General features: G+C 37.3%; 1 protein-coding gene across 3 annotated transcripts; it reads right to left on the bottom strand.

The window, feature by feature from the left end:
• Positions 1-28648: 28648 nt before the first annotated feature.
• On the bottom strand, positions 28649-124317 carry LOC124906005 (uncharacterized). Of its 3 annotated transcripts, XM_047446571.1 has the most exons (4): positions 124236-124317; positions 85798-85944; positions 35480-35620; positions 28649-30215 (listed from the first exon to the last, which is right to left on the bottom strand). In XM_047446571.1, exons 1-4 carry the CDS (start codon positions 124259-124261, stop codon positions 30176-30178), a joined length of 354 nt encoding a protein of 117 aa, XP_047302527.1. In that variant the 5' UTR covers positions 124262-124317; the 3' UTR covers positions 28649-30175. The 3 variants fall into 3 exon arrangements, 1 of the variants encoding a protein (XP_047302527.1); XR_007086317.1 differs by lacking the exon at positions 85798-85944; XR_007086316.1 differs by lacking the exons at positions 28649-30215; positions 35480-35620; positions 85798-85944 and adding an exon at positions 94504-94717.
• Between the last annotated feature and the right edge of the window lie 19862 nt (positions 124318-144179).

Below are 144179 nucleotides of genomic sequence, written 5' to 3'. Positions count from 1 at the left end.
GAATAAAGCAGTGTCCTTCTCCATCCCTCAGGAATACATACCCTGGCAAAGAAGGGAGGTCCATAAACAGTTAAAATTCAACATAAATGCTGAAAGAAAGAATTGTATAAAGTGCCAGCGAACTTCAGATGAAGAAAGAATTGGTAGACTGAAGAGTCAGGGAGAGCTACAGGAAAACAAAGAGACAGACAATTGAGATTTGAAGCTTCAAGTATTTTGCCCTATGTTCTACACTGGGGAGGGTCTTTGGGGATAATAAAACATAGCCAAAGGTATGCAATGGTGAAATTTTATTTTGGGGTAACGATGACCAGGCACATAACATAGATTTAGAATTTGTGGGTGAAGTGGCTGGAGCAGAGGCTGGGAAGGCAGTTTTAGAACAGAAATGTAAGAGCCTAGATAGACACTCTAAGGAGTTGAAACCCTGCCTTGCAGCAAACAAGAGACCACAATTATTTTTAAGCAAGTGCTTTACAGGATTATCTTAGTATATTTGCATTTGTGGCTTGATTTTTTTCATTGTGAAAAGAATTTACAGTTTCAGTAAGAAGGGACAGACTTTTTAAAAGAGGTTCTTTCTTAAACCACTGCTAATCATAGGAGGTAGGAAGCTGGGACTATGTGTGTATTTAAGGCTGAGATGCAGGTCTTGGCTGCTCCCTCCGTTTATTTACATTCACTCTTTGATGACCTAAGGAAATGAATTCATGTGAACTTGACAGCAGAAGTGAGGGAGATGGAAGGCATAATTTCTCATAGTAATTCTACAAATGCCTGATGTATAAATAAATATTATAAAATTGGAAGTATGTTATTTCTAATGTGCTAAAGGACAGTTTCAGATTGGTCGATGCATAAGTTGCATTTTACTTTGGACTGCAGCACCTCAATTTGCTTCAGAAGTTGCACCTTTTATTCTATGTTGTATTAAAAAATTAAATCTATAACATGCAGATGGAAATGAAGGCAAAACATTAAGTTGCTGGTAAATTAATGTTCTATTTCTGAACATGGACTCAAGGTCACTGAGGGTCCTGGGAAGTCTTTTGTTTGTTTTGTACCCCTGCAGAAGCAAGAACATGTTATATCCCAAAATGTGAAGATATTATTTTATTTTGTTCCAGATGATTATACCCCTTCCTCCTCTCTCCCTGTCCTTCCCCGACTCCCCTGACAATGGTCTGGTACTGGTCTGTAGCCTGTTAGGAAATGAGCTGCACAGCAGGAGGTGAGGAGCAGGTAAGTGAGCATTACTGCTGAGCTCCACCTCCTGTCAAATCAGTAGTGGCATTAGATTCTCATAGGAACGCAAACCATATTGTGAACTGTGCATGCAAGGGATCTAGATTGCATGCTCCTTAAGAGATTCTAATGCCTGATTATCTGAGGTGGAACAGTTTCATCCCAAAACCATCCCCCCATCCCACCTCAACCATGGAAAAGTTATATTCCAGGAAACTGAAACCAGTCCCTGGTGTCAGAAAGGTTGCTGACCACTGCTGTGCTGCTGTAAAGGGCATGATTTTGTTTTGGTTTTATGGCTGCATACTATTCCATGGTATAATGTATGTACCATACTTTCTTTATCCAATCCACTGCTGATGGGCACCTGAGTTGATTCCTTGTCTTTGCTATTGTTGATAGTGCTTTGGTAAATGTACAAGTTCAGGTGTCTTTTTGGTAGAATGATTTATTTTCCTTTGGATATATACCTAGTAATGGGATTGCTGGGTTGAATGGTAATTCAACTTTCAGTTCTTTGAGAATTCTCCAAAGTGCTTTCCACAGGGGCTGAACCAATTCACATTCCCATCCACAGTGTATAAGCATTCCCTTTTCTCGACAACCTCACCAACATGTTATTTTTTGACTTTTTAATAGCCATTTTAACTGGTGTGAAATGGTATCATGTTGTGATTTTGATTTATCTAATGATTAGTGATGCTGAAAATTTTTCTTCCTGTTTCTTGGCCATGTGTATGTCATCTCTTGGTAAGTGTATTCGTGTCCTTTGCCCACTTTTTAATGAGGTTGTTTTTTTCTTGTTGATTTGTTTGAGTTCCTTCTAGATTCCAGATATTAGTCCTTTGCCAGATGCATAGTTTGTGAGTATTTTCTCCCATTCTGTTTTTTGTCTGCTTACTCTGTTGACAGTTTCTTTTGCTGTGCCGAAGCTCTTTAGTTTAATTAGGTCTCAATTGTCAATTTTTGGTTTTGTTGCATTTGCTTTTAAGGACTTGCTCGTAACTTCTTTGCCTAGGCCAATGTCCAGAAAGGCATTTCCTAGGTCATCTTCTAGGATTTTTATAATATGAGATCTTACAGTTAAGTATTTAATCCATCTTGAGTTAATTTTTGTATTTGGTAAGACGTAGCTGTCCAGTTTCATTCTTCTGCATATGGTTAGCCATTTATCCCAGCACCACTTATTGAATAGGGTATCCTCTCCCCATTGTTTTATTTTTGTCAAGCTTGTTGAAGATCAGTTGGTTGTAGGTATGCAGCTTTATTCCAAGGGTCTTCATTCTGAAGTATTGGTCTATGTGTCTATGTACTAGTCCACGTACTAGTACCATGCTCTTTTGGTTACTGTAGCCTTGTAGTACAGTTTGAAGGTGGGTAATGAGATGCTTCTGGCTTTCTTCTTCTTGACGAGGATTGCTTTGGCTATGCAGGCCCTTTTTTGGTTCCATATGAATTACAGGATAGTTGCTTTTTATTCTGTGAAAAATTACCTTGGCAATTTAATAGAAAAAGCATTTCATCTATAAATTGTTTTGTGCTGTGTATTAGTACATTTTCACTCTGCCATAAAGAATACCTAAGACTGGGTAATTTATGAAGGAAAGAGCTTTAATTGACTCACAGTTCCTCATGGCTGGGGAGGCCTTGGGAAACTTACAATCATGGCTGAAGGGGAAGCACACACCTTCTTCACAAGGCAGCCGGGGAGAGAGAGAACAAAGGGAAAAGAGCCACTTATAAAACCATCAGATCTCATGAGAACTCACTATCATGAGAACAGCTTGGGGGAAACCACCCTCATGATCCAATCACCTCCCACCAGATCGCTCCCTCAACACATGGGAATTACAATTCCAGGTGAGATTTGGGTGGGGAGACAAAGCCAAACCATATCAGGCAATATGGCTATTTTAACAATATTGATTCTTCCAATCCATGAGCATGGAATGTTATTCTATTTATTTGTATTGCCTGTGATTTCTTTCAGCAGTGTTTTGTAGTTCTCCTAATAATGACAAGATTATTTAAAATGGTAAAGTTATGCTTATTTTAATGCCTGAAATTGGGCATTAAACTACTAAAATAATAAAAGTGGCTGAACTTAATTTTTATTGAACATGTCTGTGTTTTGGTTTTGAGTGGAAATATTTGGATGGGTAAAAATTTAAAATATAAATAATAAATTAGTACATCTTTATTACATTTACTTTTCTGCCTTTTAGCGAAATGACTGATTTTGTTGGAATAATCAAGATTTTCACATAATTTTCATTCTAACAAGACAATGATATAAAAGATAAAAACTGACATGTGAGGCCGGGCGCGGTGGCTCACACCTGTAATCCCAGCACTTTGGGAGGCTGAGATGGGTGGATCACGAGGTCAGGAGATCGAGACCATCCTGGCTAACAAGGTGAAACCCCATCTCTACTAAAAATACAAAAAATTAGCTGAGCGTGTTGGGGGGCGCCTGAAGTCCCAGCTATTAGGGAGGCTGAGGCAGGAGAATGGCGTGAACCCGGGAGGCGGAGCTTGCAGTGAGTCGAGATCGTGCCACTACACTCCGGCCTGGTAGACAGAGCGAGACTCTGTCTCAAAAAAAAAAAATACTGACGTGATCAGTGTAGAAAGTTTAAAAGTTTTCAGCAATAATATAAAAGATGGAAAATTTTAAAATTTTTGTATGTGCTTTAAATTTTTTTCTGATATTCAACATTTTCTATTAAAGTCAAAATGCATTATACAAATTATGATTAATTAATATAAAGATTTTAATCACATGTTGAGGAGGATGGGATTTTTATTTAATTTTTTGAAGTAATTGAACCTTAAGTTACTTTTATGGGGTACAACATGATATTTCAATATATATAAATTGTGAAATTATTAAATCAAATTAATTAACGTATCCATATCTCACATACTTACCTTTTGTGTGTGTGGTAAGAATATTGAATATCTAGTTTCTTAGCAATTTGCAAGTATACATTACTAACTAATGTCACCATGCTGTACAATAGATCTCCAGAACTTACTCATTCTGTCTAATTGAAACCGTACTTTTTACCCCCATCTTTCCATTCCTGCTAACCCCCTGCTCCCAACAACTACCCTTCTGCTTTCAGCTTCTATTAGTTTCATATCTAAAAATTACATATTATTTGTCTTTCTATGCCTGGCTTATCTCACTTAGCATAAATTCACCCAGGTTTATTCATGTCATCACAAGTGACAGGATTTCTTTCTTTTTTAAAGGCTGAATAGTACTCATTTGTGTATAAGTGCCACATTTTCTTTACTCATTCGTCCCTTGATGGGCACTCAGGTTGATTCCGCGTCTTCGTTATTGTGAATAGTGCTGCAATGAACATGGGAATGCAGATTATCTTTTTGACTTATTGATATTACATCTTTTGAATAAATACACAAAAGTAGCATTGCCAGATCATATGGTAGTTCTATTTTTAATTGTTAAGGAAACCTCCATACTGTTTTTCACAATGGTCCTGCTAACTTACATTCCCATAAAAAATGAATAAGGTTCCATTTGCTCTACAACTAACCTTATTAACTTTTAAGATACAAACAACAAGATTTGTAATTCTAGGGTTCAATGTCCAATTAATTGAGAATGGAAAAAAATAGCGTTAGGCTTGTGCTTATATTTTGCTAACCCACATATATACAAATTTGAGTAGTGTGATTTATTTAATATTGACAAATCGTTCTCAGCCTCCATTGTAACTTTTAGGAATAGCACTCTAATACATGAGTATTCAGAACCACCAATTCGAGTGCCCCGAAAAGGAGCAGGGAAATGGATACTTGGCACTGCTGGGAAAAAATACTTTGTTAAACAAGAATCTCTTCCCTTTGTGCCATCTAAGAGGATGCATTTGACAAGTTAATTAATTTGATTTTTTTTTTGTTAAACTAAGCACTTTCAGTCTGTACTGTAGGCAGCAGCATAACCCATAAACCTTCATGACATTTGGATGCAGCTGTCTTTTTTCGCCCTGAATAGTGTTAGTTATAAGGATTAATATTGGGGATTTTATATTGAGCTCTGTTAGCCTTGAGCACAAGATGCCGATGGTAGGTGTCCCCCTGTGTCTTTAATGAATTTTTCTGAATATGTGTTTATAATATGCAGGCCATCTAAAGCACAGGGCTCAACTAAGCAGCATCTCTAGCCAGCTCTAAAGGTACGACTACTGGCATGGTTCAGGGGAGTCTTGTGTAATTTATGTTTTGATTCTACATCATTTTCATTCAGATTTTCCTCAATTCCGTACTAGCTACACATATTTTCAAGTGCGTGAGATTTTGGAATTGTTTCCTGAGTCAACTTTTTTGGCATAGTTTTCTCCCCTCCTATTCTTAGTTGGATGGGAAATACAAAGTGGAGCAGAGGTCACTGTGCAAAGTACATAATACCGCAGGGTAAGGAATTTTTACATGGTGTAACTATTTTTATGTATACTTATAAACTATAGTGTTTCAAATAATGCCATTATGAGTTAGAATGACTTTTGAATAAATTTGTTGTTTGAAAATGGGACATTTTATAAGAGTGAGTCTTCACTGAGGCTGAAGGCCGTCAGAAAAGACATATAAAAAGGTGCATCTTTGGAATTAAGCAATGAGAGGCAATTGGAAAAATCAGTACAAGGTCACAGAAAATTAACACTGAGAAATGACATTCAGGGAAATTAATGTCTGAGATCTGGTGGTCAGTCAGAGGACAGGAACCTCCACAATTAAGTAGAGAATTATATTTGGGGTAAAAGGGAATGTTTGTGAATTTGTCATACACATCACCCAGAGAAAATGCTATTATGTTTATGATGGCAGAAACTGCCATACTTAGGAGTTACTTTCTGCTCTTTTGCAGATGAAGTTTGAGCCAGTGACTGACAGTGCTGAAATTATTAAACACAAAACCCAAAATTTGTTATAACTAGAAGAGGCATGGGAAGCTATACAATCTATTTCCTTCAGTTCACACGTTAGGCATTTCTCCTTTAATAGGGTTTTTTGTTTTTCTTTTTTCTTATTTTAATCAATACATATTATCTATACATATTTATGAGGCACATGTGATTTTGATACATGCATACAATGTGCAACAATCAGATCAGGGTATTTAAGACATCCATCACCTCGAACATTTATCATTTCATTGTGTAGGGAACATTTCAAATCCTCTCTTCTAGCTATTTTGAAATATGCAGTATATGGTTGTTAACTGTAGTCACCCTACTGTGCTGTTGAAGACTGGAACTTATTTCTTACTCCTAACTGTGTGTTTGTACCCATCAACCTCTTTTCATCCCCCTCTCACCCTTCACAGCCTCTGATAACTATCATTCTACTCTAATAGGCTTGAATTGATTACTTCTGAGTTTATTTAATAGATGTGTATTATTTTTGTAAATTTTACCTTCGTAATTCTCAGTGAGTCAGGAACAGTTATTTTAACTGTGCTTCTGTGTTAGCAAATAGTAAAGGGTTTTATTTTTATAAACTAAATATCTCAATTCCAAATTTGTGTTATCTCTAAATCTTATGTATCTGTTGAAGGTTATTCTGTTTTTCATCTTTGTTTTAAAAATAATTGATACTTGCTGTCTCCTAGGGGCAGTAAAATCTCAGGATGCAGAAAACACTCCACAGCTGAGATAGGAAAAGCTAGTTAAAAATTGCTCTGAAGTCTTTAAAATAATAAATGGCAACAAATATGTTTATAAGGAAATTGAGAAGGGAAATTTTGTTAAAGCCGCAGAGTTGGTTGAAATTTTAGCAGAGATATCTGATATCCCAAGTAATGAAAGAGAAGATAAAGAACATAAATAACATGTCAAAGTATTATTTTATCAAAAATTCAGTGACAGTTTGATAAATAAACATTGTGGCAGTAACGTTTTATGAAACAAAGTTATAGCTTGGGTAAAAACCTCAGGAAATGTCTCATTGTCTTTCCTGGTGTCTTGGGTGAAGCAAGAACTGACGATGGTTTTATTTTTATTTTGTATTTATTTGTTTGTTTGTTTATTTATTTATTTCGAGATGAAGTCTTGCTCCGTTGCCCAGGCTGGAGTGCAGTGGCACGATCTCGGCTCACTGCAACCTCCACCTCCCTGGGTGCAAGCAATTCTCCTGTTTCAGCTTCCCGAGTAGCTGGGACTACAGGCACTTGCCACCATGCCTGCCTAATTTTTGTATTTTTAGTAGAGATGGGGTTTCACCTTGTTGGTCAGGCTGGTCTCGAACTCCTGACCTCAGGTGATCCACCCGCCTCGGCCTCCCAAAGTGCTGGGATTACAGGTGTGAGCCACACCGACCGGCCTCCTGTTGTTTTTAATCTCAGTGTGACATCACCATTTGTCCAATTGCTCAGTCTACCCAGAAACTCTATAGTTACTTTAATCTCCTTTTCCCCATATCCATAACCAAGCAGTTGTTCTGGTAATTGTTAAATAGCTCCCTAATCCACTAGTATGTCTTGACTTTCTCTACTTCTACCTTAATTCAGGTGCCATCACTCATTATTAATCAAGATTTATCCAGGACCTACTTTGTGGCAAGCATCATATTAGGCAGTGGGCATGCAAAGATGCATAAATCACAGCCCCTGCACGTGACAGTCCTAACCTCTCCATCTCTCTGATTTAAAACAAAATATATTTAAAATATAGATGAGAAGGAAAGGAGGAAATTGTATGATATTTGTGGGATTGCTGTTGATTTCCCAAAGGCTTATTGAGACAGCATGCTAATTAGTTTTATTATCTCTAGAGTCTCTCACTTCAAGACATTCCTCAGACTATAATGGGGTTCCTATGCAAGATGCAGACCTCTTCAGGGAAACTTCCTAAAATTCTTCAATGGGTCCCTATGTAATGAATAAATAACTGGGTTGGTGCAAAAGTAATTGCAGTTTTGGCCATTACATTTAATACTGAGCAAGATGACATGAAGCTTTCCAGGGTCTTGTCAGGTTTTCTTCTCTGTCCTTAACTCTAATACCACTACTATGCACCTTCAACTCTTACAGATTCCACTCTAATAATATGCAACTATCTCAAATTTCTCACATTTTCCATGCTTCCTCCTTGGCACACATTGTTTTCTCTTCTCAAAAGCCCATTCCTTGTCCCTTCCTGCGGACTCTGTATGACCCACTTTAGTTTATCTCCTCTGAACCCTTTCTCTGTCCCTTCTCACATGCTGAAAAGGATGGTCACCTTCTCTTCTGAGCTTACTTGTCACATCTAAGATAATTAATTACTTTTTGCCTATTTCACTCACCCACTTGGCAAATATTTTATTCATTTAAAAAAATTCCAGAATTTGGGATAACACCTAGAACATAATAGACCCTTAATACAAATTGCAGCAATAATAACACTCAAATTCATATAGAAATTTTGAACACATTTCAATCTCATTCTTATTTTAAAAAGCCTATTTTTTACATGTAATATTTTTGTTGAGCTATATACTTATTATGCGTGTTATTTGTTAATGTTTTTAAATTTAGCTATAATTTTGATATCTAACATTTTATGTCATCTATTAAATCTTGACAAGTATATCCAATTTAATGAGCTAAAGTTGAAATATAATAAATCTAGCATGTATTTTAGATATTAGGACATTAATGCAGTCTTATTATAAGCTCTACCACAGGAAAATCTAAGAAATTAGTACAGGCAATGTAAGAATGCCAAACAAGGCATTCTCTTTGGTAGAAGGAAACCAGAATAAGTGAGAAATTGCCCAAAAAGAAAAGGGCAGGGTTGATGCTTACATTTATTGCTATCCTTGAACTCCTCACAAGTAATGTGAAGGGGACATGCATGAAATTGTTTCTCTAACCTACTTAATCATATTTCTTATAAATATCAAAGTCCTAACCTTGATGTAAAACAAATAAGCTTGCAAACTGAGATATAGGTACTAGATACAGATCACTGACACAATATCAGCCAGTCTAGTCAGGGGATAGAAAACACACCAGTGATTTAAATAGAGAAAATCTAATATGAAAAATTTAATATAAAAAAGAATTAACTAGGCATAAAATTATTAAGTAGGTAACCAATGGGGAAAAAGAAAATAAAGCAAATAAAAAACCCCCCAAGTTATCAGAAAATTGCTACCATCACTAGAGAATAGAGGAACAAGCTCAGAGTAATATAAAACATAGGAATTTAGAGAAGGGATGCCTGAGACTGGGGCCCAGACCTCTTTGCATTCACTTGCATCTATGGGAAGAACTGTTGCTGCTGGGATAAAGAAGTGCTTGCTGGCATGACCGCAACTAGAACAGCAATCAGGGAGGATAAAGGCAGGAAAGACTGTCTTTCTCATTCCTCCAACCTTGCAGGCTCACTCTATCACCCCAGTTGAACGCCTAACAGGAAGCTAGATGGAAAAACACACATGTGTTTGCAGAGTCCCAGGCCAGCATCAGGAAACTGGGTTTAGAAATGTGGGCTTGGGCCAAGAGTGGTGGCTCACACCTGTAATCCTAGCACCTTGGAAAGCTGAGATGGAAGGATCACTTGAGTCCAGGAGTTTGAGAGCAGCCTAGGCAATATAGCGAGACCCCCATCTCTACAAAACATAAAAAATTAGGTGGGCATGATGATGCATACCTGAAGTCCCAGCTACTGAGGAGGTTGAGCCAGGAGGATTGCTTGATCCCAGGAGTGTGAGGCTACAGTGAGCTATGATCATGCCACTGCACTCCAGCCTGAGTGACAGAGTAAGACCCTGTCTCAAAAAAAAAAAAAAAAAAAAAAAAAGGGTGGATTTGGAGAGGAGAGGTAATAGCCTAATAACCAGCCTGCATGCTTTGATGAAACTGGTGGTAGAACAAATGTGTTATGGAATTAATATATGTTAATGTGCCTCAGAGCTCTTGCACTCTGCTAGCTTCTTTCTGTCCAGTGGCTGCCAAGTGGCTGCCCTCACCTACCCACAGCCAACAGGATGCCTCTGCTGTGCAGCCCAGGCTTGAGTCTGAACATTGCGTTCATACTACACTGTACTGACAGCCAGCTGTCTAGAACATGCCAGCCTAACACAAACCAAGCACTTCTCATGGTTCTTGGATAAAGAAATAATCTGGCTAGTGGAGCCAGAAAAGTGACTGTAAGAGCTAAATCAGTCATGGGTTGTTAATTTAGGGTTGAATGATTTCTGAATTAATGAAAATAAAGGGAAAAACTAACATAATAAACTATTATCAAACATGTTCCTGTCCTGAAGAAATATTAACATTAGCAATAATTTTCATCTTCTCCTAGAGATGGAAAAGGGGAAGAGGGACATACACACTTAAGTCTTCAAAAAAAGATTAAATCCCATACTAGCAAAATCAGATAGTGGATGGATAATCCACAAATGGGAAGGAAAAGCAGGCTTTTAAACTCCATTTCAATTGAATCACTTTTTTAAAAAAAATCACTGTTCTTCTCCATCTTTATATATTTATTTGTTATTTGAGAGTAAGACGTCACCCAGCTAAGAATCAAATCAATACCTGTCTTACAAAACAACTTAACCTTGAGTACTGCTAATGTTTCTACAAGCCTCCTTTAAGCTAGTTAAAACTGCCATGCAGTCATGAAAATTAATACAAGCTCACTATCATTGAGACATGAAGAAGGCATAATAAGCCTAAAGAAATCGGATAAATGATATCACACTCATGCTTGTAAACATTCAGTAAAAGTCATTTAAAGATTTTTACTATCTGATTGCAACTTAACCTTCCAGTTTCATCTTATACCACTTTTCCAAGGTCTTCTATACACTAACACCCTGAATTACTCGATGTATTACGATTGAAATGCAGTATGTTCTTGTTTTTCCCTATGACCAGAAGGCCTTTCCATCCCTCCTCCCTCCTGCTTGGTGAAATCCTTTTAAATCTTCATCATTACTCCCCTGACATTATTTTCTCCTTCACTCTTTGGTGAGACTCATGTAGCATTAATTTCTTCGTAATTATTACATTTCTGAAATGTAAGATGTCATTGATTGTAACATGCCCCATTACTTTGTATACCACTATGAAAGAGAAATGCTTCACATTGAACTAGGATCGATTTTATGGAGCATCTTGATTTAAGAGGTGGTAAGAATGTAAATAAAATGTGTATTTTAAAATGTGGTAGTTGTATACGGAACTGTCTTTCTTGCTAGATTGCTCAGTTGTGAGCTCCATGGCAGCAAGAAACAGGACTCAATCCTATTTTGTCTCTAACATCAAGAATACTATTGAACTCATAGCAGATCCTTCAATAAATATTTGTCAAAACTAGGATGGAAATAAAACTATTAGCAACACCTATTTAGCCTTGGCTTTGTTCTATGATGACAGCTGATAACGTGCATGGTCCAAATAAGTGATAATTATAAGACCCAAACTTTTCCTGCAAACCTTAAAAAAATAGTTGTATTTGCAGGATGACTAGGCAGTTATACATGTAGCTTAATTTTAATAGAAATGGGAAGGCCTATCATCCCCAATCAGCCATTTGCTATTTATCATTGCCTGAAAATCCCACCCTTAGGAATTCCTTCCCTTGTAACACAATGTACAGTTTCCTGAGGGGAAATCTCATTAAGCTTTATCAGACAGCATCACTATTTGAAATAGTTCACCAGGTTCCTCTCCAGCAACAACAACAAAAAAACCAACTTAATTCTGATAAAATAGAGTCCTTCAAATTTATTTTTAGTATTTCCCAAGAAAGGCAGATTTGGAGAAGAGGTTTGAGAGATAAGGACAAGAAGACACTGGCTTCAGCAGCAGCTCAAGAGGTAGAAGTGGAGACTGGCAAGACAGCAGGAGACAAAATGCAACTTCGATAAGAAACTGTCCTTGGCCAGAATGCTACCTTTCTAAGAAATAATATTTTTATTTCTCTTCTTTTCTACTCTATGGCCCTTTTCATTATTTCTGTTAATCGCTTCTATTCTGTCCTCTTGTCATTTACAACACTTATTTACTTTGTTTTAATGCATATTGCTCCATGACATTCATTTAGAACTTACCTTTTCAATGCTTTTCCTCTCCTTTCTCGGTCACCATTTCTCAAGCTTCTGAATGTTTTCTACTTTCCTTCATGTTAGTCTCCTAGTTTAAGAACTCTTACCTGAGAATTAAGTGCATGACAATTTGATAATGCACATATCTCTGGAATTTTTTTAGCTTTTTCGTCATCCTGAGCCCCACTGTTAGTGTTCTCTGCATCAACTTGAACTCCACTGGCTCTGTTTTCAGTGACATGGGGAGCAACCTCTCAAGTCAAACTATGTCTTCTGGGAAAAAATGTGGACTTTCCCTTTTTTATTCCACATATATATTCTTTTCTATTTTTTTCTTTTAGTCGTTACAGCTATGACTAAGCTATTGGACTAAATATGCCCTTTGATGTCATGTAATTGGCTTAAAATATTGTTTCTGCACCTGTGCATTTTGTTTCTCCTCTCCATATTTAAAGCATTCACATTAAAAATACCCTGTTGTTTACCTTTGGCAGCCCTATGTATCAGCTTAAACCTCTCTATTTAGGGAAAAGGCTCCCCGCAGATGTCTCAGACACAGCCAGTGGAATGCACCCATCAATATCAAGAATTAACACCTTGCGTTACATGACACTTCAAACTTTTTCTTAGTGCTTTTACTTATAGTTTTTATTTTCACCTCATTCTTGTGTAGCTGAAAATTATGACATTGCTAGTGCCTTTTTAGTCATTCATTTTTGTCTTTTCTGGCAGTCATTCCATTTCTGAATAGCATTCATGTAGTTTTTATCACTATAATTCTGCATAATCAAACCAGCAATTTGGTGAATTTTTTTTATGAACTATATTTCTTTCAAAACATCCTTTATTATCCCACGTCTAAAACTTCTATTTAATCTTCAGAAGTTGAATTACTGCCAACATGTCTTTCAGAGTTATCCCCAGTAATTTTATAATGATAGTTCTCCCAATGTGATCACTAGGTAAACACTCTGTGACTTCTTTCCTTTAATACGTCTCTTGACAAGGCACCGTCATCCTTTGGAAGATTATTAAGTGTCTTTTTCTGCTGTCTTCCTCTATGAGGCTGTTTCTGTTCACCTCTCCCCAGCCCCAAGTCTGACATTTCTCTTATTGAATCTTTGGGAATCAACAACAGCTATCATTCAAATACTGGGAAGTCTTTTTTTTTTTTTTTTTTTTTGAGACGGACTCTTGCTCTGTGGCCCAGGCTGGAGTGCAGTGGTGCAATTTCAGCTCACTGTAGCCTCCGTCTCATGGGTTCAAGTGTTTCTCTTGCCTCAGCCTGCCGAGTAGCTGGGACTACAGGCGCACGCCACCGTGCCTGGCTAATTTTTTTTTTGTTTTTTTTTTGTATTTTAGTACAGATGGGATTTCACTATGTTGGCCAGTCTGTTCTCGAACTCCTGACCTGGTGATCCATTTGCCTTGTCTTCCCAAAGGGCTGGGATTACAGGGATGAGCCACTATGCCTGGCCCATTTTAAAGCCTTTAATACGTCTCTTGACAAGTCACCATCATCCTTTGGAAAATTATTAAGTTTCTTTTTCTGCTGTCTTCCTCTATGAGGCTGCTTCTGTTCACCTCTGCCCAGCCCCAAGTCTGACATTTCTCTTATTGAATCTTTGGGAATCAACAACAGCTATCATTCAAATATTGGGAAGTCTTTTAAACATTTCTCACTTTATTTTTTTTTCTGTAACTTGTTTTCTCCCCTTCTTGGGTATTAACTATTCACTCTCTCCCCTAGGCAGAGTTCTAGCGTGGCTCCCAAGATTCTTTCCCCTGTTGTACATACCCTGTACAATCTTCTCCCCTTGAATTCGGTATACCTGTGACTATGTGGGATATGATTTAGTGATGTGGCTAAGTAATGGCAAAGGGGATTTTGTTGATATAATTATAGTCTAATCAAAAGGGAGATTGGCTAGGTGTACCTCATCAAACAGATAAGCTCTTAAAAGAACAAGTGGCCAGGAGCAGTGGCTCACACTTTTAATCCCAGCACTTTGGATGACCAGGTGGGAGGATTACTTGAGGCCAGAAGTCCCAGCCGGGAATGAGCTGTGATCCCCCCATCACTGCACTCCAGTTTGGGTGACAGAGTGAAACCGTGTCTCAAAAATTAAAAAAAAAAAAAAAAAAAAAAGTAAAGAAACAAGAAGCCGCAGCAGATGATCTCCTGCTGACCTTGGAGACACAACATGCTATGTTGTGGGAAAGGCCATATGGTAGAAACTTGAGGCAGCTTCAAAGAGATGAGTGACCCCTCCACTGACAGTCAGCAAGAACACTGGACCTCAGTCCTACAAACCTGAGGAACTGAATTCTGCCAACAACCAAGGAGCTAGGAAAAGGACCCTGAACTCCGGATGAGAAGTCAGTCTGGCTCACACTTTCATTTAAGCCTTGTAAAATTCTGCACAGAGAACCTAGCTATAGGGTACCTAGAATTCTGACCTGCAGAACCTAAGTTGGTGATAGTTTGTTTCCAAATAATGGAAATAGCGAACAAACAAAAAGTATTCTTTTCTTCTCCTTTTGGTGACTCATCTCTTCTGGTGACTATAATTCCTACTCATTGTCTTAACTACAATCTCTTGAGAGCAAAATGCCTCGAGCCCTACCGGTATTTGTCCTCTCTGTTGAGTGGGTTTGTTTTTCTCTACTCCAATATTCCGACCTTCTGACTTTACTTGGTCTATTTGCTCTTCCTCTCCTGGAGATTTTTTATTGTTGTTGCAATTTTTAAGTTAATAGACTTAACCTAATCCGCTTATTTGCTTTCTCTCATAAGAAAGAATTCTTTGGCCTACTTCTCATTAGTTAGTGGAGTTGAATTCAAAAGCAAACCTGCTGTGATGACATACTTCCTGATGTTCCAATGAAATTGATTCACCCATTCATTTAGTATTTTGTTCATAGTTTTTATTCAGCAGTTAGAATGACAACCTACAATGTCAAGTAGTCTCTTAGGCACTGTTGTTACAAAGATAAATAAGACAAAGACTTTAGTTCTAAAATACTCATGTTATAGGGGAGATAGGGTGGTTGCCAGAATCAAATAAAATATTAAATAGGACATTAAAAATTATACAAGTTAAAGACAGTACTACTTAGAATAAAATCTAAATATATACACCCATAAAAGAACAAAGAATTTAAGGCATGTATGGAACTAATGGTAAGTCAGTTAAAGATAAAAGGAGGGAGAATATGGATTCAGTGTAGTATTTTATTTTCAAAATATCAGTTGGAATTTTGTTTCTCTTTAAAGCCATTATATCATGTTGTAAGCAAGTATTATATGTAGATCAATGTATCAGGTGCTTGGGAATGGGTAGTAAGGAGTTGCCAGGATGTAGGAACACAATCTTGCCCTCTAAAAGTGGACTCTCCATTTTCTACTTAATGATCATATTGCCTATTCTTATATCCTCTAGAGTGCCTTTCCTCATCCAATGAACAAATATGCACAATGGTCCAGGCCCAGACCATGAGCATAGAGTTGGTGGGGAGCAGCACGTCTTTGTTTCATTTTCTGTCAACAAGCACAATTTGACCTGCAGCATCCTGTAAAGGCAGAGGGTGTGCAAATTACCATAGCCCTAGGATATGCAGTTAAGCATGAAGTCAGCTAAATGGATGTCATTGAATCGGGGTAAGACACACTCCAGCCTGAACAGAAAACAAATACATTTTATATGAATAGTGTGAATTTTCCATGGAAATGAGAAAAGGGAATTCCTAGGAGAACACATTTTCCTTGCCTATTTATTTTTGCCCTGTAGGAAAATGGTAATAGGAGATATTTTAATAACATTGTACACTCAAAAAGGCAGTGCCATTTTTGAATGGTAATATAGTATTTTTTTGCTGGAGTCATAAACATAACGTCTCACTTTCAAAATATGTGCATCATCTTGAAACCAGATTGGCCATGATGTTTAAATGTCTTTGAGCACCATTTATGCAGTTGAAAGGTAATACAGTGAGTTATAGATGTTTATGCCCAATAGAGTAGACAGACTCATGTAACATCTGTGAGGAAATGTGAAGTCACACAGATGAAAAAAGGTCATTTTGCACAGCAGTTGTATCCTAGGTGTCTTAGGTTGTTTTGTGCTCTTGTAACAGCATACCTGAGAGTGGGTAATTTACAAAAAACAAACAAACAAACAAAAAAAAAACAAACAAAAAACCAGAAATGTATTTTCTCGTAACTCTAGAGGATGGGAAGTCCAACATCAGAACCTGGGCATCTGGTGTCAGTCTTCTTATGGCATCCTCCTGTAGTGGATGGCAGAACGCAAGTGGGAACAAACATTGTGTCCTTACATGGCAGAATAATGAAAGAGAGAAAAACCACTCCTGCAAACCTTTTTTATAATGTCATTAATCCATTTATGAGGGCACAGCCTTCATGATGTAAACACATCCCTTTAGGCCCCGCCCACCAACACTGTTGCATTAGGAATTAAACCTCAACATGAGTTTTGGAGGAGGCAAAAACATTCAAACCATAGTAATGGTAACAATTTTTATGCAGATCTCTATTCTTAACTGTTCAATGTGGAAAATGCTAAACCTTTTTCCTCTTCCAACCTTGTATGTTACCAACAAAACTGTTATATGAATAGTTTCATTTAGGCAATCCTAAAGTCTAAAAATGCATTTTAAATATTGCTACAATAAAAATCCATGGTAAAAGTTTTTAAAAATCCTACTTTATCAATTATTTGACATACCCAAGTTTTAGCCACAAGAAAAAATATTACAACCTTCTGAAACTAAATATAATTAGGATCTGCCTCATTAAAGTTAGGGCACTGTTGTTAGACTCTGCACAGTGGTCCCTTTTTTTTTTTTTTTTTTTTTTTTTGAGACGGAGTCTCGCTCCGTCGCCCAGGCCGGACTGCGGACTGGAGTGGCGCAATCTCGGCTCACTGCAAGCTCCGCTTCCCGGGTTCACGCCATTCTCCTGCCTCAGCCTCCCGAGTAGCTGGGACTACAGGCGCCCACCACCGCGCCCGGCTAATTTTTTGTATTTTTAGTAGAGACAGGGTTTCACCTTGTTAGCCAGGATGGTCTCGATCTCCTGACCTCATGATCCACCCGCCTCGGCCTCCCAAAGTGCTGGGATTACAGGCGTGAGCCACCGCGCCCGGCCAGTGGTCCCTTTTTAAACACTAGATGCAAGTCTGTTTATTCAGTAAAGGTGGTTATTAACTTCTCATGGACAAACAGGACTAAAAATCTTCACAGAGATGTAACGGGAACTGAAAAGCCCCAGCCATGGAGAAAAAATTGCAAACTAAAAAATCAGAGCATTAAGTGGAAGAATTCGTAAATGAAAGCTAATGATCAAACTGTAAAGGTCTCTCCTTATCAAATTTTATTTATGTAGATTCAATTTATTCATGTTTATTTTGTTTTTGTATAAGAGAATACAAACTGTTTTTCCCTACTATACTCTCACTCAACATAGAACACTTCTGTGGTCAGATATGTGAGTTTTTTCCCCCACATTCCAAGCAATCCTCCAGGATACCAACTAGATATCCGATAAGTCAGTCTAATTTCAATGCTATCTACCTGGATAGAGTATCAGATCCCACAGTTTGAGGGCTCAGCTGAGGAAAACTGCTGCCATTTCAGAAGCCAGTCAAAAATAGCAGATTGTAACTTATGCATCTGACCAATGGGTTACAAACAAGGGTTACAACAATCTCGTTTTTGGGTTTGATTAATTTGTGAGGATGGTTCATAGAATGCAGGAAAACACTTATGTTTACCTATTTATCATAAAGGATATTACAAAGAATACAAATGAACAGACAGATGAAGAGATGTTGATATAGTTTGGATGTTTGTCCCCACCCAAATCTTATATTGCATGTAATCCCCAGAGTTGGAGGTGGGGTCCTGTTGGAGATGTTTGGATCACTGGGGTGGATTCCTCATAAATGGCTTGGACCATCCCCTTGGTGATAAGTGGGCTCTAGCTCTCAGTTAATATGAGATCTGGTTATTTAAAAGCATGTAGCACCCCCTCTACTCTCTCCCTCTTACTCTTTGTTTCACCATGTAAAGTGCATGCTCCTGCTTTGCCTTCTGCCATGAGTAAAAACTCCCTGGGGCCTCCCCAGAAGCTGAGTGGATGCCTGTGCCATGCTGCTTGTACAGCCTGAAGAACTATGAACCAATTAAACCTCTTTTCTTTATGAATTGCCCATTCTCAGGTATTTCTTTATAGCAATGCAAGAACAGCCTAATACAGAAAATTGGTACCGAGGGGTGGTGCATTGCTATAAATATACCTAAAAATGTGGAAGCAGCTTTGCAACTGGGCAACGGGCAGAGGTTGGAAGACTTTAGATGGCTCAGAAGAAAATACAAAGTCAAGGGAACACTTGGAACTTCTTAGAGACTGGTTAAGTGGTTGTGACCAAAATGCTGACAGCATTACGGACAATCAACTCTAGGGTGCTGAGATCTCAGATGGAAATGAGGAACTTATTGGGAACTGGAGCAAAGATCATGTGTGTTATACCTTAGCAAAGAGCTTGGCTGCATTCTGTTCATGCCCAGTTTTGTTCAAACTGTGGAAGTTTGAACAAAAGAGTAATAATTTAGAGTATCTGGTAGAAGAAGTTTCTAAGCATGAAAGTGTTCAAGATGTGGCCTGGCTCCTTCTAACAGCCTATGCCTAGATGAGGGAGTAAAAAAAAAAAAATAACTAAAAGTGGAAACTTATATTTAAAATGGAAGGAGAGCATTAAAGTTGGGAAACTTTGCAGACTGGCCATGTGGCAGAGAAAGAAAAAGCTTTTTCAGGAGAAGAATTCAAGCAGGCTGTGAATCAACCACTTGCTAGAGATAGCTGCCTAACTAAAAGGATGTTCCATGCTAATATTCAAGACAATGAAGAAAAGGCCTTACAGAGTTGTCATCGGGTCACTGCCTAATGGAGCTGAGAGAAGGGAGCTACCCTCCTCTAGGCAGAAGACTGGTGGATCAACTGGCAGCTTGCACCCTGCATCTGGAAAAGCCACAGGCACTCAACAACCTGTGAGTGAAGCCTCAGGGGCTGAATCCTGCAAGGCCACAGGGGTGGAGGTGTCCAAGACTTAGGGAGCCCACCCCTTGTATGAGTGTGACCTGGATATGGGACATGGAGTCAAAGGAGATTATTTTGGAGCTTTAAGATTTAATGGAGGGATGGGGCTGGCCAAGATGGCCGAGTAGAAGCAGCTAGTGTGCACCACTCTCATGGACAGAAATAGAACGGGTGAGTAAACACAGCACCTTCAACTGAAACATCCAGGTACATGCATTCAGATTCATCAAGCAAACAATTTGACCCACAGAGAGTGGAGAAAAGCAAGGCAAGACGATTGCCCACCTGAAAGCAACATGGAGCCAGTGGAGACTCCACTGTCCAGGGAAGTGGTGAATGAATGAGGGACCCAGGCTTCTTCCATGGATATCTGCAACTCTCAGGTCAGGAGAGCCTCTCATGAACCCACTTCACAAGGGCCTTCAGGTGGACACACAGAGCTATGCGGAGTCTTGACCTGAAAGTAACATGGAGCCAGGGGAGACTCCACTGTCCAGGGAAGTAATGAGTGAATGAGGGACCCCAAGGATCCACACTTCTTCCAAGGATATCTGCAACTCTCAGGTCAGGAGAGCCCCTCATGAACCCACTTCACAAGGGCTTTCAGGCTGACACACACAGCTATGCAGAGTCTTAGTAGAGCAAATGCTCAGGCACACATGGAGACCCAGGAGCTTTAGATACCCAGGCTTCCCAGCAAAAGTGGCTACAGCTCTGGCAGAGTAGGGGCTTAGACCCCCATACATACCCATAGGAAAATGACTGAATCCACGGGACTAGGCAGCAATGGTCTGAGGGCCCTGATTCTGTAGCACCTCAGAGGATAAGACCCACTGACTTGGAGCTCCAGCCAGTCACCAGTAGCAGCATTACACTCATCTGATTTGGAGTTCCCAGAGGGAGAGGTAAGCCGCCATCTTTGCTGTGTGGCATCCTTAGCCTTTGTTGCCTTCATTGCAGCTGACCTATAGAGAAGTGGCCAGACAGCTTTTTTATTTGGGCCCCTGACCATACTTTTCCTTACTGGGTAGGACCTCCCAACTCAGGGTCTCAAGCTACCCTCACTGCTATTTTCCAGCTGGCAGTGATTCTGAACCTCCCTGGGATGGAGCTCCCAGGGAGAGGGATGGACTGCCATCTTTGCTCTTTCACAGTTTTAGCCATTGTTGCCTTTGGGCTCTAGGGAGTGGGCAGCAACTAGGGACTGAGTGGTCCCCTAGCACAGTGCAACAGTTCTACAAAGAAGTGACCAGACTGCTTTTTCACATGCATCCCAGATCTCACTTCAATGGCAAAATCTCCTGACCAAGGTCTACAATCACCCCTGCTGGTGTTTTCTGGCCAGCAGCAGTTTCATACCTCCCTGGAACGGAGCTCCCAGAGGGAGGGGTGGGCCACCATATTTGCTGTTTTAGAGCCTTAGTCACTATTGCCTTCAGGCTTTGGAGAGTCTGAAGTGACTAGTGGCTGGAGTGGACCCCAACACAGCGCAATGGCTCTAAGAAAAAGAGATCAGACTCCTTTTTTAAAGCAGGTCCCTGATCCCATTCCTCCTTAATGGGCAAGGCCTCCCAACCAGAGTCTCCAGCCACCCATCCCAGTGTCTTCCAGCCAGCAGCAGTTTCAAACCTCCCTGAGACAGAGTTCCCACAGGGAGGGCAAGGCCGTTGTCTTTGCCGTTTAACAACAAACATGTTTAGATGTTGTTGCCTTCAGGCTGTAGAGAGTCTGAGGTGACCAGGGGATGCAGCAGACCCCAGCACAGCACAGCTGCCCTACAGAAAAGTGGCCAAACTGGTATTTTTATGTGGGTCCCTGATCCCATTCCTCCTCACTGGGTGGGATCTCCTGACTAGGGTCTCCAGCCACTTCCTGCCGGTGTGTTAGGGCCAGCATCAATTTTGTACCACCCTAGGATGGAGCTCACAGAGGGAGGGGCGGGCCTCTATCTTTGCTGTTTCACACCTTTCACTGTTGATACCTTCAGATGCTGGAAAATCTTAGGTGACTAGAGACTGGAGCTGACCCCCAACATACTGCAGCAACCCTCCAGAAAAGTGGCCAGACTGTTTGTTTTGTGGGTCCCCGATCCCATTTCTTCCAGCCTGAGTCTCCAGCCACCCTCTACTAGGGCTATTTAGCCAGTAGCAGCACTTCAACTTTCTGGCACAGAGCTCTCAGTGGGCATGTTGCCATGTTTGCTGTCTCACCACCCTTGCCATTGCTGTCTTCAGGCTCTGGAGAGTCTGCAGGGACTATAGGCTGGTGCAGACCCCCAGCACAGAGCACTCAACTCATGGAAAAGTGACTGCACTGCTCTCTGTGCAGGTCCCAGTCTTCACTTCTTACTGGGTAGGGCCACCCGACTTGCAACACCAGTACAGCCACTCTGCTTCTGCCTGATCACCTGAATCAGAGGCTGTCCAGCATTTCTCCAAGGAGGATATCCCAGAGTAAACTCACAGCTCCTCTACCACTGCAGTTGTAGGGTATCACCCAAATAGCCGTTGGGCTGGGGAGGGAACAAAGAGCCTAGTCACTATGCTGGCACTGCTGGCACACTGCAGACATTATACAGAGAGGAGTCCAGCCTCTCTTCCCTGGGAACCCCTACCTCCCACTATTCACCAGGCAGGGCCCTTGGCTCATGACAACAGAACAGTTACCCCCACCCCATGGCTAAACATACCCAGTTGTAGTGACCCAGAATTTCCCTGGGGAGAGAATCCCAGAGGTATCCAACAGCACCTCTGCCCCTGCCACAGCAGTGGTTCTATCCCTCCTACCATTGATATGGGGAAAGAAACAAAGAGCCTGAGGGCTACACCTGAGGCTGTAGCACACCACAGTCACCATATGGAGAGGAGACTAGTCTTTCCTCCCAGTGAGTACTCATCCCTCTTGTCCCCAACAAGTAAACCCCAAGCAGTACAGGTGCCTCACCTCACTGGCTAAACTCTCAGTAACTAACAGCTCCACATTTCTCAGAGGTGGAGCCCCCAGGGGCAACCAAAAGCCCCTCTGCCACTGCTTCTGCGGTGGTACTAACCCCGCTATACTTGGACTAATGAAGGAGCAAAGACCCTAATTGTCCTATCCACACCTCCAACGAGCTGCAGTTGACCCAAGGAGAGGAGGCCAGTCTGCCTCCCATGGGTCCCACCCACTGCTCATCACTAGGCAGGGAACCCCTGGCTTGGGCCCATAGCACCAATCTCCCATCTCAGGCTGATGGCACTGAGCAATTGCTGACCTGCATCTCTCGAGTGGGTCCCCCAGGAGACAACTAAAAGACCCTTGGCCACACCACTGCTAAGGTCCCTTCATCTGCTGTCTCCAAGTTGGGGAGGAAACATAAACCCTGAGATCACTCCTGGCCCAGCCAAGCTGTGATGTATAGTCCACGCTCAAGTGGGAGAGGAGCCCACACTTTCAGAGCATAGAGAGGGAACACGACTGCAACTGTGAAAGAATGTAGGGGAGCCACTCAACTGAGAAAGAGTCTACCAACTGACCAGTATGTCTAACCACCACCTACTGGATCACACCCCAAAGCTTTAACACAAAACTTACCTCACTAGCATGACCCCATGTGAAACCAAAGACAAGAAGTCTGTTTCAAAAATTACCCTGCACAAAGCCTCAACCCTCTGAAAACATACAGAAGTCTACTAACTGTACTCAATCTACACCACAGTTAAAGGAACACTGATACAGAGATAAGAACCAATTCAAGAACTCCAACAACTCAAATGGCCAGAGTGTCTTAAGTCTTACAAGCGACTACACTACTTCAACAAGGGTTCTTAAGCAGGGCGAGTTGGCTGACATGAAGGAAACAGAATTCAGAAAATAGATAGAAATGAAGATCATTGAGATTCAGGAGATGTCAAAACCCAATCCAAGGAAACTAATAATCACAGTAAAATAATATAAGAGCTGACAGACAAAATAGCCAGTATAAAAAAGAGCCTAACTGATCTGATAAATCTGAAAAACACACTACAAGAATTTCATAATGCAATCACAAGTATTAACAGCAGAACAGACCAAGCTGAGGGAAGCATCACTAAACTTGAAGACTGGCTTTCTGAAATAAGACAGTCAGAAAAAAATAAGGAGGAAAAAAAGAAAAATGATGAACAAAACTTCTGAGAAATATGGGATTATGTAAAGAGGCCAAATCTATGGCATCCCTGGAAGGGATGAGGAGAAAGCAAACAACTTGGAAAACATATTTCAGAATATCATCCATGAAAAGAACCCCAACCTCACTAGAGAGGCCAGCAGTCAAATTCAGGAAATACAGAGAACCTCTGCAAGTCTATGCAAGATTATCCCCAAGACACATAATCATCACATTTTCTAAAGTTGAAATGAAAGAAAGACTGTTAAAGGCAGCAAGAGAGGAAGGACAGGTCACCTACGAAGGGAACCCCATTAGAATAACAGCAGACCTCTCAGCTGAAACCCTACCAGCCAGAAGAGATTGAGGGCCTATATTCAACATTCTTAAAAAAAATATTCAACCAGTAATTTCATATCCAGCCAAACTAAGCTTCCTATGCAAAGGAGAAGTAAGATTATTTTTTTAGATAAGCAAATTCTGAGGGAGTTGATTACCACCAGACCCGCCTTACAATAGATCTTGAAAGCAGCACTAAATAAGCCACTGGTTATTCAAGAAAGCTTTTAACATTTATCTGTGTTTCAGTCACCAAGTGTTGGATACCCAGAATCATAAATGCTGCTCTGTGATTACTATCAAACTGAATATTTCAAAAATATGATCATCTAACAGAACAAAAAAGGTCCAGCACTTACACAAATCATACAAGTATCTTAAAACACTTGACACACAATCATGAAACATCAAGTTGCAGTGAAGATCTTGATTGATCTTGTTCCTTTAAAATAATGATGGTCTATTCTTCAACTTAGACTGAAGTATAACCAGAAGTAGGGTAGGACTGGGACTGAGAAATACAATCAACTACAAGTTGCAAAATATATTATGACTTGCAAAGAAGATAAACTATAGCAAACATAATATGCAGCAGAAGTATCTAAGCTCCAGTTACTTTAAAACCAGCTTCACAGAGCCATCATACAGGAAAAGACCAGAGTAATACTAACTCTGCATGTCAGTATTTCATGTTTCACAGTTTACATATTTCAAAGAGAAGATTATAACTGTTTCAGAAACTCATATGGTTTATAAACCTCGACCAATCTGTATCCACTACTATGCTTTCTAATTCTGACCTAAAATCAGCTTTCACTAACCCCAGTTCTCTTAGGCTGATAAGTATCCTTAATATATCTCCTTTTGGAGACCACACTCAGACCCTGGGAAGAATGTGTTCTCTCTTATTCAGCAAATTTATAGAGGTCAGCTTTGAATAATCAACATATTTCACTGGTGACCTTTGTATGGAGATTTTGACAAATAACTTTATAATTGATGTAATAATAAAAATAATGATGATGTGAGTTTTTTCCTTGCCTAGAGATTAATTAAATACATAACCTTGTTATTCCTTGAATGGCACTCTGGTCCTCATGCTTAATTGGTGAGATGAGGGCTTATACCCCACATTTATATTCAAGTGGAATTTATCTCCTTTGCTGTTACACAAATGACTGGATATTAATTTGGTTAGAAAAAATTATCAGTCTCGGAAAGTCCATAAAAAGTGTTTTAGTATACACATTCACAAAAGTGTTTCAAGAACTTCTTAAAAGTAGTTAAGCTGTTTCCCACTATGCTTATGGGAGACTTTAACATGGACTGTAAATGGACTCTAAGGTTGATGATCTTTAAAATGGACTGACTGTCCCTAGTTTTTGCTCCAGAGCTGTATTCATGAGAAATCTATAGAAAGTCTTTTGAATTTTCACGCATTTTATGATCGTTAGCAAGTTAATTTGTGTGCCACTCCAGTGAGAGAACCAAATACGGCTACCCCTTTTTAAAAAGTGAAGAAAGTGAGACATAATAGAGGTCAAGTTTCATTTCCAATCCACTGTACAAATTAAGAGGATTTTTTTCTGTCCCTCTCTGCCAGCCATCTTCAGAGTAAGCATAGACTCTTGCACTCATAATATTGTTATTTGTTCCAAATCACTAGTGTCCAGACACAGAAGATAAATTCATAATATTTAGAACACAAATCCATCAGTGGGAATAATCCCATTAATGGGGTTAGAATACGTTTTATCTGTAGAGACCAATACAAATACTAATTTGCTATTTCAGCATAAAACATCACATGAACCAACTGCTCAACACACATAATGGCTCCAGGAGTGAGAAAATGGTTCATCCAAGAAAGCAAACAGTCCCTCCATTAAACTATCCCCCACTACTGCCAGTGAGTCTTCATAAAATAATAGCTTCTAATTGTAGCTTCATATAATAATTTTAAAAACTTTTCTTCATTTGCTTTTTATAACAACAATCAGAGAAATTGGGTTGGCATGGAGTATATGCAGATGAGAGCTAGATTTTGTCTTGATAAACTATGTTTACCGATCAAAGTGAAATATCCCATGGATTTTACATACATTGCCTCATTTATTACTTATAACAATCTTGATATCAACAGGACACATATTATTCTCTGTTGAATCAAACAGGGAAACTGATACAAAAAGTGCTTATGCTACTTTCCTGAAACAAGCAAGTAACAGTGGGAGTAACAACCCATGCTCTTGACTGGAAGTGAAGTCTCCAACACATCACTGTCTCTCATGTCTAAAGCACTCTCCAAAGTCCGATGGCCACAACTCTTGGTACAACTTGTTCTGGTAAAAGCAAGTCTGTGATCACTGTCATGTGAATAGAATATATTAGCTTAAAAGCAAAATTTCCAAAAATTATTGCCACTTTAAAGAAATTCCTCATATACAAATTAACTGCCAATTGAATGTTTTAGATCACTGTAATACCCTGTAGAGATACTTAATGCCACTCTGCTGGTCTGTTTCAAAAGGTAGAATTTTGATGCTAGGAATATTTTTTTTTTCTTCTGAATTCTAAATTTCCAAAATGTGATACCATTCTCTTTAAAACATTCACATTATTTTATATCTAAAATGCACTTCTGCATTTCAATTTTAGCAAAGTGGGTCATCCTTATTAATACCTGAAGAAATATATTACTGGTTTCTTTACTGCTTTAAAATGCATTGTAGTTATCTTCTATTATCATAAACAGTCATATTAGAGGAATTCTTAATATCACGTCTCTAATGCATATCTGAACCAGCTCTTCTGCATCAGACAAAATTATTTTGAGAAGTGAATGGGGTTCACTCTTCAAAGGCACACATTTTGAGATATTTTGCATAACTATGGTATACAGCAGTTAAGAGCATGTCATTTAGTAACTGATGTACTTGAATTATTAAACATGTCTCTTACCTCAACTCTCCTGTAGTGTGTTCCACATGTAAATAGGGCTATGGAATTTAGCTAACGAAAATAAAGCTTAGAAGCTTAAATATATGACTAAAATATGTTTAAGCATAAAAGGGGAAATAAAATATTCTAATAATCAGGAAAATAGATTTTTAAAACTTAGATAAGAGGTTAATAAATAACTCATAAGAACAAATTAGCAAGGAATGCAGTGCCTAGTCAAGGAAACTTCAGATAATAACAATAACAGCTAACATTTATTGAATATACTGGATATTGCTAAGCATTTTACATATACTATCTCATTTAATCCTCACACAAACTCTAAGGTAGTATTACTCTCTCCATTTTATATGTGAGAAAATACACTGGAGTTCGCATTAATGTGCTAGGGCTGCCTTAACAAAGGACCACAGAAAGGGTGGCTCAAACAACAGAAATTTATTATTTTACACTTTTGGAATCTAGAAGTCTAAAATCACGGTGTTGGCAGGGTTGGTTCTTTCTGCAAACTGTGAAGGAAGGATCTGTTTCAGGCCTTTCTCCTTCACTAATAGATGGCTCTTCCCTCTATGTGTATTTGTGTCCAACTTCCCTTTTTGTAAGAATATTAGTTGTGTTTAATTAGGGTCCACCCTAATGACCTCATTTTAGCTTGATTACCCCATAAAGATCTTAGCTCCAAATAAGATCACATTCTGAGGTACTAGATTTGATCCAATAGATGTTTAGGGTCTCTACTGTGTGCTAGGAAATATGCCTAGTATTGTGGAGAGAAAGAACAATGCAATATCTGGTAAGAGATAAGGATGCGTTATCTGGGCCCTCCTCTCCTCTCCAAAATGAGGTCAAGACTAGCCCAGCTACCTAAACTCTGCTAAGGAGCCAGAACAGCAAAAAGCCCTGTAGAATCCAGATTAAAGCAAAGAATTCCCAACATGAAAGGTGAGTGAGATCAGCCAGAAACTACAAGTATATACTCCAATACCCAGGAAGGCAAGAACCAGGGTTGAGTTGAGACCCTGTGAGACCAGGGAGATGAGATGGAGATCAGAAAAATCAAGATGTGATCAAACAGGATGGGAGGTGTTTTGTAGGACTGCTTAGCATTTCAATTGGTAGTACCTTCAAGAGTTTAGTGATGACATAATTAATCCTCCAAACAGGGAATGTTTTGGAATGAAAAGGGGTGTGTATTAGAGTTCTCTAGAGGGACAGAACTAATGGAATAGATATATACTCAAAGGGGAGATTATTAAGTATTTACTCACGTGATCACAAGGTACCACGATAGGTTGTCTGCAGGTTGGGAAGCAAGAAGAACCAGTTTGAGTTCTAAAACTGAAGAACTTGGAGTCCGGTATCTGAGGGCAGGAAGCGTCCGGCAGGGTAGGAAGATATAGGCTGGGAAGCCAGGCCAGTCTCTCTTTTCACATTTTTCTGCCTGCTTAATTCTAGCTGCCCTGGCAGCTGAATAGATTGTGCTCACCCAGATTATGGGTGGGTCTGCGTTTCCCAGCCCACTGACTCAAATGTTAATCTCCTTTGACAACACCCTCATAGATACACCCAGGATCAATACTTTGTATCCTTCAATGCAATCAAATTGACAGTATTACCCATCACAGGGTGCTATAAATAGTTCAGTGGGGACAATAGGCATACATAGATGTTGTTTTAGGCCATCCGAAAGGAATAGTTACCCTGGACAAAAATACAATGACTGAGAGGGTTAGCTTAGCTTAAGAGTTTTAATTCTTTTAAAAACAAGTAAACACACAGTAGAATTCAACTTTATGTGCACCATTATACATCATACTTATGCACAAAGAAGGCATAGAGAAGAAGATAATGAACAGTGGATGGGGTCATAGAAGGAGCAACTACTGAGTTGAGTTTTGATTGACAAATTAGAATCCCAGCTATTAATGAAGAAAAGGAAAGGCTTTCCAGAGCAAGGAAATAATATTGCAGTAGCGTGGAGGCAGAAAACATTACAATGAGTTGTAGGATTCATTCCTTTACTTAACAAATATTATTTAAATACCTATCGTGTGAAAGACACTGATTAAAGCACCAGGGATCAGAAGTTACCAATATAGTATAGGTACTTACATTCTATTAGAGGAAGATAGTCAGTTTTGGAAAAGTCGTTCATCCTTATTAATAACTGAGTAATGAAGATATTACTATTTCCTTTATTGCTATTTTTAAAATTTATCTTCAATTATAAAGACAGTAATATTAGAAGAATATATGATATCACATCTCTAATATATGTCTAAACAAGCTCTCTTCCATCATACAAAATTATTTTGGATAATAACCAAATGGTTATGTAATTCCAGGTATTACATTCCAGAAAGTGAAAGAAAGTATACATAAGATGTGAGAAGACCAGGGATGGCATTTTAGATGGGATGGTCAGGGTATCTGACCAACTTTAGACTGCATCCCCTCTCATACTGTTGCCATGTTCTGATCTTTTCATCATAATGACATGGAAAGTACAAAAAAAAATAATATTTAGATACTCCTAGTTTGCTTTATGTGCTCTGCCTAGAAGGGAGTCATTTCGACTTTCCACACAGTCCTAATTAGCAGAACTGGTATTCTTCACTCACATTTGGGAGCAGAAAACAGATTTTTTTATTTTTTGGTATCAAATGACAGATCATTTTTCTAGGAAAATTCCAGGTGATGGTTCTCTAGTCCAGAAAGTGGAAGGGATCCTCTGGCCTCTGATTAAAGTGTTTAAATGTCACTGTTTACATAGTCATAATGAATCGAATCAAGCCAGTGGCTTAATGCCACAGAAAACCCCTGTTAGATTCATCCGTCTGAGATGTTTACTTTCTTTCTCCTCCTTCCATCTCTTTCTTCCTTCATTTATTTTCCTTTCTTTCATCTTTAATTTTTTTTCTTTCTTTCTCTGTCTCCTTTTAATTTGGTAAATATATTGAAGAGATGAGCACACGACAACAGATTTAAGGAGAGGATTTACATGGATTATTATTCTACCTCGAGACAAAGGCAGTAATTTTTAAAAATAATTTTTGTACCTTTTTCTGTGTTAAATAAGGAAGGCCCAGTGATGTTAATTGGAAGAAGGACTATAATTTAATGTTTACATTCTCTTGAGAAGAAAAAAAATGGTATTGTGGCAGGAACTGGGAAGATCAGACTTCTTGTGAAGATTTTCTACACCATCCCCATAAAAATAGTTTCACGGCATTGTGAACTGATTGATGCTGCTGTTGTGACCCTGAGGTAGGGCCTGATAGGAGACAGAGCTGGAGAGACTGGCAAGAGTACGATCAAAAAGGGTCATGAATGGCAGTTGGAGGTGTTTGAATGCTATAAAAGAAGAGGAAAAAAAAGAAAAGGAAGAGAAATGATAAATTTGGGAATTGTGCATTCTTTTATCTGTAGCACCTTACACAATATCTGGCAAGAAATATCTTGATACAGTAGAATTTCTTATATTCAGATAACTATTCTGGGAAAAAAAAAGGGTATTGAAAGGTTTTAAATATGGCTGTCCTTAATCTAAGCTCTTTTTTCCCTAAACAATAAGATTTAGATTTTAACATCTCGTTTATGAAGTTGTACAGTCACTTCCCACAAATATCATTTGCTTAAATGCAGATGAGCAATTGTCTTTTTGGCTTAACTTTAACCCAGCAGTGCAAGTAATCTGACAGCTTAAGCAAGAATTACTAAGACCAAAAACCTTGAATTAGACTTGTATCTACATTGTTAATCTCATTTTTTGTTGACGCCAAATCATAGATATGACCATATAAAATTAAACCATCTATGCCTAATCGGAAACAGGTGCTCTTAGAGATGGTCTCTTCCAGCCCTGCTAAATAGATTATAAGTTTTAGTTTTTTCTGGGACTAGGAAAATAAACTATGCCTTTGTCTTAACTAGTGTGCTTCTTTTCTTCATATTTTCCTTTCCTTTTCTTCACTTTCAAATTCTATATCAATCTAATAGAAGGAAGTACCGCTTTAATTTTGTTATTGACTATATAAATAGACCTTCCCGTATGTTCGGTTTTTAAGTGTAAAGGAAAGCTTCATTAACTACTATCTCTATAATCACAGCAATAATAACATGACCATTCCACACTGCTTTATGTTTTTATTATTTTCTTTGCACATAAATAAACTGTTAAGAATTATAATACATCATGAACAGTAGTCCGTAAATTATAGTAATATACTGTACTTCTTTGACCTTTTCAATATTGTGTGATTTGGTTGGCTGGCCTCTCTATTTATAGCCCTGCTGAGTAGAGGGGAAGGCATGAATATCCTGCTACTAATGAAAATATCATATATTGAAAGAGTCAAATGATGATACTGTCTTGGTCTGGATGACTATATTTCACAAGATATACAGCATTAGGCATTGTAATTCTGAAAAATCATTCTCCTGACAAAGGTATAATGGGATTAGAAAATTGCCAAAATTAGTTAATTTACTGAAAAGGCTTGTACCCAGGCCAAAAAGAGCAAAAAGAGTGTGATGATTTTATTTTTTAACAGAATCTCATTACAGTTTAAAGTCACATTACTTGTAATTCTCTATCAACAGTTAAGATGATATGTTTAGTACTTACATCTGTAGGTAGCATGAAGAATAAGGGAGAATTTCCTTGTATAGCCTTAAAGAAAAACAATCCAGTACACTTTCTTTCATTGGAATATTGCCTTACTTTTCCCTTTGAAAACAAGCAATGTATTCTTTAGGTTTTATAACAAATGGTTCCAGTGACTGAGATAATGTTAAAAAAAATTATTATTCATACTATTGTCTTTTTGCTACATGCATATGCCAACACATGCCAGGTTGCCTGACTAAAGAATATATAATGTCACTTCACACTATTATGAGCTCTTCATTAAACAAGTCATTATTGTTGTTATCCAACTTGTTTCACAATATTCCTTTAGATTGCAGGAAAGGGAAGGAGGATATAAGCCAATTTATCCCAACAAAGAGAACCTCTTCTGTGTCAGTTTGTGTGACTCCTTTGTCATTATTTAGAAGTAACTTTTGCCCTGAGAATGTGTAGAAGAGAAGATGAGCTCTCTTGTAATCCTTGCTATTTTTTCATGATATATTAGTGCATGCAGGAGCAGTCCTAATTAGTACAATGACCTGGCTCATTTTGCTGGCATCCGAACTCTGCACCGAGACAGCAGTGCATTCTCTATAGCCCAAGCTTTTAGAAACATGGCTCTGCACACTTCCACTCTATTCTTAGTAGTTTTTTTAAAAAACTCACTGTAAATGAAGAGCTTGCACTTCAAGGAGACCTGCACCCTCCCCTTCTGTGAAGCAGCGGAGATCTACTCTGTTGTACAAGTTCGTTTTCGATTAGTGTCTTGGATTTACTCATTTGAAAAGCTTATGGGAAGCCATTATGTGTTAAAGGATTTTAGACAGGTTAGGTATGATTTATAACATAAGGTGGAATTAGACAGGTTTAGTTTGATTAAACAGCACATCTGTTGGGGTGGTGGAGGAGAGATTTATGAAGTAAAATCAAGTTAAAGGGAGAAAAATGAAATAGCTATGTGTAGTATGAAAGAGGGTAAACAAAACCTATGTGATTGAAGATACTTAATCATGTCTGTGAATATAGCTTTTTGAATTCCTAATATATGCTCAGGTACTTTCAAAACCTTGTCTCATCTCATCCTCAGAAAGATTCTCCAAGATAACCTGCTATTCCCATTTACAAAAGAGGAAAATGAGCTTCTGAGAAGTTGAATGGCTTATCTGAGGACAAACAGCTAGGCTGAAACAGAGCCACGAATCAAACCCAGATTGTTGGTATTGTGTGTTTTCCTGTCACTAAAGTCTATACTCTTCATTTCTCTATACTGTTCTGTGATTTGTTAGTCCATTTCTCTCAGACTGCTCACATGTGGCAGTGCCTTGAGTCTCACCTAAAGTGGTAAAGATATTTCAGTCTGCCCAGTGCAAATAAACAAGTTGAAATTCCTGCTTAAAGCATAGGTTGTCTACAACTTAATGAGACGCCCATAGGGCACCATATCAATCAAACAATATGTCTTTAGCACCGAATATCAGCGTGCTTCTTCCCTTAGTCTCCACACTCAGACACACATATAACAAACAAATCCCTATTGATGTTTATGCATATTATTTGTACCCTGTCTTGAACAAGAAAGGATTTCAGTTGGCTTCTCCATTGAAATTCTCTACTGTAAATACTAATACTTTCATTTGGATACAGGAGAACTGTTATCTTTACTATTTACCTGATTAAAAAAATATAACAGCACAGGCTTGCAAAAACTATGAGAGAGGAGAGATTGATATTTTCAGTCAGCAACGCATTCCTGACAATAAAGGTAATCACCCTGCCTTTCCTTAAGACTGATTCTTTACTGTTAAAAATTACAGTAAATATTCTTTTATCATAAAGTGCAGGACTCAAATCAGAAATACAACTGGACTAATCCAGATTAGCTGATTCTTTTATCTCTACTGCCAACATAGTACTCTATTGTTGAATATGAAAGGAAGTCGCAACCACTTTAAAAGAATTTATTGAATATCCAAATGATAATCGGATAGGATGCTTATGATTGAAGAGGTTTTGTCAAAATAGTGTTAGCTATCCAAGTTGAAAATTTTTTTAGGCCAGGCGTGGTTGCTTACGCCTGTAATCCCAGCACTTTGGGAGGCCAGGGCGGGTGGTTCATGAGGTCAGGAGTTCGAGACCAGCCTGGCCAACATAGTGAAACCCCATCTCTACTAAAAAAATACAAAAAATTTGCCAGGCATGGTGGCAGGCACCTGTAATCCCAGCTACTCAGGAGGCTGAGGCAGGACAATCACTTGAATCCGGGAGCGGGTGGTTGCAGTGAGCCGAGATTGCGCCATTGCGCTCCAGCCTGGGCAACAGTGTGAGACTTCATCTCAAAAAAAACAAAAAAACAAAAAAAACCAAAAAAAAACCTTTTTAATATGAGCGTGGCTCATGCCTGTAATCTTAGCACTTTGCAAGGCTGAGGTAGGAGAATTTCTTGAGGCTAGAAGTTCAAAACCAGCACGGGCAATATAATGAGACCCTGTCTATACAAAAACTTTAAAATTTTTTAAAAATCTTTTTTCAAAGAAAGCAAATACTGTAATGATTTTAATTGTTTGAAGTATTTAACTACAAGAAAAGAGAAATATAACATTATTTTTCTTTATTTCCCAAATCTCATTGATTTCTGTACATATCTAAGAGATTATGCAGATTTTTTGTTGTACAATTTCACAGAATCGGTTTTCTTTACGGTAAGTGGATTATTAACCAAACTTGACATAGTATTATATGAGGTAATTCCACTTGGTTGCAACATATTTAACCAGTGTATTAAGTTGGATCAAGTTACAGTAAATAACATCACATCGTATTGCAAAATCATTGTATTTATCTTTACATCAATGCATAGAACAATTATGTTTCAAATAGTCAGTTGTAAAATTTTAGCATTATATATTGGTGCTATTTTAAGCCTACATGGGGACAAGTAGCTGAAAAGAGTGTGTGGTTTGTGTCCTTAAATATTCTTATATGGAGAGGAAAAAGTAACAAGACTAAGAGAATATTTGCTACCTAAAGGCAAAGACCCAGTAGGCTGGGCAGACTGTTTAAACACCGTTATGTCTGCTGCGTGTGATACTTGGCTAAACCATTAAAGAAAATCTACAGCGTGTGAGTTCCCAGTTCTTTCTGCTGAGTGTTTCTATTGGAAGATATTCACCACCCAGGAGTTCCAAACACTGAATTATTCAATGGAACCTCAGGCAGCTCCTGCTTCAGTGGTGAGCATATAGAAAGTTATGTCTCCCTACACCTACCTGTGGGCTTCCTTGATTATGGGCTCTGCTTAGTAAGGAAAACAGCCCTACACATTTTACTTCTGCTGAAGCTTGGTAAAGAGATTGTATATAGTAAGTTGTTTTGCTGCTGCCATTTTAACTGATTTGGCATTTTCAGTGGTACCCACAAGCAGTATTAGAGATAAGTATCTATCAGTTCTGTGGTTAACTGATTCCTGTCAGAATCTATAACTTGACTACAGAAAAAGTCTCTTCAGGCTAAAATCTGATATTCAAAAATCTCAGTCTGAAGGAAGAGTAGAGGGGAAAAAAAGTGAATTCTTCATAGGCTGGTTGATTCTAGCCACACATTTGTCTAAAGCCACCCAAAATAATTTTTATGATTCTAATCTTTTATTTTAAATTAGGGAAATCAGAGGAACTCAATTTTCTGGCATATATATTTGATATGCAAAAAACAATTATTATGAATAAGTAGAGTTTAAAATGTGGCATTTGGCCTCTTTAATCAATTTCAGTATTTCATCTCAGATTCTTCAACCTCAAAGTCAACAGCTGGCAAGTTTATACGTCAACCAGTAATATTTAGGGGTTAAATAGTTTGAAAATAGTTTGATGCCTGTTTAAGTGTTTGGGTTTTAGTCTTGTCTTTAAGAAGTTTATATTCTATCCAGAGTGATAAAATGCATCACAAAATATAGAGCAAAGTAATCACAAGTTAATAATATGCTGTAAATTACCTCTCCTTTTCTCCCAGTTTTGGCTTTACTGTTTCTCCTTGGATTCTCACAATTCTACTGTTTTTTTTTTTCTCTCTTCTGGTTTCTTCAGAAACTTCTCTGCTCTCCTCCCTACTTCTAGAGATCCAAATGTCATCAAGTCTTGGAAAGAAAAAACAAGGTCATTCTAAGTAAATAAGATTATAAATAACAAGCCCCTAAAGAATGTCTAGCTTGTAGCCCATCTCTGTAAATGGTACGTATGTTTGTATTATTACTCTTATGATCACTTTAATTATTATACATAAAAATACTCGAGTTAGCAAGAAAGAGTTAGTGAATATTTTGATAATAATCAAACCAAAATTATTGAGCCTCTGCTATGGGAAAAAGTATCCTACTTATTTAGAATTTATGCTTTCTTAATTATGTTACACTTACCTGAAGACCCATTTTCATTTTTCTCACACCTGTACTCGTCAGGACATAAAGAACATTAGAAGCTCCATTTCCAGAGAATAGTCTGAAATTTGCTCCATTATTCTAATCCCATTCTCATTACTTGAAAGGGTGTGGAAAACTCACACTTACCAAAACACAACTTTCCTATTTCTTTTACTGGGATGTTTCTCTTTACCACTTAGGACTTCTTATCTTCATTAGATCTAGAGCTCTACCACTGACTCCTAATTGGAATCTCACCCAACTGTTGTCAACTCCTTCTCTATCCCTCATTTTCCTCATTTTGACTGGGCTGCTTCTTCTAAATAGTAGAAAAATATCCAAACAAATATTGCTACCTGTCTCACTTTTAATACCATGCAGCTAATATTATTCCCCTGTGTGATGGGATCTCTCGAATATGACCTCTGGTCTGTGTAAGCATGGTTTACCATGCTTATTTCAAACGTTTAATTAGGTAGTTGGCCATTCCATGATACTTGGTCCTACATCTAGATTGGTTATTTTAGCCAAGGTTTAAGCTTCCTTCCCTCCCTACCATCCTGGAACCAATCTTTGAATTTCCTTTGCTAACTGGCAGAGACAGATCTCTAGTGAGATTTGAAGCTTATAAAATATGAGAAAGGATCTTTTTGTTAAGACAGTAATACAAAATTATAAATTCAACATTAAATATATGGTCTTGAGAGAGCCCCGAGCAAATTAGGGGACTGACCTAAAGTTTAAGGATTATTTGCTTAATGATAAATATGCTTGTGCCTCTGAGAAGTAAAGAGGGCAATTAATGGCACCAACATATTTCATCCCGGAACAGTGTTGTAAACCAAATATATAGTTGATTCAGCCAAAATAGTTGTTAAATGTTTTTAGCTTGAAATAATTTTTGACTTACAGAAAAGGTGCAAAAATAATATAGTTTCTATATATCCTTCACCCAGCTTCCTCTAATGTTACTGTTACATAGCATGGTGCAATTATCAAAATTAAGTCAATATCAGCACAATGCTATTAACTAAACCTCTGACTTTATTATTTGGTTTTCATCAGTTTTTCCACTAATGTCTTTTTTCTGTTTCAGGAACCAATCTAAGATGGCAAAGAGCATTTCATTATGATGTCTTATTAGTCTCTTTCAAACTGTAATATTTGCATAGTCTTCCTTGTTTTTCATTACCTTGACACTTTTGAAGAATATTAGACAATTATTTTGTAGGCTGCCCATCACATGGAGTTTTCTGCTATTTTCTCATTATTAGATTGAGGATTTGCCATTTGTAGCAAGAATGCCACATAAGTAATATACTCTTCTTAGTGCATTATATTAAGAGGTACGTGATGTCAATTTGTTACTACCGGTGATGTTAATAATGATCTCTTGCTTAAGATAGATCTCTTCCTTCTGGGCTTTTCAGCAGTAGACTTACCATTTTTTTCTTTTTAATTTAGAAACTATCTGCAAATATTCTATTTCTTTTCAAACTTTTGCCCATAATTTTAACATTCATATGTTTTCCTTATTTCTTCTGCATTTATTAATTAAGATTCTTCTGTAAGACAGCAATAATTGCTAGAGGCAAGATCCACCATTTATTTATTTGTTTGATTGCATATTTATTACACAGTGGGCTCATGAATATTTATTTTATTCTGTGGGTTATAATCTAGTATTATCACTATTTATTTTTTTACTCAAACTGTTACAGCTTTAGCCATTGGGAGTTCTTTTAAGTGGGCTTCTATGTCAAAAGTAATTTTGTAATAACTAGTCTCTAGTGTTGTTCAAACATTTTGAAGAGAACACTTACTCAACTATCAAATTTCTAAAACTCTCTCTGTGTTCCCTCCTATTCAATGACCTTACACAAAGTAGCTGCTTCTATACCTAAATCCTCAAACCTGCCCCAATTCTTCCAGCCCTTTTACCAGTGTGCTTCCCATAGTCCTCTTTTCCTCCTCCTTTCTACCTGACTCTCCATTGCAAAAGCCCAGGAATAGTCCTTCATAGGAGAACCTTGGAAGGTATGAAGAACGGAGGATACAAGGGTGGCTAAGCATTCTCTTTAGCTGCCAAAACGGGAAGAAAGACTAATTTTTGCTCAGCTCATACCTACATACCCAGCCTTCCAATAAGTCCTTAGCATTATTTTATCCCTCACAACTTGCCTTATTCCTCATTTTAGAAATAAACTGAAATTAAGCGGTTTGTCCAAAGTAGCACTGCTAATAACAGGAAAATCAAGGATTAAAATAATTTCGACAGTACTCTATACAGTAATACGTCTCATAGAGTTGGGTAACACTATCTTAGCTATGTGGATTGTAAAGAATGACTATGACTGCAACAGATAGAAATCGGGGGGGGGGGAATTATAGGTGGGCCACAGCATGAATAACCACACGAAAATAAATGGAGTGACTATGAAAAAATCGTTACAATGTTCCAAATTTCAACATCATAAAACTTGTTCTTTTAGTAAGAGGTTTTGTGAGGATATACTTTTGGGCATAAAAGCACAAATAGAAAATCAAGAAAACCAATTTTTAACAGTATCTTTATGTTAGAGGAAAATTCCATGTGCTTTAAGTTCTAAGCCGAACTAAAAATTTGACATTTTCTGATTAAGATTGTTTTTTGATGTTTTGTCAGAGAGAGAGAAAGTTCTGGATTTTGGGGTTGGGTATGCCTAGCACTTCTTTGCAACAATCAGAAAAATTAAGCTCTTGATTTTTAAGACCCTCTCACTCCAAATTTTAGAAAATGATGGATCACATACCAATCCATTTCATTCCAAAGATGTAATTACAATTGTCCTTTCCTTAATTACTTTAGATAATCATGATTTATTTGAATATGTTGTGAATGTACAGTGATTTATGTTATTTATCATAGTGGTGTTTGAAGCTTAAAATATATAAATGCGTAATGTATGTTCACATTATTATAGTTCAAAATATTCAAATGTTTTATGCCCATTCTATGAACATGACTTGTAAAAAGAGGATAGTATTGACACTTATTTCCATAGGCTATCAACTTGGAAGGTTGAAATTGCTAAAGTTTCATCAGGCAACTATAAAAGTGCAGAGAATAATATTGCAGAAATGAAGGATAAAAATGATATGATGCTATGTTATATAAAACTCACAGAGGAAATGCTTAAGACACACAAAAAGGCACCATACTGTCTGCATAATACAATGCCTGTATGTCTCAGAACTCTGTTACAGATTCTTATGTGAAGGAAAATAGCCTCTGTCTTCTTTGGCTCCCTAGAATTTTTGCTTCTCCTTAGAAATACCTCATTCAGAGTATAAGACCTGATTTCAGAAGAAAGGGGGCACCTTAAGCTGGATTGGATCAATGAAGGATTTATAAGAAAAGTATTTAAAATGCATCTTTAATAATAAGATAAAGATTTGGATGTTCTGAAATGATGATGTGAAAGTAAAGAGCAGGGAAGATTTTCAGACAGAGGGAACAGCATAAACAAAGACTGGGAAAACATGGGGCATATTATAAAGAGTAGACAGCAGTGTAATGAGAAGTAAATTTAGGAAAGTAGAATCTGATTAGATTTCCAAACTAAAGAATTTGCATTTTACTCTATAAGAGGAGAAAAATAAACAGACACAGAAAAAGCTTTGATAAAATCCATTATCCCTTTATGATAAAACCACTCAAAAAACTAGGCATCAAGGGACTATTCCTCAATATATTAAGAGCCATCTATAGCATATCCACAGCCAACATCATACTGTACAGAAAACAGCTGCAAGCATTTCCCCTTGTGAATAGGAATGAGATAAGGAGCCCATTCTCACCACTCCTACTGAACAGAGTTCTGGAAGTCTTAGAGCAACCAGGCAAGAGAAGGAAATAAAAGTCATCCAAGTAGGGAAATAATAAGTTAAGTTATCTCTCTTTGTTATGATATGATTCTATACCTAGAAAACCCTAAAGACCCTCCAACAGGCTCCTAAAACTGATAAATAACTTCAGTAAAGTTTCAAGATACAAAATCAATGTACAGAAATCAATAGAATTTCTATATGCCAATCACAGTCATGCTGAGAGCCAAATCAAGAATACAATTCCATTTATAATAGCCACAAAAAATAAAATAATGTAATACCTAGGAATACATTTAACCAAGAAGGTGAAAGACCGCTACAAGCAGAACTATAAAACACTGCTGAAATAACTCATAAATAAAACAAACAAGTGGAAAAACTTCCATGCTCAGGGACTGGAAGAAAAAATATCATTGAAATGTCCATACTGTCCAAAGCAACCTACAGATTCAATGCTATTCCTATCAAACTACCAATATCAATTTTCACAGAATTAGAAAAAAAACTATCCTAAATTCATATGGAATGAAAAAAGAGTCCAAATAGCCAAAGCTATCCTAAGCAAAAAGAATAAAGCCAGAGGCATCACATTACCCAATTTCAAAATATACTATAAAGCTACAATAACAAAAACAGCATGGTAATAGAACAAAAACAGACACATAGCCAATGGAACAGAATGGAAAAAGTCAGAGGTGACATACCTACAGCCTTCTGATTGTTGATAAAGCCAACAAAAATAAGCAATGGGGAAATGACTCCATATTCAATAAATGGTGCTGGGACAGCTGGCTAGCTAAATGCAGAAGAATAAAACTAGATCTCTACCTTTCACCATATACAAAAATTAACTCAAGATGAATTAAAGATTTACATGTAAGACCTCAAACTGTAAGAATCCTAGAAGAAAACCTAAGAAGCACTATTCTGGGCATTGGCCTTAGGAAAAAAATTATGGTTAAGTCCTTAAAAGCAATAGCAACAAAAACAAAAATTGTTAACTGGGACCTAATTAAGCTAAAGAGATTCTGCACAGCAAGAAAAATAATCAACAGAGTACAGAGGCAACCTATAGAAGGGGAAAACATATTCACAAACTGTGCATCCAACAAAGGTATAGTATCTAGAATCTTTAAGAAACTTAATAAGCCAAAAACAAGTAAACCCTTTAAATAGTGGGGAAAAGACATGAACAGACACTTGTCAAAAGAAGAGACACATGCAGCCAACAAACGTAAGAAAAAAAGCTCAGCATCACTAATCACCATAGAAACGCAAATTAAAATCACATGAGATACCATCTCACACCAGTCAGAATGGCTATGATTAAAAAGTCAAAAAGTAACAGATGTTGGCAAGGATGCAGAGAAAAGGGAATGCTTGTTCTCTGCTGGTGAGAAAGTAAATTTGTTCAACTCCTATGGAAAACAGTGTGGAGATTTCTCAAAGAACAAAACATAGAACTACCATTCAAACCAGCAATCCCACTACTGAGCATCTCTCCAAAGGAAAATAAATAGTTTTATCAAAAAGATACCTGCACTCATATGTTTATCAGCACTATTCACAATAGCAAAGTCATGGAATCAAGTGTTCATCAACAGTGGATTGGATAAAGAAAATGTGGTATATGTTCACCATGGAATACTACACAGCCATAAAAAATGAAATCATGTCCTTTGCACAACATGGATGCAGCTGGAAGCCGTAATCCTAAGTGAAGTAACACAGAAACAGAAAATCAAATGCTGAATATTCTCACTTATAAGTGGGAGCTAAACAATGAGTACAGATGGATATAAAGATGAAAATAATAGACACTGGCTACTGCAAAAGGGGGTTAGAAGGTGGAGGGAAGTGTTGAAAAACTACCTATTGTGTTCTACATTCATATATGAGTGATGGGTTCACTAGAAACCCAAACCCCACCATTATGCAATGTGCCCATGTATCAATCCTACACATATACCTCCTGAGTCTAAAATAAAAAATGAAGTTATTAAAAACCTATATTTTACAAGTAGATAACAATCAATTATTTATTAAGGGGATATATAAAATTGGCTTTTATATACAAGCCACATTGATGTTTTTATTCTGAATCTCTGACACATGATACTTATTGTCTATATTATTTGTTTCCCATTTTAGCATGTATTTAGATGTTATATTTCACTGAAATTTTAATTGTAATTTTGTTTTAATTTCACTTTCATATTGTATATCTTATTCCTACTATTACCTTGTAAAGTCATTCATTCAGGATATGAAAGAAATATCATCTTTATACTTTTAATTTTCTCAACGTACCTATAATAATTAGCTATAGTAGAAAGATTAATAGGTGCTGATTTTTTATTGATAGATTTAACCAAAGATTGGGTCAATATTGAAGCCTAAGGAATTTCCAGTGAAGTAGGCATAGCAGCAGCTATGGGAATGTTCCCATACATTGCCAATGTTGACATTTGTAAAAGCAGTTTTATTTCAAAGGGAATCTTCATTCTCTTTATTGAAAGATAATTCTTGAGGGAAACTTGAAAAATTATATTTTTCCTTTTGAGTCTAATCATCTGGATTAGAGTGATGACTCATGACAGACAGGTCAAATGGAAGGCTAACATATTGAAAATCAGAGTCATCTTAGATTTCTGCAGGAAGAATAGTAGATATCTGGATCAAACTCATTCATGATAAGAAGATGAAATGTAATATTAATGCAGGTATGTTCCTACTAAACTCTTCTTATGTACCCACATTCCTTTTAAAATATATATAGATAGATAATTCTACCTTCCTATCTCCTGTGGCTCTAGAGATATAAAATAACATAGATGTTATGTTTTACATAAGGAAACTTTATTAAACCACTTGGTTTGAAATAGCTATGTGGTAAATTTCCTTGGATACACAACAATGGTCTCAAATATCACCTATCTATCCATCCATCCGGATAGATTCCTTTCTTTGAAGAAGGAAGGCAACTGTCTATCATTGCTCCCTCTTTCCTGTAAGTAGGAGTCATTGAATAGCACTAACACAAGCATCTGCCCCACAAATCAGTTATTTTTGTCATTTACCATCATCACTAACCTCCAAAACATTGCAGGACATATCGTTGGCTTCTGCTTAAATATTAAACAAATTAAACAAATATTAAGCATTGCATAAGCAAAACTGTTTTCTTACAGATCTAGAACAAAAAAGCCTATATATCAAGAATTTGCCATTTAAAAAATATGGGTGAGGTACTACTGAATTTATTTATACAAGTCAACTTTTAATCTTTGTAAAGAGCTTTCAAAGAAACAGATAAAAAGTTATATATGCAAATCACTTTGATATAAAGAAGAACATGTTGATATGAGTAGGACATAGGATTAGAAATGATAATAAATGCTATAACATTTCAAATAAGGAAAGTATCAACTCTAGTTTGGCTAATCAAACAAGAAACCCTAGAAAAAGAAGTTGAGCTGCGTATCAAAGCCTGGTAGCATTTAGAAGTTAAATATTAGGAGATGGGGAACTAGAGGCTGAGAAAATAACAGGGCCAAGTCACAGATATAGAAAAATCTAAGGGAATTTGGAGTCTTGAAAAAGCTAGGCCTAAATTCTGCTGAATTCCAAGCATTAATAGATTTTCATGTCGAATGATTATTTTGAGTGTTCACTGTAACTGGTACCACACTCTGTAATTCAGTTTAGAAACTTCTTGCTTACAGCCTTGCTCACTGATTCGTGTGTGTGTTATTGGCTGGCCTCACCAGCTTGATATCCTATTCCATCCCTTTCGTCTTTTACTTTGAGCCCTGTTTCTGAGGACTTACAATCTTAAAACATTTATCCTTGAACTTCTTATGTTTACTGTCCTACTGCTCTGTGGCAACCTCACTGGCATGATGAAATGGCACATGCCATGTTCAAAGAACACTAAATTGATTATTGAGAAGAGAACATGTCTGTGGTCAAATCGTGGGAAGCAAGATTGAAAACGGAAAATAGTAGAGGAGACTGAGTCAGACGGATTTTATTCAATGGGTCAATATTACCTCAATTTTTTTGGCCATGCTTTTCTACTGTTTTGTACTTAGTCATTCTTTAAATTGGCTCATTAAAAAAATGTTGTAGTCATCTTGTGCAATATTAGCCATAAAATCATTGTTTAAGGTGATGATTAAACTTCTTATGAACAAAATACTTAACTATTAAAACCAATTACTTTTTTCCATTGTAACCAGTGTTACGTGTCCCGTTTTTTGGTAAATGCTGTTATAAATTAATGGGCAGCTATTGAAGCTTTAGTCAGATAATTTTAGCAAGATTTACTCTGTGGTAGTATATAAGAAGATGAGAGGTGAGAAAATAGCAGTTTAAGGTAAATATATAGTTATGAGTTAATAAAAACCCATATTAAAGTCTTCACTAAAGGAGTAAATAAACAATGTGAGAGGAAATAAATGGGTCTTACTGATAATTTAAAGTAGTTGGCAAATGTAAAATGATGCTCAACGTTGAGTCTGGGTGCCTAAGGAAAATGATGGTAAATAGATGTTGACGTGGGTGTCAGTTGCCAGTGATGACAGCTGTAACCATAGGAGTAGCTGAGGTGTCTAAGGGGAAGTATGTAGAAAGGAAATAGCAGAGGATTGAAGAGACAATCTTGAGGGGATTTATATTTGTTCTGTGAAAGAAGGAACAAGAGGCAGCAATGGCAGTGAAGAAGGAATGATCAACTGTGTAAGGAAGGAATTGGTATAGTGTGTTTATATGCACATTGAGAAAGAATACAATTTAAAAATGACGTGGTGGCTGAAAATAGATCAAGTTATATTTTGTCGACATTTGACAGTGGCCAAAATGTTTTTTAAATTGGGCATCAAGGGAAGAAGTAAGGGATCTGGTGAGAACAGAAAGACCTGATCAAGCACAGAATCTAAAAATCTTGGTAACAGGCAGTTTGTGATAAGGGTATCTGACTGCAGATGACCTGATAAAGGGACTGAGGTTCAGATGTAGGGGAATAGACAAGTGGAACAAGAAAAAGCTTGGCTTCAGTTGAGGAGGACATGGGGTCATGGAAATGTCATAAGGGCAAGGATACTATCATGCTAGGAGTAAAATTGAGATTCAGTAACCAATATTAGTTTTCCAACATGACTAGGACCAAAAAAAGACAAAAACCTATAAAATACATATCTTGTCAGTTTGATCATGTGGTTGAATGGAAACTAGGCTGTCAGTGAGATTTTGAAATATAGTGAATTTTGACTTTAAAAGCAAACTGCTTTTAAATTCTCCAATCACTGAGTATTGGTTGTGCCTGGTTATAAGGAGTCAGTTACAGACGCACAGTGACAAGGAGATTTTATAGAGTGCCAAAGCCATGCTGAATTTATTTCTTCTAATTGTGTTCCACATTCCCCTTTTATGAGCATTCCCATATAAAATGGTGCATAATATTTAATGAATACAGGCCTATAAGATCTCCTGAATTTAAATTCTAAGTAGGCACATGAATAGAGTTCAATAAAATTATTTTATTGGTGTAAAGGAATGCACCCACAGATGCTTTCCTACTTCTTTGCAGTTTAATTTTTTTTTTAATACAGAATCTGCTATGGTAACAGAGTAATTAATGTTGCCTGTCTCACAAGCAAAGTCTACTCACCAAATTTACAGCTAAAAATGCAGCTCTAGTCAATTCTTACTGTGTCTTAACATCATGTTTTTCGTCCCTATCTCATTATTTTATTAATTAAGTAAGATTTGCTATTTACTGGCTTGCAATTCAAAGAGCTCACAGAACTTCCCTAGTTCAAAATTCAAAGGCTTTGTACTACTTTTATATTGAAAAAGAATCAATTTAGTTTAGTAAGAGATTATGTGCAGAGTAATGGTCTAATCAGAGACCTAAGGGCTTTGAAATATTAAGTTACATTTCTATTTCAAGTTAGTCTTCTTATCATCTTTTCCCCCATTAAACTGGGATGAGAGTAGAGAATGCCTTTTATAAAGGATTTAAATGGAAAGAGATGATCTCCAAGAAAGTCAGTGGTTGATAAATAGCATTTGTGCAGATGTGTTAACTAACAAGTAAAAGTCCGTTAGTGTATTTTAATAATACATATTCAATTATAACTCACCTGGGCCACAACATCTAGTCACTAAATGACAACAGCAATATGTGTACTTTCTCCTTTAACAAATATCACACATGCCCTCTTCAACTGCTTTGTTCAAGCAATACCAAGTGGTCATGTGTCAGAGCTTGTTTTTAAGTCCCCTTAAGTTCTTTATCATTCATTCTGGGGTCCAGGCTACCCGACCTTATCTGACCTTCAATTTTTCTCCCAAGAGCTCTTGCCTGGACTTAAAATTTTAATTTATTTCACCCACTGAAGCCCATGTTCAGTGCTGTGAATCAAGGGTCAAATTTTAAGTACAGTATCTACTGAAGATATAGAAGTAAAATGGAAATAAATGCTCCTTGAAACTACAAGTTACAGTCTTTTGAGTATTTCATGAAAAAAGCCATTTTCTATATCATTCGCATTTAGCTAAAAGCATTTTGCTTAAATGCCTGAAAGTGTCTTGGGTGAAGTGAAATGAAAATCTTCTCTGAAACACTATTGATATAAAACTAGCAATAAAATCAATTCTCCTTTAGCTGGTTGATCCATCAGATCAGTTGAGCACACAACATGACACACGGAAGTACAGCCATCTTGCCCCATCAGAGAAGAGGTGTTTTTTAGCAAGGAGAACTGCTATATAAACTTAGAGTTGGAATCAACCTTGTATAGCCTAGCAAGCCTGATTAGAACTTCTCGCTAGATGTTATATGATGATTAGTTAGTTGCATCACAGACATCTCTAAGTGGGACTAATGCAGATGAAAAGTTGAAAACTTGTAAATTTTTTGTCTGTTTCTCTTTGTGTATCTCTGCAGGCTTGCTATTCCATCTAATATCCTTTCTTTGCCAGCTGTTTTCGATGATGGAAAAATGGAAACTATTTCTTGTTGTAACCTAATAATATTCATAGTAGGGAATAAAGACAGTGTCTGCTTCTTTGGACCTGTTAGGAAGATCACATTCCATCCCTTTTGTTATTCAAAATGAGTGTAGGTACTTCTTCTTGCCTCATCCATTGCTCTATTTCTCATTAGTTACTTCTTTCCCACATTTGTTTAGTTTCTAATATTTTTCCTCTTTTCTTCTGTGATATACCTAATTTTTACACCCAAAGTCAGACTTGATGTCTCCAGGTTTTCACTTGAACTGTCTGTGGCTGTAGTTTGTGTTCACCCTTCTCTTTAAGCAACTCAGACACACAAGACTAAACCTCCTTTTGAAAACTGCTTAGCTGAAATTCCAACTGAGGCACTCCAGCCCTCCTTTAAAGTAGGGAGTCAGCAAACTACAGCCTGTGAGCCAAAAGTGGGCAAGGCCTGTTTTCGTAAATAAACGTTTTGTTGAGATACAGCCATGCGTATTCATTTACATATTATTCATTGCTGATTTCATGCTACAGTGACAGACTTAAGCAGTTGCAACAGAGACCATATGGCCTGAAAAACCTTTTTACAAAAAAAAAAAAAAAAAAAATGCCCCAACTCTTGCTCCTAGAGAGTTTGGACAAGGAGGCACAGAGCTGACTTTTATTTTTTTCTCTCTCAATCTAGGGAGTTTATGTCTTGTCTCCTCTAATAAACATTCCCAGGCCAAAAATGAGCTCCATTTTTTCTTAAAATAATTGTTAGATAATTCATATAGCTCTATGTCATAATTCTATTCCCGGTGTATTGGACTTACATATGTTAGACTTCTAGCTAGATTATTTTTGCTCAATTATTGAGAAAGTATTCATCATGTTAATAAGAAAAACTAAGATCTCAGGATTCCCTATTTAATAAATGGTGCTGGGAAAACTGGCTAGCCATATGTAGAAAGCTGTAACTGGATCCCTTCCTTACACCTTATACAAAAATTAATTCAAGATGGATTAAAGACTTAAACGTTAGACCTAAAACCATAAAAACCCTAGAAGAAAACCTAGGCATTACCATTCAGGACATAGGCATGGGCAAGGACTTCATGACTAAAACACCAAAAGCAATGGCAACAAAAGCCAAAATTGACAAATGGGATCTAATTAAACTAAAGAGCTTCTGCACAGCAAAAGAAACTACCATCAGAGTGAACGGGCAACCTACAAAATGGGAGAAAATTTTTGCAACCTACTCATCTGACAAAGGGCTAATATCCAGAATCTACAATGAACTCAAACAAATTTACAAGAAAAAAACAAACAACCCCATCAAAAAGTGGGCGAAGGACATGAACAGACACTTCTCAAAAGAAGACATTTATGCAGCCAAAAAACACATGAAAAAATGCTCATCATCACTGGCCATCAGAGAAATGCAAATCAAAACCACAATGAGATACCATCTCACACCAGTTAGAATGGCGATCATTAAAAAGTCAGGAAACAACAGGTGCTGGAGAGGATGTGGAGAAATAGGAACACTTTTACACTGTTGGTGGGACTGTAAACTAGTTCCACCATTGTGGAAGTCAGTGTGGCGATTCCTCAGGGATCTAGAACTGGAAATACCATTTGACCCAGCCATCCCATTACTGGGTATATACCCAAAGGACTATAAATCATGCTGCTATAAAGACACATGCACACGTATGTTTATTGCGGCATTATTCACAATAGCAAAGACTTGGAACCAACCCAAATGTCCAACAATGATAGACTGGATTAAGAAAATGTGGCACATATACACCATGGAATACTATGCAGCCATAAAAAATGATGAGTTCATGTCCTTTGTAGGGACATGGATGAAATTGGAAATCATCATTCTCAGTAAACTATCGCAAGAACAAAAAACCAAACACCGCGTATTCTCACTCATAGGTGGGAATTGAACAATGAGATCACATGGACACAGGAAGGGGAATATCACACTCTGGGGACTGTTGTGGGGTGGGGGGAGGGGGGAGGGATAGCATTGGGAGATATACCTAATGCTAGATGACGAGTTAGTGGGTGCAGCGCACCAGCATGGCACATGTGTACATATGTAACTAACCTGCACAATGTGCACATGTACCCTAAAACTTAAAGTATAATAAAAAATAAAATAAAATAAAAAAAAAAAAGAAAAACTAAGATCTCACTTCTCAACTGACTTATAGTGAATTGAATGTAAGCTAATTCTTTTTTTTATCAGGAGTTTTGATGGAAAATTTCATATTTCTTTTTCTTTTTAAAAATGTGAGCAGAAGACAACCTGGGCCTGCATTTCTAATTATGACAATTGACTGGTACTGAGTAGCTGCTGTCCCCTGGAGCTAGGCCTGTGTCCTCCACCAGGCCCTGGTCATCAGCACTCATAGCACATACACATATGCCCTTACCCCTCTGGCCCACTCATTGCTCCTGTGGGCAGCTAAGTGTGTAACTGCTCAATGGGTTCATCTTTCCCACTGCCTAGAAAGAGCCAATTTAACAAGACGAGAATTGCAATGGCGAAAGAGTAATTCATGAAGAGCCAACTGTGTGGGAGACTGGAGTTTTATTATTAATCAAATCAGCTCCCCAAGCATTCTGGAATTAAAGTTTTTAAAGATAATTTGGCAGATAGTGGCGTAGGAACTGAGGAGTACTGATTGGTCAGGTTTGAGATGGAATCATCGGGGGTTGCAATGAGGTTTTCTTGCTGTCATCTGTTTCCTGGGTAGGATGGAAGAATTAGTTGAGCCAGATTACTGGTGTCAGCTGCAGGGTTTGCAAAATGTCTCAAGCACTGATAATAAGTTTTACGATAGTGATGTTATCCCCAGGAACAATTTGGGGAGGTCCAGACTCTTGGAGCCAGAGGCTGCATGACCCTGAAATTGTAATTTCTAATTTGGTAGCTAATTTGTTAGTCTGACAAACGCAAACTGGACCCCAGGCAAGAAGGGGGTCTTTTCGGGAAAGGTCTATTATCAGTTTTGTTTCAGAGTCAAAACATGAGCTGCGTTCCTTCCCAGAGTTAGTTCAGCCTATGCCCAGGAATGGACAAAGACAGCTTAAGGGTTAGAAGCAAGATAGAGTTGGTTAGATCTGATTTCTTTCACTGTCATAATTTCCTCAGTTATAATTTTGCAAAGGCACTTTCAAGTGTGGGATGATCTCTCTAGATTTCAGCACTTCCTGAACAGGTGTAGAGCCACAATTGCCAGGACTATTGTTCTAAATGGATATTTTAAGGCAATCCTGAGCCTTATTTTTCTTTTTCTTTTTGAGGTCACAAATAAGCTTAATATGCAGCTTCCAATCAACCCAAGACACTATAAAGAAGATGCTTACCAAAGCCAGACCCCTGAAATATCAGACATATCTCTAAAAGCCTTTCATTCTAATGAGAGAAAGAAAAAATAGGAACCACTAAAGCCATACCAGTAAAGATGTGTTTTATTAGCAGGATTGAATGGAAAATGGGAATGTATGAACATAAGTACTTATGGATGCAAAAGTTTTAGAAAGCCTAGAAAGAATAAGAGCACTTGTGCTGCCTGAGGCATCCCAAGATAAAGTACGCTCATCATTTTGAGTAAGAAAAATATCATCCAGGGAATCAGTAGAGTTTATCTGATCCTTGTTTCATGGGAACAGTTCTGTGATCTCCAAAATGGTCTCTGCCTTTTTCATTTGGTAGGCTCACATCATTCCTTCCACACTTGCCAGCTCATCCATGTGTTTCTTGCATTGGTTTGACTTAAGTAGGAATTGGGAGGATTGAGAGAAAGGTCAACCCTTTTCCCTGCTTTGAATAAATAAGCTTTGTAAAACTGACAAAGGAAGGCAAGAGATTAGGCACAGGAAGAACTAGGAGGAATCAGAGATTTTTTTAAAAAAAAAAAGCAAGAAAGAATGCTTCTCACTCAGCTTCAATAATGAATGTCCGTGTTCTTTAACTGATTGGCAATAATGCCAAATCAAATTCTCTCCTTCTCTTTCACACATATACACCACACACACACACACTCTCTCTCTCTCTCACTCTTTTCTAAGAGCAGAACAGAGCTAAATACAGAAGAAAAAGAGAACCCAGCCCTCAATGATAAATAATTTAAGGATTTGTCATTATCTTGCTTGAAATCAGAAGAGAGGAAGAAGAATACATAGAATGCCTATTTTTAACAGTATTTTGTCTACTTTTCAGGTTAAACATTTTCCCTTGTTCATCAAATGATGCTAATATATCTTTACTGTGTTAGGATATATAGTCATCCTCCAATATGGAGAAATCCACTGTCCTATGAGTCTCAAAAGGTAAGAATTTGTCCTTTTAAAAATAAAAATATCTTGTCTGCTTCTGCTCTTATGTAATGTTCTTAGCATCTGTATATAGAACTAAGCTTTTCAAAACCTTTTATTTTATAATTATACTGTGCAATCATGTATATTTCATGCTGCACAAGTATCCTAGAATAAAGAATGAAATGCTATGTGAGGAAATCTATGTTATGAAATGTTATGAGTGAAATAATTAGATCTAGATAAGACCTACATGAAAAAATTGCTCATATTCTTTCTGCTTCTACGTTTGTCCTTAAATATGCCCCACAAGACCTAACCACAGAACAGTAACATGACTAAGGGAAGAGAATGGAACTGAGACATGCCCTGGGTTATTCTAATATTTGAAATTGATCTCTGGAGGAGAAATTGCATAAGACACTGTTGTAAGGAGGAAAACTGTGTGGTTTTGGAAGACAAGAAAATGTCTCAAATGTTTCAAGAAAGAAGAGTGTTATACTTTCTTTGAATGGTGCTGAAAGATTGGATAAGGACATGGATGTGACAGGATGTGGATTGCTATGGGCCACGGTAAAAGCAGCATCACTGAAATGGTTGGCTTATAAACCCTGCTGGATGGATTAATAAGAGAAAGGGATGTGAAGGAGTAGAAACATCTAGTGCAAAAACTTCTTCAACAATATTTTTAGGCTTTCTTCCAGGATTTTTATAGTTTTAGGTTCTACATTTTAGTATTTAATCCATCTTGAGTTGATTTTTGAATATGGTGTGAGAAAATAAAGAGCTTCTGCACAGCAAAAGAAACCATCAACAGAGTAAATGGACAACTTACAGAATGGGAGAAAATTTTTGCAAATCACACATCTGACAAAGCACTAGTATCCAGAATCTATAAGGAACTTAAACAAATTTACAAGCAAAAAACAACCCCATTAGAAAGTAGGCAAAAGACATGAACAGACACTTTTCAAAAGAAGACATACGTACACACAAAAAGCTCATGAAAAAATTCTAAACATCACTAATCATTAGAAATGCAAATCAAAATTACAATGAGATACCCTCTCCCACCAGTCAGAATGGCTATTACTAAAAAGTCAAAGAATAAAAGACGCTGGCAAGGCTGCAGAGAAAAGGGAATGTTTATACACTGCAGGTGGAAATTAGTTATCTAATTTATTTGAATTAGTTCAGCCATTGTGGAAAGCAGTTTGGTGATTTGTCAAAGAATATAAAACAGAATTAACATGGAACCCAGCAATCCCATTATTGTGTATATACCCCAAGGAATATAAATCATTCTACCATAAAGGCACATGCATATGTATGTCAATTGTAGCATGATTCACAAAGAAAACACATGGAATTAGCCTACATGCCCATCAATGGTAGACTAAATAAAGAAAATGTGCCACATATGCACCATGGAATATTACACAGCCATAAAAAGAATGAGATCATGTCCTTTACAGCAACATGGATACAGCTAGTTCCATTATTGTAAGTGAACTAATGCAGGAAAAGTAAAGCAAATAATGCATGTTCTTACTTATAAGGGGAAGCTAAACACTGAGTTCACAGGAACACAAGGGAATGATAGAAACCAAGTTCTACTTGAAGGTGGAGGGTAGGAGTAGGATGAGGATTGAAAAACTATCTATGAGTGACTACGCTTACTACCTGGTGATGAAATAATCTGTATTCCAAACCTTTGTGATACACAACTTAGCTGTATAACAAACCTATACATGTACCACTGAAACTAAAATAAAAGTAAAAAAAAATAGATTTTGTTGTGAAGGAGAGCAGGGACATGGGACATAGAATGAGAGCAAAAAATGTTAAGGAATTCTCTCTTCGTTAGGAAGTTACAGGAGCAATTTTGTATACTGAAGGGCATGAACCATTAAAGAGAAATAAATTAATAATGCAACAAATTAGAGGTGATAACTGAATAAAATAGTTCTTATAAAGACAGATAAGGGTGGAATCCAGGACAAAAGTAAAGGAGTTGCTCTTTAAAGAAGGACTAGAGAACTGTTGTAATTGGAGGTAAGTCAGAGAGAATGGTTGTAGATCCAAGTCATTTGAGAGATTTGACAATTATTTGGTTGCTTTTATTTTTCTTCCAGTGATTCAAGGAGCAAGCTAAGGAGGTCTTGGGCATTTGGAGAGAGATGAAGAAATGTAAAATAATGATTTTGAAGAGGAGTACTTTTGGGTAGACTTGAGGGGTAATTTGAAACTAGCGGTCATGAATGTAAAGGTAGACCAATTATTAATTCTATTACCTTGAATTTGGGCTGCAGACACCAATTGGGTTGGTAATAGATTTAATCAGATTTAGGAATTCATTTTAAGGACATCTTTTTTAATTGTCTTTTCTAGATAGAGTTATTTGTTGTCTGAAAATCTAGTTTCATGAAAACTCAAGACAATGATACCCATAGGAAGGAAGATGGAAAAGAAGAATTAACCCAGATGTGAGTTAGGGTAGTTACGTTCACAGAGGACGTTGCTATTGAACATTCAGGTGGAAACATTAGGAAAAGGGTGGATCCTAGTCAGGCTTTTACACATTCTATCACCATGTGTATACAGACACTGTGTCTCTTACTTGGTTTTAAAATAATAGAAAACATACAAGTCCATTTCCCATGAGTGGAAGTTAGCAGAAGTAATAAAATTAATGTGATTAAAGTTCAAAGATGAGGTGAAGGGTGCAGTTCTTTCAGGCTATGGCAAGTCTTGGCTCAGGCTTTTAGATAGACTCTCTTCGGTCAGGCTTCAGAAGCAGCCTCTGAAAAAAGAATTTATATGTAAGTGACTTCTTAAAGAAAATGCTTTTTAAATATCTGTATAGTATTCCACTCTGTGAATAAAGCAATTCATTCTTTTTTTGGATTCTGAAGTAATCTCTAAACAGAAGGAATAAAGGGCTAAGCCAAAGAGTAGACAATAAGTGATTGGTACCAGCCTGTTCATACATGCCTTCATTTAGGTACTTCAGATTGTTTCATGAGTTATTTGTCCCTCAACAATTTCAGCAAACCTCGATATCTTCTCAGAGGAAATCCTGTGTCATGTGATCAATGGATATGGGAAGGCCAGTGTTTCTTCAAGTGGGAACTGAAGTAATATTAATTGCTGCTGTAGCTTTTCAGTATCTCAGGCAGAAAACGTGAATCCTCCTTGACACTTCTCTTGTTCCCCTCATACCTTTTATCCAATATGCCAGGAAATTCTATGGTCTACATCCATAACGCAATCCAGTACTTCTCATCTATCTCCAGTGCTACCTTTTTGTTTAATTCACTGTTACTATGGGCCTGAATTGTTTTAATAGTGTCCAGCTGATCTCCTTGCTCCCATCTATTCTGAATACATAGCCAGAGTGATTCTTTTAAAAATGTAAGTCAGATCATGTCACACTTGTGCTCAAATGATCTAATGCTTTTTCATCTTCCTCAACCAAAGTTCTTATCATGACCTACTCAGCTGTAGATGATCTGGAATTGTTGATTCTCTGACCTTGTCACTTACATTATTTCTATGTCTTACCCAGCCTAATCCAGGCTCACCAAACTTCTCGCTGTTCTTCAAACACAGCAGGTAGGTTTCCTCTACATATATCCTTTGTACTGTTTCCCTTGACTAGAAAAACAATTCACCAGATATGCATGTGTCAATATTTACTCATTCATCTCTTTCAAATCTTTGCTCAGTTGAGCCTTTTCAATTACCTTTTAAATTTAAAATATCTCTTTCCTTTCTTCATGTATACTTCTTACCCTTGGAACTCCTGCCTAACCATGCCTGGTTCTGTTTTGTTTTGTATAACCCATTTTCTTCTACATTCTCCATCTCCTTTGCTTATTGTTTGTTGTCTATTTCCCCTCTAGAGTGTTAGCCTCTTGTGGGCAGACTCTTTTTTCTGTATTGTGTGATATATTCATGGTAGCTGGAATATATCAACCTCAAAAGAATGCTTGTTGAATAAATTAATGAAAACTTTTCAATATCTGTATAGTATTTCACTCTGTGAATAAAGCAAATCACCCTTTTTTTGGATTCTCAAGTAATGATAATAAACTCAGACGTAAATAGATCTACCTCTAATTACTGCCTTGGTGTATGTAGAGGACACTCTCAGTACCGTGCTCAGATCAACCTTGCATCCCTTCGGCAGGTTCTGTGTGCCCCTTTTCATCTCCACTGTGCTTTTGCTTTCACTACTTGCATTGTGACTTTTCTGATTTCTGCCCTGGGGCCACAGAAGCTGCTTTGCATACATGGAGCAAGTAGCTTTGCATACATGGAGCACCCTTAGCGAACAACTGACTGATGCAGGCACAGGATGTTAAAGCCCAGGTCCTTTGCCACAGATCAGGACAAACTTTGGGACATAATTTATACCGCAGAGTGCACCTGTGTCATCAGGCCACTACCACTGCGGTGGGTCATTGCCTGATTTTGCACTCTTGCTTGGACTGTTTCTCTCTGTTCTACTTCTTTGATTATGTTTCTAGTTTCTCCTGGGGCATTTTCTTTAAGAAGTCACTTACATATAAATTCTTGTTTCAGAGGCTGCTTCTGAAGCCTGACCTAAGACAGTCTATCTAGAAGCCTGAGCCAAGATAGTCTAGCTACTTGAATTATATTTCTAGAGAAAGGATTGTTGAATAAGGTAGAATTTACATTTTAAAAATTCTTGACCAAATACAAACTTCTAATGAAGCTTCAGGTTCATGGAAAATACATAAATCGAATTATATAATGTCTACTTTGGTTGATAAAAGCATACGCAATATATCTGGCAGCTAAAACATTACAGATTTCTAATGGTTTTGAGTCTCTCAGAAACAAGTCTCTCCTGACTTTTGAATCCAAAGGATTTTTCTGTACAGGTTTCACTAATTTTTTATTAAAGAAAAATGTTTGACAATAGCGCACACACACACACTCACACACCCTCTTTGGGTCTTTCCTTCTGAGGACTTTATACTGAAATGAAATGTACCCATATGAGTAAATTTAAGCCAGTCAGAATAAATTAATCCTTATGATCATTGAGCTCTGACAGAGGACCACAGGCAGCATTTTTGGGGACATTGCTCTTGTCCCAAGTGCTTGCCCCAAGTAGGGAAGAGTAGCCAAAGGATGAATAAAGAAACATTTATTCTTAGGCTAAGTAGCTAGGCAGGAACATATATTAGAGCAATCACAACTTCTCAGTTTTGAAGACTGAAGGGGAGAAAGGGGGATTATTATTGCATCTCTCTGGATGATGTCCAATTTGAGATTTTTAAAACACCTTTGTAGCTGCAGTTATCGTTTTGTGGGTGAGTTGATGGAGAAAAGGGAATGATATTGTGCTAGCTTTTCCCTAAATAAGGGTACTTACAACATTTTTTATAACTGACTTCTTCACACACACTGGGTGAGAATAAAGCTGAATAGCTGTGAAATGGAGCAAACAAGAACACCTTAGCTGCATTAATGAGAATGTTTCCTTTAAAAACATTTGCAGAATTATTTTCATACATACTTTCCAAAACCAAATCTATTTCCTGTTCATTAAATATTACAGAAGAGTATATGTCTACAATTCAAAGTAAGAAGCCCAAGTAAGAAGCCCCTTTCTCTTTGTTCATGCTTTAGATATCTCCATTTGTTCTTCTGTGAGAACTACAGCCTTGAAAGCACAGAATACATGAAATATTCCTGTGTAAACTTCTTTGGCTAGAAATGTTCGTTCAATATAACAAGGCAATTGAGAAATATTTAACTAAAACTACCAAGATGGTCAGCAATATATTTAGAAATTCTAACTATTAGTTCAACTCATTAAACCTCATTAAAATTCTAGTGCTTTAAATACATTAAGCAAATGTCTACTGGTGTGCTTCTATAACAATTCAACAACGCATGTTTGGTTCTCCCTTCTCCCTTTCCCCTTCCCCTTCTCTCTGCCCTTTACTAGTTAGGTAACTTTGGGCAGGATACTTCAAATCTTTTTGTGTTCTCAGTTTCCTCAGCTCTACGATGGGAAAAATAATAGTACAATTACTGTGAGGATTTACTCAGTTTTAGGACTTATATTGATCAAACTCTTAACTTTGATGTGTAAATTACTTAGAAAGGGTTTGATTATTTCCAAAGAGACTCTGGAACCCAATGACCAAGAGAGATGGAGAGAGACTAAGGAAGGAAGAAAGAGAGCAGCACTTTCACAATTCTTCTGATAACTCCTAAAAGAATCTTACCATTTTAGGAACTTTTATCATGTTCCTACCCATGCTCCAAAGTCTTCTGAGGTCACCATTTCCCGTAAGTTAAGTACAAAGTTATGGCCTGATATTCAAGGATTGTCTGAAATATTGACTCCATCTGTCTTTTTGCCCTTCTTACTGTCACTTCCCTGTGCTTCACCCCAGTGGATTATTTTACTGTATTCTGAATTTTTCCAACTTTACATTCACTTCTTGCCATCTTCTTCCTGACATGCTCTTCCTGAACATCTTTGACTATTAAAATCTTATATTTCAGAACTCATCCTAGATTCTGCATAGGGGAAGGCTTTTTTCAGCATTTACATACATCCACATTCATTTCCTGTCCTCTTCCCCAGCTTCCTCAGCAAACACAGGTGAATTAATTATAACTGCTTCATCAGTTGAACTTCATTGCAATTTGTGCCTATATCTTTTTGCCAATCTGCAACTATGTCTTTGTAATGTAGTCATTTATATTCTTCTGTATTAAGTTAAAAGCTCTTTGAAACAAAAATGATGCTTACTCAATATTATTCATGTTTTCTTGGAAATTACTACCCCAGTGCCTTGTAACAATTAAGACCATAATACATATTAGACAATTAAAATTTAATTGAGCTATTCATCTCAATCAGCAATTTAGAGCCCATCACAGCCCACATCCACCATTTATCTGTAATCTACCAACTTTATAAACTGAAAACTTAGTTTATATCCTCCACCTCCTTACCATTTGCTTATGTACTCAGCGTTAGGTGCTATCTGCGTATAAGTTGCCAGAAGGGAAGAAAGACTTTGATTATAGTTGTCATTTTTTCTCTTTGTTGGCTTCTACAGGGTTTGTTTTTCACTGAGGCATTCTACCAGCGTCACATACCCAGCTAATGTTTAGACTTATAATTATTCATGTCATTAGCAAATTTATATCACCTCTCGTTAGAATAAGCCAAAATGTTCATACTGAAATAGAGCCACAAAACCAATAAAACATCACATACAATCTACTAAAATAATCTGATAAGAGCAGAGGGGATTGAACTTCAAAGAGAGAAAGATGACTGAAGTGAAGACAATTCTGCCAGGTTATCATGTTGCTTTTAGTAATTTGTTTGAAGACAGTGCTGGCTCTGAAGTTGATGGTGTGGAAAATGAAGTGAGAATTAATCATGGGGGGATGTCGTGGTACTGGGGAGAGTAGAAACCAAGAGGTAATTGGCATTTTTTTTTTCAAAGGCACTTCAGATTAACTCTGCCCACAGGGAGTTCGTAGAATTGTAACCAGAACCTAACAGTAATAGTGACATATCTTTGAAAAGATTTTACCATTCTTGCTATCTGGAACTTGGGAATTGGGTGCTTCCAAACCCTCTAGGAACTATGGCCCTTCAAGGAATAAAGAATCAATTATTTTTTGAGATGCTCATAAAGAGTTTTAGCGATGTAAAGAGGTGACTTTACTAATTCATTTACTCATTCATTCTTGAGATGTGTAATGAGAATCTACTATATACCTGGCTCTCCTCTAGGTGCTGGAGGACACAAAAGTAAACAAAATAAATAAACCTCTCTACTGAAATGAACTTCCCTTCTAATGAAAGGAGACAGAAACACAATAAAGGTCGGGCGCGGTGGCTCACGCCTGTAATCCCAGCACTCTGGGAGGCCGAGGTGGGCGGATCACGAGGTCAGAAGATGGAGACCATCCTGGCTAACACAGTGAAACCCCGTCTCTACTAAAAATACAAAAAATTAGCCGGGTGTGGTGGCACGCACCTGTTGTCCCAGCTACTCAGGAGACCGAGGCAGGAGAATGGTGTGATCCCGGGAGGCGGAGCTTGCAGTGAGCCAAGATCGCGCCACTGCACTCCAGCCTGGGTGACAGAGCAAGACTCCGTCTCAAAAGAAAAAAAGAAAAACACAAAACACAATATAAATAAAATATGCAATATGCTAGATGGCAGATACTACCAAAGATAGCTCTCACAGAGAATACGACATTTAAGCAGATACCTGAAGAAGGTAAAGAGAAAAGCCATTTGCATAACTAAGAGAAGAAAATTGCCCAGGAAGTATTAAGAGTCTAAGGAGGGAATGTGATTGGTTTGTAAAAAGGCAAAAAGGCTATTCTGACTGGAGAAGAATAAGCAAGAAGAGAAATAGGAGATGAGACTAAAGAGATAAGACAAACGTGGATCATACAGGGTTTTACAGGTCACTGTTGGGACACTGGCCTTAGTCTGGCTGATATGAGAAGTAAAGAAAATTTTAAGCAGAGGAATGATATATTTTTAAATGGTTTATATGTTAGCAGAATCACTGTCTGCTTTCCAGTGAAAGGGAAAAACAAGGCTGATTAGAAGGTTACTGCAATAATCTAGGCAAGAAAGGAGGTAGCTTGCACCTGCTTTGAAGTAGGAGAAGCGGTCAGAAGTGGTTGAAATCTGGATTTATTGAGGGGTCTGATGGGTAGGTAGGAAAAAGCATTCATGGATGATTATAAATTTTTAATTTGAACAATTAGTGGTGTCAGTAAATGGATTTTCAAGTTACTGAGATAAGGAACACATGTGGAGATGAAGGTGCAATGAGTTTGAATGTGAGGAAGAAATTAAGTGATATCCCTGTGGCAGGAATGCCTTGGGTTTGTACATGGAACTGCAAATAATTTAGGTTACATAAAATATAGTGCGTTTGAAAGGAGATATCTTTGAAGAGGTAGACTAGGACTATATTCCATAGGCAATGGGGCCATGATGGTACTAAGCAAGGCTCTTGAGTGTCCTTTATAATTTCCTGGACAGCTAAGACTGTTTTTCTTCAATATAAAAGTTCCATATGCGAGTTGTCTGCTCAAACCTCCAAGGTCACACATCAGACTCAAGGTGGATCTTCACATACACTTTTAAAAGACTCTAGGGGCTCAGCCTGCTTTGCATCACTGCCCTTTAAATCACTCTTCCCTGAAGATTGTGGAAAGGAATTGGCACCCCAGCTTTTGACTCCATGATGTTGCTATCAGATAACAAAAGAGGTATCCCACATTTCCATATTAATTACTATGATGAACTAGCCAGGAGGCAAAACAAAACAGAACAAAAACCCACAAAGTCAAGCTAAAGAAATCTTACAAAGCTCTTCTAGGCATGGTCTCTGTTCTTTAGCTTTGACTCTCTCATGAGATAGTTGGAAGTTAAATGTTGAGAATGTTTGCCTCATTTGATATTCACCAATTTCTACATTGACTTGAGATGTCTGGCTACAACTCCATGATCTACTGCCGCTTTTAATATTGATGAAAAATAATGATTCAGTTGAATAAAGTGCTTTCCCAAATAACAGGGACACGTGACAAGAACTAGAAGCTAGTCCCACATACCCCCTGGCTATTTGAAAAAGTTGTGTTTCAGTGTCAAAAGCCCCCAGTTGAGCAAGGCTAGCTGCTCAGCTAATGAGTATAGGGCCCAGATTCAACTCTCCACTTATTATTTTAGAACATAGTAGACTGACTAGATTGATAGGTTGTTTCTTTAATAAATGCACTGAGAGTTGAAGTTTAACAACCAGCATTTGGAAATTTGTGATTTTTAAAAACTCATTCATTCAAGTAGGTGGAATTGTATAAAGCTTGCTGCTTTCAAAAGCAGTAGAATCTGCCAAAATGTAAAGTCAAGGCAATGAAAGGTAATAGTCTTAGAATTGAAGCATCACTATTGTTGGGAGAAAATAATTGTTTACTTTTACTTTTCCTTCTGGTCTATCTCTGCTTTTGACATAATACATGACCTTAGTCCAGGCAGTTCACCTCCCTCCATCTCATCTTTGGAACTACAATAATAGCAACAATTTTCCTTTTAAGGCAGGTTAGGAAGAACAGCTGCTTGTGATAAAGAACACTCAGTTACTGAAGCACTGCTTACACAAATATTTTTATGAATATTTTTTTGAGAAACACTCTGAATTATAAGCATTCAGATTTGGCCTTGAAGGAACCTCTTAAGCTGCCTGTAGTTCAGGAGCTGAATCTGACTTAACCACATCATCTAGGTTTTTTTTGTTTGTTCACTTTTGTTGTTTTAGTTGCAGCAAATAATCATGTGTGTGAGTAATCATGCTCACTGAAAGAAAGAGGACAGTACTGAGTCTCAGAGGGGTTCTAGATTTAACCTATTCGCAAACCATTCCTTTTAAAAATCTTTAATAATGGAGACATTTAATGTGATCCGCTGTTTTTTTCAGTAGAGCACTGTCCACATCTCCTCTCATTATTATGTTTTTCATGTAATAATAGCTGCTAAACGAAATAGCAATAACTAAAGTTTCATGAGCAATCACTACGGACTAGTGCTTTACATGTACTGAATCCTCACAGCACTTGGACTATTTTCCCATTGTAGAGCTGAGGAAACTGAGGCACAAAGAGATGAAATAACTTGCCCCAAATCACATAGAAAGTAAAGGGAGAGAATGGGAGGGATACATAAAAAATTGCTTGCCCTTTCCTCTCTCTCATTCATTTCAACAAAAATATTAATTTTGTGGAATATGTTAATTGTTAATTCATCCATCCATCTATTCATTTGTCTGTGCTTTTTTGGCCAATATCTTTTGAGCTTGACCATATGACAGGTATTCTGCTAAGCACTTTGCAGACTTTATTTCATTGAATCTTCACCACAATTCTGTTAAGAATCCTCCATTTGTCTTCACTTTATGAACACAGAAATAGGCTTAGCAAGGTCAGATAAAGTATGCAAGGTCATAAAGATATAAGCTTGTGTCATATGACTGTTATAATTTGCTGGGAAACAGTGCTTTTCTTTACGAGAGTACTGTCAAATTTGTTACATTGGATTAAAAACGCAAAGGTTGCAAACTTCTTATGGGATAGAATCATGTTATATACTCCTGTAACATTTTGTATGTGCCTTCAGTAGATGTTTAGTAAAACTTGCTAATTGAATTAAATAGTAATTAAGGACAACAATTTTATTAAATATCTAACAATTTCCTTAACATCTAGGATGGTTAATGTAATTTATCACTCAAACCATGACACTTCTGAAAGTGGAATGGTGTTCCTATTCACAGAGGGCACTGGCTTAAACTAGAACTATTGTGAGCTGACCCAGATGTGTAGTTACCCTATGAATATCCCATAAGTAATTTGTAGATGAGTTTTCAGAGCCTGAACATTTTATATAGAAAGAAATAGTAGAAAAATGTTATTTCAACACTTCTTTTCTCAACAGCACAAAATCTTCCACTTTTTTTCTTGGCAGAAGCAGAAATGGAGTGTATTAAGCTGTTCATAGATACTTCTTGCATTTTATAACATAACATTTAGTAAAAGCTAGCATATGTACCAGCCAAATAATTTCTAGATTTAAACTAAAAAGTGAATAAAAATGTGCACCCTGCCTGACGTTTCTAAAATATCAAGCATTTGATAAATGGATATTACCTTTATATAAACCATTTCAATTTTTAGCCTTCATTTTTACATCACACACAACACACACACACACATACACAATTATCGGCTAGGGAATGATAAATTTGAGTGTGCAAATGGAGTGACTATGAATTAAACCTGAAATAATTTATAAACTGCAACACTTAATTCAAGTGTGTGTGTATATATATACACACACACTATGTATGTATATACATATATATACATATATACGTATATATGTATATATACATATATGCATATATACGTGTGTGTGTGTGTGTGTGTGTGTGTGTATATATATATATATTTAGAGAGGGAGAGAGAGAGAGAGAGAGAGAGAAATAGGGCAAAACCAGTTACCCTGCATATACAGCATCACCTTTCATTTTGAATTACAAAAAGCAAGAGATTGTACACAGCTTTCCCTATGCATCAGTTATGCCAAACTAATTTTATGTCATGTCAAAAAGTGATCTAATTGTGGCTTAACAGCAACTAATGACTGGTAAGGGCTCCATTCAATAACAAATATTCTTAGTATTGTTGCTTTAGAAATTACTTCAGGCATAGCTTATTAGAGAAATAGTCCCTGACTAGGTAAACACTAAAAGCTCAATCATTATGTGATGAAACAGTTATTTTCATGTAGCTGTGGGAAAATCCGGTAAATCTAAAAGATCTGGGCAGTGATATGTGGGGACAGGCAAACTGAGTAGTGCATTTAAGCTACATAATTTGAATAGTGTCCATTGGGAACCTGAAAAGACTGCAAAGCTGCAAATTAGGCATATAGCTGGTGTGAGCAAGAGTGATGCTCCTGTTTTTACTTTGTGTTTAATAGTTGAGTTGCATTTGTAAAAATTTATGAAGTCCTTCTGTGAGTGTTCAGTTAGAATTTGTGGACAGAATGCTCTTATCTCTTATAGGTGTCGCGCTACTGACCCTACAAACATACCCACTACCTACATATGTACACACATGCTCCTTGTGTGTCTTGGTAATGTTTCTCCATTAATATTACATCTTAGCAATAATTCCAGAAATAGAAAATATTTAAATGTGGGTACATTATTTATCGCCAATTTTAATTTTACCCATGTCTTCCTGTCTTGATAGAGCACACAGATAAACATCCGGAGGCTTGTGGGGATCAATGACAATGTAATGGATACAAAAGGTTTTACGCTTTAAATTCTGCTCCTATAAAACAATGGCATTTTCTTCAGGAAAAGTTGTGATAGAATGAGTGAAGAATACCCCTTTTGCAGAACTGGTCTGCAAATGCAAATATTCAAGAGTGTTCTCCAAAAGCATTTGATATTACACAGCTACTCCACAGACAGGTCCTGATTCAAATGCTTAACACCTGAGGTGAAAACTTGCCTTCTGAATTCAAAGTCTGATCCAGGTATTTTCATTCCAAGTTTGCAGAAAAATCATTTCCAAAAATCTCATTTGAAAAGAATATTGGTAACTACGCCATGAAAATACAAAACTTCCTTTATAAAACAGCTGTCTAGGAGATTTACCTTACTCATGATATTTTCCTCAAGTTCAGACTGGATTAAATATACCCAGTAGACTGTAGGATGAGAAAATGAGCTGAGGTAGTTCATCGTTAATTTTTAAAAAAAGGAAAAAAAAAAAAAAAGACTATCCCTTTGCCCAAAGCAAACCTTCTACCCACTCTGACAACAACTCCTCTACATGTTGTATAAGCCACATACTTTATTTCACAAAAAGACAATTGAATCTGTGGGCTTTAGTATTCATTGAATGTCCTCAGTGAAGTGAAGAGGTTGAACGTAGGTGGTTATCTCTAATTTCATTTCTTTAAGTTGTGGAGCAAATATTAATAAATAATTTTGTGTACTAATTTTCATTACAGTCTTTGTTTTGCTTACCCACTCACACTTCTCATGTGCAAACCTCTTAAAATTAACACTTAGACCTTACTTAGCATTTAATACCTTACTTCGAATATGGCATGAGTTTTCTATTGCTGCTGTATTGTTATAACACACTTAATGGTTTAAAACAGTACAAATTTATTATTGTATAGTTCTGTACATTAGAGGTCCAACATGGGGTCTCACTGAGCTAAAATCAAGGTGTAGACTGAGCTGCATTTCTCCTAGTCTAGAGACTCTGGGAGAAAATTTGAAAATCCACATCCTCACCCTTTCCAGCTCCCTGAGTCTGCCTTCATCCCTTGGCTCATGATCCCTCTTCCGTATCTTCAAATCCAGCAATATCTGGTTGATTTTTCACATTGTATCACTCTGACTTTGCTTCTGTCATTTCATTTCTTTCTCTGACTCTCTCTTGCACTTTTATTTATTTTCTTTATGAGACGGAGTTTCACTCTTGTAACCTTGGCTGGAGTGCAATGGTGTGATCTCGGCTCACTGCAATCTCCACTTCCCAGGTTCAAGCGATTCTGTCTCAGCCTCCTGAGTAGCTGGGATTAAAGCTGCGTGCCACCACACACAGCTAATTTTTGTATTTTTAGTAGAGACAGGGTTTCACCATGTTGGCCAGGCTGGTCTCAAACTCCTGACTTCAGGTGATCTGCCTTCCTCAGCCTCCCAAAGTGCTGGGATTACAGGCGTGAGCCACCACGCCTGGCCTTTTTTGCACTTTCAAACACCCTTGTGATAATATTGGGCCCACTTGATAATCTAGGAAGGATAATCTTCTTATTTTAACGTTAGCTGATGATCAACCGTAACTCCATCTGCAGCCTTACTTCCTCTTTGCCATGTAAAGTAATATATTCACAGGTTCTGGGCATTAGGATGTTAACATCTTTGCAAGACCACAATTCTCACATGCTGCATATCCTTACAACTATAATCTCAGAATTTCTGTAAGAAAATCAGAGGACTCTAAATCTGCTTTCCCCATTGTCGAGCTCTCAGGTTGTGTTACGTCCACGATGCTAGATGTAAGTTCTTTTGCTCCCAGGTCTGTTTCTTTACATCTATATCACAATCATTCATAATCCTCATTGCCTGGATCACTGCAGAATATTGATATAATGTCTTTTCATAATTATAAGCTATGTACCAATTACTCTTATTAAAGGAAAGGCCCTTCCATAAATATTCTCATTTATTGCACCAAAGATTTGAAATAGCTGTTGTTATTGCTCCTATTTTGCTATTTTTAGGTGAGAAAACTAATGCTCAGAGAAGCTAAGGACAGTAATAACTTGGCACTGAAACTCAAACCCAGGTGCCCTGCCTGCACACCCGTGTTGTCTGCCATATTCCTCACCATTAATAGCTCCTTGTAGGGTAGGCTGCTGAGCTCTCATATATTTTTCTCCAGTACAGAATCCCTGCAGTTCATGAAGGATTATCATTATTTCTCATCCACATGCCTCAAAATCTGAGTTTCTCCTGCTGTTGGTAATTCTTTCACTACTGCTAAAGCCCCTATAAGCCTGTCTTTCCACCCACGCCTGTGCCCACTTTTGTAGGTAAGCAGGCTTATTCTGACTGCAGCCATGATCTTTTTCTCTTCCAATGGGAGGTAGGGAGAATGGGAAGGAAGGAGGGGAGGCAGGCCCTATTAGAGCTGTGGAAAGCTTTACTGCCCTTCTCTCAGTGATACCTGCTGTTTTGCTTTTGTTGGAAATCACCACCAGCCTGACAATATCAACCTGCAATCTTCAGTCACAATCAGATCACACTCTTATTTCCTGGGATTCTGAGAGGGAGTGAGGCTTCAGAAAGTTATAAATATAACACTTCGCAAACTGAACTGAATGCCCAGGGAGAAACCCCCTGCAATTAGCAACAGGACTTTGTGATGATTAGATACAATGCTTTCAAAGAGTTCAGAACATGTGTTATCAGAGATTTATGACATACCTCCTACCCTTGCTGAAATTCCTCCCATAGCACAAAAGACATTAGATACAAGTTTGATCCTTCTTAGTGAACTCACTTTAAAATTACATTTGTAAAGTATTTTTAAAGTTTCAGATTTCTCTTAAATGATTTTATTCAATTCTCACAACATTCTATAAAGTAGCCAAGACAATTGCAAGCATCCCCTTTTCATAGATGAAGATGTGTAGGCCCATCTTTATATAGCTTCTGAGTAGCAGAGCCAAGAATAGAATCCAAGCTCCAGGTTTCCAATTCAATTCTTACTTCCCTAGGCCATATTGTTCTCATCACTAACTACTCTTTTTCTCTTACTACCTTTCCCAACTCACTGGAAGGGGCTTGAAAGGATTGAAGTGTCAATAGACTCAAGATCAGAGAGCTGCCTTTTAAAATAAAGCTTTAGTGACAACATAGTTACCCAAAGTATATTTGCATTAGTTCAGATGATTCTCAATAAAAATTATTCTTCCTTTTCCAATTGCTGGTGTATCAATAAATATGTATTGTCTGTAAACTTTGTTAACAGCCCTGTGCTAAGGGCTAGGAGAGACTGCAAAAGAGAAAAGGCATGGTTACTGTTGTCACAGGGTTTACACTGAGAAGGCAGAAAAAGTGGAATCTATAGAATTGTAGAGAACCACTATTTTTTTTTTAAAAAAGAAATGCATTCTGATTATGAGAGCAATGGTAGTTCAAAGAATGGAATGAGTAGCAATGGGACCTGAACTGAGCTTGAAGAACTAAAGTAAGGGGAAAGTAGGAAAGTAGGAAAACAAGTTTTAGTTTTTTTTTTGCTTTAAGTTGAGGAACACCTTTAACAAAGATCTGAATGAGGAAATATGTACAAGCAACTGTCAGGAGGTTCCGGCAGCTTTCAGATTCTGAGAAACCGGATCCTTATATCCATCTTCCCAACTTTTGATGGATGACAAGGCCTCAACCTACACCCCTGGAAAAATTTGCCACTGTTGCCAGTAGGTGGAGTCTGCAATCCCTCAGTTTTGAATGTTAGTTCAAATGACCAGACTGCTTCTTCACTAGTGCTACCTAGAATACTTAAGCCTCTCTCCTGTCTCTATCCATACACATTATTGGAGGGAATAAAATGGCTTTACATATAATGCAGTGGCGTACCACTTTGCCAGAGAACATAAATGTGAATCTTAAGTAAAATGTTTGTTATACCTACATTATTACATAAAAATTCTGGGTACCGTCATACTTTAGTAGATTTATCATGTTTGTCTCTTTTTTTTCTTTTTCCGAACACATGAGAAGATTATTCATTATCTTTTTCTTGAAATCGGACAGGGTCATTCTGGCCAATGTGTTATAGGTAGAATTGGCATGAGTGACAATTCTCACTTTCAGATAAGAGCACTTATTAATAATTACTCCCACAAGACCCTCAGATATTCTTCTTCATCCGTGACCCAATACTGGCAAAATTCAGCCTAACTCCTAGAATGAGGATGATATGAAGCTGAGCATTCTACCTCTGTGTTGTTGACAGTGTGAATGAGAAATTAACGTTTTTTGCTTAAACCACTAAAATGTTGCAGTTGGCTTATTTTGCAGCATAACCTAGCCAGTTCTGAATGATACCCCAGTTATACATTTCTTTGAACAAATAGGTGGAATAGATTCAATTTACTTCAACCCAATGTATGGTTCTCACCAACCCCTCCTGTTTTCCTTAAGGTTCTCAACTTGCATGTTCATTCTAGTTATGATGAGTATGCATTGTTTCCAGGCCCCTCTACAACTTGGAAGCTGTTTTGATAAATAATTCTTGTGGAGAAGAGAATTATGTTGTCAAAGAAATCAGGAAGCTGGAAAGCTGGGCCTAGAACCAGAGAGTCTGGACACACATACCTCTGTGGATCCCCTAAGTGACTGTACATTGTCCTATATTTCTAGATCAAAGGAAGTGATTTCTCCTTCCACTTTTAGGAATGACTCGGTAATTTCTACCCCTGCCCCCACCCCCAACCTCCTGTTTCCCCCAGTAAATTATAAAACCTTATCTTGTTAGAATATTCCTTAGAGGAAGTTAAGATACAAATCTAACTTTTCTAAATGGGCCAATATATGTAGGCTGGAGAAGGGAATACGTTAAACTTTTTACATTTGTTCTTCCTGCTTCTTCAAGGCACACTTCTTTTCTCTTTCCCTTAAAGTTCTAGCTGCTTCTGCTCGTTAGATGCCATTTTCATTATTAGAGCACACTTTGTTGCCATAGCAATTCTTCCCCACTCTCACATTTTATTGCACTTATAGTTGCCACAGGCAAAAGAGAAGGGATGGGGGGTGGGAGGAAGCATGATTTTATTTTCTCTCAAGTAGCCAGGTTTTCTTCTAATCTGAGAACATTTTAACTCCACCCAAAAGGGAGCAGTCTTACAACCAGAAATAGCATCAGAGGTGTATTGCATGGAAAGACAGATTGCTGCTGTCTAGGCTGTGACTAGTACAGCGCAAGGTGCTTTCCTGGATCTGGGTGGATTGATATCATTTATGTATTAATATTTCTGTAATTACATATTCTGTGTTAACTTGTAGGCTTTCACATTTATATTAACAGAAAAAAATACGAAGTAGGACTTCTATCATTGATAAAGGTCAAAGAAGAAGCAGAAATGGAAAGATTCTACCAAAGTGCCTTCCAAGGGTCACCAAGGACAGAGCCTCATGGTAACCATGAACCCCAAGGCTGTAATAATAATAATACTTCACGTGGGCATAGTACCTTGGCGCTTTTAATGTACTTTTACATGTGTTGCCTAATTTTTAATTTGTAGTTGTTAAACGGTACACCCTCTTTGAAGGATTCTCCATTGACTATAATTCATCCTGTCTTCATCTGTTTTGTCAGTTTTTTGATGAATATTTTTTTTTGTCTCCTACTGACTTAATATTGAACAGACAGCATCTTAAACTATCTAATTCTGCTACTATTTCACATGCATCAGCTTTATCCTACCAGACAGAACTTGCTATATGGGAATCCATTTCTTTTCTTTTTTTTTTTTTTTAGTTTTTAAATTTTTTTTGGAGGCGGAGTCTTATTCTGTTGCCCAGGCTGGAGTGCAGTGGTGCGATCTTGGATCACCACAACCTCTGCCTCCTGGGTTCAAGTGATTCTCCTGCCTCAGCCTCCCGAGTAGCTGGGACTACAGGCGCATGCCACCATGCCCTACTAATTGTTGTATTTTTAGTAGAGACGGGGTTTCACTGTGTTGGCCAGGCTGGTCTCGAACTCCTGACCTCATGATCCGCCCACCTCGGCCTCCCAAAGTGTTGGGATTACAGACCTGAGCCGCTGCACCTGGCCAGAAATCCATTTCTTAGATAACTTTCGTGACACATGTGGGAATCACCTTAATGAGAGGCATTCTGTAAATTTTGCAGGCTGATTGAGATTCATATTTTCAGCCATTATTGTGACTATACATTATATACTTAGAAATTCAAAATTACCTATTACAAGCCAATGACTGGTTACATGTAAATTAAAAAGTACAATTAAGTTTTTCTCTCTCAGCATGATATTAAACATAATCAAATTTTATAAATACTTCTTAAATATTTTTGCAGGAGGAAAAATCTGCTACTTTCAACTGTAATTTTGAAATGTTCAAATATGTATAGACAAGCTGCTGTATTTTATATAAATGAATGTATTCATAGAACAAACTTTAAATTTCAGAAAACAACACAGATTGCAGGAGTTTAAATTTCTGTTCATATTCCAATAGAAATGAGTAATGTGACCATTTTGGGAATAGTGGCAAATTATTGAGGAGGAGTGCGTTTCTACACTTGCCTAAGATTGCTATTTTGTGGAGAAGCATTTGTGGTCTGGTGACTCAAGACTGGGAGAAGTAGGTAGCTACCAATTCTCCATTCTAAATTCGGCTTTCTTTGCTCCATCTGTCCTGGACTCATGTTGAGATCTTGTCTAGGTAACACTACCCTCTACTGGTGGAAGCAGAATTCCTCCTCAGTTCTTTAATCCAACAGCAATGTGTTGTAGAATTTAGACTATTAGAGACTTTGGGGATTATTTTACAGGTGAGGAAACTGAGGCCCACAAAGCACAACAGTCAGGGATATGACTTGATAATTTATGTCAGAAATCAGTAAAAGAACTCTGCTTTTCTTACTCTTAGTTGGCTATTTTTTTCCCCAAAAAATTACGGAGTAGAACTGAAGTTCCAAAAACAACATAAACTCTAAATGTAATACCTGAAGCTATAGGAACGTTTGTTAAGAACTAAACATTTATTTCTGCAAGAATTATTTGTGCTATTTAAATCTAGGTCAGGTGAATTACTCAAGATTTATCATAGACCTTTGCATTATCTTTAAAACTAGTCAAATACACTGCTTTTTCTTCTTTTTGAAATGTTTTGCCATTTGTTGCTTTAGCAAGACCGTGCCTTCAAATGGAATTTTGTCCTATGAGTCTTTGGGAATTTAGTAGATGAGCACATTTTAAGGACAGGGTTTTTCCAGAGGACCTTAGTTGGTATCCTTTCTTCTTGCACATTTTCATGATGTCATTATGTGTTTAGCTCTATCAACATAGGGTTGGCCATATGAATAGATAGAGAAGGCAGCCATTTACATGAGAAAAGGGAAATTTGAGCAATAAAAATACCACATGACCTAAATTACAGTAACTTTGTACATCTTCTTAATTCAATATCTATCAATCTCCCCTCTCTAGCACACAGTTAAGGAATCTAGATGTAGGAAATAAAGATAACAAAAATTTGTAGCCCTAGTGCCCTCAATTAATGCCTATATTCTCTTATTTTACATAAATCCTGTAAAATTGGTTCAAAATATATGAAAACAGCAAATTATGGAGTAGGAATACATGTTAGTGGTAGAAGATCTGTTTCAGGAATGTGCACACATTCCAGTATAACACAATAGTTGATTGCCTGACAGAAAAGAGGAGACAAAAGGAATAGGTGCAACTGAAAGTATTGTAGTCCATGCTTCTTTGGAAGGGATCAAAATTCATACATATTTTAGGAAAGTCTAATAGTTTGTTTTATAGTAATGACCTAAAATAGTTGAAAAATGGTTAGTGTCCCATTTAACTGAACTTACAGTGAAAGACAGCTCCATATTTTTTCTCTTATTTGTATTTCTATTCAAAAATAACTAAAATTAATAGGAACTTTACTAATTTATCCTCAGCTATTCAGAAAATTCAACTATGCAGAAGAAGCTATAAACTTAAGAGAAGTTGTTAGTTCTTTGGGATAGTCATAGTCAAGTGGACAATTGCTTTATACAAGCCATTCAACAAAAATATATTGAGTGCCTAGTCTACTATGTGCCAGGCAATGTTCTAGTCCCTAGAGAAGCTGTAGGTATCAAAATAGATTCACATCCTGGTTCTTCTTGATTTTAAATTTTAGTAGAGGAAGGCAAACGATAAACAATATAAATACATCAATATATACAGAATGTGAGATGGTAAAAAATTCGTGGAGAGAATATAAAATAGGAAATAGGGATATCAAGTGCCAGTGAGGGTAAAAAGAAGTCGAAACTGTAAACAGGTTAATGAGGAGAGGTCTCCCCTAGAAGTGGTATGAGGAGCAAGACCCTAAAGGAAGTGAGGAGGCAAGCCATGCAGGTGTCTGAAGAAAGACTTTATCATAACTTACACCTTTACATTGTCATTAAATGCAATCTTTCAGTAATCTCAATTTTAGTCACTCTACATTTGACCACTATTGCTTGTATTTGCAGTTCTCTCTTTGTGCTTCTTGACTCCAATAGTCCTTGAACCTGATGTTGATTATACATTGATCCCACATTCTTTTCACTGACTTCCAAGCCTTTTTAGGTCCTCACCTCCCTTTAAATTCCATAATGAATCATTATCACCACTCCCTAACATTAACACTCCATTGTCTCTTCTTGACTTTTATATTTAGTAAAACCTTAACTCCAGAGAAATCCGTATCATCTTGTACTTTGTGCCTATAGCCTATCTCTTTAAATTAAGAACCACTAACCTCGACTGGGCCCATGATGTTGCCCAGAAGTCATACTTTCATGTTCTAGTCCATTTCCTCTTCCACAGAACCAAATGAATATTCCATTCTCTTTTCCATCTCATTTTAACTCCAATTCACTGTCATTTTTATGCCATTCTTCCAACTTCACCAAGAAAATAATATAAATTAGAAGAAAAGTTTGACAAGCCCCCACCATCACACTCAATAGCTACTAGCATCACTTCAGCCTCCTATTCTATTATGATGGATGACATGTTTGTGCTGCCATCTAACACCAACCCCTCCTTTGCCCCATCTTGTCAGATTTTGCCAATCCAAAGGCACTGCAGCAACCCTCTCCAGCAATCTTTCTCCTGTATTGTCATTTTTTTTTCTCTCTCTCTACTGAATCCTCTTTATCATCTTGCAAACAAACCTGCTCTTGAGCCTAGGTCTCCACCAGCTCGTTTGCTATGTCGCAAAACTCCTCAAAAGAGTTGCTATACTTATTGCATCTGATTTCTCTTATTCCCATTCTTTAAAACAAACAAACAAAAAAAAACTTTAATTAGACTTCCACTCTTACTAGCTTCCTAAAACAGCTTTTTCAAGGTCACCAACAATCTTTATTTTGCTAAATCCAGTGATTAGCTCCCAGTCTTCATCTAGGTGGACTTCTGTATACAGCTTGATTCAGTTTGCATTGTCTATTAATTCTTCCTTTTATTGCCTGTCATCTGGTAGGTCCTAAAGGGACATTAACGGAAATTCACTGAGGTGAGAGCCCTGAATCTGTGGAGTATTATAGTAAAAATTACATTCATATAGTACTTTAATATTCAAATAATTTATATATTATATACTTTAATCTTTACAACAATCACAGGTGAAAACTATGTTTAGATGAACTACCTTAAGAAAAGAAAGGAGACAAAGGTATAATTAGATACACGTATGTAGCTTCTTAGAAGCAGAAGCATGTCTATGCTGGACAGAGCATACTGGATAATGGGGGTTGAGTAGAGGTGTGTAGTACAGGGTGCTAGAGAGGGAATCTTGCCAAAGAGAGAAGAGGACATGAAAAAAAAAGTTAATTTTGTCCTATTTGTCATTTTACTTCCAGACTGTTTTAAAGTATAAGACATGCTAATATGAAAAGTTTAAAGTAATAGGGAAGAATCTTTGAGGTTGATTATAGGAATGAAAATAAAAAGCTGTTGAACTCTGCCCTTACTCCTAATGAGAAATCACCAAATAGGCTCTAAATTCCACCTATTGCTCCCTCTTTGCAAATACCCATTGATTAAAAAAAAAAAAAAGGTATGAGGACATTAGAGTTTAGTGCCCAACATTTTTTACCCTGAATCTCTAATATTGCAAGAGGATCTGGAAGTCACTAGAGTTCTTTGCAGAGACTGACTTAAGAAGGTTGCCACTATCAATATTTCTAGAGTTAGTCTTTGGGCACAAGGAAATCTAGGTAATAATTATGGGAATATAAATAGTTGCCTGGTTACTATCCCCAGTCCCTGTCTCACACACACTTACCCCAGCCCCCTGCCAAATCAAATTCATAAACAGATGATCTATAGCTCTTGTATGGCAACAGTTGCCATTTGTTGGAGCTAGTAAAACATTCCCAGAGCATCCTTCCATGAAGATTTAACTTTTGTCTTTCTTTGATCTGAAGCTGATAGAGGACAACACCTAGACAAATTAATAATAAAGAGATCCCATTACTGTCATTTACTTCCACACATATAAGGATAAAAAGACCATCCTCACATGAAATTGTAATGCTGATTACTTTTATCTGCTCACTTTAAATCCAATCACTTATCACATTTCATCAAATACATGGATGATTCCAGTTTCATAAATTAAGACAACACAATTCAGTGTCTTGACACTGCATTTGCTATCAATTATGGTAGCCATAATCTCAAGTATTAAAGGAGAATTGGTGTGTCTAACAAAATACTGCTCAAGGAACTGTGCTGCTTTTACATAGTGTTTTAATGTTTTAAATTTATTTTATACTATACACCTAAATGAATTCTAAAAGAATCAATGATGTAGGTGTTGTGCCCACTCTGGCCTCTGCCTCTTGCTCATTTTATTTTATTTTAATTTTTTTGAGATGGCGTCTCATTCTGTCACCCAGGAATGCAGTGGCACAATCTTGGCTCACTGCAACCTCCGCCTTTTGGGTTGAAGCAATTTGCCTGCTTCAGCCTCCTGAGCAGCTTGGATTATAGATGCCCACCACCAAGCCCAGCAAATTTTTGTATTTTTAGTAGATACGGGGTTTCACCACGTTGGCCAGGTGTGAGCCACCATGCCCAGCCGATTGCACACTATTTTAAATCTTAGTTTATCAACCTTTATATGATCTGCAATTCTGATATGTCCTCAGTCTAGTTTTGTTTTGTGTTCAAAGACTTGTTTAAATAGAGATATACAACCCATCAGAGGTATTGGTGTCTAAACTCAGGAGCGCCTTTAAGCTAGTTTCTTCTCTGAGCCTGGGTTTCCTCATATATAAGATAATGATAACAGCTACCTCCATGGAATATTGTGGGAACTCAATAAGATAATGTGAGCCAGAGCGATTGCACCCATATTGGGGGAACCCGGCCCCAATATTTCAACGTAGGTTCTTTCTATTTTCCATAAGTGTCGGCTGGCTGAGAAATAAAGAGTGACAGTACAAAGAGAGGAATTTTACAGCTGGGCCACCGGGGGTGACATCACATATCGGTAGGACCATGATGCGCTCCTGAGTCTCAGACCAGCAAGTTTTTTTTAAGGGTTTCAAAAGGGGAGGGGGTGTAAGAACAGAGAGTAGGTACAAAGATCACACGCTTCAAAGAGCAAAAAGCAGAACCACTAATAAGGGTCTAACAAAGATCTCATGCTTCTGAGGGAACAAGACAAAGGACAAAAGCAGAACTACTGATAAGGGTTCAACAAAGATCACAGGGCAAAGGGCAAAAGCAGAACCACTGATAAGGGTCTGTGTTCAGCAGTGCACGTATTGTCTTGATAAACATCTTAAAAGGAAACAGGGTTCAAGAGCAGAGAACTGGTCTGACTGCAAATGTACCAGGGCGGAGTTTTTCCAACCCTAGTAAGCCTGAGGGTTCTGCAGGAGACCAGGGCATATCTCAGTCCTTATCTCAACTGCACAAGACAGACATTCCCAGAGGGGCCGTTTACAGACCTCCCCCCAGGAACGCATTCCTTTCCCAGGGTATTAATATTAATATTCCTTGCTAGGAAAAGAATTTAACAATATCTTTCCTACTTGCACGTCTGTTTATAGGCTCTCTGAAAGAAGAAAAATGTGGCTCTTTTTGTCTGACCCTGCAGGCTGTCAGACCTTATGGTTGTCTTCCCTTGTTCCATAAAAATCCCTGTCATTCTGTTCTTTTTCAAGGTGCACTGATTTCATATTGTTCAAACACACATGTTTTACAATCAGTTTCTACAGTTAACACAATTATCACAGTGGTCCTGAGGCGACGTACATCCTCAGTTTACGAAGATAACAGGATTAAGAGATTAAAGACAGGCATAAGAAATTATAAAAGTATTATTTGGGAACTGATAAATGTCCATATTAAAATGAAATCTTCACAATTTATGTTCTTCTGCTGTGGCTCCAGCTGGTCAGTCCGTTCGGGGTCCCTGACTTCCCGTAACACACCTTGTCCTCCCTTTCCCTTGCCTCGGGATACCCCAGAAGTGCCCATGTAAGAATCAAGAATGTGTTTTACTCACAGAAGAATCTTTCCTTATGTTTTCTTTTATACTCCCCTTTTTCCACAGAAATCATCGTAATAGAAATGGAAATAATACAAGACAACCTACAATCTCCTTACTCACAACATATACTTATTCGTTCAATATATTTTGATAAAGCATCTGTTATGTGCCAGGCATTGTTATAGGTTTTAGAACTATAGCAGTAAATGAAACAGACAAGAATTCTAGCCCTCAAATAACTTAAATATGAATAGCTTTTATATTTTTTGTTTCTTTCAATTCTCCTCTATATACAGAAAATAATGTATACATGCAGTAACAGTATTCATGCTTTCTATTCTGCTTCTTTCATTTAATATTGGATTTTACAGTGTCCACATTGTTAAACTTTATAAATTTATATGTCATATAATATATCATATATGTTATAATTATAAATTTTATGTCAATATAATATTTCATACACAGTAATTTATTCATTTCTCTTATATTGGAAATTTAGTCCCAGCCCCACACCCTGCTGTGATGAATATCCCTTTGTGTTTACATTTTTTTCCTCCTGATTTCCTTTGTATAAATACATCAAGGTGGGATAATTGGTTCAAATTATAACAATATGATATTGATTGAATCATTTAAGTACAAGTTAAGAAAAAAAGTCCAACTCATTCAATTAGCAGGTTTTCTGTACACATTTTTAATGGTGGCTTCTGCCAGCTCTAACTTTACTATGTCCTTATGACTCATAATTTCAGAGAAAGAGACAGAAGAGAGTGAGAGGGAGAGAAAAAAACACACCCTTGAGCCAATCAGTGTGGATCATGTGCATATACAGGGAACGGGAGGGTCAACTCTATCCAAGTAACATGGACTGAACAAAATTTTTCTGGGTTAATTCTCCAAAGAGATGATGGACTCACCAAAATGTATACAGTTCCATTATAAATATTTATATAAATGTTTACAAAAGTTGGTAATTATTTAATTTTATTTATTTTTTTTGAGACGGTCTGTCTGTGTCACCCAGGCTGGAGTGCAGTGTTGCAATCTTGGCTCACTGCAACCTCTGCCTCCCAGGTTCAAGCTATTCTCCTGCCTCAGCCTTCCAAGGAGCTGGGACTACAGGTGTCTGCTACCATGCCCAGCTAATTTTTGTATTTTTGGTAGAGACGGGTTTCACTATGTTGGCCAGGCTGGTTTTGAACTCCAGACCTTGTGATCTGCCTGTCTCAGCCTCCCAACATGCTGGGATACAGGTGTGAGCGACCACTCCCAGCCAATAATTATTTATTAAACACGTATTGTTTGCTCTGAAAAATATAAAGCAAAGGGAAACTTGCCCTGAATCTTCAGTGGTCCATGATTCAGTCTGAAAGTTGTACATGTACATTCTTGCCCTAGAAGGAATATCTCTTAAGAGAATCTGAGGTTTAAAATTACAAAGTAACGTGAGTAGACCACATAGGTGAAATACAATGGAGCTTGTTCTAGTACTGAGTGTTATGGCACTTTGCATTTGATCTCATTCTAGACCTGAAGTCTTCTTCACACACAAAGCAATGAGGAAAGGATAGGAGATGATAAATAATTTAGTACTCAAATTTGTGAAACATACATAGACTGTTATAGGAATTCAAACTATATTCAGTTACAACAGGCAGGAACACAGAGACAAATTTTTGCCACAAGTCTCTTGAAAACAAAAATGATGGGATTTCTAAAGTAGAGGGTGTGTGACAAAAGATAATCAGGATTGGCAGAGTGGGTCCAGGTTGGGCAAAGGCCACAAATATGAAGTGCATGAATTTGAACGTGATGTTCTCAGTGGTGGCAGGTCATTGTCATTTCTTCAACAGGAGGATGGTACAAAGAAAACGGTATTATATAATCAGCAAAAAGCAATATTGTCTTGCTCTAGGGAAGCTGAGGGACCTGGAAACAGATTTTCGTTTTACTGAGCTTTTACAGTTGTTATTAAACCCCAAAACTTTCTGTTTCTCAGAGCATGAAGAATATTAAGAAAACTAAAGCAGGATCAAGCCCAATGCACTGATGAAGAATATCCTAAATGAAACATGCTATGTCATCTCAACACGTTTGACCCTCACATGACAAAAAATCAGCACTGATGATCCCCAGGAAGAGGGGTGGCAGCACTTTATGATAGGAAAGATTCTTTCTGCTCCCAGACTTTCCTAATGCAGCCCTCCATTCCAGGTAATTAGATTTCTAATCATTAAATGAGGCAGCATTAACAATCCCTTGACATTTCAGCCCAAAGACCGGAGTACAGATGAGAAGATTTTACTTTTTTGCATATCTTTTCCTTCTCTTTAAATTGAAGGTTATTAAAACTGACCCACTGGACAGGCCTAAGAATGCATCTAGTTCTCCTTGGAGGACTTGGGTGTGGTAGTAATTAGACACCATTCAGGCTATTGGTCTCCAGTTGGTAGACTGAAAAAATAGACTCAAACAAACTTAAAAGGTTTTGAGGACAGGACTTCTTCACTTTATATTTGCTTTCCTTCAACCTAACTATGGGATACTGCCTGTACTGGTGTATGTGCTCAATAAGCATTTGAATAGTAAATGAATGAACCACATATAACAGTTGCTTATTAAACATTTGGTAATTGCCTTTTTACCGGTTTACAAGTTTTCTGTCTCTGAATGTTCGTGACTAGAAGTCAGTAAGACAGAACAGTGGCTTTTCCCTCCACAGTAAGAAGAGCTGTGGAAAAGAAGAGGAAGAGAGAGATGAAAGAAGTGTTAACCTCACTGTAGAGAAATGTGCCAAATGGACCTTTGTTATCCTTAGTTATTGAAAAGCCTGCTGTCAATTGTAATAATAGTTTTCAAAGCTGTAAACAGAATAAAGAGATAAGTTGAAGATGCCATTGTTTGGTCAGTTGTCCCATTTTTAAAGCTTAGCATAGTAGCTAGCACATAGGAGACATTCATGCATATTTGTAAAATGAATGAAATATGGTCCCTTCCTTCAGAAATTTTATAGCAAGGGAGACAAAATGCCAGGGAATTGTGAAAACTTAGAAATCTTATATAGCTTGCTACTCAATTAATGGTCAACTCATCCACAGTTAATTAGCAATGAATTTATCTACTGAGCCATTTCCCAGAATAGATGCTTCTGTGTCAAAAGGAAATCCCGAGAAAATCAGAAGATCAAATATTGCAGTTTGTCGGATAAATAATACATATACTTGTGAAATAATGAGAGAATAAAAACATAAATGAAAAAGTTCCCCAATTGAAACCTTTCATTTTTAGATAATTGCCCTGAAACACACAATAAAAGCTTGGGAAAAGGCATCAAATCTGTGAGATATACATAGCTAGTTATAGCCTTAGTAGCTCTCATTTTGAAAAAATTATTTTGCAAGTGTAGCTCACTACTAAGATATCCTGAGTATCCAAACCAGATGGCCTAAGGTTTACTACCTCAAATATACAGCCCACATATCCACTGAATTGTATAAGGGGCTGACTGGGGATGTTAGATAACAACCCAAGAAACATAAACGCCCTTGAAGTCAGAGAAAATTGTATAAAAATATGTAGCCGTCCACAGATTTAAAATGTTTAAAACACCTTAAAAATGTAACACATGCAAAATAAATATAAGAAATTTAAAATTGGCTTTGGATTAACATGTTATAATGCAGAAGTAGTAGATGGATCCCTTGATATCTGAATAATCAAGATCCCAGGCAGGATTTATAATTTAGGAGAGCTAATACACAGAGCTATATAAGCTGGTCCAACACTAAGAATTCAGCAGAGCTGTATCAGTGTCTTCCTGTAGAGACTTGTAATTTTTTTCTGTCTGATTTTAGGACAGAAGAGTACATAGATAGGTGAATCAGAGATTTATATTTATAGTTCTATTTCTATTTGATACCAAAGCTTGCATCAGAACAAAATCAAACATTTAAAAAGGGAATTTTCATTTTATATTCTTAGTGCTCAACACTTAAAAATCTTCTGCATAATATTGTCCCATGTTCTTTGTATTTTGCCTTACCAATTAATAGCAATTTAATTGGTATTCATTCAATAATACTGAATTCATTCAACAGACATTTATTGAGTTCCTACTATGTGCCAGATGCTGTGCTAGGCTCTGAACATGTATAACAATGACTGAGATAGGACCCATGCCCTGTTGGAATTCACAGCTTTCAAAGATTCATTTAGTTTAATTTCGTTATCAGTAGTGATCGGAAAAATGGCTAGTTGTTTAAGAGCAAATTCCTTGGAGAGGTTGGTGTGGACACTGAATATGGAGAAAAGTGTAGAAAATTAAACTAGAAAAAGTATTAGGCATGTTCTTGTTAATGTAATTTCAATGGAGAGATAAATTTGAGTTTGAAATTGGGGTATGTAAAATGAGAAATGATCATTATATTTTAAAATAAGACCTTGATAGACATAGAGAGGATGGATTGGAAGACAGACTGAAGACAGAGAGATTATCAGGGAAAACTTTGAAATCTTTAAGGGATATTGAAACTTTGGGACTAAGACTGCATAAATATGAGAATAGAAAAGAATATTCTCGAGCATTTTTAAGGCAGACTTGACAAAAATCTTATTAATCAGTATGGAATTAGGAAATCAGATGTGTATGGATTATGATTAAAGCAAGAAGAGTTGTTGACACAGTTTAAATAGAAACATAAGAAAATAAAAGGCCAATGGCTGACTTTAGGGAAAGCTCAAAATTTAAGAGACCAAGAAGAGAAAAAGAAACGACTGAAGAATCTGCAAGAGAACTATGCTTTATTATAGGTGAACACAGTGAAAGCAAGTATAAGCAATGAAGCTCAAGAATTACTTATTACGTAAAACTGGAACTCCAAACAGTCCACTCTAACCTTGTAATTTTCAAGATCAGGAAAAGGACTTGCCCAGTGAATTTGCTCATGAAGTGGCAGAGCTAAGGCTTGAGCCCCATGTTGTGATTTCATAGTCAATTTTTTACTTCTATTATACATGTTCCTTAATATTTAAACATTAAAGTTGGCCGGGTGTGGTGGCTCATGCCTGTAATCCCAGCACTTTGGGAGGCCGAGGCGGGTGGATAACGAGGTCAGGAGATAGAGACCATCCTTGCTAACACTGTGAAACACTGTCTCTACTAAAAATATAAAAAGTTAGCTGGGCGTGGTGGGATGCGCCTGTAGTCCCAGCTACTCGGGAGGCTGAGGGAGGAGAATCGCTGGAACCCGGGAGGCAGAGGTTGCAGTGAGCTGAGATCGCGCCACTGCCCTCCAGCCTGGGCGACAGAGTGAGACTCCTTCTCAAAAAAAAAAAAAAAACAAAACGAAAAAACATTAAAGTTAACTTGCTATTATAACTTTCCCTCTCTCTTCTGCCTTATTTGTGTCTTCTGGAAATAAAATTTTAATTTAATAATATATTTTCTTTCTTGATATACTCGGATTCAGCCTTGATCTGAGATTTTAAAAACTTGAGTTCAAAATATGTCCCTGAGCACGTTCCTAAATATCTATGCAGCTTAATTCACCAGTTGCAAAATTAATGGTTGATCTAAATGATCTTTAGTATTCATTTGTATCTATGGTATCTTAGCTACCTATTCAGATATTTGATGAGCAACCATCACTAGGTGTGTCCCAATCTGTGTGGAGACAGATTAAGGAACAATATTCCACAGGCAAATTAGAAGCATCTCCAAGACTTTTCCAACTCTGGAGGCCCATGGTGTATATTTTAGAAACATTCATCCTTAGACTGCAGCTGGGGAAGTCTGGGGCTTTTGCTGATGATAGTAATGTCTTATCATATGGTTCTGACAGCATATAACATAGGTTATTTTGCCATGTCTGCTGTTTTGCTATTTTTGTGTCTTTGGGGAAAATAATTGACCAAATTAGACTTCCTGCATATTCTTAAACATTCATGATAAAGCTCGGAGCTGCAACACTGTTCCAATTTCTTATTCATAGCTTGTTATTTTAAAAGATGTTGCATTTTGCAGAGACATTATACAGTGCATATCTTGCCTGAAAGGGAAAGAAAATTAGCCCACCTATATCTAACAGATAGAGTTGTCAAAAAGCACAGCAAATTCCCTTTTCCCACTTTCTCGACTACCTAGGCCATCTCCAAATGTACACTTTGTTTCATGACAATTGAGGGGATAAAAAAGCAGGTTAAAAAAAAATCCCTGGAAGGGCTGTTGTGGTAAAGAGGGATTTTAATGACATTTTGACATTTTTTGGATGAGTGCTTTGATAGAACAAACTGAGGAAATGCTCAGCATATGGGAAGCTTTCACTATTCATATATGAAGTACCTGTAACTATAATTTCTGTTAATTGTATGTAATATAGAGAAAATAATACATTTAAAAAATTTTAATATGTAACACATTTTTGAGTGTCATAATCCCCAATTTTGGGAGTCCTAAATTAAATATATAAATCTGGACATAGCGAGTATCTGTTTCATTAAAATTGGTTGAAATAGACTAAATAAATGAAAAATTGACATTAAAAAATACATTAGAATAAGATAACCAAGTAAAAAGGCAGAGTTTCTTTCCCTGGAGATGTTAAAAATTGGAATGAGTGCCCATCTGTACAGAATTATTTAGATACTCTCTTTCCTGAAGGCTAGCAGAACTATTTGACCTCCAGCAGTTCATTTCAACATTCAAAGCTTATGATTGCCTATTACTCTATTGTTTTCTCATTTAAAAGCTGGCTTAACATTCTCTCAGGAACACAGGCTTTATATGTAAAGGTTTTTGTTTGGACTTGGAGTGGAGATTGAAATAGAATATTTTGCAATATGGGAGACAGGGCAGTGTTTCTGAAGTGTGAGGGCACAGTGATTAGGAAGAGCTGATGTCCTAGCAGTTTGCACTTCTCATGCCTAATTTGATAAATGGTAATGAGCATCTGCTAATCTCCAGTGTAATGAGAACCTATTTGTAGTGCTTACAACCTGAAAAAACTGTGTGTGTGTGTGTGTGTGTGTGTGTGTTTGTTAGGGTACAGGAGAAATTTTCACTCTTGCATCATGAGCACTCACCCATGTGCATGCACGCACACACATACACACCTTAAACCCTAAAAAATAATTACTTAATCAATTGCAGGGTCAAATTTATTTTATCCAAATTTAGTAGAGGATCTTAATGATGCTAATAACTTCCAATCTGATAATGCGTTATTAGCTCTCCTTCCCACACAGCGCTTCTCCTCTAGCCAATTCTAGATGTAGCCATTGGCAGGTGGTGCCCTTTGCTGGCTGATGTTGTCTGGCTAAAGACCCTGCTGTCCAGGTGCTGTATTCTAGGCTTGGCCGCCAAAATATCAGGGGTGTGGGTTAAACAACATGCACTGTTGACAAAAGTGGCCTCCTAGCAGCCAAATCTCCTCTCTATTCCTGTATTACCTGAGGGAAAGCCATGACTTAACATCTCCAAATAGTTTCAGTAATGGGGGGTACAATGGCTGGTTTGAGCCAGCTGCCTTGAGAGAGAGGCAATTATCTTGGCTGGGATTAAGTAGCTACAGGTGTCAACACCTGCTGCATAGTTAAAGGCTGTCTACATGACCGCTGTTTACTCTCATCTTGAAACAGGTCATTTGGTGCTTGAGTCAATGGAAACAAAGTCTTTGGCCTTAATTTGTTTCTCCTAACAGGCAAGCAAAATAAAAGCAGAATGAAAACACAATCCCCTTGGCTTACTCAGAGAAGGGACAAACGTGAAAATTCGGAGTTCACATTACAATAACTCTTATTTTGAAAAACAAATTGGAGTTTACATTTCCAAGATTGTAAAATTACAAATGTTTTACAATTTAGTATTCTGAAAGAGATGTACCCATGGCCTTTCCTTTTTCATTGTGGCTATTGTTGTATTTTTTATACTTGTGATCAAATTAATATGAAAGCTTCTAGTAACAAGTATTTGGTGCCCCTCAATGCATATCTAGTTTTTGCTCACCAGTTTGTTGGAGCTTATTACAAAACCCAAATCTTCTTGGTTCACATTTTCCAGAGCTTAGCTCAGGATTCTTATATTCTGAGAATTGTCTTCCATGAACGTTTCTTACTGTACATTCTCATAGTACTTTCCTATGTCTACAATTTCCTGTATTGCCACCTGATCCACAGACCAGCAGTGTCTACATCAGCTGGGATAATTAGACATGCAGGCTCTTGTAACCATCCCTGACCTATTGGATCAGAATCTACAAATTCCCAACATTTTTATGTGCATTAAATTTTGAGAAGTACTGATACAACACATTTCAATTACACAATGCAGTTAATTATGTATATGTCTGGCTTCCCCAGGGAATGAAAATTCCTTGAGGTCAGGTCTTTGTTCAATTAGAGCTACCAGCCTGGTAGCCTGCTCCTCATATCAATGTTCTTAAGACATCTTTCCTGTAAACTCAGTCCTGCCCTGGGCTGTGGACCACATCTTGTGCATATATATCAAATTTCCCTGCTCTGCCTTTATTCCACCAGTTTAAAAGTTCAAGTTTTTTTTTTTTTTTCTCATTTCTGAAGTGAAGTATCTACAGCCTTTCTCAGTTTGGTAACTGGATATCTACATTTTATCACTGGGCATAATTATTTCCTGAAAATGTGCCTAGTGCTCCAGTGCTTCTGAAAAGTAGGCTCTGCTTTATGCTTTGATTACAAACTGCTGGAGGATAGACTCTGGTCTCATTCCAATCTCTTTTCACAATGTGAGTATAGCCATAATGGTGTACCAAAAGGCCCTTGATCAATGATTTTTTGTAAGCTATACTGTCAATTAGATGCAGCTGCTTTACAAACTGTGTTATCTCTTTTAGGCCTATAGTATTTGGTAAGTAATTGTCCCAATGCATGAAATTTGTCCTACCAACTTGAAAGAATGAATACTTCCCCCAAGCACATCTAATTTATCCAGGTAAAGTATAACTCACCCAACAGATTTAGCTCCTTATGTTGCCGTTGAATTTAGACTCATTTGGCAGAACTGAAAATCTCCAACTCTGTGCAAACTGATACTTGAAGCTCTTTGCTCTGCTGGTATGCTTTCTCATAATTTTGGAAGGGGCTTGTGTGTGTGCGTGTGTGTGTGCACACACGTGCTATCTTTCCTGGCCCTATCTCTGTCCTGTTTTCAAATGGAAATTGTGAAAGGACTAAGGATAGAAGAAGCAACATCAATTTATGCTTATTAGAAGTAACCTATTATATTTTTATTGATATGTACCTGCATATTTCAAAACATCTGCTGGCATTTTCCATTGGCTTGAGTAGCCCCATGCAAATAGAGAGACTAGGGTGTTTTCTGACTGTGCCTCTACCATGGACCATTGGAGGAATGAGAGTGGAGTTGAGAGTAGATGTATACATATACCTGCAAAGAGAGAGAGAGAGAGTAAGAGAGAGAAGGGAGGAAGAGAGCAAGCACAATAATAAGCACAGATAAGCAAACATTTAGATAAGATGAGAGGTACACAAACCTTTGGTTCAGGTAAGTGTCTAGCTCTGTTACTAACTATGGGAACAAGCATTTTTTTAAAACTCTCTGCATTTTTAAGAAGCGTTACGTAACATAGAAGAACCTCAATTTTCTCATCCATAAAATGGAAATAATATACCTAACTTTGCTTATAGCCACTATACACTTGTGCAGGCTGTGCACTGCACAAAGTACCTGCTGAGGGGTTTTTGTGGACTGAAATCCAGCCTGCTGTATATTCACCAAGACATGCATCCAGGCACAAGTCTTTCTCTGCCTGGAGTTAAAAAAAAAAAAGCGTTTCTGAAAATCACAAAGGTACCATATAGGCTAGCTCATAAAATGGCCTTGCTCATACAATTTCTTGTGGGTATTAAAAAAGATGGTTTGTAGAACTATGGCAGACTGCTTGGCGTTCACTAAATGTTTTGTCACTTCTCTGGTCCTTGTTTTGCTTCTCTCTAAATGTAGATTTTATTCTCATTATTTAACTTTCTCCCCCAGGCTACAATGAAGGCTGTCTATTCTTCCTGGGCTCACATCTTCCTAACTCTGCCCTCAGGTAAATAACCTCTCATCTCAGTTTTAATTTGAAAAAATCTTTGGAAAAGCAGGTCTAATAGACCTGACTAGAGTCACAAGCCCAGAATGATGGAGCCACTCTCATTATCAATTCTGAGCATAATCACGTGAGAAGCAGGAAGAAGTACAGAACTCAAAGAAAAGGCAATCATCTGTTTTTCCCCAGCAAATGTATGATATGTGGGAGAGATTAAAAACAAATATTTCCACCACAATTCTTAAAAGTATTGAGCACTTGCGGTATGTGGAGACTCCCAATAATCCCAATGAAGTACACAGAGACAGAGGAGGCGAAAAATTAGTTGAAGGCATAGAGAACAAGATTTGAGAATCACTACATCGAGATGAGTCAGCAAATACAAAATAAAAATTGCAATGCTAAGTAGTGTTGTCCTTAATGGAGGTCATTTCTTCTTTTTGGGTCCCAGTTTTCTCATCTGAAAAATGAAGTGCCTGAATCAGACCATTATTATTAGGTTCCCTTTTACTCTGATGTCTATGACTCCTCCATCCATTCATCAGTCATTCCATGTCTCCATCCATCAATCCATTTCCCTAATACTGTTAGGTGCTTGAGATACTTAGATCCTAAGTCAGCAAGTGTTTATTGAGGGCCTACGAAACATAAGGCAGTATTTTTCGGTACGGTGATATATGCAGAAAATAAATGATAGTCTTTCTCTTCAAGTCGTTTCCAGTCTAGTTGGAGAAGGCTAAGTATACAGTATATGAAAAGCAAGAATTATGTAACAGACAACAATGCAACAGAACCAAGAAAAATTGGTGAACACTTGTCAAAGTCTGGTGAAGAAAATTTGGACTTCAGCATGAGTATGGTGATATAGCAAAAGGACACAAAGATGGCTCCATGGAAGAGAAGGGGTTTTACTTCCTCTGGAGACTGAGAGAAGGCCATCACCGGCTGAGCAGAGAGGTCAGGTACGCACCTTCTGTACTGGAGAAAAGGCTCGAATTTCTCATCCTTTTTAATACTAACATGGAATTGTTTAGGTTTGTGGTCTTTTTCTTCAGTGTTTCAATGTTTTCGTTGAGTACATGTTGTGTAAAATTAGAAATGCTGACATATACTGTAACTATGTATGTCAGAAAGAGAAGTTACCTGAAAACATTTGAGGTAAATACTAATTGCATTCATCTGCTAATTAGCACGTTCTTTGTCACTGACTATATCACCAGATTGGATTTCCCACTGGGAAATAGAAGTAAAAAAAAGTCGAGAAATTAGAATGCTAGTTGCTATGAAGATGTTAGAGACAAAAGTGTATGAGAAATGTTGCTGTCAGGCTAAGGTTTGAAAGTGGGTGGCCGGTAAGGAATTAAACACACATATGTCTATATGAATAGTGATTACTACCTTTTAGTTTAAACAATGTTGATTCTAATTGTCTTCAGAGCCACTTGGAACTAATAGCTCATTAGAAATCAATTGATACCTGAATGAAGGTGCACAGTGAGCAGAGGAACAAGCTGGAGAAGGACTGTGATTACTTTGCAGGCTGTAATCATGGGGACAGAGAAAAGCCAAGTTTTCAAACCAACGTTCTAAATATGGTTGTGCTAAAATTAAAAGCACAAGTTTAAAAGTTGTCAGACACAGTAAGGTATAGTTCAAAGCTCTATAGGATTTGTCTTGGAATTTAGTGTCACAAACTGACATAGTTCCATAAAATGCACTGTAATAATCATACCAAGTAGAGGCTGGTAAATTTGGATGGGAATGAATTTGCTATTTTTTGTCACATAATCAATAAAAAGGGATACAACATGCAAAGAATATATCTGGCATGGTCACCTACAATGAATGTTTAGGGATTTTGCTTTTGTTATTTATCACAATGTGTTTTTTAGTCCTTGTTTAAAATTTCAATCACTTAATTTTTTTCATTCTATTTATTCTTTTCTGAGATTATCATCACAGAACAAAGCACGTAGTTTCCTTTGTGTATTAAGGATTGATTTACTTCATTTCTAGTCATAATTGTTAAAGTAGACCATCAAGTAATTGTGTACACTGGTGATACAGAGATGGATAAGGTGTGTCCTTTGCCTTTATGGTCTTACATTCCAATGGGTCAGAGAATGCATCATTATAAGACTGTGCAGTATTTCTGTAAGAAGGTATTACAGAGAGTATAGGTTATTGGAAAAGTAAGAGAGAAAGAAAGAAGTGGGGATAGAGGAAAGGAAAAACTGATCAACTAAACTGGGCTAATCTCAGCATCAGGATTGAAGAATGAGAACATGATAGTAGGAAATCTATGAGCAACATGCCTCTCAAAACTAAACATATCTGCCACAACATGGTGTAGCATACAATCTAGACAACACAGTTCTTGGGTGCCATAGGACCCAAGCTATGTCTCTGAGAACCTAAACAATCTTTATCAACAAACTCTGTTCCTTCATAACTAAAATATCTCTGCTTCTGAGTGTAGCTGGCATGATACATCAAAGGGCATAATTTATTTCAGTAGTTTGTCAGAGCAGCTTTCTTATCAGGTGATTCTTGAGATTTCTTTTTCGGACCCTAGAATTAGCCTGCTTTTATCCAGGAACTGTCCTACTGCATGAGGCTTATTGTGGGCAAGGCTGTGCTGAAGCTGCCAAATTGACTTCCTGTTCTCTGAACTCTGTCACCAGAAATAGAAAGATGATATTGTACATTATCTCTGTGCTAAACTTGCTATTCATTACCCCTTGTCCATGTGAGCACTCCAATCAATGGGCCTTGCCCCACCAAAAGCAAAAAACATTTAGTGCCAAGCAATTGAAAATACATTGTTTAAATTTATTAAGCCAAATTACATAGCATTTAGATATAAATATGCCCAAGAAAAAAGTGTAGACTCAAAATTATACTTTAGAGCTTTACATTCATAGCCGATTTTTTTCCACCATAGTTACCTACTTTTTTTCATAAGCCATTATCTCTAGGCAAATTGGCTTATCTATTTTTATATTTTCTCTTGTCATACTTTGTTCATGCAGCACAATCCACCTAGAATTATTTCCTATCTTCTCTACTACCAATGTACATTCTGGCTGTTCTTGTAGACCCAGCTAAGATCTCTCTTTCCCCACAAGAGTATATAGTATCTTTTTTGACTTTGAGAGTTTCTTGTCAATTTAGACATGCATTGCCTTCCTCTTTTCTTCCCATTGTTATCCTAAATTATTTTACTCTTTTGCTGTAGCGTAATTTTTTACTAGTTTATATTTAGTTTTCCTGATAAGTTTAAAAAGTTTTTTGAGGGCATATATCCTATTTTAGATTTCTGTATATTTCTACATTGCCAAGTATTTTAGTCTGTTTTGTGCTGCTATAACAGAATACTCCAGACTGAGTAAATTATAACAAACAGAAATTTATTAGCTCATGGTCCTGGAAGCTGGGAAGTCCAAGATCAAGGAGTTGACATTTGGTGAAACCTTTCTTGCTGCATCATCCCAGGGTAGAAGGGCAAGGAGAAAGAGAGAAAGAGCAAGAGATCAAACTTTCAGGCTGAAGCTCTTTTATTATCAGCATTTTTCTATTCATGAAGGTGGAACTCTTATGACCTAAATGCTTCCCACTAGACCTCACCTCCCTACACTGTTTCATTGGTGATTAAGTTTTTAACATACACTTTCTGAGGGGACACATTTAAACCATTTTGCCAAGCTTAGGTCATAGGTCAAAACATCAATAAATATTGTTTACAGTGTTTTTATTATTTAAAATTTTATCTGATTTTCTATAATTTGATAAAGAAGTTTGATCAAGCAAAACTTGGAAACTTTAAACTGATAGTCATCAATTATTTTCATGGTTTTTACAATGTCTTAATAGAATATTTTAAGAATTTGAGGCAAGATAATTCTTTCTAATTACTACTTATAAATTGCATGCCTTATGTATTGTTTAAATAATATTTGCATATTATATGCCTTACAGAGTTCCCGTTCCAGCTAAGACGGAGTTAACACAAGCCCCTTTTCACTTCCACTGAACTCAACTATAAAACCAGGAAAGAATTCACGGCCTAGCTATTTGAGAACTTGAAAAGCAAATAGCAACAAGTGGATCAGAGAAAAACGCCAGAATTTGGAGCATCATTGAACTAGTGGTGAGTTTATCTTTTTTTTCTTCCAGGTCTCTCCCAGCCTAAAATTCAACAAAGCCTGAAACCTGGAATTGAGCATTGTAGTGCAGGCAGAGAGAAAGGTAGAGAGTACTGCATGTATGAGCTTGAAAGGGAATTTCTAAAACTCAAAAAGAATGAGGGTAAATCCTTTGACTTTCTTTCTCTTCTTTTTCTATGCTTTCTCATTCTTCAGTCACCAGGAAATCCCATGGTGAAGAGATCAGTGACATTGACATCAGTCAGCAATGGAGGCCTGTTGGAGCCAAAGCTCTGAATGTAGAAAACATTCATCTCCATGTAGTGGATCTGTTGCGTCAATATAATGTATCCAAACTCAATTGCCTTTCTTTCTCACTTTTGATCCTCCAACTAATTAGCCCCAGGCATGGTAGAATTATGAAAGTAGGTGGTTTCTAGCTGGACAATCAAAAAGAAGCACGAGAAAAATTACTGGGGCTGCCATGGAGAGCAAGAGGGAAAGTGACACCATAAATTTGTTTATAAAACTTTGGGCTCATCCCCAAACTGCACATACATAAATCTAATTCTATTTAGCATAAAAATGTTTAGAAATGAGAAGATGGGTCCCAGACTTACCACTAAGTAGTACACACATGGGACAGATCTGAATAATAGTGTAAATACATGAAAAATTAAACTCATATTGGGACTGATGGCCATAGAAGGCTAAAACTAAATACCAACTTTTTCTGTAGGATTTAAACAAGACTCAGAGTCTCTTGATATAATATTCAAAATATTCCAGCATATAAAGAAATGTGAGACAATCAACTTGCATCAGAAGAGACAATCAACAGATACCGAGGATTAGATGACTGAGTTGTTGGTGTTACTTAACAAGGATTTTAAATGAGTTGCTATAAAAATTATCAAGTGAACTATCATGAATACTCTTGAAACAAATATATTTAATACAACATGGCAGTAATATTAGATTAAAAACTAAGTTCATGCTTAAAGTACCATATTCATAAGGCTTTTGTTTTTCAAAGTAGTTTCATCTTTTAAGAACTTAGATATATTTCACAAACCATAAATGTCATCATTTTAAGGTGTACAAGTCAGTAGCTTTTAGTATATTCACAAGGTTGCAAAATGACTCTCTAATTCCAAAATACCTTTATCAACGTAAAGGAAAACCCTATGACTGTTAATAGTCCATTCCAATTCTTGGGTTCATTTTTCTTTGCCAAAATTTGCTTTATTTTTATTTTTTGCCAGTTTATAAACTGTCCTTATTGGACTATATGAGATTAATGTGAAATAATAATCAATAGTGAAAGATTACTGTATCTTTTTTCTTTTTGTTCCAAGATAGAGTCTCGCTCTGTTGCCCAGGCTGGAGTGCAGTGGCGTGATCTTGGCTCATTGCAATCTCTGACTCCTGGGTTCAAGCAAATCTTCTGCCTCAATCTCTGAGTAGCAGGGACTACAGGCGCATGCCACCATAGCCAGCTAATTTTTTGTATTTCTAGTAGAGATGGGGTTTCACTCTACTAGTAGAGATGGGGTTTCACTAGGTTGGCCAGGCTGGTCTCGAACTCTGACCTCAGGTGGTCCACCCGCCTCAGGCTCCCAAACTGCTGGGAATACAGGTGTGAGCCACCACGCCTAGCCTACTGTATCATTTTTATGACCATGGATTACTACTCCATTGTGATATGACATAAGTTCTTCTATTATTAGATATTTTGCTCTTAAATAACAAGGTAGGTGAGTCCATAGAGAGGTGTATTAGTTTGTTTTCACACACTATAAAAAAACTACGTGAGACCAGGTAATTTATGAAGAAAAAAGGTTTAATTGACTCACAGTTCTGCAAGCTTAACCAGAAGCAAGACTTGGAGGCCTTGGGAAACTTACAATCATCGCAGAAGGCAAAGGGGAATCAAGGCACATCGTCTCATGGTGGAGGAGGAGAGAGAGAGGTAGCAGGGGGGAAGTGCCACATGCATTTTTAACAACCAGATTTCATGAGAACTTATTCACTATCATGAGATGAACATAGGGGAAATCCACCCCATGATCCAGTCACCTCCCACAGGTCTCTCCTCCAACACTAAGGATCACAACTCGAGATGAGAATTGGATGGGGGGGGGGACACAGAGCCAAACGTTATCAGTCTGCCCTTGGCCCCTCCCAAATCTCATGTCCTTCTCACATTTCAAAACACATCATGCCTTCCCAACAGTCCCCGAAAGTCTTAACTCATTCCAGCATTAACCCAAAGGTCTAAGTCCAAAGACTCATCTGAGACAAGGCAAGTCCCTTCTTCCTATGAGCCTGTAAAATCAAAAATAACTTAGTTACTTCCAAGATACAATGGATGTACAGTCGTTGCGTAAATGCTCCCATTCCAAATGGGAGAAATTGGCCAAAACAAAGGGGCTACATGCCCCATGCAAGTCTGAAACCCCGTAGGACAGTCGTTAATCTTAAAGTTCCAAAATAATCTACTTTGACTCCATCTCTCACATACAGGGCATGCCGATGCAAAGGGTGGGCTCCCAAGGCCTTGGGTCCCTGTGTCTCTGCTGGGTAAAGCCCCGTTGGCTACTTTCACAGGCTGGTGTTTAGTGACTGCGACTTTTCCAGGTGCGTGGAGCAAGCTTTTGGTGGATCTACCATTCTGGAATCTGGAGGACAGTGGCCCTCTTCTTACAGCTCCACTAGACAGTGCCCCAGTGGGGACTCTGTGTGGGGGCTCCAAACCTACAATTCCCCTCTGTGCTTCCCTAGTAGAGATTCTCCATGAGGGCTCTGTTCCTGGAGCAGACTTCTGCCTGGACATCTAGCCACTTCCACGCATCCTCTGAAATTTAGGCAGAGTTTCCCAAACCTCAACTCTTGCCTTCTGAGCACCTGCAGGCCCAACACCAGATGGAAGTTGCCAAGGCTTTGGGCTTGCACCCTCTGAATCCATGGCCCACGCTGTACTTTGGCCCCTTTTAGCCTCGGCTGGAGTCGGAGTGGCTGGAATGCTGAACACAAAGTCCTGAGGCTGCACAGAGCAATAGGGCACCGGGCCTGGCCCATGAAACCATTTTTCCCTCCAGGCCTCTGAGCCTGTGATAGGAGGGGCTGCTGTAAAGGTCCCTGAAATGCCCTGGAGACATTTTCCCCATTGTCTTGGCTATTAATATTTGGCTCTTCTTATGCATATTTCTGCAACAGGCTTAAATTTCTCCACCCAAAATGGGTTTTTCTTTTCTGCCAAATGACCAGGCTGCACATTTTCCAAACTTCTATACTCTGATTCCCTTTTAAATGTAAGTTCCAGTTTCATACAATCTTTTTGTTCACACATATGTGCATATAGTTTTAGAGACAGCCAGGATACATCTTGAATGCTTTGGTCCTTAGAAATTTCTTCTGCCAGGTGCCCTAAATCATCTCTCTCAAGTTCAGAGTTCCAGAGATCTCTAGGGTAAGGGAAAAATGCTGCCAGTCTCTTTGCTAAAGCGTAGCAAGAGTGACATTTACTCCAGTTCCCAATAAGTTCCTCATCTCTATATGAGATCACCTCAGCCTGGACTTCATTGTTTATATCACTATCAGTAATTTGGTCAAAACCAGTCAACAAGTCTCTAGGAATTTCCAAATTTTTCCACCCCTTCCTGTCTTCTTCTGAGCCTTCCAAACTGTTCCAAGCTCTGCCCATTAACTAATTCCAAAGTCACTTCCACATTTTCAGGTATCTTTATAGCAGTGCCCCCTCCTCTGGTACCAATTTTTGGTGTTAATCTATTTTCACTCTGGTATAAAGAACTACCTGAGACTGGGTAATTTATGAAGAAAAGGGGTTTAATTGACTCACAGTTCTGCAGGCTTAACTGAACGCATGACTAGAAAGCCTCAGGAAACTTAGAATCTTGGTGGACGGTGAAAAGGAAGCAAGGTACATCTTCCCATTGAGGAGCTGGAGAGAAAGAGAGTGAGGGGGAAGTGCCACATGCTTTTTAAACCATTAGATCTCCTGAGAACTCACTCACTATCACAAGACCAGCATATAGAAATCCCACCCCAATGATCCAGTCACCTCCCACCAGGACCCTTCTCCAACACTAAGGATCACAACTCAAGATGATATTTGGGTGCAGACACAGAGCCAAACCACATCAATAAGTAAGACTGAAAAGAGTTTTCAATATCAACTGTGGTAAGAGTCTTTCTTTGTAACCATCACTATGTTTGAGAGTTCTGAAATGTAGAGATAAACTGCCATATATTACTTATTTATAATGAAAATATGAGAAATATTTAAATATGTAAAGGTATGCTTTTAAAAATTATACACATAGACACACACACATACACACATATATTTTATTTCAATAGTTTTGGGGGTATGTGTAGTTTTTCATTATATGGATGAATTGTATAGTGGTGAAGTCAGATTTTAGTGCACCTGTCACCTGTATGCTGCACATTGTAGTCAGTATGTATATTATTTTTAATCCTTCACTCCCCTCCTACTCTTCCCCCTCTGAGTCTTCAATGTTCCTTATACCAGTCTGTATGCCTTTGGGTCCCCATAGCTGTTAAGTTAGCTTGAAGTTCCCATTTGATAATAAGGCTGTGTTATAGGAAGAATTCTAGAAAGGTGCTCATAATATCTTCAGAGAATATTTATCCCTGTCTTCATGCTGAGTTGTTCCACCTAATTTATTCCCAATAAAATAAAACTGTCTATGTATAATTTAAATAGGTATATTCCTGGAAATTTGATATTGACTTGAAATCAACCTACTTCTAAACGTGCACTCATCTATTTTTTTCTATATAGAATGAAGTTTTATCAAAATGTTTTTATTTGCATTTGACTCCCTTTTATGCTATATTGAAAACTGAACAGTGGGCTATAGGCATAAATTATCATTTGCCAAAAGATAAAACACAGGATAAATCCAAAAGTATTATTTAATAATTTGTAGCCCACAAAAATCAGTTTATTAAGGGCAATAGCTATTGTGCACATGAAATACCTAATATGTAAGTTATCTCAAATAGAGTTTTTTAAACCCTATCAATATTTTGAATATTAACCAATATTTTACGAAGAGCAGTACTTTATACAGTTTTCTATAGCATCTAAATCCACAAACAGAAATAAATAATTATATTCTTTCCCAGAAAATAAATCAGAATTTTTTTTTAATTCTTGATTAAAGAATACAATTATGTTGGAATCTTTCTCTGTTTAGAAATAAGCACTATAACTATTGGCCTTCTGCTGTTGAATGTGTTTATATATGCTTGTGTAAGTGGATTTGAATGTGTGTGTGAGTGTATGTATAAATAAATATAGGTACACATATGGCTATAGATCAAATAAAGATAATAATTTTTAGCAGAAAAAAACAATTAGGTGACTCAAGAATGTTGGTCCTGTTTATACTTTTGTCTTGAGGATTAGGATTTGTTAGCTCATAAAAAACTCGGAGTTTATTATAGGCATCAATTAAATTCTGCCTAGGGCTGAATCCATGATGTGAAATATAATATAGTGTAAAATTAAATCATGCTTATGAAAAGTAAAAAATAAAAACCAATTTTATTACTGAAATACTTATATAAGTGGGCATTCTGAATATAACAAGTTTGAAGCATGATGAAAAATATAAGCAGACCATATTTAATGATTATTAACTGTGTGTACATGTATAAATAAATATACACATATATGTGTGTGTATTTATAATACCATCTCAAAGTAAATGTATTCTACCACAAGAAATGTATAATAAAGTTGCCTTAAAAATTATCTAAATTTTTGAGGGATTCAAGTACTTCTCAAAGGTAAGGTTGAAATGATATACTTCAATACTAACATATCTATAAAATATGCTCATAACTTGCTTAGTTTTATTTTCCATATTTTTTTACCCACAGAGTATTAAAAGCTCTAATGTACATTCAAGAATGTATAAAATTCATCATAGAATTCTTCATTTTATAGTAATCTTTACTTCATAGTACTATAGTGTGGACAAAAAGGTTGTGAAAGCTTAGGTTCTCTCTGTCTCTCTCTCTCTATATATATACATATACATATACATATACATGTACATGTACATATACATATACATATGCATATACATCTCCTTGACAAGTATTGAAATGCTATGTAGTTGAAAATCTAAATGTGCTGACATTTATAAATAATAACTATATTTACTGAGTCTTAAATATTCTGTTAGAAATAATTTAACTGAACACCCATCAAGCGTTCAACATGTGCAATTTCTTTTGTTTGTTTTTTGTTTCCTTGTCAATAACAAAACCAAACAACTCTTAAAAGTTAATCATAAGTACTATAGAAAATTGAAATGTGCACCTGCAGGCAGGGTTTCAACCTTAAGGTAAACCAAACAAGAGATCTTACAGACATTAAATAGAAGTCTCTTCTCTACAACCTAGAAAAACAGATTTCTCTGGCATTCTGAAATGATTGACAATTTCAAGTAAGCGTGCTGAAATGATCCAGATGTACAGCTTCTGGGGAATAGTTTGATCAGGTGGCTCCATGCATGAGACGACTTGTCAGGAAGATCATCAAGTATCACCTCCCACATATGCAGTCAGGACTATTCAAATTTGTGTCAGGAAAAAGCAGCCAAACCACCAGGTAGATTTGAAGGGAAAGGGAGGCTTCCCTGAAAGCAAAGACATTTCCCTTGACCTATCAAAATTTCTGGAATTACACATCAGGACTGAAATATTTGGGGTGCTTATTAGTCTCACAATAACATACATTAAAGTTTCCCCAGAAATGTTAATGCCACAAACCAACATCAGTCAAAATTTTGGAAAAAGTTCTGTTTTTCAATAAGGGTGTTATGGTCATTTTTAAAAACTTTTTAAAAAACGTTTTAAACTGAGTTTTATTGTGGTATACTTGACATACTATAAACTGCTTATACTAAAATGTACAATTTGATAAGTTTTGAAAAACCATAACTAAAAGATAGTGAGTAGATTGGTTTCTTCTTTGTAATTTCTCCATCCTATCCCTTCCTATTACTGCTCTCCCAGGCAACAATTGCTTTGTTTTCTGTTACTAGAGATTTATTTGCATTTTCTAGAGTTTTACATAATTGGCATTATAAACTATGTAATTTTTTGTGTCTGGTTTCTTTCACTCATTATAACTATTTTGAGAGATTAATCCATATTATTGCATGCGTCAATAGTTCATGCCTTTTTATCAGTCAGTAGTATCTCATTGTATAGATATACCACAGTTTGTGTAGCCATTCAGACATTGTTGGATATTGCAGTTGTTTCCAGGTATTGGCTATTACAAATAATTCAGATATCAACATTTGCTTACGAATCCTTTTATAAATATATGCTTTATTTTCTCTTGGACAAATACCTAGGAGTGGAATGGCTATTTCAATTGGTGAGTGTACACTTAACTTTTTAAGACATTGCCAAGCTATTTTCCAGAGTGGTTATACTATTTTACTTAAACACCAGTATTTACGAGACTTTTAGTTATTCCTTACGCTCACTGGCATTTGGTATGATGATTCTATTTAATTTTAAACTTTCAATAGGTGTGTGGCATATTCCATCCCATTGTAGGTTGAATGTGCACTTCTCTAATGTTGCATGATGTTTATAATTTTTGTGTGTGTGTTTGTTAGCCATCTGTGTATCCTCTTTGGTAAACAATATGTTCAAGTAGTTTGTCCATTTTTAGTAGGATTGTTATTCTGCATTCAAATTTTTTATCAACTATGTTTTTCAGATGTTATTAAAGATGTGTGTGTGAAAAGTGGTTAACTGAGGGGACATAATATAAACTTCAAAAGCTGAAATATCTTACTAAAAGCTGATCTCTCTTGCAAGTAACCAAGGATAACAAAAATTTAAAACTTACTAGTATTCAAGACAATCCTAAGCAAAAAGAACAAAGCTGGAAGCATCACACTACCTGATGTCAAACTATACTACGAGGCTGCAGTAACCAAAACAGCATGGTACTGGTGCTAAAACAGATATATAGACCAATGGAACAGAACAGAGACCTCAGAAATAACACCACACATCTACTACCATCTGATCTTTGACAAACCTGACAAAAACGGGCAATGGGGAAAGGATTCCCTGTTTAATAAATGGTGCTGGAAAACTGGCTAGCCATATGTAGAAAGCTGAAACTGGATCCCTTCCTTACACTGTATACAAAAATTAACTCAAGATGGATTAAATACTTAAATGTTAGATCTAAAACCATAAAAAGCCTGGAAGAAAACCTAGGCAATACCATTCAGGACATAGGCATGGGCAAAGACTTCATGACTAAAACACCAAAAGCAATGGCAACAGAAGCCAAAATTGGCAAATGAGATCTAATTAAACTAAAGAGCTTCTGCACAGCAAAAGAAACTATCAGCAGAGTGTACAGGCAACCTACCGAATGGAAGAAAGGTTTTGCAATCTACACATCTGACAAAGGGCTAATATCCAGAATCTACAAAGAACTAAAGTTACAAGAAAAAAAACAACCCCATCAAAAAGTGGGTAAAGGATATGAACACATACCTCTCAAAAGATGACATTTATGCAGCCAACAGACATATGAAAAAAAGCTCATCATCCCTGGTCATCAGAGAAATGCAAATCAAAACCACAATGAGGTACCATCTCATGCCAGTTAGAATGATGATCATTAAAAAGTCAGGAAACAACAGATGCTGGAGAGGATGTGGAGAAACAGGAATGCCTTTACACTGTTGGTGGAAGTGTAAACTAGTTCAACCATTGTGGAAGACAGTGTGGTGATTCCTCAAGGATCTAGAACTAGAAATACCATTTGACCCAGTGATCCCATTACTGGTTGTATACCCAAAGGATTACAAATCATGCTACTATAAAGACACATGCACACATATGTTTATTGCAGCACTATTTCCAATAGCAAAGACTTGGAACCAACTCAAATGTCCATGAGTAATAGACTGGATTAAGAAAATGTGGCACATATACACCATGGAATACTATGCAGCCAGAAGAAGGGATGAGTTCATGTCCTTTGCAGGGACATGGATGAAGCTGGAAACCATCATTCTCAGCAAACTGTCACAAGGACAGAAAACCAACCACTGCATGTTCTCACTCATAGATGGGAGTCAAACAGTAAGAACACGTGGACACAGGGAGGGGAATATCACACACTGGGGCCTCTTGGGGGGTGGGGGGCTGGGGGAGGGATAGAATTAGGAGAAATACCTAATGTAAATGATGAGTTGATGGGTGCAGCAAACCAACGTGACACATGTATACCTATGTAACAAAACTGCACATTGGGCACATGCACCCTAGAACTTAAAATATAATAATAATAATAATAATAATAATAATAATAATAATAATAAACTTACTAGTATTGAATGAGCTAGTCTTATTTCTGAGTCTTATGGTAAAACATTTTTCTGTAGTATAGTGGTTTAGGGCAGGGCTTCTGGAGCTACTCTGTCTGAACTCAAATTCACTTGGCTACTTCTCAGCTGTGTAATTGTGTGTAAGTTTCTTAATACCTCTATGCCTCTTTTGTAGATGTAATACTTGTGGCTGCCTCATAGTGTTGTCATTATGCACATAAAGCACACAGTAAAGGCTCAATAATATTTGCTATTGTTTAATAAATTCATTATTATTTACCCATTCTTGCTCTCTAAATTTTATCTGTGATAGACCTCATTTAACTTGGCCAGCCTCTCAGGCTAATTTCTTTCCATAAGTGAAATGCCCTTTAAAGGCCATAGGCTGTCAGGAGGAGGAAATTATGTTCTTGAGGTTTGAGTCAAAGAAATTGTGTAAAATAAGTAGAAATCTCTGGCCAGATAGTGCTAAGAGAAGCTGCTGATGAAGATCAGAGTATTGAGGCATGGGGGAAGGAATGATTATGGTCTGTCTTCCATCGAGGCAGTTTGTTTAAACTCATCAATTTGTTACCGTGACTGGATCTTGACACTAAATTTAACTTAAGAATCCTTGAAAAGATAGTACGTCATTGAGTTGGGGGAAAGTGCATGAATAGGGAACTTAACTGTTGTCTCACTATGACTAAAACAAAAACTCTTCTAAAACACCTACTGAGTGATGGTTTTCTCAAGAGAAGGTTCCAAGTTGGCCAAAGGATAGTTTGTGGAAAGAATAATTTCAGGAATTTTACTATTAGAGAATGTAGTGATTCACCTGGGTTTGAAGCCCAAATGAAAAGAATAAAAAGATTTTGGAATGCTCTCCCCAACCCAAAAAGAGTTAGTGTGAGAAGGGGATAATGAATTTGAAGTGATCTAGGCTGAGAACCATATGGAAGGATGAGAAGACATGAGACTGACATCTGGAAAAACAACAGGAAACATTTTTAATAGTCAAATGTGCTTTGTATTAGTATCAGGAAGCACTTAAAAATATGTCATCCCTTTAGACTGTGAGTTGTGTGAGGGCTGAAGACAATGCCCATTTTGTTCAGTATTTTTTCTGGTGCCTAGCACAGTGTTTATTATATAGCAGATGCTCAACGAAGATATAAAATGTGTATTTTTAAGTACTCAACCTCATCCTTCTCTCTCCACAATGCAAAATTCAGCTCATGAAGTTTTCCTTCTCTTCCCAAATCTTGAAGGATTAGACAACGTATGATGTTGGGAGGGTTTCATTTGGCCTGAAACAATTATGACACCGTACATGTCTCCTGCAAAGCTTCTAAGGACCTCACCTATTAACATATTTTATCAGTGCTGCAAGTGTTTATTTAGATTATGTCTAATCAGCACATTCTAGACTAGATTGAGAATATTTAAGGTTAAGAATCTTTCTGAGTTTACTTCACCCCTTTGATCTTGCTCTTCTTCCTCCTGTAAGACCGGTTACCTAGAGCAATAGAAGCTCATGTTTAGACATGGCAACTAGTTTGGAAGAGGATGAAGCTCATAGTGAGTTGCTTCCACCCAGGCCAGAACAGCTGTATTTGGCAGAATGTAAAGGGGGGCCATATCTCTTGGACAACTGTCCCTATTTTTATGGCCACAAGCTCAGGTTCAGGTGGTCTCAGCTTGTGTATGTAAGTACTATTGATGATCTAAAAGCTCTTAACTATACCATAGCTTAGTATTATATGCCATTCAGTGTTATAGGAACAGGGAAGAGGAGCATGATATTAAATACTTTGAACACACTTTTTTGGGTTTGTTGTTGTTATTTTTGGAGACAGAGTCTTGCTCTGTCACCCAGGCTGAAGTGCAGTGGCATGATTGTGGCTCACTATAGCCTTGACCTCCCGGGCCCAAGAGATCCTCCCACCTCAGTGTCCCAAGTAGCTGAGCCGACAGGTGTGTACCACCACGCCCAGCTAATTTTTGTATTTTTTTTGTAGAGTCAAGGTTTTACCATATCGCCCAGGATGATCTAGAATTGCTGAGCTCAAGCTATCCTTCTGCCTCAGTCTGCCAAATTGGTGCTGGGATTACAAGTGTGAGTCACTATGCCCAGCTAAAACACACTTTTTTTTTCTTTTTACACTTACTGGTTTATTATAAAGGATATTACAAAGGATACTGATGAAGAGACACATAAAGCAAGGTATGGGGGAAGGCGTGCACATCTTCCATGTCCTCGGCCTGCCTCTCTCCAGGAATCTCCACATATTCATCTAACCAGAAGCTTCCTGAACCTGGTTCTCCTGGTAAACAGATTTTTAAAAAAGTTATCCACCTAGAAGTTCTATTATTTTTCTTAACCACCATTCTATGTATGAAAATATTGAGGCTTAGAGAAGTTAAGTGATGCTCCTGGATCTCATGGCAAATCAACTAGTAGATCCAGTTTTCGTTGTGAAATCTTTGCCTCTTCCTATGTCCAGAATGGTATTGCCTAGGTTGTCTTCCAGGGCTTTTATAGTTTGGGAATTTACATTTAAGTCTTTAATCCATCTTGAGTTGATCTTTGAATATGGTGTAAGGAAGGAGTTCAATTTGAATTTTCTGCATATAGTAAGCTGCAAATAATATTTTAAAGAAAAGTTACTGATAGACCAATTGCACAATTGTGTACAAAATAATTATATTTTAGATGATGTAATAAACAGAAATGTGATTGTCATAAATATAAAGGTGAGCTATCCACTGTCCAGTAGATTTACCCTCCATCTCTGCTGTGAGAAGAAAATTTAATTTTCTTCAGAATGTTATTTGTGTATATGTTTTTCTCGTACTTATAAGCTAACCCTTTAAAGTGTCAAACCATTACAGGATGGTTATGGACTGAAATGTGTACTCTCAAAATTCATGTCTGGAAACCTTAATCCTCAAAGTAACTATATTTGGAGATAAGGCCCATAAGTCAGTAACTAAAGTTAAATGAGTCTAGAAGGTAGGGTCCGTATATGATTGATCTGATAGGTCCTTATAATAAGAGACAACAGAGAATTTGCTTTCATTCTCTTTCTTTCTCTCTCTCTCTCCCCCATGCGAGGACACACAGGAAGGCGCCCATCCATAAACCAAAAGAGATTTCTCAGGCAAATCCAACCATGCTGGGATTCTGCTCTCTGACTTCCAGCCTCTGTAATTGTGAGAAAATAAATTTCTGTTGTTTAAGCCACCCAGTCAGTGGTATTTTGTTATGACAGCTAGAGAAGACTAAAAAAAGATCTTTAATAACATATGATCTATCCCTAAAAATTCTGTACAACAGAAATCCAGCTTTCTTTCAGTTATGGAGAAAAACAGAGAGACAGTAGACAGTTGAGAGATAGGTAAATAGACAGATGATCACATATTCATTAAGAGCTCAGATGAACTTTTGTGACTCTGATAATTTCTGATATTGTGATAGGAATGTGAATCTATCCCAAAATATTGACCCACATATAAGCTGAGAATTTCAAGTGCTTCTATTTTGATGGCGGATGTACTAAGGGCATACAGTCTCCAGAGGGAACATAATGACCAACAGAAGTGATATTTTTAGGACTTTAACGACTTGCCAAATTGGCTGAGGCTGAGGTACAATATCAGACCTTTTACAAGTGATTATTAGTTGCTAGTGGTACATAACCTGAAAGTCATTATTTTTAGAATTTTTAGACATGCACAAAAAGTAAAAAACCTAATTACCTGTTTTTCTGCTACAGAGTGAAAATGTACGACACCCCATGAAATACTGGAGATGGCTATGCAGGACTGATCATATTACACAAAGCTGATGTAAGTAAAGAGCAGATAAGATATTCTTTATAATCCATTTCCCAGCTAGCTGTAAAAAATCAGTGCTATATCAACATATATGTTGGATCCTAATAATAAAGCTACATATGTTGGTCAAAGGAGAAAACAAATAAACACTGGTCTTGGATCTCAACTTATTTACCAGCAATCTATATGAAATGATTTTGCTGGAAAGCTTCCCCAAAGACATAACAGGGTGCTGCACCTCCAAGGATGGGAGAAGTTCTTAGAGTGTTTAGAAATCTTCATGTAATTATCAAATATTGGTGACTGTGCATTTGGCATATACACCATGAAAATGTGAGAGTATTCTTTTCTCTTTACTTAAGGCAGTTCTGAGAACAACCCATAAACAGCTTCCCCCAAGTCTCCCCTTTATTATCATCCATCATGCTTAGCTATTTTAATGTGACACTGGCCGTATCTTGCTGCCAAGGAGAGCATGGATAATTCCGCTATGACATTGCTAATTTCTAGAATGTAACCACAAGGTTTGACATGATGCAGTCAGGCAGTAACCAAAAGCATATTTTCTGAGTTCCCTCGTAAAACCTCAGTGGATATGAGGGTCGTAAAAAAATAAAACTTATGCCTGGTTATTTTTAGTCCACCAAATGTGAGAAAAGATGAGTGAAATCTCCGTCATTAAAAAGAGAGATAGAGTGTCTTAAAAAATCCACTCAAATTAGAAAAATATGGCAACACTTTCATTCATGAGCAAACACTTATTAAGGGCCTATATGTGCCAGCAACTGAGCTTTCTGTGCTCAGTTCAATTTTAGCGCACATCTGGTCTACTACAGAACACTGTTTGAAAATATATGAAATAAACCTGCTAAAAAATTTAACTCTCTCTCTCCCTCTACTTCTCTTCCTCTCCCTCTGTCCTTCTTTCCCTATTTTTCTCTCTCCAAATTTCCCTCTTTCTGTATCAATGAGAAAGGCAGAATGATGGCATATTCAGAAGAAACATAGATTATTTCTGGTTTATAGTGAAAAAGCAATGGTTTAGAAATTATATGTCCTGTCACCTACTAGATGAGTGATCTCTAGCAAGTCATTTAATTTATCTGATGATGACAAAACAACACCCTGCCTAATAGTTCATAGGGTACTTTGAGACCCACATATGATAAAATATGTATGTTTTGACAACTGTCAAGTGCTTAATAAATGTTAGATGTTATCTTATGTGGGAAAGTATTAAAATGAATATCTACTTTATATAAAGGTGTTTTAATCATATTTGTTATATATGATTAAAAATAAAAATAATTGTATAGAGTGCACACACACACACACACACACACACACACACACACAGAGTTGACCCTTGAACAAAGTTTTGAACTTGGAGGGTCTGTTTATATGCAGATTTTCTTCCACTTCTGCCATCCCTGAGAGAGCAAAATCAACCCCTTCTCTTCTCCTTAGCCTACTAAATGTGAAAATAATAATGAAGACCCTTAGGATGACCCACTTCCACTTAATGAATAACAAATATATTTTCTCTTCATTATGCTTTCCTTCACATTTTCTTTTCTCTAGCTTACTTTATTGTAAGAAAACAGTATATAACACATACAGCATACAAGATATGTGTTAATTGACTATGTTATTGGTAAGGCTTCTGTTTAACAGTAGTTGTATTAGTCAGAGTTCTCTACAGGGACCAAAGTAATAGGATAGATGTATACATAAAGGGGAGTTTATTAAGGAGTATTGACTCACATGATCACAAGGTGAGGTCCCACAATAGGCTGTCCGCAAGCTGAGAAGCAAAGAAGCCAGTCCGAGTCCTGAAGCTGAAGAACTTGGAGTCTGATGTTTGAGGGCAGGAAGCATCCAGCATGAGAGGAAGATGTAGGCCAGAAGACTAAACCAGTCTAGTTTTGCCATGTTCTTCTGCCTGCTTTTATTCTGGTCATGCTGGCAGCTGATTAGATTGTACCCACTCAGTAGTGCCTTTCCCAGTCCACTGACTCAAATGTTAATCTCCTTTGGCAACACCCTCACAGACACACCCAGGAGCAATACTTTGCATCCTTCAATCCATCAAGTTGACACTCAATATTAACCATCACAGTAGTTAAGTTTTTGAAAAGTCAAAATTTATTTATGGATTTTCAACTGTGTGTGTGTGTTGGGGGTGGGGGGATTATTCCCTTAATCCCCATGTTGTTCTAGGCTATAACTATATTATAATATCTTTAGTTATAATAAGTATATAATATGACTGTTTCAAAAGCTATTTTTTCAAAGGAATTTTAACATTCTTCTGTTCCTACCAATAGGAGATTTTCAGAGAAAAGAATGCACTACTGAGAAGATAGGTAGTTGCGACGAATCATGTTTATATTTAATTAAGGATAAACAGGTGAGTCTTCTATAGATTATGGTAATCTTAGAGTAACTAGTAGTATGCTGAATACCATAAATAATAATCTGAATCTGCTTTTCTTTTTCTAAATGGGTAAAGTAAAACAAATGTGTTGCTGCATCAAGGAAGTCACAATGTGAGAAGAGAATATGGATGCATATGAAAAATGTTCATTGTATTAAAGTGTGTGGGGTGGAAACCAGTATTTCCACAAAAATTCAGAAAAGAGATCCCTCAGCATGGGCTGGGTTAATGAAAAATCTTCATGAAGCCTGCGTTAGGAGTTAGCATTAGGACGCGTAGAAACGTTGGAACAGAGCCGTTTAAGGAAACAATACTTTGAAAGATTGAGGTAATGGTGTTTAATAGATGGCTTAGAAGCAACTGAGCTGGAAGACTAGGCAACCTGCAAAAACAAAACAAAACAAAAAAAAACAACATTCCCGTGATGGTGCAAAGATGGAGTTCTGAGACCTTAATTAGAGTAGCAGCCTTGAGAAGGCAGAAGAAAGGCCCAAACCAAGTTCCCATCATATTTATTAGAGGCAGTAGTAACCAAATACTAGTTTTATTTCCCACTGGCCTCTTTGTTGTTAGCCAAACTCACAAAGCAGATCTCATTTCAGGGTCTCATGACATATAGTTTCCTTGGACTGAAAAACATTTTGACTAGATATTCCTTTGCCTTTCTCCCTCATTATATTCATAACTTGACACTTTATCTAAGAGGCCTTCTCTAAAAACCCTGTCAAAATTAGCACCACCCAAAACATTCGGTGCCATATGATAATACGGCAGATTCCTTGTGTTAGTTCATTTGGGCTGCTATAACAAAATACCACAGACTGTGTGGCTTATAAGCAACTGAAATTTATTTTTCACAGTTCTGGAAACTGGGAAGTCCAAGATCAGGGTGCTAGCACAGTTGAGTTTTAGTGAGGACCTTTTCTGGGTTACAGGCTGCTGACTTCTTGCTGTGTCCTCACATAGCAGAAGGGATGTAGGATCTCTCTGGGGTCTCTTTTACAAGGGTACAAATTCCATTCATGAGGGCTCCACCCCTATGACCAAATCATCTCCCAGAGGCCCCATCTAATGCCATCGCCTTGGAGGTTAAGATTTCAACACATACATTTTGTGTAGACATAAACATTCAGTCTCTTTCATGCCTATTTGTTTACATATATAATATTTCTCAGCCAAAATATGAATCCTGTGAGAGCAGACAAATTCTTATTCATTCTCTTGGTTCAAAGGAAAGCATAGAAATAGCAGCAGGCAGGTGTAAACGTGGAATTGGGGCTCAGGAACAAAGCCAGATCTAGAATGTAGCTAAAGAAATCATTCCCACAGGAAAAAGTGGTAAAATCTTGAAAGGTGAACTATCCAAGATAATCATATGTTGTTGAGAACCATTCCAAGTCTCTGAGTCTCCAGTCATTCCATGATAAATATGAGGATTGAACAGTTCTTTGATATAAAAAAGAATACTAAAGGTTCTTGGAGTGATCATTCTGGTAATCAATTTCAATTATCAGTACTCTAGATAAGGCAAGTACAAGAGAATGAGGTGTGTAATGTGCTGAGCCCAAGATATATCAATTGTTACAATTCAACAAATAAATAGCATATGCTCATTTTAATATGGCTTGCCTTTTTTCAAAAGTATAGTAAGACAAAGTCTAGTTATCTGAAGATTGTGGATATTGAGTTAAGGTTGTGCAATAATTAAAGAGAGAAGATACTTTAGATTAATTCTGAATATTCCCTGGATTTTGTAGAAGCAAGGTAGTCTGGACTCTTTGGGGCCTATGCACAACAGCCTGAACTTCGGAACAATCACAGACGTAAAAGTTAAAAGAAGTAAATTGTTGGTGGGCCACAATTAATCATCATTATTTAGATGCTTTAAGCAGTTGGACTCAGCTCTCACTGATACGGAAGTGTTGGGAAGGGAAGAGTGTGTTCCCTTTAAATGATACAGAAGAGGCAGAAGGGAAGTGCTGGGTAGAGGAGGACATGGTCCCTGGCTAGGGCTCCACCCCCACGGACCTAGGTGAGAACAGGCATTTCCTGCACAAATGTTGCATTTCCCGCCCAAATGTTGCATTTCCCAAGACCACCCTGGCCTGTCATGTCCTCATCCTGTGCCTATAAAAACCTGAGACCCTAGCAAGGCAGAGACAAAGAAGCAGCTGGACATCGAGAGGGGCACATCAGCGGAGGAACACACAGGTGGCTGGACGTTGAGAGGAATGCACCAACAGGCACCAGCATAGCCAGCAGGCCACCAACTGGCAGAATGACATGGAGTTTGGCTGGGTCAGTTGGGGGAAAGCCTGGACCACCAAGCGGCCCAACTCCAGGGCAAAACCATCTCCCTTCTGGCTCCCCCATCTGCTGAGAGCTACTTCCACTCAATAAAACCTTGCCCTCATTCTCCAAGCCCACGTTTGATCTGATTCTTCTGGTACGTACGCCAAGGCAAGAACCCTGGATACAGAAAGCCCTCTGTCCTTGCGACAAAGTAGACGGTCTAATTGAGCTGGTTAACACAAGCCACCTATAGACAACAAAACTGAAAGGGCAAAACTAAAAGAGCACCCTATAACACCCTCCCACGGGAGCCTCATGAGCTGTAAACATTCACCCCTTGTCACTGCTGTGGAGTCGGAGCCCCACAACCTGCCTGTCTGTATGGTTCCATAGAGGTTTGAGAAGTGGGGCACTGAAGAAGTGAGACACTTCTCCTGTCACACACCCTACAAAGGGGACAAGGGAACCTTTCCTGTTTCATCACCATGGCCAGTATCCCCTGCCATTCTGCTATGTTTGCTACTTTGTCCGATGTCATTCTTAAACACTTAATCAAATACATATCCCCTAAACCAAGATACTTGGACCATATGGTTGATAGTTTATACAGAACTACTAATTCATTGACTTTTTTTTTATATTGTATAGTAAGGGTGGCTGTTATACCATCTGACTAAAAAGGATAGACAGATGGTAAAAGCCAGATGAAACACAGAGGTTAGAATACCCATGATCATGATTTCTCATGTGACTGAGCACAAAATCTAGACAAAATCCCCTGCTAGATAGTCTGAAATTGGAGATGTTATTTTCCACCATCCCTTCTAAAATTACATTTATCAGATTATCTCATATTAATGATTTTCTCATATTAATGATCCTTCCACTCCAGTCAGATTGGCTCCATCACTGTCTGATGCTCATTCGTTATGTATCTCTGCCTTTAGGCTTTTGTTTATGCTACCACCTTTGCTTCTGATGCCATCTCTCAACACCTTCATTGATCCAAATCTGACCATCCTCCAAGACCGACTTCAGATTGTGAGTCAGCTGAATTCTTCCCAGACCTCTGTAGGCCATTATCAGTGTTTCCCTATTGTAGACGCTGTAGAGTCTGTATGTCACTTAGTATTAGCATAATTTCTTTTATACGGTTAACTTTTTTATTCCCAGGTTTTCTCTTTACACAAAGACTACGTTCTTTGCTGTACTTCCTAGAACCTACAATATGACCAGTTCTTTGTCTTGCACAGAGCTGGTATTCTCTGTAGAATAGAGTAGAAACAAAGTGAAGGCTTTGTCAATAGGTCAAAAGACTGAGAACATAAATAATAAATTAATAATGTAATTTTAATCATCTGAAAAAGATCAACAAAGGACAGCTCAGAAACTGGTATGCTGTTGTTTAAATAAATGAGGCACTTTTTGAGACACAGACTTACACTGCATGAAATCAGAACCAGTGCTCCTGAATTTATGTTTCCCATTGTATTTAGTATGCTTACTGAAGTTTATTTAGCATGCTTACCAAATATGAAATGCAGAGGAATTTGTCAGACGTCCATTTTACCTGCTTAACTTTTCATTTCCTCTCTCCCTAATTTCTCTGATCTTTTACTTGTAGTGCCCACTGGGGCCTATCCCCTCCCCTTGCAGATGATGAGTTTCCTTTTCTCTCTGTACTTAACTTCACACACAGAGTGGACACTCTTCCCCACAGCTGCCAGATCAATCTGTTCCATCATGGGGCTTCCTCAGCCAACAGTTATATTCACAACTGTGTGTTCTAAACCTCACAGGAGCATTTGTATTTATGTTCTAAATCCAGAGTTTACACAATAAGAGGCTGCTATTTTAAAATTGTGGAGTAGGAGGAGAGAATTTGTAGATATTTCTAGATGTTTCCTGTAGACCACCAACCATTTATTGGAAATAAAATGACATCTGCTCATACATTAAGGATAAAAGCATTTTAAACAGACTTTCACTTAACTAAAGATAAACAAATTTAGGATTCATCATGGCACTCATTGTTACATTCAACATATTCAAAGGAATCAAGCTCTAATGCTCTAATAATATCATTTTCACCTCCTCTGTTGACCCAAATAATTTTGCTTTATTATATTAATATACTGAAAGCTAAATACATTAAATTCTCTGAATATTAAAATTCTCTTCATTGCAGTGCCCATTTCTACATAATATTTTTTCTATTCCCATTGTCTGTGGGGCTGTGAGAATTCCCCACATCTATAACCCAATGCATCTTTTTACTATATATCTAAACTCCATTGCTGCTGGTAATATATATATATACACACACACACATATATATATACACACACACACACACACACACATATATATATATACACACACACACACACATATGTATATATATATATACACATACACATATATATATATACACACATATATATATATTTTTTGAGACAGGGTCTCACTCTGTTGCCCAGGCTGGAGGGCAGTGACGTGATCTCAGCTCACTGCAACCTTTACCTCCTGGGTTCAAAAGATTCTCCTGCCTCAGCCTCCTGAGTAGTTGGGACTACAGGTGCCTGTCACCGTGCCAGGCTAATTTTTGTATTTTAAGTAGAGACGGGGTCTCAGCACGTTCGCCAGGCTGGTCTCAATCTCCTGACCTCAGGTGATCTGCCTGCCTCAGCCTCCCAAAGTGCTGGGATTACAGGCGTGAGCCACTGTGCCCGGCCCGTAATATTTTTAATATATATATTTCTGTGACATTGAAAGTAATGGCTTTGCTCTGTGCTAAACTGCCACAAACAACTGTTAGGCTGATTTTCTCTATGTTCTCTTCTCTGCTTCTTTTAGTTTTCTATTTATCCCACTTGTTAAGACAAACAAGGTGAGAAATTTGTCAGAATAAGTAATTCATGTGTCAGAAACATCAGATGAAGGATATGACATTAGAGGTGACTTGGTGGGATGCAAATGCTGCAGAAGTTGGACCCTGGAACATTTGTTTTAATGCTTTACAATCTCTGGATAAGGGCCATAACTTCCCAGTGTTTTTGGCAGAAAATTTGCACAAAGAGATGAAATTTGTTGGAAATACTTTATTTAAAAGGGATTCTCTGGTTGTGTCTTGGCCACGCCTTAGCAAAACTGACATACACTTTTTCGGTGGCTCTGGAGCCTCACTCTAAGTGAATGAAATAGTCATTTTTGTCAGTAAACTACAGAACCAGAACCTATGGGATGTTTTTGGTAAGACTCGCAGTGAATAGCATTGTCCATGTGCCAGCTTTCAACTCTGGATTCTGTGTCTTTTACTCCTGTACTGAGATGTTTTATTCTGTATCACTCTACAGCCATCATTGAAAACATGATTCTTCTGTTTTACTTAGCATAGATAGAGTTCACAAGTAAGCATTATAGCAATCATATCTGAAAAATAATTCATTTTATTGAAGAATGAATAACTACAATCCATGGCTACCTAATTTTTTATGTTTGCTAGAGCAGTTAATGGCATAACATCATGGTGTAAACATGGATGGAAAATAAAGTATTTAGGATGACAACTGAGCCATTTCCTTTTTAAAAAAATATGAATAATCCTCTCTTTAGCAAACATTCATCCATAGTTCCTAATGCATATAGGGTAGCATTTATTACATGTTGTTTCTAAGACTACTACAAATTAACACTCTCACAAAGTTTTTTTCAAGTACAACATTTAATATTTATGTTTAGTGATATAGACCTGATGCCAATAGTTGGTCTTACATATTGAAATATTTCAGAAACAAAACAGAAAGAATACATATGAACAACAAACAAAACAAAATCTTTGCATACATTGGGTTTTTTAAAGTTATCTGTGGCACACGACTAAGTTTTATGTAGACTGACAAAAACCTTAGTAATCGTCATGAATGGGATGACTTAGAATCTCCTCAATTTTCTAGGATAGTCTAAAAGGCAGTAGAGCAAATGCAATCCTGACTGAAAGGGAAGCAGTGGAAATGGTAGAGGGACCAGTCTGGTACTGATGGCAAAGCTTAACATGGATTCATACAAAAATCCAGATTATGTTTCATTTTTTCTTTTTAAATTTAAAATCTTCTACCAGTAAAATTAACTGGTATTAATTTTACCCACTGCATGAGTATTAAATAAAATCATTATTGAAAATATGTGAAACCCAAAGACAACAGTAATTCTCAAGAGTTGAATATCAAATAAAAGCAGTATTGGACAATATCTCTATGCCAAGAAGAATGAGTGATGTAATCAAGCTGGCCTTCATAAAATTATTAACTCTTGCATCCTGTGCTAATATGCCTGTTAAGATATTAGGCAAAAACATAATACCTGCATTAACAGAAAAATATAATACCTGCATTAACAGAAAAATATCTGTTAAGATATTTAGTCAAAAATGTAATACCTGCATTAACAGAAAAATATAGCACAGGTATATTCATAGAAGAGGATCAAATAAGTCAAATTCTTCCTTTCTTGACCCCCAGTTCCTCCCTCTTTCTTCACCCTTAATCACTTTTAATTCTGCTGTTATTAGGTCTTCTTGATTTTTAACCACTACATACTATCAATTCTTATCTCTAAAATGTGATAAATTGTGTATACTTATCCTACCACCCTCTCCCTTCACCCTTTTTTTCTTTCTCCAACTTACCTTACTTTTAATGTTTTTCATATTTATACTTTAACGTTTAATACTTTTCTTAACCCTCTATTTCTGAACCCACTATCTTGACTTTGTATCGGTTGAATTTCCACATTGTAAGATGAGAAAAATCACACACCCACACCTCTATACCTTCCCCTCCTTACCTCCTCACTGTGTCAGCTGCGTCAATATTTTATACTGCCAAGTTCTGTAACATTTATATTCTCCCCTGTAAATATATCAAAGTCTTCTTTGTATCTTTAGTTTTATTCTAAACATTGAATCACATTTATTAGGATGTATAATATGATTGTGTAAAGATTATTAATTGTAAAACCAAGTAGTATGATTGGATCTGTAGGAAAAGAAATGTAATCTCGTCTTAGAAATCTGCACCACTTGAAGAATGCTCCAAGCATCAAAAGCAAATGGATTATCTTAGTGCTCCAAAAATATTGCTCAAAATAGTTGAAAATTTTGGTTTGCTTTATGCAAAGACCATGATTTCACCACACTGCCACTTTTTATAACATTTTTTTACTGTCATTCTTTCCTATTTTTGTTAGAAGAGACATTAAGTCTTTCTTCCTTTCCAGTAATTAGAATTCATTTCATTCCTGAAGATACTCCTCATTCTAATTTAAACCAATGCTTTCTGGTTTTACTGAACAACTATAATCCCGGATGTTTATTGAAATCCAAGATCATTTCTACTATTTATTAAATCCCACGTCGTTCTTGGATGCATTTTTCATATTGCTATAGTAGTTTCTTAAGGTTTGTTTTTGTTGCTTTTAAGAAAGGAGTACATAGGGAATAAACTTTTTAAAACTTTACGGGTTTGAGGCCGGGCGCGGTGGCTCACGCCTGTAATCCCAGCACTTTGGGAGGCCGAGGCGGGCGGATCACGAGGTCAGGAGATCGAGGCCATCCCGGCTAAAACGGTGAAACCCCGTCTCTACTAAAAATACAAAAAAATTAGCCGGGCGTAGTGGCGGGCGCCTGTAGTCCCAGCTACTTGGGAGGCTGAGGCAGGAGAATGGCGTGAACCCGGGAGGCGGAGCTTGCAGTGAGCCGAGATCCCGCCACTGCACTCCAGCCTGGGCGACAGAGCGAGACTCCGTCTCAAAAAAAAAAAAAAAAAAAAAACTTTACGGGTTTGAAAATATCCTTTTGTTCGAATTTATTGATGGTTTTGTGGACCATATGGTAATTTTTTGGGATCAAAATTATTTTTACTCAAAATTTCTTATCAACATCAAGTATGTAGATAAGAAAACTAATATAGTAACTCAGATTTTAGCCTTTCATACGCAACTGTATTCTCACTGCAAACCAGTAAGTGTCATTTCTTTATCCTTGACACGCACAATGATCTATCTAAACTTGGGTATTTTATCTCTCCAGTTAATTTGTGACTATATTTTTAGTCCGTTTGTGACTGAAAGGATGGTTTTTCATGCTACACTCTCTGTTCTAATGCTGAATGTGCCACTTACTAATTGTGGGACCTTGTGTGAGTTACAAAGCAAACCTCTCTTTGCTTTATTTGATCATAAAATAATGAGAATGTTCAGCTCTCAGGGTTGATTGAAGATTAAATAATTCAATATGTTGTGCAATTGTTATAAAGATTGCAACACATATAAAGAATGCAATAACATTAACTATTGTTATTTTATTTTGTTCAGCATTCAGCAGATCCTCTTCATCTGAATACTTTCTGGTCCTTTTCTTAGCTCAGAAATTTTTCATCTATTATTTCTTTAATAGCTTCTTCCCATCCATTTCCACAGCTTTCCCTTCCTGGACCTTATACTAAATAGACATTGTCTTTTCAAAATTGATTTGCCATATCTTTTATTATTTTTCCAGAAAATAAAAGTTTTTGGCCTTTACCATGAGATTTTTAGAAATCATGATTACTAAAACATATGTTTCGTATTTTCTTCAAACTATTTTCATTGTTTAGAAGCTCTTCTTGGGGAAAACTGGACATCCATATGCAAAATAATGAAACTACACTCCTATCTCTTGCCACATACAAAAATCAAATCAAAATGGATTAAAGATTTAAATCTGAGACCTCAAACTATGAGACTACTGTAACAAAACACTAGGGAAGCTCTCCAGGACAGTGGTCTGGCAAAAATTTCTTGAGTAATACCCCAAAAGCACAGGCAACCAAAGCAAAAATGAGCAAATGACATCACATCAAATTAAAAAACATCTATACAGCAGAGTAAACAATCAACGAAGTGAAGAGACAGCCCACACAATGGGAGAAAATATTTTCAAACTATTCATCTGACAAGGGATTAACAACCAGGACAAATAAGGGGTTCAAACAAATCTATAGGAAAAAAATCTAATAATCCAATTGAAAATGGGCAAAAAATCTGAATAGACATCTTTCAAAAGAAAAGGTGCTCAACAGCATTGCTCATCAGAGAAATGTGAATCAAAACTACAATAATATATCATCTCACCTCAGTTAAAATGACTTTTGTCCAAAAGACAGACAATAACGAATGCTGGAGAGGATGTGGAGAGAAGGGAACCCTCGTACACTGTTGGTGGGAATGTAATTAGTACAACCACTATGGAGAACAGTATAGAGGTCCACAAAAAACTAAAAATAGAACTACCATATGATCCAGCAATCCCACTGCTAGGTATATACCCCAAAGAAAAGAAATCAGTATATCAAGGAGATGTCTGCTGTCCTGTATTTATTGCAGCACTAGTCACAACAGCCAAGATTTGGAAGCAACTTAAGTGAATTTCAGTAAATGAATGGATAAAGAAAATGTGGTATATATACACAATGGAATACTATTCAGCCATAAAAAGCAATAAGGTGGCATTTGCAACACCATGGATGGAACTGGAGGTCATTACGTTAAGTGAAATAAGCCAGTTCAGAAAGACAAACATCACATGTTCTCACTCATTTTTGGGATCTATAAATTAACTGAATTCATGGGGATAGAGAGTAGAATGATGGTTACCAGAGGCTGAGAAGGATAGGGGTGGGAAGAAGCAGGAATGGTTAATGGGTATAAAAATATAGTTAGAATAAGAGCTAGTATTTGCTAGCACAACAGTGTGACTACAATCAACAATAATTTGTTGTACCTTTAATAATAACTAAAAGAGTATGAATGGAATGTTTATAATACAAATCAATGATAAAGGCTTGAGATTATGGATACCCCATTTATCCTGATGTGATTATTACACATGGTATGCTTGTATCAAAATGTATCATGTACCACATTAATACATACACCTCCTATGTACCCCTTAAAAACTAAAAATTAATTTTAAAAAATAACTTTTTTGGTTATCTGACAATCTTGACAATACTATACAATATAGTATCCTGTTCTTGTTTATTTGGGTGCAATCTGCTTATAATTTATCTGTGGATTAAGGAGAATTTTTATAACATTCTTTTCCATGAATTAAAATTTTTATGCTTATGATTAGTTGTTTCACTTGTTAATCTTGGTCCTTTATCCTGCTTGTATTGTTGAGTCTCTTTTTTTTTGTTTTCAAACGTCAAGTGTTCGTGGAGTGTCTATTAATATTTATAGATGAATAACTATGTTGATTGATATGTGCTGATAGCCCTAGTTTTCTTTCCAGTTGGTGAGGCTGTTCCTCTCACATTCCAGTCCCCTCAACAGGACTATGGGCTCCATGTAAGAGGCTGGGTCTACTAAGGGGCAGGTTTTTCTTTGGGGTTTGTCAGTGGAGGTGCAAAGGGAGACATATTGATAGAGTGAAAAGTTTATTTTGGAAATGGAGGAATTTGCATATTTCCCAGTTGGTTCCTTTACCTTTCCTTTTTTGCCTTCATTCTTCCACATTTCTTTCTGAAGCTGACTCAAACTCTGCTTTGCTTTTTCTGTCATGGTCATGAATCGCATTAGGGTTTTAACCTTCCCCAGAATTTATCTACTTTTAACCTAGACACCAAACATCCTGCTAAGATATCTGCATGCAACAATGGGGAGAGGGCCACCATGGCATTTAGTTCTAGTGCTACCTTGACTCGGAAAATAAAGAACCTGTTGTAGTGGTTACCCAGTTTACTTTCTACTGTAATCACAGCAAAAAGGACAGGATTGTAATTCGGGTCAAATATAGATCAATGTTTTTGATGTTTTAAAGTGTTCTTTCCTTGACCAAATCAGAGCAAGATTGCATATTATCCTTTTGCCCATCTGTTTTACCAAAACCTCATCTTTAAGTGGCTCAGAACAAGTATCTGGTATGTAGACCTCTCCCTCAGGACTCATATTGGACTCAGTGCTGACCATCAGACTGATTTCTGGAAGGAGAGCTTACTTCTGATCTGTGCATTTTGGAGACAGAATCTCTACCTCAGCCATTCTCATTGTAGAAAGCATTTGCAATGGAGAAGGGAGACACAGAAGAATATGAGACCCAGAAGTTACCTTATCAATTATTATATTAGAGTGGTCCCTTGAAATAAAGGGTAGCTCCAGATTGTTTTCTCTTTTTTCAATATTCAGTTGCCATGATGGTGAACAGTGGAGTCCAGGAATTTGTCCCTGTAATTTTTCTCTCCTGCATCCAAATGTTACCACAGTTTCCAGGACTGGATTTGCTCTTGGTTACCCCTATCCTGAAACACACTCCCGTTTGATTTTTAGCTTCCTATGGACAAACTCCCTGAATGAAAGCCACTGACTGTCTGTTTTTTAGCCAATACTTTCCTCCAACCCATTCCTAGTCACTGTCTTTTATCCATATCCTTTTGGGATCCTAGAAGCTTCCGCTGCCAGAACCACATATGAAATCAGATTTGGTGCCTAGAGATCCCAGAAGAAGTTTTACTGCTGGCTTTCCACCCAGATCTGCTTCTACACAGTATGCTCTCTCCCTCAGCCACTGTTGTACTGCTCCATAATTCCTGTGATATGATTCATACTCCCATCAGACCCCACTGCTCATCCAGTACTGTTACTGTACTAGCTTTTTTTTTTCTAAAAATATTCAATTGTAAGGAAATACATTTTTTTTTTTTTTTTTTTTTTTTTTACTGGGCATGGACTCAGAAATTTCTAAGAAAGTGACACTTGGTGCTGACCATCAAACTGATTCTTGGAAGAAAAGCTTCTTATCTATGCATTTCTAAAAAGAGAACTATGTTGTGGAGGGGGATCCCTAGCTCAGCCATTCTCAATGTAGAAAACATTTGCAGTGGAGAAATAAAACACAGAATGTTAGTCCCAGAAGTTACCATATCAATTATCTAACCCAAACCTTTCATTTCATCACATGAGGCCAGAAGTGTTAAGTGACTATCGGAAGCACTTCCATTTTCTTAGTGGCAAAGCCAGTACTAGAATCCAATTCTTCTGACTCATAACAGATTATAATTATATTTATAAGTTTATATTATACATGTAAGTATATAATTTCTAACAAAAAAATCATGAGTGTAAGATAGTTAATACTCTTTTACCTCTTACTAGTAGCCAGGCCCTCTACTAAGTATTATATATCCATTGTTTTATTCAATCTTTACAATAGTAGTTATGAAGTAAGTACTGTTAGCATTCCCATTATACAGATAAGAAAGCTAGCTGTTTGTATGCTGTAATAATTATGAGTGGAACCAAGGTCAAAGCGTGAGTAGGAGATGGTCAAAACTCAGAATGAAAGCCTAGTTTTTGCTATCATAAAGGAGCAAGGAAGCATTAAAATGCACCATTTATACAAGTTTGAATTTATGTTTTATTCTAATTTTTGTTTCTCATGACAACTCAGTGGGCTGTCATGCCATGAGCTAAAAATGAAGCTGAAAAGTGCCTTTAGCAATCACATTTTAATACATTGCCTCTCTTCATGGTTTTATTTGGGTTAGATGAAGAGACAGAAGCTCTTGCTTACTGCTTAAAATTGTTAAACCACAGATTCCAGTTGCTCACATTCTTACTCATTTCTCTCCTTATTTTCTTATCTATGAGTTCCTAACTCCTCCTTCCCAAGCTCCCCTCCCAAGACTGAGACCAAAAGAAGGTTGACGATGGGGAAGATTCGCCACTGTGGATCAACACTGTTACAACCTGGGACTTAAGACTAGTGAATGCTAGACTGTATGTCTCATGGGTCAGGGGAAGAAATGGCTAAATGTAGTCATTCTGAAGAAAACAACAGATTGCTTTGGTCACCATCCCCCACCACCCCACCATCCACAATTAACTGTCTCTTCATCTGAATGCTTTTTATCTGGCTTGACTATGTTTTTCCTTTAAATTGGCAGTCTGAGCATTTTGTGGAGAGAAGAGACAGGAGAAGAAATGTGACTCGAAATATGGTTGTGGGTGTTTTTTAACAAGTTCTCTAAAAACCTTAAAAAAGACCTTTTAAAAAAATCTCTGTGAATTACCTTCTTTTGCTTCAAAAATATACAATATTCAATGTTTCTCACTAGTTTATCAGATACACCCTTTAGGGTAGAGAAGAGTGATTTCATTTTAGGCACCCAACCAAAACAGAATAATTTATTCCTTTAAAAAGAAACTTTCACTAAAGTTAAAAGTATGAGAATACATAGAACATATATGTAGACACATGAACATAAGGATAACAGTTATCAACTTTTCAAAATAAAGCTTCATCTCTGTAAAAAGTTGTGAAGGAAAATCCATCATAATTTCAATATGACAGCTTTACTTTTTCAAATTTAATTTTTAAGCTGTCCTTCACTTTTCTTCCAACAACTGTCATTTTGAAAGTCAATTCCAAAACATCTTTAAGTTGGAAACTATAGGAAAAAAGCAAGAGCCTTTCAGCAGAGATCAAAAGACAGTTGAAGATCCCAAAACAGAGCAAGACTTTTGCCTTGGGTTGATTTCTAATCTTGAGAATCTTCATGGGATTCTCAACAAGGTAGAATTATCTGTCAGTCATTTACATTCACTTATTCAAGCCAAGCAATCATATATCTAGCTGCACCATTTGCACACATGTTTAATGCCATCTTGACATTCAAATGAGGGATATTGAGGTTCCCACTGCCTGCGTCCACAATATGGTGGGCTCAGTTTCAAAAGATAGAAAATATGCTATTGCAAAATCAACATATGGTTCCTGCATAATATAGATCTGCTTGAACATTGCAATGAGCATATGGTAAAAGAATTTTGTAGACAAGGTGGTAGAGTCAAGGGCAAGAAGCTGACTTTGGTGCTGACTGCCTTTCTATTTTCTATTGTAGAAGAAAGTCAAGAAATAATTTGATCTTAAACACACATACACACTAACTGACAGAAAATAAATCAGTGTATCTATTCCATTGCAGGGTGACATCCTACTTTCTTATTCCTTATTCAGAAATATCAGAAAGAAATAAGAAATACGTATAGCTCTTGATAAACTAAGGCATTTTAGACATTGTACTTCTAGTACGTTATTCAAGTTGGCATAGTAAACACTCTTTGGGGTATCTCTACAATTCAAGAGTCATCTGCTTTTCTTCAATAACTGAACTATGAGCCATAGTTTGATTCTCCACCAACCATCATTAAATTTAAACTGTGATCCCATCCCCTGACCATACCTGATTACCCAAGCTGAGACAGTCTAATTCTCTCTCTTAGAATTGTGACTGAGCAAGAGAGGGTCATTCATTTCTGAGCATCACTGGCACTGATATGGAAACCTGGAATGTCTGGGGTGGTCAGGAATTTCCTAAATAAAATAAAATAAATTCCCTAAATAAAATAAAGTTCCTAAATAAATAAAGGGAGAGAGAAAGGGAGGGAAGGAGGGACAGTGGGGGGGAGAGAGAGAGAGAGAGAGAGATTTATAGGTGTTCTAGTCTTTGCCTAAGACTTAAACTAGCTGGCCTTTATATTCCATTATATACTATTTTGTTTTTAGAATCCATTTCCCTTTTTACTTAACTAGTCTTCTTCTGATTGCAAATTAATATAGTGTATTGGTAGCCTATGAAGGAATAAATTATAAATACCAAGATGGAGGAGAAAAGAGGGTAAAGTTGAAAGTTTTGAGGATTATCTTCCTCTTTTACCACTATTATATATTGCTCTCTAACTTTAAATTAAATTTGCTTCTCCAAATTTCAGCCTTTTCACTTTGCTTCTTCAGCCTTTTCACTAATATAAAAAGACAGCTGGATTGGAGCACGTGGCCCATCCACTGCTGGGGAAAAAAATGCTTGAATCCTCAATACCTTTGATTCACTAGTTTGTGGTGGTGAAAATGTAGCTTTTATAGCATGTACTAGAGAACTAAGTTGAATTTCTTATGGTTATCTCTTCCCATCCTTCATCTACAGAATATTTCTAATTAGAGTTTTTTTCTGAGGAAATATGAGCCATTAATAGGTAGATATTAATCTACACAAAAACTTTATTTATTTTTGTGAAGTTGGTGGGCTTTTATTCTTCCCTCCAGGAATGTGACACATTTTATAGTTTTGGTTGGGTTTGTTTTTGTATGTGTGTTGTTATTGTCTTTGTTGTTTTATATCTATCACAACAGAAGCTTATAGTGTGCACCTTCCTAAAATATATAACATAATTTCAGAAACAATGAAAATAACTATCATGTGTTTGCTGAATAACTTCAAACTATATTTCCTTAGTTGTTTGTTCATTCTATTTTCATTCCAATGCATGATGCAAAGTACTTCATTTCTAAAACAAAGCATTATCTTTTTAAATACATGGCTACAATTCTTTGTCTTATAAGTTTATCTTTTGGCTCAGAAAAATATTTTGCCATAAATTGTATTGGCTACCAAAGTATTATGAAAATATATACAACCAGCTCTTCTGCATGTGATCAATAGACAAAATTCAAGATTACACCTTTTTTTTTGCCTTCAAGTCTAACTTTTTCTAACTACAAGTTACTCTGGAACATTTTATAAGAACACCATTTGGACAGTTATTTTTGTCTGACCCTTCAATTATTGCTTCTAGGCAGCTTTTTCATCTTGGCAGCAACTTACTCTATACAGAACCAGCACCTGATATTTCTTTTAAGATGAAAATCCAGACTCTTCACACAGGAATAAAGTTAGGAGGAAGATGGAAACTGACATTCCCCAGAGAACATGGCTCCAAACCAAGTCATTAAAAGTGGGACGTGGCCTGATTCATTTCCTTCAAATAAATGATCCATTGAGACATGAGCCAACTTGTCATACTTGGATTGCAATAAATATTTCCCAAGGAATAATGCCCTAAAATAAAATATACATTAATGGTATGTGGATATACTCAGTGAGGAAGTATTGATATAGTTCCTTCTCCCCATCACTACTGCTTTGCTCAATCTGGACCTGAATATTTGCAATAGCTTCCTTGCTAATCATTCACTATATCATTGCCAGTAGGGACTGCTACAAAGCACATTTGATCATGTTTATCTCCCTTGATTCTAACCATGGAGTGTCACCTTCCTGGTTATTGGAGAAATCTATAGCAGCTTCATTAAACCAGAGTGACACTCTACAGATTTTAGGAGCTCAAAAACTGTCCCAGTCAGTTCTAAAAGTGCAAAATCCTTGAGTGGTTCTTATACAAGCAAAGCAAGATATTCAAAAGTCCAGTTTTCCTTCTTTCAAGGATCTTTCTTTCCTTCCTTATATGTTCCCGGGGTTCTTTAGTACTCGTAAGCATGTTGAGTGATAAAGAAAAGCTCCACTGGATCAGTCCAATCTCGTTACACTGAGTGTGGTTAATAAATGCTAGAGGCTCTGTGCAAACTAACTTAATAATTTGAGTCCCAAGTAAAGAAAATGACTGAATCCCATTTTCCATAGCAGTCACTTGTACTAAGGCAGTGTCATTATCTATAATGACAAATATTAAAGACAAAGATGCCCATTCCCCAGTGGTTTGCTTAGTGGACGGGCTCCAGCCAAGCTAGCTGAAGTCCTTTGATTTAAAATTCTTTTCACTTCATTCACCTCATGTGGAGGAGGTGGCAGAGATAATCAGCTATTGTGGACAAGTGGTGCTTGCATCTGTGTGGTTCAGGAATGGTGAGTCTTTGTGGCAGAACAAAGAGAAAGATTAGTTTTTTCTTCAGAAAATTTGCACTATATGAAAATGAGAGACTTCTCAAAATGATAAAACTGACCTTAAAGTTTTGGTCCAACATTCACTAGTGGAGGAGGTCATTTCTCTTCTGCAGCTATCATCAGTGTTGAAGCCAAGCTCATTTGTAACAGTAATTGGGGGAGCAATTACTTGCCAACAACAAGGTCAGTTATAGGCTGTCAGAAAGTACTGTAGATCTCTAAATCTATTTTTTTGTCATGAAATTACCTCCTGCCATGCAAATCAGCCCCACAAATGCTGGTAGGACTGAGACCAATGTCTACTACATCATATAAGTAGAACTACCAAGCTCAGTATTAAACTCCTCTCAGAATGGAACCTCCCCTTCCTCCCAGAAAGATTGGGACTTTTCGCTGTTTATTTACCCTTCTGAGTGCAACAAACTGCAGTGGTTCTAAGGTGATATCTAGGCCCCATCTAATTTTTAGCAAGAGATGCCAATATCTACTGCTAAAGAAGAGAGCAAAAGCAAACCAAAGTAATAAAATTGTGGTAATAATAACACGAACATGGTACACAATATATTTTAAGAGCTTGCCTCAACCTACATCATGACCTTTACCTCTTGTCAATCCTCCAGTTTAATTCTACTTTTAGTAATTGCATTATCTATAATTTCTCAGATAATTCCATTATTTATCAGAATTGCTGCTACTGCTACCTGGAATGCCTTTACTCACTTCAGTTCCAATGGATGACATCTCATTTTTCAGGAGCCTGTTGAAGGATACTTTTAGCTTTTGCTGAAGTCCAAGCAGATCTGAACACATTTCTTTATTTTCTACTTTTCCATGGCCTCTGTCAATGCACTTTTGTTTTATTGCAACTATTTAACTACATGTCTACAAATTCTATTTGATAGGAACTTTTTAAGGCAGGGAATGTATCTAATTTATCTCACTATGTCTTTTGTCAAAACAGTGCCTGAAATGTAATGAATCTTTAAAAAGAAATGTTTATTCAACCAAATACTTCTCATTGATTCCAAATGGTTGAAATGGGGAGACCTTAAGGATAATTGATACTCTAATTGTATGTAATTATCTACATATAAGGTTTAAACTACTTGAAACATAATTTTACATTTTATTAACATGAGGCATGCACTCCAGCATATTGTGGGCTTTGGGCGAACACATTATCTTCCATGCCATAAATGGGGTTGAAAACAATTCCCACTACTATTGTCTGAGGTCTATACCCTCAGTTATTTATACCATATGTGGGGAGGACTAAGTCCGTTAAGAGCACTATCTCCATTGTCCCTTTTTATTTCTAGCCCCTCATCTGCTGACTCCTTGTATTCTTTGTATTGTTGAGAAAACTACGTATTCCCCATTCATCATGTTTCCTTGGGAAGAAACACAGCACACCCAACCATACTCCCAGTATCCCCTCCACATTTCCTCTTCCTTGGAGAAGAGACGTAAAGCACATATCTGATGAGTAGGTTTGGCAGTGGTCACTGGGATTGTGTGGCTCAGTCCCTGATGAATTATCTCTAGTCTGCTCTCCGAAATGCAGAAAGCATCATGCAGCTGTCCAGCAGAGCCAGGAGCTGGTTAGGTAAGTCTGCCTAATTCAGGGATAAAGCGTTAGTAAAATCCTTTTGGGTGTAGCTAGAAACTTTGTCTTTCATTCTAGGTTTGGTTCTGTTAAAAACAACAACAGCAATAAAAACACATAAGTGGGAGGCCATTAGGCTAAAGCTGCTCTAGTGCCCAGTGTTCTTACATAAGCAAACTAAAACCAGTGTAAATGGTAAAACAAAACTTGAGCTTAATCGAAAAACATCAACTAACTTTTCACTGAAGACTTTCCACTGGAATGCTCCAAATGAGGCTTCTGCAAAAGTGTTCTTTGTCTTGCACCTGTGTTCACCTTGTAAAATCCTTTCCCTAACACCCTCGCCCCCACACCCTTTTGTTACAGCCCAGAAACTGCTTGTGGTCTGGAGCTGCCTGATTTATAAACTGCTGTCTCCTCCAACTTTTTAAAATTTTAATGTGCTTATGTTTATCTTTTAACAGTTCATAATATAGGCATTTTTGTTAAATCACTGCATACTTCTTGTGTCTGTCTTTTGATTAGTTTTGAATTCTGAAGAGGAAAATTGACTGTAATTCACTGACCCTTCCCTCCAAAACCCTAACACTTATTCCATAGTGCTCATAGTGAAGCAGTTTTCTTTGGTTTCTGCTCACTATTTTGGTTGTAGCCTACTCTCTCTAAACTCGAGCACCAGAGAATGACAACTCTGTAGTCTGCCTCTCAGTTTAATCTGACCCACTGACACTGAGCCAAACCTTCACACAGATTTCCTTTCCCCCAAGAGATACTTGATCATCCATAAACAAAACACTGAAAGTTTTATTTGCAAATTTGCTACACTTGCCTAAATCTATATGAATCCTCTGGTTATCTGCCTAGTATTCTACTGGTGTTTTCACCTAAATAAATAAATCTATAGAATCTGTCAAAATCCTTCCAAATATTTGATGTTTGGCTGAAGGAAGTGACAAATTCATTTTCTTTTGTGAAAAAGGCTTAGTTCATTATCAGTAATGAATGATTATAAGATCAGTTTATAAGATGTCCATATGCTGAGTACCTTAGTAATAGAGAGGGCAATCAGTGTTTATCTTCCCCTCCATATTTGGACCTTTTTGACCAAATAAACCAGTCATTGGTAAGTCTGATAACCAGTGGTGCAAACCCATTTCCTTAGTTTAGAGCCTCACTTTGGCATAAATTTTCATAGAATGGACAGCCTAACCTGAATAATTTTAGCCTCCCCCCTATGGCCATGGAGTACATTAAATAGTCCCTAAAGCATTGCCTTCTTTTCTTTTATGGAAGGTTTTAGTCTTCACCAAACCTGCTAATATATAGCTCTCAGTCTCATAACCCTCATCTCCCTCTAGCTATGAGTGATTTCATTAATGCAGCTCCTCCTATCATGGTTGCTCATGGAAACACCAATGATCAGGTTGGTGGTTTTTCAGAGTGGAGTTACTATCATTTCCCAAACACTGAAAACTCCACTGAACATTTGGTGGTAGAGAGAAACTGTGCACTTCCTTGGGGAAAAGTAAAGCCCTTTCATTTTTGGCTTCTTTTAGGACTTCCAAATGTGCCTCCCTTCAGTTGCCTTGGTGATTTCCTTGCTCATCTGTCATCACAGGTGGCCCTTACTTTTCACCTGTTTTCTTTCTCTCCATTGCTTTGGAGCGACTTGACTGGTGATGATAGAAACACAAGACAAGAGGCTTCAGAGGTCACACATGACTGTAGGACAAGGGTGATGGAAAACTTTTCAGTGAGAAACTTCACTTCAGTGAGTATATTTGCAGGAGGACAGAAGGGCAGTCGAGTGACTTTTGATCACATCACACTGCTTCCTAAGCCTGGTGGTTGATTATAATTTGTGTAGTGAAGAGAAAGCGGCTGTCTGTATTGAAAGAAAATACAAGTACTGGGGACAAGTATTCTAGGTTGCTTTTGGACTTGATTTCAAGGTTTTCCACATCAACATAACCCATTCAATTTTATTTTATTTTTTTACTTGTGAAGACAGCCCTCCACTTCACAGATGTATTCTCTCCTGAAAGCAGCTTCTAAAATAGCATGCCACTCTTTACTCACAATGAATGCCTAGTGCCCTTCAGCCCCTAAGATAAAACTTAACAGTTACGCCAAGCATATTTCCCTCCTTCATTCTGCTGGGAAGCCTTCCTCAGGTTGGTACTGCTTTCTCTCCCTTTTGCTTGGGCAGTGACTAGGAAGAAGCATTCATTACACAGATTTTCAAACTGTAATCTAGCCTTCCTTTTATCATCTGTCATTGCTTCTGTTGCACAATAATGTCACATGAACCATATTTAGCATACTTACCTGGCTTTTACATTTTTAATTTTGGTGGGTTTTGGAAAGCAAAGGCATTGCTCTCTGACAATGTGCAATGGTGTATGAGCTGTCTCTTTACCTGGATGCCTTTGCCTTCCAGGTCAAGGATTTGGAAGATTTTTGTGAAGAAGAATGAAGAAATGTTTTAATAAGGTTGCCTGTGAATGTCCTTGGCTAGTCTTTTGCTGCCTTAATCAATTTGAAGTATCTTTGTATGTAATTCATTTGCTCCTCCATCTTACAGTGCATTCAACACTGATCCTACTTCTACTTGTGTGAAAGTCACTTCTTTGGCCCACAAAACATCCCTTTCTTATTAGTTTTGTTTTATTTGTTGGCATATATTATTATCCAGTACTTTGCTTCAAATTGACTCAGATTGGGAACTAGTCTAGAATCTTGCTTGTTCTCACCTGTGAGTGAAAACTCAATCCCAGATAAGGTCTTTCTGTTTTGAGGTGAACAAAACATGGAGCACACTGAAAAAAAATAAGGTTTAATGCAGGGGATGTGCACTAGAATCAGTATGTCAGGGTCCTAGTTGGAGCCTCAAACTAGAAATATGGTGACCTTGGTTAACCATTTCACCTGTCTCCTGAGCCCCAGAATTCTCCTGTATAAAATAAGAATGTTGGACGACATGGTTTCAAATGGTTATTCTGATTCTAGTTATCTTAGTTTCTAAGCATCTTTGTGGCTAGTGTGGCAAAGAACATTAATTTATTATAAATCAAGATTACCTTTGCAGAATAATAAAATTCCTTCATATGCTGACTGCTTTTCTGTAATATAGATTTTATTATCATGTGAGCCAAGTTGTCTCACAAGTATATAAAACACTGTGCTGTCTCTAACATTCCAACAAAACCAAGCTCTAACATATTTATGTCTGTTATCTCATCATTCTTCGTATACTCTCTTTCACGTAAAGATTCTTCACATTGGTTTCTTATGACTTTCAGGAGAAAGATATCAGATTATCTAATTTAGGCAAAGGAGATGGGGAAAAATAAATTCTTAATACAGGTTTTTTTCAAGCAGTTAAATAAGATCTTATGTTCCAGGTTTTACATAAATTCTACAGGTCGAAGTTCCATTATTTTTCAAGCAGTAATTTTATAAAGACTTACAATATGTTGTTGGTTACCAAACTCCCCCAAAATAAATAATCCTATAGAAATTTCTACTATGTATGGCATTGTATCTGAGAAAAGTTTTAGAAATCTCAAAATTCTCCTCCAGGCATTATCAGATATAAATTCAGATGATTATAGAAAAAGAAAGGAATGAGTAGGCAGTTCCATCCCAACCCCAACTACCTCTAGAAGGATTAAGAACAATAAAGGAAGGTGAGAATAATATAAAAACCTTAGGATTTCACTGTTGTTCCTCTAAGTAAGAAAGTTATATGTCTGGAATTATGGTGGAGCACAGAAAGCAAAGCCCTAAAACTGGAAAACACAAAACAAAACAAAGCATTAATTCTGGATAGAGTACTGGACTTGGAAAAATATCATTCAGTACATATGATATCTATAACAAGCCAAGACAGTTCAAACTGAAGGAAAAAGGGTGCCCAAAATATTTCTAGTGAAAGTGTCAATAAATGGAAAACAACACGACATTGCTACTATTAATGGGTTAACGTGTGTTAACGGCATTAAAAATCTTCCCAGTTTTCTATATATTTGACTTTATTCTAATAAACAAACAAAAATATTTGATAGATTCTCAATTCCAGTGGCCCTAACTTTATTTTTTCCTACAGGTTTTAAAAAATCAAGGTTGGAAATGGAAGTTCTTGTTTTTAAAACAACAATGATGTGTGTGTTTGCCTTTTGAATTTTCTGTTGTGGCTTTTTTGGAGGGTGGCAGGTGGCATGGGAGCTATTTGATTGCTTGGGTACTCCCAAGAATGAGATATTTTTCTTTTCTCGAACAGGGGAACATAAAGGTTAAATGACTTGTCTGTGACTTCTCACAAAGCTAAAGAATGGTAAAGATGGGAACGACACCAAATCTTGCAGCGTCCCAAACCTTCAGTGGATACCTATGTTTCTCCCACTGTCATTTAAAACTTAAAAAATAAATTTACTTCAAATTTAGAATAACCAAAACAGCTTTGCCCCCACTTTTGCCACATAGCCTCTTTACAATGTGTTTTAAAATCATCTGCCAGCTGTGTTACAGTGAAAATTATACTGTTCTTTGACTAGAAGTCCTGAATCTAAATCACAGCTATGCTACTAAGGCCCATGAGCTCTTGGTCAAGACATTTAAACAAAGTTTTGTTTATTTATCTGCAGAACGGTAATCAGAATATCACCACCACCCCCAGCCCCTGAGACTGGTGAATGTTGAATTAAATAATCTGTTTGAGAACACTTTTAAACTATAGATTATCACTAATAATTTATTCTGCATGCTTAAGTTGTTCTGTTTCACAACACTTCACTGGTTTCCTGTTGCTTATGGAGTAACATTTACACTCCTATGAAAGGCATTCAAAGTCCTCTTTGACATTCATTTTCAATCTTTTTATCTGCTAATGATAATAGCTGACATGTGTTGAGCAAATACTCTGTGCCGGGGATATACTGAACATTTATTATCCCATGTAAACCCTACATCAATCCTGTGATGAAACATCATTATTATCCCAATTTTATAGTTATCAATACTTGGAAAACTGAAGAAATTTGCCCAACTTCACACAGAGAATAAGGAATGGTGGAGCAGGGAGTCAAATTCTGGCTGTTTGGTTCCAGAGTAGACTTAACTACCATGTGGTACCTCTTCCAAATACAGCATTTTTCTCAAACATCTCTCTCTCTACCATTATTACGCTCAACTCTATAGCAAATACCTTACCATGCTATTTAAAAAAATCATTGTTTAGAACTCACATTAAGGTTGGACAATTACAGTTGACTGCCTTGACTGGATGGGTAGTGATCAAGAGTGTAGTGTCTGGAAGCAGATGGCCTGGGCTCAAACTGGTTCTGCCACAAACCAGCAGCATGGTCCTGGAGTTATTTCACTTCTGTTCTCTCATCCTTAAAGGGGGATAATAATGAATCCTACTTCAGAGTGTTGGTATAATAAATAAATAAGTGAATAAATATATGTGCAGTTCTTAGCATGGTGACTGGCACGTAGATAATACTATACAAATGGTAGAGGTTATTGTTACCATTGAGGTTCCATTCCATGTTATGTCCATGACAGTTCTGTTTGGCATTGGACTTCACATCACAAAAGAATCTGCCTGTCTTCCTCTTTCACATAATCAGTTGACCTTGTGTGTTCAGATCTCAGCCCAAATGTTGCTTCACTAATGAATCTATCTTTGATGTGCCTGCCATGCCCCCTATTTTTTTTGCCTCCCACTAATTTAAGCCCTCCTAAGACACTCATAGTCCACTCTGATGTCTAGGAGCATTTATCACAATTTTACTTAAATAATGAATTGGGCTATTAGTCTTAGAATCTCTGCACCTCTCGCTAAAATGTGCTGTGAAGGCAGAGGCCATGCCCACTTGTTTATCTTGCACAGCAAACAGAAAGTGCTTAATAAGAATCTATTGAATTAATTAATAATGAATGAATGAATCACCTGTTTCTTTGTTTCTTTATATACTGTCTCATGGTTTGAAGATTTTTTTTTGTCTCTTTCCCCATGAATCATGTATTTTCAAACTTCCTGGCCAACACTCATTGACTAACAATATTTATAGGAATTTCCCATAGTTATATCTGTGCCATGACAACTAAATTACCAGCTTCGTCCTCCTTAAATATTAGATTTATGAAATACAAGTACCTTAATCGCCCAAAGAAAACAAGGCATAGACATCTTTTCATGTTTTGCACACTGCTTTTAAACCGCATTTTGAATGTGTTTCTTGAAAATTTGCATAATCATTCATGAATCTCTTTTCATTTGAATACTACAGTAATGACAACTTAAGATATATTGTTTGTTGTTTATTCAAAATGGATTTCAATTATCAAAGTAGATTTTTATGCATGCACCTGTTTCTATATTTGCTATAGATTCAATTAGTAATATGATCACGTATGCTGATTCGGTTTCAGAATTATGATTTGAAATATACCATGGTAACTTCTGCAATATTAGGAACAATGTTTTTATCCTGTTAAGTTATCTTGGATGGATTTTGAAAACTTGAAATCTTAAGTATGTGCCACACTGATTTGTCAATGTTTATCCTGAATATAGTTTAATACAGCAAGGCTTCAAAACATTATGGAAATAAGGTTGGCTGAGCACCAATTCTAACCAAAGGTGAACTAAAACCCTGGGGAAATCTCTCTCTTCCCATAAGCTGAAATCATATGAAAGTAGTGCCTTCATTGTGCCCCAACATAAAAAAATTATTTTATAATGAATAAGTTGTATTCTATACATCATTTAATTACACCATCCGAGTGATGCCTAGAAAAAAAAATAGCTTCTTCATTTTAGAGTATTATGAAGTTATGATCTCAGAAAACCAGTTCCATCTCTATCCCTTAGCAGTTGGGTAAACCTACGTGGGTTATATAACCTCTTGAATCCTTCCCAGTCTGTAAAATGAGGATACTACTAGTTCATGTCTCACACAGATGCTGTGAGGATTCAGTGATATAGTACCTGGAAGAGTTTAGCACAGATAGTAGTAAATGCTCAATGAATATTAATTACCATTTTATTGCTGTTGTTATTATATTGTTTGTGTCATTCACGTGGGCGCTTGCTATTTATTCTTTTCACTTGTATAAGTTTATTCTTCTCTATACAACATGGATCTTGATAGCTGGCTGGCAGTGTTGTTTTCTTTAACATTCTTATTACCTTACACATAGTAAATGATCACAAAACAAAGACAGAAAGGAATGTGGGGGAATCATCATACTGCCAGAATAAAGAGTAAGTGGCAGGAGGGATGGAGAGAAGTAATGCATATGAGGCTTCATCATACTGATTAGTTTGGATATTTCTATAATAATATTTGTTACTTCTATCAGTGTACAATATTATTATTATTATAAGTACTTCACTGTACCCATACAGTTGTAAAAGTATACATCATTGATTGGTCTATTGAGCCATTGACAAACACTTTCCTTTCGGGTGTGACTGGTGCTTCTGAGAACATATATCTTTCCTTATGGTTTGATGAAAAAGAGCTGAGAAAATTGAATTCTGTTTTCTTTGAAAGTATAAAGAAGGAAATCTTAATTTTGAAAAAGAGTAAAAAGAATCCCATTATCATTCAACTTTTTCAGAATAGCCAAATCCTGGAAAAGTATGATGCTAAAGGAAATACAAGATACCTTGCTGCATGCTTAGGAAAAAGATAATTGATGGCTTAATATCATCCAACCTGTAGTCAGATAATTGGCTATAAAATGAGTTTTTACTTCATTTCCATGGACTCTAAACACCTCACTTTATGACATTTAATTTATCACACATTTATTACACACAAGTAGCCTCTAACATCTACAAAGGACACATCTATAAAGACATATTTAGGCTCACCAATGTCAGGGCTAATCTCTTTAAGTACTCCCTCTTTTGTTGTATTTTGCATTGACATGCTTAGTAAATTTTAGTGGTTTGGACCCACCATCTGTGCATAACCCAAATGTGATAAGCTGTATAATGCACACCTACAACCTAAGGGTAAGAAATGTGATGTTGTAAGATTAGATGGTTAGACTGACTTTAAAAAAGGGTAAAACATAGCCAACTAAAAATATGATAAGAAAATGTGAAAATCAGAGAGTCATGCAAAACAATGCTTCATATACAGCACTGAAAATTTTCAGGTATATACAATGTAGTAAAAATTGAACTAAACTGGTTTGAGAAAAGGTTCAAGAATTCAGTCCAGGTTCCACTAGTGACTCAAAACATGACTTATGAATATTCCTTGCAACGTTTGTTCACCTACCTAAAAAGAATAAATGTTCTTGGAAGCATGGAATAAACCACATAACAGTCATTGGGTATATTAAGTGCATTTGGGAGGCCTTTAGGGTTCAAGGGTTTTTAAATTCTCAATGTAATACAAAATCCAAAAAATAATTTTTTTTCTGCTAGTCTAGTTGAGTAATCTAAGTATTCATCTCACAGTAAATACCCAGATTATTTTTCTACAGTTATCTAAAGTTCATTATATGAAGACACTTTCTCATTTTCCTGATAAAATTCATTTTTATCAACTATCACAAAGTATGAATTTCTATATCCTCTGCAGTCTCAACACCAAAGCAATGTTATTTCCAACTAGTCATAGACTGAGGATGGAAAACAGATTAGTGGTAGAAGAGAGAAGGGCTTTTGCTGTGAAATTTATTATCTTAAATGCCAGTGGTTTAGTTTCCAGATAGCTTGAGTATGATGTGATTTATTATGTTCAGTACCAGGAGGAGTGTAGAGATTTCACTAAATGCAGGGAGATAAGGCAGAAAACAATAACTAAAATAACCACTGAAACTCAAACAGTAATGGAGGATTACCAGTGCCAAAGAGAGAAATGCAGTGGACAGATCAGTTACTATAAGAATAATTTTGGTATTTTTTTGCCACTGTATCTGTTTCAAATCAAAAGGGGGCAGGGCTGAGCTTCATTAATAACTTCGATATATTTTGGTTGTGTCCTCACCCAAATCTCATCTTGAATTGTAGTTCCCATAATCCCCAAGTATTGTGGGAGGGATCTGGTGGGAGGTAATTGAATCGTGGGGGCAGTTACCCTCATGCTGTTCTCATGGTAGTGAGTGAGTTCTTTCATGAGATCTGATAGTTTTACAAGGGGCTTTTCCCCTTTTGCTCAGCACTTCTGCTTCCTGCTGACATGTGAAGAAGGAAGTGTTTGCTTCCCCTTCCACCACGATTATAAGTTTCCTGAGGCCTCCCCAGCCATGCTGAACTGTTAGTCAATTAAACCTCTTGCATTTCTAAATTGCCATCTTGGGTATGTCTTTATTCTTAGCATGAAAATGGATTAATACAAACTTCAAGTGTTCTTCAAAGTTCAAATAATATGATTCTGAATATGTGAAAAGAAGAATGGGAAAATTTTCAGCTATCTGCATACAAACATTATAATGGCTGGCATTAGCATTTTACTAAAGTATAGATTCATTTCTTGTAATGAAGGCCAAAATAGAAGTTCACGTCTCTCTCATATAGAGTCCAAAAATAAATGGTCTAGAAATGATATGAGTGTTTTACTGTATTAGAGACCAAGGGCCTTTATTTCTTCTTACTAAGGCATTACATATCTGCCAATCTTACATAACTTCTCTTTAGCTCCTGCTAAGCCATCCATATTCAGCCAACCACAGGGAAAAGATAATGGGAAAGGGAAAGGGAAAAGCGTGCTACTTTTTAAAAAGGCATAACCTAGAAGTTATGATTACTTTTAACTTATAACCCATTGGCCAGGACACAGGCACATTTAGATTCAAAGGAGGCTAGAAATTGTCTTTATAACTGTGCAGCCATATGCCTCACTAAAGTTCTGTTAGCTGTAGAAGAGGGGTAGAATATATATCTAAGGAGAAAAGATCAGTCTTTGCCATGGTCCGCTGCTTATCTCTCCTCTAAAAGTTCAAATCCCTTCTTCCCATGCATCAAACTGCAACATAAGGAGCCACAACAAGACCTGATAGAGAGGACTGCACATCACCCAGAGAGATGGACTTCGAGTTGGATGCAATTTTGTAATTGTCTTCCTTGTAGATAGAATGAATATTCCAAGGAAGACAATTCCAAAATTGATGTGCAGTTCACTTGATGTGGCTCAACAGATTTGGAATATTAAAACATAAGGGAAAATGATATTTTTTCTCCTATGTCAATATGTAGTGATGAAATAATAATGGCACAAGTGTATTAAAATATCTTTTCAAAAGAAGCATAGGAAATTAAGCAGTTACCAATCTGTAGCAACCATCAAATCCCACTAGGCAAGAGTCATGAAAAGTCTTTGTTTTGTCACTGAATTAGGTTCCTTGGTTTACTTATGGTAGCTCATTGTATTATAATACCCTCTGGAAATTGCTATTGTGGTTCTTGGTTTTGTCCTCTGGGAAACTTTTCTTCTCCTTATCCTTCATAATCAAAGCATTGAAAAGTGTGTTTTTAGAGGCTGGATAGTTTGTGCAGTCTGCGTGCCAGCGGTACAGGTATGAAGTCAGGGTTTTGCTTCAGGCTTTAAAAAAATCACAGGGTTTTTTAGGTGGTTTGTGTTTCTTTGGAAATACAACTCCGTAAAATATTTAGTAGGCTTCTAATCAATATCCTCTGCAACTAATCATAAGCAAAAATCTCATAAAAAGACACTTTTTATACTTGAACACACTGTTCTTTAATTTACTGGATTCTTTTACTCTACCTTTAATGGATTGAAAGGCGAACATCTTAATTTGATTTTTGCTCCTAAACTCACTTTCATTGTCTAACTGAAAATTCCTATAGGACCTGCCTGAGAAGGACTTGAGGACACAATCTTATCAACTGTTAAGGCTGCTTGTTCAGAGCAACCTGTTCTAACTAGCCTATGTTGCAAAGCTCACAAAAGAAGGCAACACATAGCAATATTCTAAGGGTTTCCATCCAATTCTATTAAAGTTACATAAGCTGTAATTTTAAATCTGCTTTCCAAGGTATTTGAGACACCAGCATAATGAAATATTTGTCTGCATAGTAAAGGTCTTCAACTATGTAGCTTGCAATAGCCATTTCCTTGCTGACTTTCAATAATCATGAAGAAAGGGCCACATATTTTAGATTTTTAATGTTAGCATTGCTCTTATAGGTAATATCTGTATTATTCAAATTTGTAAATGCTATTAATAAGGGACATTAAAGAATAGAGATATTTGTTTTTTCTAAGTTATTGGTCAGGTATAAAGCATTCCAAAATGAATACAGAAAAAGGATGAAATAATGAAAATAAAAAATATGTATTGAATAGAAAATAACTAAAAATAATAGGGAAGATCAACAAAGTCAAAAGTTGTTTCTTATAAATTGCTAATACTATTGACATCCCTCTGGTAAAATGGATTATATAAGACAGAGAAGAGAGGGATGACCAAATATCAGTATTTACTAGTTAGACGTAACAGGTGTTGCACATAATAAGAAGTAATAAGAACATGTAATGAAAAATGTCATAACAATAAATTTCAAACAAATGTTATGACTACATTTTTAGAAAAATTTACATCACATGCAAATTCAAGAAAAAGAAAAATTCATGCACCTATAACCATGAAAGAAATTGAATTAGTCAAAAATATTTCCACAGAGAAGTTAAGCCATAGGTAGATTTCAAGAGAATTCTGTCAAATATTTAAGAGAAAGAAGTTCAAATCTACACAATGTCTTCTAGAGGATAGCTAAAGAGAGAACATTACTCCACTCACATAATAAAGCTACCATTACCTTGGTACCAAACAGGACAATGAAATTTTGTGAATAAAAATAGCATACCAATTTCACTTGTGGACATAGATGAAAATAACATATGTTAGCAATATATGAGAAGTATAACATTTCACAACCTACTTGAGCATAACCCAAGAATGAACATTAGTTTAACATTAGAAAGTTACTCAGTGTAATCCTCCCTGATAAGCAAAAAATTCAGTCTGGTGGAGAGGCTACAGTTTTACTCCACAATAGAGAATTAGAGCCTCTCATCCAATTCTAAGATCTGAGCCAATTTAGAGACCTGCAATGTTTGGCACAAAGGGGAAGCCAGATCCTATTGCCATAGGTATATCCTGTAATTTTCTGTTTATCCTTCTGCTAAAAGACCTGCAAGGAATCACCAAATTGATTGAACCTAAGGAAGAGTGAAACACTCATTATTCTTTAATGGGATGTTAATTTAAAGCTGAAATAATCCAGAAAAACTGGAAATTCTCTGTGGCCTAGCCATCAGAGAGGACACTTATGGAAGTCAAGAGATAAGCATTTTGGCCAAAATCCATTGGACAATGGAACCAGTGAGTCTGTAAAATAACCTACTAATCATTTCCTCAATTCCTGGAAGCATCCAAGATGTACTCATCGATGGGATAATCCCCACATCGTTTTACTGACTCAAATAGTAAAGACTACTATGCTAGAAAGGGCAAGTAAAATACTCTGAATACTCTGAAAGAAACCCGTCTCTCTCTTTTTTTTTGTAACTGAGGCATGCTCTTTTATTTCCATATTATAAAAGTAATACATGAACGCATACTTATTTTCAAAAAGTAAAGAAAACATTATTGTATATAGAGGACTTCCCCCTTGCTCCACTACCCTTCCTAGCCTCTGGTAACTATTATTCTACTCTTTGTCTCAGCCAGTTAATTTTTTTATTTTTAGATTCCATGAATAATTGGGAACATACGTTTGTCTTTCTGTGCCTGGCTTGTTTCAATTAACGTAATGACCTCCAGTTCCATCTATGTTGTTGCAAATGACAGGATATCATTCTTTTTATGGATGAATACTACCCTGTTGTTTATAAGTACTACATTTTCTTTATCCATTCATCTGTTGATGGTCTTTTAGGTTGCTTCCAAATTGTGGCTACTGTGAACAGGGCTGCAACAAACATGAAAGTGCAGATACCTATTTGATACATTGATTTCCTTTCTTTTTAGTGTATGGCCAGTGGTGGGATTGCTGGATGATATGGTAGTTCTATTTTTAGTTTATTGATGAACCTCGAAATTGTTTTCCATAGTAGTTATACTAATTTACATTTCCACCAACAATGTCCAAGGGTTCCCTTTTCTCCATATCCTCTCCAGTATTTAATAGTGCCTGTCTTTGGATAAAAGCCATTTTAACTGAGGTAAGATAATATCTCCTTGTAGTTTTGATTTGCATTTCTTCGATGATCAAAGATGTTGAGCACGTTTTCATATGCCTGTTTGCCATTTGTATTTCTTCTTTTGAGAAATGTCTATTGAAACTTATGATGGTTAATACTGAGTGTCAACTTGATTGGGTTGAAGGATGCAAAGTATTAATCCTGAGTCTCTCTGTGAGGGTGTTGCCAAAGGAGATTAATATTTACGTCTGGGCTGGGGAAGGCAAATCCACTCTTAATCTGGGTGGGCACCATCTAATCAGCTGCCAGCAAATATAAAGCAGTTAGAACAACATGAAAAGGTGAGACTGGCCTAGTCTTCCAGCCTACATCTTTCTCCCATGCTGGATCCCTCCTGCTCTCGAACATCGGACTCCAGATTCTTCAGTTTTGGGACTCAGACTGGCTCTCCTTGTTCCTCAGCTTGCAGACAGCCTATTGTGGTACCTTGTGATAGTGTGAGTTAATACTTAATAAACCTCTATTCTATCCCTCTAGAGAACCCTCACTAATACAGATTTTGGTACCAGGAGTGGTTCCAGAGGAACAGAATATTAAGAATGGAGTTCTTTTGTTGGTTTTGGGGTTTCTGGAGTTGGCTGCTTAATATGATTAGACTCAAAAATATTAAGGGCTCTACTTCTAACAGTATAGAGAAGACAGTCCTTGCCATGAACTATTTAGAGAGTTATGCAAAATAAATGAATTTGACACTCCTGATTCACCACTCATGAGAGGGAAGGAGTTTAGTGAACCTATACGTAATACCTTTAACCATATGTGGAGAACCAACCAAGCTTGTTGGTTGCTAATAAAGTTCAGTGGACAAAGTGATGAAAGAAAAAGTTGAACTCAGGGATTCTATTTCCTGGCTTCAGAAGCGAATACTGAGCCTCAAATCTGCTAATATTGTTCTGAGTGAGAGTCTTATCTTCCATACAGAAAGAACTGAAATTGTGGAAAAGCAGACAGAAGCTCTTATCATGCGAGTGGCTAGCCTGCAATGAAAGATGCATGCACAGCCTTGCCAGGTATCTACGATTAAAGTGAAAGTATTGATTGGAAAAGAATGGGACCCTGCAACTTGGAATGGGGATGTGTTGGAGGACTCTGATGAAGCTGGGGACAGTGAGTTTGTAAACTCTGATGAACTTTTTTTGCCAGAAGAAACAACTTCCCCATTCCTAGTGATGGCAACATCCCCACCCCAACCCATGCTGCCATTAGCCCTTCCACCTTTGTCTGAGGAGATAAACCCTGCACTGCCTGAGGCAGCAGTGATGGCCTACCCTGAGGCAGTTGCCAGGCAAGATAATGTTGATTCTCCTCAAGAGCCACCCCTAATATCCCTGTTTGCTTCTAAACCTGTAACTAGATTAAAGTCTCAGCGGGCCCCTAGAGGTGAGATTGAGAGTGTGACCCATGAGGAGGTACATAACACTCGAAAAGAACTGCTTGAGTTTTCCAATTTATATAAACAGAAATCTGAAGAACAGGCATGGGAATGGATAGTAAGAGTGTGGGATAATGGTGGAAGGAACATAGAGTTTGATCATGCTGACTGTATTGATTTGGGCCCACTAAGTAGGGACTCAGCATTTAATGTTGCAGCTTGGGGAGTTAAAAAAGGTTCTAATAGTTTATTTGCTTGGTTAGCTGAAATATGGATTAAAAGATGGCCCACTGTGAGAGACCTGGAAATGCCTGATAGGGATGCTGTTTGTAGCCTTTGGCAGGCCCCCATAAGTGAATCACAGCGGAGGCCTCTAGGATTTTGGAGCAAGACCCTGCCATCTTCTGCAGGTAACTACTCTCCTTTTGAGAAAGAGCTCTTGGCCGGTTACTGGGCTTTGATGGAAACTGAACATTTGACTATGAGTCAGCAAGTCAGCATATGACCTGAACTGCCTATCATGAACTGAGTGCTTTCTGACCCATCTAGCCATAAAGTGGGTGATGCAGAGCAGCATTCCATCATCAAATGGAAGTGGTATATACATGATTGGGCTGGAGCAGGTCCTGAAGGCACAAGTACGTTACACAAGGAAGTGGCTCAAATGCCTGTGGTCTCCATTCCTGCCACCCTGCCTTCTCTCCCCTGGCCTGTGCTGATGACCTTATGAGGAGTTCTCTATGATCAGCTGACAGAGGAATAGAAACTAGGGCCTGGTCCACAGGTGGTTCTGCACGATATGCAGGCACCACCCAAGAGTGGACAGCTATAGCACTACAGCCCCTTTCTTTTTTTTTTTTTAATTCTTATACTTTAAGTTCTAGGGTGCATGTGCACAATGTGCAGGTTTCTTATATATGTATACATGTGCCATGTTGGTGTCCTGTACCCATTAACTCGTCATTTAACATTAGATATATCTCCTAATGTTAACCCTCCCCCTACCCCATGACAGGCCCTGGTGTGTGATGTTCCCCATCCTGTGTCCAAGTGTTCTCATTGTTCAATTCTCACCTATGAGTGAGAACATGCAGTGTTTGGTTTTCTGTCCTTGCCATAGTTTGCCCAGAATGACGGTTTCCAGCTTCATCCATGTCCCTACAAAGGACATGAACTCATCTGTTTTTATGGCTGCATAGTATTCCGTGGTGTATATGTGCCACATTTTCTTAATGCAGTCTATCATTGATGGACATTTGGGTTGGTTCCAAGTCTTTGCTATTGTGAATAGTGCCACAATAAACATACATGTGCATGTGTCTTTATAGCAGCATGATTTATAATCCTTTGGGTATATGCCCAGTAATGGGATGGCTGGGTCAAATGGTATTTCTAGTTCTAGGTCCCTGAGGAATCGTCACACTGTCTTCCACAATGGTTGAAGTAGTTTACAGTCCCACCAACAGTGTAAGAGTGTTCCTATTTCTCCACATCCTCTCGAGCACCTGTTGATTCCTGACTTTTTAATGATCACCCTTCTAACTGGTGTGAGATGGTATCTCATTGTGGTTTTGATTTGCATTTCTCTGATGGCCAGTGATGATGAGCATTTTTTCATGTGTGTTTTGGCTGCATAAATGTCTTCTTTTGAGAAGTGTCTGTTCATATCCTTTGCCCATTTTTTGATGCCATTACTTGATTTTTTTCTTGTAAGTATGTTTAAGTTCGTTGTAGAGTCTAGATATTACCCTTTGTCAGATGGGTAGACGTTAAAAATTTCCTCCCATTCTGTAGGTTGCTTGTTCACTCTGATGGTAGTTTCTTTTGCTGTGCAGAAGCTCTTTAGTTTAATTAGATCCCATTTGTCAATTTTGGCTTTTGTTACCACTGCTTTTGGTGTTTCAGTCGTGAAGTCCTTACCCATGCCTATGTCCTGAATGGTATTGCCTAGGTTTTCTTCTAGGGTTTTTATGGTTTTAGATCTAACATTTAAGTCTTTAATCCATCTTGAATTAATTTTTGTATAAGGTATAAGGAAGAGATTCAGTTTTTAGCTTTCTACATATGGCTCGCCAGTTTTCCCAGCACCATTTATTAAATAAAATTGACCACATAGTTGGAAGTAAACCACTCCTCAGCAAATGTAAAAGAACAGAAATTATGACAAACTGTATCTCAGATCACAGTACAATCAAACTAGAACTCAGGATTAGGAAACTCACTCACTCAAAATCGCTCAACTACATGGAAACTGTACAACCTGCTCCTGAATGACTACTGGGTACATAATGAAATGAAGGCAGAAATAAAGATGTTCTTTGAAAACAATGAGAACAAAGACACAACATACCAGGATCTCTGGGACACATTTAAAGCAGTGTGTGGAGGGAAATTTATAGCACTAAATGCCCACAAGAGAAAGCAGGAGAGATCTAAAATTGACACCCTAACATCACAATTAAAAGAACTAGAGAAGCAAGAGCAAACACATTCAAAAGCTAGCAGAAGGCAAGAAATAGCTAAGATCAGAGCAGAACTGAAGGAGATAGAGACACAAAAAGCCCTTCAAAAAATCAATGAATCCAGGAGCTGGTTTTTTGAAAGGTCAACAAAATTGACAGACCACTAGCAAGACTAATAAAGAAGAAAAGAGAGAAGAATCAAATAGACGCAATAAAAAATGAAAAAGGGGATATCGCACAGATCCTACAGAAATACAAACCACCATCAGAGTGTACTATGAACACCTCTATGCAAATAAACTAGAAAATCTAGAAGAAATGGATAAATTCCTGGACACATACACCCTCCCAAGACTAAATCAGGAAGAAGTTGAATCCCCAAATAGACCAATAACAGGTTCTGAAATTTAGGCAATAATAAATAGCCCAACAACCAAAAAAAGTCCAGGACCAGATGGATTCACAGCCGAATTCTACCAGAGGTAAAAAGAGGAGCTGATATTACAGCCCCTTTCTAGGACATCCCTGAAGGACAATGGTGAAGGGAAATCTTCCCAGTGGGCATAAGTTTGAACAATTCACCTGGCATGCACTTTCCATGGAAGGAGAAATGGCCAGATGTACAATTATGTACTGATTCATGGGCTTTAGCCAATGACTTGGCTGGATGGTCAGGGACTTGGAAGAAGCATGACTGGAAAATTGATGACAAAGAAATTTGGGCAATAGGTATGTGGATGGACCTCCCTGAGTGGTCAAAAACTGTGAAGATATTTGTATACCATGTGAGTGCTTACCAATGGGTGACCTCAGCAGAGGAAGATTTTAATAATCAAGTGGATAGGATAACCCATTCTGTGGACACCACTCAGCCTCTTTCCCCAGCCACCCCGTCATTGCCCAGTGGGCCAGTGGGCCAACGAACAAAGTGGCCATGGTGGTAGGGATGGAGGTTATGCGTGGGCTCAGCAACATAGACTTCCCCTCATCAAGGCTGACCTGGCTACAGCCACTGCTGAGTATCTACTGTGGTGGCAGCGGAGACCAACACTGAGCCCTCGATATGGCACCATTCCTCGGGGTGCTCAGCCAGGTACCTGGAGGCAGGGTGATTATATTGGACTTCTTCCATCATGGACAGGGCAGAGGTTTGTCCTCACTGGAATAGACACTCCAGATATGGGTTTGCCTATCCTGTATGCAGTACTTCTGCCAAGACTACCATCCATGGTCTCATGGAATGTCTTATCCACCATCATGGTATTCCAGACAGCATTTCCTCTGACCAAGGCACTTGCTTTACAGCTAAAGTAGTGCAGCAGTGGGCTCATGGTCATGGAATTCACTGGTCTTACCAAGTTCCTCATCGTCCTGAAGCAGCTGGATTTATAGAACTGTGGAATGGCGTTTTGAAGTCACAATTACAACACCAACTAGGTGACAGTAGTTTGCAGGGCTGGGGCAAAGTTCTCCGGATGGCTGTGTTTGCTCTGAATCAGCATCTGATATATAGTACTGTTTCTCACATAGCCAGGACTCATGGGTCCAGGAATCAAAGGGTAAAAGTGGAAGTGGCACCACTCACCATCACCCCTAGTGATCCACTAGCAAAATTTTTGCTTCCTATTCCCACGAAATTATGTTCTCCTGGCCTAGAGGTCTTAGTTCCAGAGGGAGGAAGACTGCCACTAGGAGGCACAACAATGGTTCCATTAAACTGGAAGTTAAGATTGCCGCCTGGGCGCTTTGGGCTCCTCCTACCTTTAAGTCAACAGGCTAAGAAGGGAGTTGGCTGGAGTGATTGACCCAGACTATCAAGATGATGTATTATTCCACAACGAAGGTAAAGAAGAGTATACATGGAATACAGGAGATCCATTAGGGCATCTCTTAGTATTACCATGCCCTGTGATTAACGTCAATGGGAAACCACAAGAGCCCAATCGAGGCAGGACTACAAATGGCCCA

The sequence above is a fragment of the Homo sapiens genome, chromosome 2 (assembly GCF_000001405.40).
Source record: "Homo sapiens chromosome 2, GRCh38.p14 Primary Assembly".
Classification (NCBI taxonomy): Eukaryota; Metazoa; Chordata; class Mammalia; order Primates; family Hominidae; genus Homo; species Homo sapiens.
The sequence above is the reverse complement of the archived record's forward strand: the minus strand, read 5'-3'. Positions and strand labels throughout refer to the sequence as shown.

Coding starts and splice junctions, on each gene's coding strand:
- LOC124906005 (XM_047446571.1), bottom strand. CDS start 124,261: ATGAGATGTCATCCATTGGAACTGAA. Junction 85,945..124,235: donor TGTCATCCATTGGAACTGAA/GTGAGTAAAGGC, acceptor CTCTCTTTGCAG/GTATATGTATACATCTACTC. Junction 30,216..35,479: donor AAACTGGGAGAAAAGGAGAG/GTAATTTACAGC, acceptor CTTCTTTTATAG/CATTCAAACACCTCCAACTG.